This window comes from Poecile atricapillus, chromosome Z (assembly GCF_030490865.1).
Source record: "Poecile atricapillus isolate bPoeAtr1 chromosome Z, bPoeAtr1.hap1, whole genome shotgun sequence".
Classification (NCBI taxonomy): domain Eukaryota; kingdom Metazoa; phylum Chordata; class Aves; order Passeriformes; family Paridae; genus Poecile; species Poecile atricapillus.
In genome coordinates this window covers 123,253,215-123,397,393 of record NC_081289.1, presented here as the reverse complement: position 1 = coordinate 123,397,393, position 144,179 = coordinate 123,253,215, and the positions used below count along the sequence as shown (strand labels likewise).

At 39.8% G+C, this 144,179-nt stretch overlaps 2 protein-coding genes across 4 annotated transcripts; both read right to left on the bottom strand.

Annotated features, from left to right (window-relative positions):
* Positions 1-34,092: 34,092 nt before the first annotated feature.
* Positions 34,093-79,615, bottom strand: CMYA5 (cardiomyopathy associated 5). The gene is made up of 13 exons (XM_058864199.1): positions 79,362-79,615; positions 61,474-71,599; positions 58,699-58,794; positions 57,806-58,039; positions 56,006-56,028; positions 53,934-54,055; positions 49,850-49,999; positions 48,720-48,866; positions 45,134-45,278; positions 37,583-37,716; positions 36,665-36,764; positions 35,532-35,708; positions 34,093-34,676 (listed from the first exon to the last, which is right to left on the bottom strand). The coding sequence occupies exons 1-13, from the start codon at positions 79,514-79,516 to the stop codon at positions 34,424-34,426; spliced, it is 11,862 nt and encodes a 3,953-aa protein (XP_058720182.1). The 5' UTR covers positions 79,517-79,615; the 3' UTR covers positions 34,093-34,423.
* A 681-nt stretch (positions 79,616-80,296) lies between these two features.
* On the bottom strand, positions 80,297-131,113 carry TENT2 (terminal nucleotidyltransferase 2). 3 transcript variants are annotated; one of them, XR_009276103.1, is made up of 16 exons: positions 130,918-131,113; positions 129,158-129,349; positions 128,412-128,549; positions 126,912-127,167; positions 125,715-125,829; positions 125,502-125,593; positions 124,649-124,715; positions 114,852-114,921; positions 111,342-111,418; positions 107,864-107,992; positions 105,658-105,701; positions 99,513-99,649; positions 91,618-91,709; positions 90,947-91,059; positions 86,241-86,320; positions 84,210-84,358 (listed from the first exon to the last, which is right to left on the bottom strand). XR_009276103.1 is itself a non-coding variant. In XM_058826451.1 (15 exons), the coding sequence occupies exons 2-15, from the start codon at positions 129,310-129,312 to the stop codon at positions 84,284-84,286; spliced, it is 1,527 nt and encodes a 508-aa protein (XP_058682434.1). In that variant the 5' UTR covers positions 129,313-129,349; positions 130,918-131,113; the 3' UTR covers positions 80,297-84,283. The 3 variants fall into 3 exon arrangements, 2 of the variants coding, with proteins under 2 accessions (XP_058682434.1, XP_058682435.1); XM_058826451.1 differs by lacking the exon at positions 90,947-91,059 and having other exon boundaries at positions 80,297-84,358; XM_058826452.1 differs by lacking the exons at positions 84,210-84,358; positions 86,241-86,320; positions 90,947-91,059; positions 91,618-91,709 and adding an exon at positions 94,498-94,579.
* Between the last annotated feature and the right edge of the window lie 13,066 nt (positions 131,114-144,179).

The window sequence follows — 144,179 nt, the reverse complement described above, 5'->3', positions numbered from 1 at the left end:
AAATGCAGAGCAAGTGCTCTGAATGTGGGAGAAGAAGAGACACGGCTGTGACAAGAGTCCACAAAGGATGAGGTCTATCAGATCACAAAAAAAATCTGGAGTAACCTCACTGGAAGACAGAACAGATCACAGCAGAGGAAATTGTTCCCAAGCAAAGGTGATCAGTGTGAATCAGTACTGAACTGCAGAACTCCTCAGGAGAGGTGGCATCTGTAGCTTGGTATCTGCAATACCCTTTTATGTAAAAAGTAAAGCTTCTGTCTACTGGCTTATACTGGAAACTTTCCCAAGGAAGCATATCAGCCCATGACTGGAATGGCTCGAAGTCACTTTCCTCAGTGTCTGAAGTGGCACAAATTTCACCTAAGATGATTCAAAACTATTGAAAAGCTGCAAAGACACATACTAGGTTGTATGAAGTCTGTACAAATTTAACAAGGACCAGTGAAACAGAATAAAGGTATTGTATCACCCCTTTGACATGAATCTTACTTGTGTACAATATCGAAGTGTCACAGGGGCTTCAGAAACTCTGCAAAGGAGTGTGATTCTCTAACACCAAGAAGGCATTGGACTGCTGTACATATGACGTTTAGGTAAGAGAAAAATCACATCTATGATAAGTCTAGTACAGCTTAACACATAGCTAGGCTGTACTAGAATTATGTGAAAAAATGCACATCAGAAAAGTCAGCTACTATTTTTAGAACTTATGTCTAATATATAAAGGAAAGTGCACATCCAAAAAGGGTCAAACCTGAAACATCATAGCTAAAAGTGTATAAGGACAGATGCATTCCCCCATGCAATACACTTACAGAGGAATATCATGTCTAACTTGATCTCAGACAGCTCCTTGAAGGAAGACCTAGAAACACCTGATCATGTACTGCAAGCTGTACGTGATGTAATCTCCAAGCCCACTGACATTGCTGCAGACATCAGCAGTTTTGTTGTTGTTGGATGCAATACAAGTTATGCAGACGTGAAACCTGCAGTGAATTTCTCAGCTGGCTATCAGACACCAAAGCTTAAGCAAATAATATTTAACAAACAGTCAACATCTTCATTGACTCAACAGGTCACAAGCACCTTGCAGCCTGAACAGACAGGAGCTATACTTCTCTCATAGTATTTTCTGCTAATCTACAAGCAAATGAGCTGTCAGAGAGAGCAATGCATGCCAATATTACAAGAAAAAAATCAACAATTCAGAAACCCCATCTTGTTTACCAAAATTATTCCTCTGTACCAGACAGCATTACAAGGTCAGGTCAGTATCTATGTGTTGAAATTATCAGGCTGTTGCACTACACAGTTTTAGGAGTAAGTATCATCCTGCCATTGGTAGCTCTGTTTAAAGCATGTGGGGTTAAAAGACATCAAATCTACAAAGATTTAGTCAAGGTAACTTTTAACTATCAGACAGCAGAATATGATCTACCCAGACTTCAACAAATTCTGACGAAAAACTGGAACATCATAAAGTACAGGCAGCAGTGATTGAGAGCAGCTTTTAGGGAACATGCCTAGGTGAAACACTAAGAATGCAATGTGAAAGATGAATTTTCTGAAAAAATGCTTTCTCTAAAACCTGTCCCCTTCAATTATCATCTTGAAATTCCTAAGTAAAAACTCAGTGTAGACAAGAGCCTTATGGTCTGAGTTTTTACATTGGAATTTCAAGATGATAATTTCAAGATGATAATCTGTTCTTAGCAACAGCAGCATCATTGAGTAGTAAGTCCTAACAGGAAGGAAGGTCTGGAGCTCATCTGGTCCTTCACCTTGCCCTGCTGAGAGCTCTAAGAACACTAACAGTGCTCTTCTCGGAACCTACCAATTATCTTTTCTTAATGGTGTTTGAACTTCTGTCAATAGTTAAGTATCAGAGTCTCTGGGACTGGAATTTTAGACATATGTCTGAACTCAGTAATTTATGGGTGGATAAGACCATCTATTTTTCATGCCATAATATCTTAGTCTTGCCCCTGCTTGGAAGAGCATTGCCACTGAAATATGCAGAAAATTCTGTAGGATTAAAATCTCTTGTGTTTTTCAAGAAGTACAGAGTCTAATAGGAACAGAGTGAATCTTCACCCGATTCTAAATACAACTGAACATAACTCATCAACAGCATTATGACCTTAGTGCAGGGAAGATTCTGAGAAGACTTTAAGAGACTATAATGAGACACCTTCAGAATTTCATAGATAAAAGAAAAAAAAGTGGTGAAAATTCTTCTGTGTGCAGCATAATTAAATCTCAATGATGGGTGAAGCTGGTGACTTGCGGGTACCATAACAGCATTTTAAATTAGCAGATCCTATTAAAGGCTGCATACTGTCCTCAGAAGTCTCAGCAGGTGACCAGGCAAAGAAAGTGGCTTTACTGCTATGGCAGAGGGCATTCCCTAGCCATGGAGCAGGGCTCTGGAGCACATGTTGTACAAGTGGACACAGATGCCAGTCTCCAGTCTCTGTGCCCTCACCCTTGAAACAGTGTTCCTCAACCCACAGATACCAATACTTCCTCTGACCAAGGTCCTTTCTCTGCAGCAGAACCCTTAGGGTTTTTCCTGTCTTATCTACAAGGCCACAGCCTGTGCCCATTTCTACAGCCTCTATCGAGGTTCACGTTCGGCTGAATGAGATGTCTGTTGAGAGCTGAGTGCTGACTCAAGGGAACTCGCAGAATGGTGCTCAGACAACCTTTCCTGGAACTATCTTGCTTAAGAGATAGGGTACCAATGCCACGTGTCCAGAATCATCATTATCTTTGTTTGGTTTGTTATGAGTCAGTTCGTATCTCTGTGATGTAGAACAGTGTCGTGGTTTTAAACCAGTAACTAAAAAATTACTTATTTCTTGCTGTGAGATATGGATTAGAACAAGAGCAAAACAGGCTTAAAACTTAAAAGGAATAAAGAAAGTTTATTAACAAAACTACAAGAATAAAAAAAAACCAAAAAACAAACAACCCAGAATAAACTTCCAGAATACTCTTTTATCCCCCACTACTTGACCATTCTTTTGTACACGTGACAACATAGAGACAGAAAAAACTTTAGAACTTTGGTGGTTAAAACAGTCCCAATTCCTGCTACAGTCTTTTCATCAGTGTTTGTAGAGAAACAGAAGTCTCTTTCTGTTAATCTATGGAGTTTCTCACAAGAAAACTATTTCTGTTATAGTTTTCTATTTCCCTGATGTCAGCTGCCCAGAAATCCTGTCATCAGAGCTCACTCTTCCCATTTCACAACACTCTGAGGTGTGTATGGGCCATGAGTCTAGGGATGTCATTTTAAGGATGAGTTATTCAAAGGCAAAAGTCCTCTTCATCTGTCTCTGTGAGCTCCACTAGAAAACAGTTTTCTCATTGCCCCCCAAGGCTTCAAATCTTCGCTTCACTCTGTTCCAGCACTTCACTGTATCACAATTACTCTACTTTTTACTCAAAATCCACACTTTGAACACTCCATTCCTCCCTATATACTCTATCATGAATTAAAGGAGTTTTTTCAGGACCTTATTGTCCATCTCCATAGCTTTAACAGAAAAATATTTCAGCTTATAAAGCATCTCCTTATTCTCTACCTTTTCTGAAGCTTCTTTTCTTCACTGTCTCTGATAGTTTATAAAGTCTCTTTACATGTTGATTACTCTCTTTTTCTCTCTCTGGATAAAAGGATTAATCTGTAAGTCTCATCTGGGTAATGAAAAGGTTAAAATCTTGCCCAGGCTTTGTAGATGGTTCTGTGATCTCTGCCGGAGCAGCAGCTGGAGCTGTCTGCAATGGAAGATTCTTCATGGCTGCTCTGGAGAGTGTGGTCACTGTCCCAGCCCGCCGCAGGTCAAGAGCTTTTTCCTTTCTTTACTCGGCAGTCTCTGGTGAATTCAGTCACAGCAAAAACTGCAGCCGAGCCAGGGACCGGCCTGGCCCGGCCAGAGCCCGGGGCAAGCCCCGCAGGGCCCATCTCCCGGCCGGGAGCCGCTGGGCCCAGCCCAGCCCCTGCCCGGGCCACATGGCCTGGGCAGGGAACGGGAGGCCAGCCTGAGCTCTGTTACCTTTCACAGCCAGAAAACAAAGAGGACAAGAGTGCTCTGACTTTACATCTTAAGGAGGTGTTTACAAATTGACTTCACTTTTTAATGGTTAAAACTGCTGTCAGTTCTTAGAAATGACTGATAATTGGTCAGGAGAAAAGACTCCCATCAGTCACCAGCAGCTTCACTTCCTTAGCTCCCAAAGCTATCTTAAAGGTAAAGCCACCCCATGACAAACAGCATTTGGGTTAAAATTGTTTAAAGTTAAAAGTATTTATGTGCTATGACAGGAACTGGATCTCTAGTGGTGGTTTTTAAAGGTAACAGATATTCTAACGTCCCCAAAATGAAGACTCATAACAACTGGAAAAAATCAAAGTAGAATTAACTGCACCCATGGTTTGCAATAAAATCCCATTGTGGATATCAGACATCTGCAATCATTGTCAAAAAGTAGGACATATTATGGCTAAACTCCTCAGGAAATTCCAGAGCACAGTCTTGGTAACCTCTCAGTTGTTCCACTAGTTGCCAATCAAAAAAACCTAGGGATCTGAGGATATCCAGATAAGAAATTGCAATTTCTATTGCTTTAAGCCTGAAAGGTGACACATGTTTTTCTAGCATCTTGTAGTATCTGGAATTCTCACTGGTGATCTTTCTGGCAGAGTCTTTTTTGGTACATGTTTTATTTGCTGAAATATTGCCAAAATGAATTTTCAGCTATATAAATGTGATGATGGCAGAACCTGATCTCCTGACAAATTTCTGAATCTTTTTATTATAGAATCTCCTGACCATTCTGATTATTTTTCATGTCTAGTACAAAAGCTGTTTATAGAATTCAATAAATTCAAAAAAATTCCTTCTCATTTTTCTAATCATATCACAGAATGGGTGTGGCAGTGGCCTCAGGGGAGACAAAGAGTTAACATTGTCCCACCTCAAACCCCTTGTGAAGGGTGGCCCAGGTGCTCTTGATTGAGTTTGAGTCCCTGGGGGGTTCTCCCTTGGTGTGTTTCTACTGGTCCCTGACCCTGAACTTGAGGGTGGAGACACTCGGGGGTTCTGTCCCTCAAAAACCTCTGCTGTGCCTCTGCTCTGGGCTCTCTGTTCTGGACCTGAGTTTGTTCTCATGCTGAATAAATGGTTTCATGAACCGGGAGCCCGTCTCGTTGGTGTTTCATGCTGGTCCCCAGAATCCTGCTGCTTCCCTGGACAAGATCCTGAGGTTGCTGACTGCAACAAATGGGTAATGTTGGAAGGAATACAGTGGGTCCTGTGGTCCAACCTCCCTGCTCCAGCAGGGTCATCCCAGAGCACATTTCATAGGATTGTGTTCAGACAGTTCTCCCCTACAATGAGAACTCTCCGCACACCTTCCCTGGGCAATCTGTTCCAGTGCATGGTCACCTGCACAGTAAAGAAGTTCTTTCTCATGCCCAGGTAGAAGTTCCTGTGCATCAGTTTCTGCCCATTACCTCTTGTCCTGTTGCTCAGCACCACTGAGAAGAGCTTGGTCCACCTCCTTGGCACTTTCCCTTCAGGTACTTGTGCACATTGATGAGGTCCCCTCTCAGTTCTATCTCCTTGAGGCTGAACAGGCCCAGTTCCCTCAGCCTTTCCTCATAACGGAGATGCTCCAGACCCCTCATCATCTCTGTAGCCTCCACTGGACTCACTCCAGGAGCTCCATGTCTCTCTTGTCCTGAGTTGCAAAGAACTGGACACAACACCCCAGGTAATGCCTCATCAGGGGTGAGTACAGGGGCAGGATGACCTTCCATGACCTGCTGGCAATGCTCTTCCTAATGGGATCCCCCAAAGTCCCATTAGGCCACCAGGACACTTTGCTGGCTCACGGACAGCTTGTTGTCCACCAGGACCCCCAGGTCCTTCTCCTCCACACTGCTCTCCAGCAGGTCAGTCTCAGCCTGTGCTGGTGCCTGGGATTGTTCCTCCATGCATGACCCTGAATTTGCCTTTGCTGAATATCAGATGGTTCTTCTCTGCCCATCTCTCCAATCTGCTGAGGTCCTTCTGAAGGGCTGCATAGCACTCCAGGGTGTTGGCCATTCCTCCCAGCTCTGTGCTCTCAGTCTGAGAATTTGCTGAGGAGGCACATTCCACCTTTTACAAGTCAAGGATGAACAAGTTAAACAGCTCTGGGCCTGGTATTGAACCTTGGGGGACACTGCCAGTGACAGGCTTCCAAACAGACACTGTACCACTATTTATGACCCTCTGGGATCTGCCATTTAGCCACTTCTTAATTCATCTCATTTTCCTGCATTCTTCCTGAGTTTGCCTATGAGGCTTTGTGAGACACAGTATCAAAAGCCTCACTTTTGAAGTTGAAAGTAGGCACTATCCACTCTTCTCCCCTCACCTATCCAGGAAAAACCTCTGCAGGTCTAGAAAATCTCAATTGTCAGAAATGTCCTGTTTCTCTGTCCTTAAGTTCAAACTATCTCAAAGCAAAATTTGCTATTGAAGACAAAATACATTTATCTTTTAGGCCTAAAGTAACTCTATCCTACTCTATTTGCCCTGACATATAGTTTTCTAATACTTTCTCACCCTCTCTTTCTGATGGCTTATAAATGTCATTGATTTCTCCCATAAACATAGCTAGCACAACAGCACATGACATTTTTAAGGTGTATGACCAGATGGGATCCAATATGGTAAGAAGCAAGGGACAAAGGCAGGGAATTCAATCAGAAATTGGTTGGTGATTCAGGGAAGGGAATACTCACACAAGGACCAAACTGAGAGATGGCACAGGGCTTGAGTTTATAGCATTCCTAAAGAGAAAGGCTTGGTCAAAAATGCTCTCAAAAAGTGGAATATAAAAGGTTGAAATCTAGGCAGCTAATATATATATGTCCATCCTAAATGCAAAACAAATACAAAATTCTAGAATACTACTACTAGAATATGCTCAACTCTAATACAAATACTAGATCTGTATTATTCACAACGAGATAATGTTAGTCTTGCCTGGTGCTGTTTCTGTGGTACAGAGGTTAGAACGAACTTCTGGTTTTTAGGCTCAAGTTTTCCCTGACCATGCTCAGGAAACAGCTTCCCAGAAGACACAGAGATAGAAGAGGCAATCAGGTGAGGAAGTGGTCATAATTTTACATATTTGTCTCCATTAGGCTGGTGTCTGTAGCAAAGGCAATGCTAGATTGAAGCTTACTTCTGGTTTTGGAAAGGGAAACCAAAATTCTCCTTTCCTATTCATTGCAAATTATGGCCAGAGTATGTTCTTATTGTGGATGCTGAAACAGAGTTTAAAATCATAAAATAAATGGATAATAGCTAGAAACTGACTTAGCAGAGAAAGACTGCATTATCCCATTTCTCTCTTCCTGCTTTTTCCTGGTTTAGGTGGATGTGACAGAGTAAGGGCTTACATCAGCAGAATCCAAGGTAGAAAGGGGTTTTCAACAGGAGATCATCTTTCTTGGGCAAGAAAGAAAGAAAAGATCACAAAGGGGATGTATTTTTGCGTAAGTAGGAAAAGATAAGTGAGGAAGCACCCTCCATTCCCTGTGTGCAAGGAGATGCTCATAGTCATAGGAGACCTGTGGCTCATGCTTTGTCATATGATAGAGGCAAGAAGATGAGCAGTTACAGGTTTTAGCAGGGATTGTGTGATATTAGTGGATAACAGCAACACAAGGAGTTAAATAAAGCGGAGTACTCACAAGCAGATCAGACTAACCATTTTAGGTTAAGCATGTTTTCTGTGACACTCCCACTTCCTCCCTAATCCTTAGCCAGGCAGTTTCTCCATCTTTGTTCCCTGCAGAGTCTTCTCTGATTACCACACTTAGAGGAACCTTTTTTCCTCCATCCTTGTTGAGCTATTCACCGCTTGGTATGTGATATAGAAACATTGATACATGCACATTGGTTTCCAAAAGCAACAGCGAGCCACACACTGTGCTGCCATGCACATGCACACAATTATCCAGTCACGTAGTTTAGTTAGATCATCTACTACAGTTTAACCATCATCATTTGACTTTGAAGACTGCTCTTCTGGGAAGGGGATATTCCACATTCTCTCAAACTAGTTATTCAAATGTTTTCATATGAATGCTTTTCATACAAATGCTACAAACCTAGCAACTATGAGGCAGATGTTTGAGGCTGATACATCCCCATGCTGCTACAAAGGATCCACCTTCACTTCCCAGTGTGAGTTCCTAGCTCACAGCAACCTGTACTATGTATTATGAAGGTAATTTTGCAATAAGAGAAAACACTTTGTAGTTTTCTGCAAGCCCTGGATTATGAACATCAGATTTCTCCACTAATATACAGACCTCTAGACTGATGGGTCATAGGAGCCTGAGCTGTTCCTGTTGCAATTACTGGCTTCCAAGAAAAAAATTAAGAGTTCTTTTCTGCAATGTCTCAGTAATGAAGAGCACAAGAAAATACATGGTAAACACATTATTCATGTGGAGAATCAGCTCTTTTGCAGTTCTGGGAAAAGAAATTCTTCTAATTTTGATGTTGGAGTCTGCAGACAATCACTCCAACACTGTTCCTTTTATCATCATAATAATATGTTTTTCTTTCCTAGTGCTTATTTTCCTCCCTGGTAGATATGACGCATTATGCTCTTGGGTTTCTTTAAGAGCTCTTTTTTCTCTCTCTCAGTGGTGGTTTCTAAAACCATTTTTATCTACTCCTCACTTCACTGCTTAAACATTTGTTATGTTCTAGCATTCCAATTATTTTAATTGAAAGCTTAGCCAATTCAATAAAGTCAGTTTGCTCCCTGTTTAAACTGATGATGTGGCAGGATTAGACTCTGATCCAGGCTGCTATGGGGTAGCTGGCTTATCTTGGCAGGAGAGCTGGAACTTGGTGTTAAGCCCCTGCAAGAAGAAACTTTTTAAACACATGCAGATTCCTCACAGCTCTTTATGCTTCAAACATGCCCCTTCCCACTGGAAAGGAAAACACTGCAGAAAGATGGTGGTGCTCATAACCAATGTGACTAGGGCAGGATCTTCTTGGAGAAGTAGCTTCTGTTTCCATTGATTTGCATAAAAATGAAACTGGGAGTGTGCCCTGGCTGATACAGGATGAAGACTTTCCCCATTAATCATACGTAACAGGTATAAAATATCCAGGGTTTAGTGCTTCTGCACTCATAGCCAGTGCTTAATGGACAAGACAGGAGCTTTTCTGTTTTCTCAGGCTAGAGAAAATCCAGAAACCTGGCATCTAAGGAAGCAGAGGCTCCAGGAACCTTCAGCAGCATCAGGAATGAGAGGTAACCAGAACACCAGAAGTTGCTGTCTTAACACCATTAAGCACTGTCCCGTTAAGCAATATTCTTTGCTAGAAATAGCACCAATTTCAAGCATTTTCTTTTGGGAAGTATTTTGGCTAGAAATTTCAATTTTCCCAATTTAGTGAGGATAACAGGCTGTTAAAAAGTGCCCGGTCTGTGCAACACTGAAGTGAAGAATAAGTGATATTGGTGTGACTTAGATGGAGAAAAACAAGTAAAGAAATAGTACACCAGAGAGTGAAGTTTTGTCTTTTTTTCAAGAAACAAAACAGCTTCCCCCCCCACCAAAACAACAACAACAACAAAACCCACACAAACAACCCCAAACAAAACCCCAACCAACCAACAAAAGAAGCCCACAAACTGTTTCTCCCTTACAGGAGTGTTGTGAAAGAGACTTACTGATAAAGATGTATATTGTACCATCTCAAAGGGAGGAACAGTTTGCTCCTTCACTGTGCTACCATTTCAGTCAGTGTCCTCTTGGAATTCTCAGTAATTGATATGAGGTGATTCATTAAGTACAACAGTTTGGAGAAAACTCAGCATTTGGAAAGGTAAGGTTATTCAAAAGATAATGCACTTCAGCTCCAGATGCAATCCCTGTCTGAGGTTGTTGTCAGGACGTATCCAAGGCAGGGAAGATGTACTGAGATTTTTCAAATGCCATGATGCTCAAGCCTGGATCTGATCCCCAGAGCACCCAGTTATCACTTGAAGTCTTAGTTCAGTTCTCTGTTTTTTGTTTACTCAGCTCTTCGAAACTGTCTGATATCCTAAGACTCTAACTGAGTGAATAAAGTGAAGGAAAATATTTTTTCTTCAAGTATTCTCATGAAACTCTAGCTGATTTCTAAACTCCAGTGTGGTATTGGATAGCTAGAGCACTTAGTACCCAGCCTAAGCCATCCAGCATACTGATGTAGTCTGTAGTAGGAGTATATGAGTCTGAGAAGTGTTTGACAACATTCTCAGGCACAGGGTGTGATTCTTGGAGTGTCCTGCATAGGGGCAGGAGTTGCACTTGATGATCCTGTTGAGTCTTTTCCAGCTCAGTATATGCTATGGTCCTATGATCTCTCTTTTCTCCAGCTGAGTTTCCAGATGATCAAACATCCTGCACATAGTGGATTCAAATTCCTAGAATCAATCTCTGTTTCCCAGAGGATATGAAACATTACCTTAGGTCATAAGACACACTCCCTGCATAAGGTACTTCATCCCACAGAACACAGTTAAAACACATCGCAAAACAGACATCTGTGGACAAAAGGTTTGGACTTGGTCTCTTTCAGATGGAGGCTGCTAATAGACAAGAGATTATCTCAATATATTACTTTGTTAACTTGGTTGTGCCTTAGTTCCCTATGTATTTTTTACTTTTTTTTTTTCTTGAAGAGTGTTTTTTCTTTCTACTCAGTCTTTTTGAGGTCTCCACCTCAAAAGCTTTTATCTTGATGTGCTTCTTTCTTGGTTAGCTGTACTGTCCCAACTCTCCAATCTCCAACATCCAAATGGAGATATTCCATTTTGAATGAAAAATTAATATTTTCAGCAAGCAAATATTTTTTGCTTTCTGGGCAGAATATAAAAAAAAATTATTTTTTTCCCCCCCAAAAATAAAACCCCCATAAGAGTCCAGATCCACATCTGTCAAGCATATACACACAGAATCATGCCACTGAACAGTGAGCTGTTGAAAAAACTTGCTATTAAAATTTTCTTAGTACATTAAGGTATTAGGTGATATAAAAAGCTTTTCACCCAACCTGGACACAATTGATTACACCATCAGTAAAAACAAACATAATTTTTCCAGTCAAACATAATGAGGTAAGGCAAATCCATTAATTTCCTCTTAATAAGGATCCCAAATTGTTTTGCAAGTATACCTTTTTTTTTTTCTTAAATCCTATCAGTGCAAATAGGCAGAAACCAATTAGGGTTTTATTAGTGTGTTAAGGTGTTATTAATTCTTATTATATTCTTATTCTTGTTATTATATAATGAATCAATGTTTCTGCATTAGCTTTTGGTCACTGATTAAGCAACACACTTAAATACAGACTGAACGTTAATTATGGGAACAGTCCTCTGAAGTTAGTCATGTGTTCAAGCATGTAAATTATAAAATGCATGTCATGTTTGCAGTGTAACAGCTATAATACCAAAGACTCTCTGAAGCAAGGAACAATTCAAGCTGACATGTCTCCTACTGTTGGAGCTTTTCAGAAGGTGAAGATACTTCCATTTCCTTTCCTGTCCCCCCAGCTGTGTTGTTAGGTAATAGTAGATCAATCCAGAACAACCCTGGGGGAAGAGCAGCAAAGAAAACTGTGGCAGGCCCTAGAGCAGGGTGTTAGGAGGCAAAGTGCACCATGCAATGGTGGGAGAGGAGATATGCCCAGGACTCACATCTGCTTGGAGCTCCTTGCACCACTGTGTGGCTCTGAGCCATCCATGTGTCAGAGTGAGCTGAGCAAGGAATGCCTTGAGCCTGAAACACAGTAATGCATGAAGACAGCACTCAACAAAGAGCTCTGTCTGAACTGGAGATAAGCAGATATTTTTCACTGAGGTCTCCAGCTGCCAGACCACATGGAAGACAAGCATGGCTGAGCATTTCCTACGGAGAAGTCATGGCCCAGGTCAATGCCAGGCTGAGCCAGGTGCTCTCCACCTGGCCCAGAGGAGCTCACTGCCACTGCTAGCAGGGTCTGCAGCCTGGGTAGTCCTGACACAGGCAGCATGACTGTTCACAAGCTTTCTGTTCTGTCACGCTAGAAGAGCCTGCTGTAGCCATCACATGGCAATTTTTCCCAGTAAGCAGTCAGAATACTCTCTTTGGAGGCCTATCAGTCTCTCAGAGATATAATAACTACCTCCATTTCACAGAGATATGACTTTCTCTGTAGCTGGTCTGAGACAGTGGAAGTTGCTCTTCAGCCACACCAGGAGCCAGGGAGCATCTCAAAACTCAGTGGTATTTGTTCAGTGTGAAGAGTGCTTACTAGAGTTTTCCTTTTCTATGTGAATTCACAATAAAACTATAGCAAAACAACTTTGTCTCAACAACTTTAAGAGCTTACAAGACCATAAACCATGATCACACAAGTCTCTCTCTTTGGCAGAAGAGTGTGGCATTATGAACAACACACCAGAACTGTTAATTTTATTTTTCATCTGTTCTGGTAAGTGTCTGGGTGTCAGAGCAGTACACAGCAGACTTAGATGCAATGCTGAGTCTATCTCAGCTCCCTAGAGGAATGAGATGGGATTAACTGTCATGCAAACATTCCCATCACAGTTACTTGGGGCTTGTTTCTGCATATAAATATTTAATATGCTCTTGGAGGAACTTGCATAGCCTCACCTGAACACCTAACTTAGTAACTGAATTGGAGATGTAGACTTGAGCTTGTCCCTTTCTATCTTATCTGTCTGAGCTGAATGCTGGCCATACAAGTGCTCTTTGGACCTGTAGAGGCTGAGCTGACAGAATCATTATCTCAGGTGCCGTCTCTCTCCACTCACACCACACCTTTCACTGGGCAAACACACACCTAACTTAGGCATCTATCTCACTCAAGTGTGCCTTGCATCATCCCTATAGTTCTGTACAGAGCAGTGCTGATGTACCCAGGGACACGCCTTTAAGTGTTTGTCCTCAAGCTTTGGGATTAATATCAGTAATTTGTGCTTAAATCTTAACCATTGCTGTGTTTTAATCTTCCAGATGCAAGGCAATATAGTCTCTTGCTAACAATCTCCTGTCTTGTTGTTGATAAGCCTTCCCTATGACCTCCTTAAACTAGCTCAGGTTAAATATATACACACTATTTTAAAATAAGAAGCTTTAAGAAGAAGGAAATCGGAGCCTATATTACTGTGGCATAACATATATTCAGCAGTGCAGGGATCTTATTGCTGTGGGAGGCACAGCACCATGGCAGCAGCTTGTCTTTCATGTGAACAAAGTGCAAGGAGGGAAGGCTCCTGCACAAGGCATGGCACAAGACACTCTCCAGTGTGCCAGGTCTCTGTCCTGAGCCCAAGTAGGCTGCAGCACCGAAATTCAGATTTAAGAGAGCGGCACTATGAGGGCTGAGAAGGCTTAGAGAACTTTTTGAAGTGTTGGAGCAATCAAAGGCTGTGGAGATGTCTCACAGGTTGATTCAGAGCATCAAGTTCAGCTTCACCATCTTCACTTAATTGACAACAGACTTTGAGAGAGAAGCCTGACTTTAATCTGGATGGATGTGCTTCCCAAATGTTCATATATCTGTGAAGTGTCCGTCCAAGAATCTTATTGTTTTTCCGTCTCATGCTCTTTGATCTATAAAGAATAGAAAGTCCTTGACTGTAGGGCCATTCTTCTTCTATTTCCTCCCCACGGATGTGTACGGTACGACATGTATAGATGCAAGGTTTTGTGTGCCTGCTTACATGGATGGGAAATCAGTGCCTAGGCTTAGACATACCTGGAAGTGTGTTCCTACTTCAAGTCCATTTTCTTCCTACACCCATCTTCTTTTTTGGCTCTTTATGATGATTTCATTCTAGTACTATTTTTAGTATTTAATAACTTTTCACCTCTTCCATCAATTCCTTTCATCAATATCTGTTTCTTCTCTAAGCTCCCTGATCACCTTCGTTTCCCAAGCAGGGATGACAACATAGGGGTTGTCTTTTTTTCTTTTCCTTTCTTTTTTTTTTCTTTTCTTTTTTTTTCTTTTTTTTTTCCCCCATCTCCACTATGTATTTTTCTTCTTTTAGTTACCCTTTCTGAATCACTTTTCTGTTTTGGACTTTTCAGAACCATTATCCTCTGAATTGTCTTTGCTCTTGACTATTCAACACCCTCTGGGCTGACTCAGCCCAGGCTGTGTGGGAATTGATTGGGAATGAATCAGCAGCTCAGTGCTCAGAAGGGAATTAACAATCTATTTACTCTCAGATGATTCCTGTCTCTCCACCTCCATCTCCAATGACCATTTTCCAAATAAAACTATTTATACTCTTCAGATATATGAACAGGCAGAGCTCTAGAGAGGGGCTGTAAAAGTTACGTTAAGGCAGTAGGTGGCTGAAACCATTAAAAGTTTCAAGTGGCAATAGCTAAAATTAGCCCAAGTGGAGAGAAGATTATTAGCTAGGAGACTTATGGGTCCTACGCAGCAGGTGGTCTGTTTCCAGAAATCAAAATGTTCTAAAACCCAGCAAATATCTTTCACATTCAAGTGTTATTTTTATTCAGCTCCAATTACAAAAAAAGGTCTTTCCTCATGCAGAAGTACCAGAAAGCAGTAAGAGCAACAAGTACATATACAAGGTGGGAACCTTCACAGCATACAGAAACTTTGTGATAGTGCTTTGTTTGAGTACCTCATTTCAAGCACAAAGACCCTTTTCAGACATATCTTGGAGCAGCCAAAGGGTGAAAACTGCAGAATATGCAGAAGCTGCTCTTCAGCAATGTCAGTTTCCTCTGCCTTTGGGGAAACACTCTTGTTAGTCGGATGCTTCTTAATTTTTTCCATTGATTAACTTTATTGTACATCCTGCTGTTCCCACAGCACTGGATGCATGACCATAAGGGAATATGTATTCTCAGCTGTTGACAAGGGGAATAAACCAAAAGTTAGTCTACTAAAGTCAAAGTCTTATAATGGCATAAAGGTGATACAAGAGCATTGATTCTGCAGAGGAGAAAAGAGGAGAAAATTCTCAATGTTTATTTCTGTAACAGCTGCAGTCTGAATTTGCCTGATGTCCCTCTAGTGACATCTTTGTACCCTTTTTTTGTGATATTATTGGAATGAACTTGTTCTGTTTTGTTCCCCTTTAAAATTACTGAATGCAGTAATTTTAAAGGAGAACAGAAGCAATTAGATAAAGCAGAGCCTTGTCATTTCCCTCAGTATTTAGGCTTAAAGAACAGGATGTTCATCCTTGAAAAATGCTTCTTGAAAATTCAACAAGACTCTTCTGCTTCACTCACTGTTCTTTGCCTCAGATGAACACTTGTCCATGTCTGGCCTGTAATTACAGTCCTGCCAAATTAAACAAATTGAAGGAAGAGTACAAAACATTATAACAAAGCTGGAATAGAAAGCATTTGATTTGAGGAAGCATCCTTTGATTTGCAATGTGAAGGATCCAAATGCTTGTTTACCTTAAAATGCTTTTGACTATTTTGCAATTTTTTTTGCTTTTGGCACCTGGCAAACAAGAGGTTTTTAACTAGTTCAATTTGAAATGGACATTTTATGTTAGTTTTAGAAGCAAACCTCTTTGTAAACACAGCATCACAGGGCTGTCACAGAAGAATGGGACACCAAGCCAGCTTAAATGGCTAATAACCCAATTGTTTTAAATAAAAATGTACCACAGGAGAACCACTTGCTTGGCTTCCACTTTCAAAATAATTTCCATGTGAATAGAAAGCAGCTTAAGAGATCTGTGAATACAGAAGTAACCTGTAAAAAAAAAAAAAAAAGCTTGAAAGAAGACAAGAATCCAGACCAAGACGGTCTGGATTTGTGACAGATTTTGTGGTGGCCACTAAAGTAAGTAATGCACTGACTTACGAAAAGTTTAGCTGGTCTTTCAGCTACCAGTTGTTCATCATTAGATGTCAGGAAAGAGAAATACTAGATTTCTGGAAGCAAAAAAATATTTTTTTACAGGCCAAACCTGTTTCAGGAGGGTTTACATTTTGGGGGCAGTGGTTTTAGTTAATAAAAACTGAGCTTTTCAGAGAAATGTCTGGAGAAGAAAAATTCAGCTTCTTAGACACACACTGATCTACTAAGCAAATGCCTTGATGGCTGGAAATACAGTGTATTTTAGGATCAAGAAAATAAAAGGTCTTACTATTTGCTTCTTCATCTTCACAATGACAATCCCATTTCAAACATCATTATAGCAAGATTGTCTAGCTCTTGCACATATAGATTAGTAATGAAAATGCATCCTAAGAAGACGAGCTAAGGCTTCCAACTGACAGCATTTTTCAGCATCACATAATGTGATTCTGTTGTACACTCGTTACTGAGAAACAAAATTAAAAGAAGCAACTATAAATTAAAAAGCCCTGAAGCTTTTTCCTCTGCAGACAGGATGGGCATTTCCATTCTACAGAACAGTCAATAGCATTGGCCTTTCAGTTGGTCATGGTTCTGGTGCTGTGGGAGAGTCATTATAGGCTCCTTTCTTCTGCTTGAAGTGGGTTTTTTGGGTTTTGTTGGGGTTTTTTTTGTTGTTCTTTTTGGTTTTGTATTTTGTTTTGTTTTGGGGTTTTTTGTTGGTTTTTGTTGTTGTTGTTGTTGTTGTTTTTGTTGTATTTTTTTAAGAGGACCATCTGTTCTTCATATCAAATTCCTAAGAGAAAAATGTTTTCAGTTTTAGAATTTTAAATCACTTTATCTCCCTCTTCTGTTTTCTCAGTATTCTTGTTAGTTCTAATTTAAGAGACATATTAAGACAGAGAATATGTTGAAGCAAGGAGTTATGTGACTAGTTAAGGAGACTGGATACACTTAGCATTTAAGGATATACCTTTGGACCTGAATGCTTTGGTGCTATTTGGCTTTGGTTCTCTGCAGCCACAGAAGGGGCAGTGCAATGGGAAGCTGTGCAAAATGTCACACGGAGGTGTCCAGAGGCCCACTGTCCCAGACCCTGGGCAGGGATGTCTGTGTAGCCACGGGACAAGCCAAATAAGGAGAAGCAACTACTTTGCATAACATGTTACTGGGGCTAAAGTTCCAGACCAGGCTGTACAAATATGAACCCACCATCTCATCATAAGGGCTCAACTTCTGCCAGCACAGAGCCTGGCCTGAATTTTCTGAAGCATTTAATGAAAAGTGGCATAAGGGAAAAGTCAAATGGAGAAGTAAATCAGAGCTCTGCTGGTGGTGATTACCATGCCTGGGAAGGAAGAGGCACAGAAAACAAAAACAGGTTTTAGCTGTGCAGAGGAGAATGGACATTTAGCACCATGGAGGCTAAAATACCTTTTTCTGAAGCACTGGGGAATAAAAGAGTTGTCTGTCATGTGGCCCATCCCAAGCCTCTGGAAGTTGTGCTGTGCTTCACAATAAGGTCCCCAGTTCTGAGGAATGGCAGAGTAATTGGGAGGTCATGCCTCTCTAATGCTATTTTTCAGAAAAGGAGTGAATTTTTTTTCCCAAATTGATGACCAAGACTGACTCAGACTGCCTGGCATTTCAATGATATTGGGAAGCTGGCCTCCGTAGAAGCTAACAACTTTGCTCATTAGCAGAGTGAAGATATTTTTTGCCACTGTTCCTGGAACACATTCAGAAACATTGCCATACACTAAAATACTTAAATAGTACAATTTACTCAGAATGTCTTTCAGATAACAGCAGCTGGAACCAACCAAAACCTATTAGAGTCTCACTTAACAGATGCTAGTCCTGGCCCCCAGTTCATAATTACTGTCCTCAGCTCAGTGGATCTAGTTACAGATTTAACCCTCAGATCTTCCAGTCTATGACTAACAGAAAAGAGGATGAGACTACTGTGCATATTTTTCCTTCTGGAACTATCACACAGTGTCTCATCTTGCATATCCTATCCTACATGTTTTTCAAGACAGGTAATGATCACTGTTGTCATCTGTCAAAGAATGATGTCAACCACTAGTGCCGGTGCCCATCTCTGTGACACACAGAGGACCTCACTACCGCTTTTGCTCCACCAAAAATATTCATGCTATGACTAGCACAGGTAGATACTCTGGGTGCCACATACAGAAGAGTGACTTCATTGGCAGTGCCAGTCCAAGACTGTGGATGAAGGAAACATCATTTTTTGGCTAATCCCAGCTGTTGGGCATCAGTGGCTTCTGCCCATAAGACTTTTTTTATTTTATGTGAAGGATCAGGCTGGTTTAGGAGTAGCAAAGTAAAAAAAATAAGATGGAAAATTTTCTCTCCCTCTCCCCCTTGTATGTGGAACACTGCTATGAAGGCATAAAGGTGGATGAACTGCCAGTGAACTGACATAGATTTCCCTTTCAATACCACTGACAGGATATTCCTCTTGTAATCTCATTCATTTCCGACAAAACTACTTTTTCAAAATTGTATAGCTTCAGCTGAACAATGCATTGGTACTACTACACTATACTTCATACAACATATCAAAAAGGAAAACAAAGGTTGCCATTTTATCTTACAAATAACTTTTTCTCTCTCTAAAGACAAGTACAGCATATCTGTCCCAAATGAAGGCCATAAGTGTATAAAATAAAATGAGCTTTGCAAGATCTGTGAGACATGAATGACACCATAAGTTGAGATCCTTCAAATTCCCTCTCTGATGAAGAAAAGCAGAGACAACTGGGTGGCAATAATGCACTTAGTCTTGGCAAAAACTTTCTGAGCAATTCAATTCTTCTTGCCACATTTTTCCCTGCTATAGAAAATAGGTGGCCAGAAACTAAATTTATTCTTGAAAAAAATCTGTTATTTATAAAATTTTTAACAGCAAAATACATGTTTTTCATCTGCAAAATACCCAGATGAAAGAAGGAATTGCGACTCCACTGCTATTTCAGAATAACTTCAGTGATTTGTGTGCTGTTCCAGGGACCTACAAGAGAGCCCTGGGACAGTCACAGTGGTGTAAGAATTTTGGAAGACAGAAGCAGAGCCCAGAATAACCCTACCTTACCTGAAGAAAAAGAGAAAACCCCCTTAGGTAAGAATATATAGCTACACATGCATAGGATGGGAACAGTAATGAATGGCAGCAGTAGTTCAGGAATGGGTCTGTAGGTTTCACTGTATCATAAGTTGTACTATTATACAAAAGGCATATATTTTTTGGGAGTACATAAACACAAGTAAGAATTCTGGGAAAATACTCTTCTTGACTCAGTACTAGTTGGTCTCTATTTCTTGTATTAGTCAGTAGATGTCAGGAAAAAACCTAACTACAAAAAGAGTATAGCAGCTGGGAAGCATACAGAAAATGAAAAGTTGCTGTTCAGAGGTGTGGAAAAATAACTTGTGAGAAAATAGATTGCAAATCGGATTTATGCAAAGATGATATCATACAGAGACACAACGATGTAAATAAGTATCTGCAAAATTGAAAGAAATAGATCTTTCTGCATGTCACTTGCTTGTAGCATAGCAAGGAACGTTTACATTTGGCACAAGGAGAAAATCTGGAGCCACAAGGAACATCAAGTACCAGATTGCTTTTCAGAGAGCTTATAGAATTTAAAATTTTATTGGACAAGAGAACTTCCCTGAGCAAAATGATTGTGAAGTTTGCACACCATCCTTAAAAACTGTGGCCCTAAAAATAGCTCCAAAATATTGTCACAGATCATATAAGATGCTGGTTAAGATTGCCTTAATATCTATAGAAGGAATTTGAAGGCAACCTCTTAATATTTACAGAAATGACCCTAAGAAGATGCAGAGCAATGTAAATCCACATTAGAATGGACAATGGAATGAAAATGACAGAAAAAATGAGAAGCGTGAGATAAGTTAGTGAAGGTAGTCAGCTTTTTAACACAGAGAACATTTGAAACACAGCATAATTTTTCCCTTTTGTCTCCTCTTCATATACAGTGTGTTGTTTCCTATAGCAGGGAAAACTACAATAACAGGGAGAGGGAAAGAGGACATACTCTTTTTCCTCCAGACAAGGTTCAGGGTAAGAAAGGGAGTCCAACTTTAGGCAGTGTTAATAACCCAGGACAAACATCTCTTTGCCAGTGGTCTGCAGCTGCAGCATAATCTGAATGGACTGTGTCAGACAGGACTGTGACAGACATCTCTGGATGTGCCCATCACTCACTAGAAAATAACTGTTACTCCTGGACTGGCTCACAATTTCTCCTTTCCTTAATCTGCCCCTTTGCAAATCCACTTCTAGAGCTCCAGCAGACACTGCATTTTATAGAGCAGGTCTCCTGTGGTAATTTTAGAGGTAAAGGGACAGTTTCTCATGATCACAAGCAAAATACTGAGCCTCAGCTGGCCCCAGCTCCCCACTAGGTTAATGGCCAGTGCTCCTCAAGGCTAGGATAATGCTGCCTGAACTGAGGAAATTGATAAATTTTGGACAGACTTTCAGAATAGTCTAGGTTCTGACAGCAGGACTCCAGTGGTAGACCTTTAAGCAAAAATTTTCTGAAGCATAGAAGTGAGCATTCCTTATGTCCTCAGAGCACCTGGGAAGCCTGCAAGGCAGTGGTTGGCTCTGAGCTGTGCTCGGTTCAGATAGCAACAAAGATAATGGGGTGAGGTACAAAGCCATTGGTATCTTCTTGGAGATGAATGAGCCGTGAGCCACTCACTTTACAGTTTCAGCTCTCCTCCTCCTTCCTGGATGGAAGTCAGAGCAACCAGCTCCCAGGCTGCAAAGGATTTGCTTTCCCCTAAAGAAGCTCTTGGTTGCTAAGCAGTATCTATGTGGGCATCAGACCTCCACAAAATCTTGGGGATCTGCCTCACCAGAATGTCATGGTGAAGCTCAAACATCCCACTGAGATGTGATTACATGCAAAGTTTCTATCATATAGTGCTAATTTTACTGCAGCGGCTTAAAATAATTTTTTGAACGGGTTACAAAGGATACTTTTGTTACAAGCTTGGGCAGGTGGATTCAGCATGGTGATCAGTGGTATAAAGTCTAGCTGGAGCCCACCACTTCCATTACACTTGGTGTACCCCAGGAGCTCAGTACTGGGTCCAACATTGTTCAACATCTTTATTAATGAACAGAATGATGAGGTAGAGTGCACTTTCATCAAGTTTGCCAATGACAACTGGGAGGAGTGGTTGATATTCTGGAAGTAAGGCTGCTGGACAGAGGGACCTTGAAGATCTGGAGAACTGGGGTGAAAGAAACATCGAGTTCAGTGAGGGGAATTGCAAAGTCCTGCCCTTGGGGAAACAAGCAGCAGAGTATGTAGGAAACTGACTGACTGGAAAGCAGCTACATAGTTAGGGACCTGAGGGTCCTGGTGGTCTAGCAGGACGGTGGACCTCCACCTGGAATACCACCTCTGTGCCTTGGCTTTGCAGCATGCTGCAGTCCCACGTGGCAGCTATGCCATGACTGTGGGTGCCACTGAAGACTTCCAGCCTTCCTCTGCCTTCCCTGTCTGCCCCCTTCAGTACCCTCTGCTTGCTTAAGCTGAGGTGGAATTTAAGGAACAGAGTAGGTGGGGGTCTTGAGCTGTGAAGGAGCTGAGGAAGATAGGCAGGGGAGAAGGCAGTCCTTGGGGCTGGCTGTCCCACAGGGCTGCTTCTGCTGCCACTTTTCATCCTTCAAGGAAACTATTTGTGGGGCTTTTGGCTCTCCTTTACCATCTTTTTCTGGGTCTTTCTTTGCATTTCCATTTGTAGTGCCAAGGAATCTCTAAACATCCCTCTTGGCAGGAGATGGTTTTGCGTGCTGAGGACAATCGGGAGCTGAGCGCCTCTGCTGCCACCACCAGGCAGCTGCAGTGAGCAGGGCTCACTGGAGCTGAGCTCCGGCTGCCTGAGCGATATCAGAAACGCAGCCCTTGTTGACGGATGCTTCTGCACCTTCTGCTTCCACTGCATCCTGCTGTGATAGCTGTGAGAGCTCCGCAGGCAGCCTTTGAACCGCGTCCGGGACACTCTAAGGGCAGTCAGCAGCTACATGGAGGCCGTGGCCAATCTGGCCTCCTGCCAGAAAAGGGCTGTGGCCAGGGAGCAGGGGGCAGCAGAACCTGCAGCAGCGCTACACCCTGTGCCACCGGCCCTGGCCCCTGCAACAGCCCGCCACTGGGAGAAGGGGCACTCAGGGAGGTGCCAAGCAGCTTCATGCTATCCCGGTGTCTCTGTCCAGCAGAACACAGGGTAGAGTGCAGCCACCCCAGCAGGTGAACCTGAGAGCTGCTATGACCTGCAGTGGTGACACGAATTTGAAAGAAGAGGCAGAAGCTTTTGGATAGCATTTGTTTCAAAACCAAAGCACAAGCCACTGCAGTGAATGTTTTCTAGTCTCCTCCTTCTCTCTCCCAGCAACCAGGGCAGAGCTGTCTAAGTATCTCAAGAATCTTCTGGCCACGTGTCCTGAGGACCTGTGAAGCAGAGTTCATGCTGACAGCCCTGTACTTGCTGGACCCTTTTGCTGGTGCCTTTGCAACCAAACAGCTCATGTCATCCTACAGTCACAGCCCTCCAAGACCTTCCCACTTTTCTAAAACAGCAGCCTGCCTATTGCAGCTCCAAACACTGCATGAGGGCTCCACAGGGCTAGAAGGCAGGAAATACCAGGAAAAAAATTTATTGCTTTAAAGGTGACAGAATAATGGTACATGTTGCTCAGAGAGCTGATAGAGTCACCATTCTTCAAAAGCCACCTGGACATCATCCTGGGCAGCCAGCAACAGGGGCCCTGATTGTCTAGGAGGTTGGACAAGATGACCTACAGAGTCCTTACATTCTCAATAACCATTCTGTGATTCTATCTCACTGAAAGTTCCACATAGTGGGTTATTTTTTTTGGTTTTTTGTTTTGGTTTGGTTTTTTTGGGTTTTTTTTTGTTTGTTTGTTTAATTAAATGCTCTTCCCCTTTCCTCAATCCCAGTTACAAGAACTGAGCTGGCATAAAGTTGTCCAAATATTCACCATTTGCACCAGGGTCATTCCAGAAATGCAGAGGAAAGTGTTTAAAGAATTTGTCAGTCCTTGTGAAGCCATATTTGCATGATATACTCCCACACATGCATGCTTTGACTGTAGATTAAAAAAGGAGAAAGTGAGAGTGCTTCTCACATTGCTGCAGTCACTGAATTAGACACTTGCAGAAACAGAAATCAGTGCTGTCACTACAGGCTGAAGGAGAAATATGAGAGAAAATCTAAGACTTGCTATGGCTACTCGTTCCCTTACCTGTAGATGTTGTATCTACTGGCTGTAGACAGTCATAGAATTATTAGAATCAAGGTTGGGAAGGATCTCTAAGATCATCAAGTCCAAACATCAATCCAGAACCACCATAGCGTTCACCACTAAACCATTTCCCTGAGTGCCACATTCACACATTTTTTAAGCACTTCCAGGGATGTTGACTCCATTTTCCTTGGCAGCCTGTTCCAATGTTTTACAATGAGTTCCGTGATTTTTTTTTTTCCTAATACCTTATCTAAACCTTTTCTGGCACAACGTAAGGCCATTTTCTCTTCTCTTCATCCTATCACTGGTTACCTGGGAGAAGAGACCAACCCCGGCCTGTCTATAGCCTCTTTTCACAGAGTCATAGAGAGCAATGAGTTTTCCCCTGAGCCTCCTTTTTTTCCAGGCTAAACACCCCAGCTCCCTCAACTGCACCTCATCAGACTCACACCATTGGCCTCAGCCCATGATCCAGCCTGTCCAGATCCCTCTGCAGAGCCTTCCTGCCCTCCAGCAGATCAACACTCCCACCCAGCTTGATGTCACCTGCAAACTGACTGAGGGTGCACCTGATCCCCTCATTCAGATCACTGATAAAGATATTAAACAGAACTGGCCCCAGTACTGAGCTGTGGGGAACAGCAGTGGTGACTGAACACCAGCTGGATGTAACTTCACTCGCCACCACTTTTGGGCCCAGCCATCCAGGCAGTTTTTAAATCATAAACAGTGTACCTGCCCAAGCCATCAGCTTCCATTTTCTCCAGGCTAATACTGGGAGATAGAGTCAAAAGCTTTAGTAAAGTCCACAGACTACATCCACAAGCTTTCCCTAACCTACGGAGCAGGTCACCCTGTCACAGAAGGAGATCAGGTTGGTCAGTCAGGATCTGCCTTTCACAACCCCTGCTGGCTGGGGCTGAGCCCTGGCTGTCCTGCACACACTGTATCATGGCACTCAGGATGAGCTGCTCTGTGACCTTCCCTGCTAGTGAGGTCCTGCTCTGGTCTGATGCTCCTTCCAAACCGCCTTGTCGATGGGTGTCACACATTTGCCAACTTCTGGTCACCTGGGACCTCCCTGGCTAACTAGAATTCCTGGTAGATGATATAAAGTAGCTTGGTTAAGCTCTTCCACCTCTTCTCAGGTGGATCCCATCTGGCCCCTTGGACTTATGCAGGTCTTAGTGTCATAACAGGTCACTGACTGTTCCCTCCTGGATTATGGGGATTCATTTTGTCCCCTGTCTCTGTTTCACAGATTCAGGGATCTGGGTACCTTGAGGATAACTGGTCTTGCTATTAAAGACTGAGGCAAAGAAGGCATTAAGTCATCCTTCTCCTTATCCTTTCTCACTGTTTCCCCCACAAACAACTAAGGATGGAGATTCTCCTTGGCTCTCCTTTTATTGCTGACACATTTCTCAGTTGCCCATAAAACCTTTGGATGCCGCACTCCTGGAAGTGTTCAAAGCCAGGTTTGATGGGGGACTGATCTAATGAATGACATTCCATGCCGGGTTGCTGGAAAGAGATGATCTTTAAGGTCCCTTTCAAACCAGACCTTTCTATGGTTCTATGACTGATTGTCTGCCAGCTTCTTGTGACTTTGTAGCTGCCCATCTGGAAAACCAGTAGCAGATAATAATCAGTGGGCTCTACCAGGCTGGGAAGTTTTTTAGTGATGTGGCCGCAGGGAGGCAGCACACTTCCCCACAGGTTGGATCCAGTCAGCACAACAGGCTCTCTGCTCCTCTCAGAATGACTGTCCTTTTTTCTTTTTCTTAATTAAGGTGGTTACGATGGAGGGGGCTGGTTGCCCTGCCCTAGGAAACCACTCCAACCTGGATGGACATTCATACACATTCTCTTTTCCCTGGACCTTGAATTCCAGAGCCTCATACCTATTGTATAAGGACACCTGGGGAGGTGAGGTAGGTCAGGAGAGGGTTTGCCTGCCATCCCAAGCAGAACCTCTTTTCAAATACCCTCCATCTCTGACATACATTCCTTCTGCCTGGTGACAAGAGGGTAGAGGATCCATTGCTTCTTGTGATGTGGCTGGCAGATGTGTTTGTCCAAGGGGTGGTAGAGTACAGTTCTACCAGTGGATCTCCTTCTCAGAGTCCCCAACAATTCTCAGCCTTTCTCCTTGTTCCAGATCTGCCACCAGGCTGAACAGATTGTCCATATGATCACATCTCACAAAACTCTTTTCTGCTGCCCTCTAAGAGCAGTGTCAGGCTCTGGCACTTTGTCCAGCCTGAGACCTGGACAGCTCCGTGTTTCTGTGAGAGCTCCATCTGGGCCACCCCATCCTTTTTGGTGCAAAGAGGATGTGTCTTTTGACCAAGCAGAAACCAAGCTTCCTCAGTGACAGTAATGACCACCGGCTGGGCTAAGTGTTTGAGCTGGCAGCCCTCAGCACCCACCCTGTATAGCCTTCCTTGTGAGCTGTTGCTCTGGTTGCTTGCACACCCCAGGAGTGGCTTTTGTACCTGTGGGGCCCAATGTCACTCTTACTGCCACCCACTCTGAGTCAGAGCTGCCTGTGGGTCAGGGCTCCACTGCTTCCTCCACTGCTCAGGGCAGAGGGGTCTGGCATACCTCTCTCTGCTCTAGTTTTGGGGTCTTGCCAGCTTAAGAAAGCTCCTCTTGCTCCTTCAGCCCCATCCGTGGCTCCAGAACACATCTGTCCATGCAGTTTATCTTGGAGTCTTCCAAGATATTAATACTGGGAGAAAGGGCATTACAAGAAAATCATAAACATTTAAAAGCAAATTATGCAAGCATGTACAGGTTGATCCATGAAAGGTAGGTGGAATTGAACAAGTTATTACCACACTTGTTTTTACCAGCAAGCCAACCAACCAGTCTTCGATAGTCACAAGCAGGCACAAAGGGGGGATGATGTGTATACCATATACCCTGGTACCATACCAGAGCTGGCCTGGATTCATGGTACAAGCATCTTCCCTGCCTGGGGGAGAACAGGGAAGCTCATAGAAGGGTTTACAGAAGGCTAGTTGCACACTGTAAGTGAAGAATTTCCTTAAAAAGCCTTTTTTTCATTTTAAAAAAATTCCTACTTGTCACAGCTGGACTGTGCAAATTTCAGTAAAACATGAAGAACAATAATTGCACTCTAACAGAATTACAGCAAGAGGCATGTTGCTGTGAAATTGCTGTAAGTCAAGTACACATCACACGTAGTTACCATTTTCAGCTGCGTTTAGGAGCTGTTGCTTGGCGGGGACTAGCTGTTCCATGTGCCAGCACATTCTGTAGTCTTTCTGCTACCTGATTTGGAACTTGCCATTCTATTATCCTCGGTTTTCTTTTGCCCTAAGTATAGGATTCAAGGGCTGAGAGGGGTGGTTTAACAGCTTACCCTGCTGCACCTCTGCAGGGATAAGGAGGTGGAACTGCACTCCAGCATCACTGTCCTTTTCAGTGGTTCCTTTGGTGGCAGCCCCAAGGAAGCCAGTCCTGCTGGCAGCATCTGTCTTTCTTCTTGGTGTTAGCTTCATTTCTGCAGTTTGTCCACAAGCCAGACTGGAAATCTCAGCTGAAGCAGGCAGTGAATCAAGGATGGCTGTTCTATAGCTCTTAGCTGGAGTGGGGTAACCAAGGAACCAGACTATGTAAAGCCATAGTGTGGGAACTGTTGCTCTGGATTAGTATCAGTGCCATGAGTGTGACAAAATGTTTGCTTTTCCAATGCACACACAATATGATCAATTGGTATCTAATTAACAGATCTAATTAACTGTACATTAAAAAGAAGAGTTCACAGAATCAGAGAACTGTTTAGGCTGGAAAAGACTTATAACGTTATGAAGCCCAAACTTTGACCACCACCTTCTCAACTCGACCATGGCACTGAGTGCCACATCCAGTCATTGTGCCGTTACATGTTTGTTGCAAACTGACAAAAATAAGACCTGGTCCAAACATCAAGCATATCTCTCTTTCCTATTCAGTTCTTTCTTTTTGCAATAAAAGTTGGTATTCACATCTTCTTTGGGTAACATCAGTAATATTCAGTAATATCTCCAAGATTTTGCTTCCCTATGGAATATTTAAATGTTTACATATGGGTGGTGCCAATCACGAATTTCTTTTTTTTTACATCCTCTTGATTGTTGCAGTCTTTAACCCATTACTTCATAGTCTTTAATGTCCTCCATAACCACTGCACTACAGATAATAGAGCTGCCTTGCAGTTAACTATATGAACAGAGGATGTGTACCACCTTAAAACACAGAAACTGAACTGTAAAAGGCAGATAACTATTTTAAGTTTTGAAAGCTAAAGCTAGCCTGCTTAATTCAAGATCAAAATTATACTAGTTAAGGGAAGAGTTTCACTTATGTGAAGATCTTAAATTATTTCTAGTCTTGTTTGAAAAACAACAGTGTAAAAATTATGACAAAAACAGAGCTCCATACAAATTCTTGGGATTTCTTGTAACGCATTTTGCCATTAGCAGAGATCCTGCTTTTTTAAAGATGAGAAATACACTACAAAGTGGTTAGAAAGACAGCATTTGGTAGCAGAACATTAAATGCTTCCTTACAGTGGGCCACAACCCTGAACTACCTGGTAGAGTAGCTGGGAAAGAGGACCTTTCAGTGGTTTGGGTATGTTCCCTGATAAATTCAGTGTGCCATATCCACCTTTGTCCTTTTAACTGAACTGTTAACTTTGGGCATGATTTAAAGTTCAAAGTAAACAGTTCCAGCCTGAACAACTTCCTGCAGAATGTCTTTTGCAGCAGGAATATTGTTGAGATGGATACTAACTGCTATGCTCCTACAGGGTTTTCCAGGGTCCAGCAACTGCAGAATAAAAAATGGGAAGTAAAGCTGGTGGCATTTTTACACCATGCAGGTGTCCTAGAAATCTCACACTTTGAGGAATTGTTTGATTTATTGTTCTTTATTTGCCCAAACAAACCACATGTGATCAGCATGCCCAGCTTATTCAGGTTCTACTGAAGTTACTAAACATGGGCAAAAATAATGGCAGTGCCAGGCAGCAAGGCTGAGTCTTCTGCATTGAAATCACAGAATACAGCAGCAATTTATGCTAGAGAGGCTTATTATAGATACATATGGCCCTGAGTTAAAAATGTAAATTTTTCACTTGGGGCTTAGTAACACTATTTACTTATTTATTTATATTTATTTTTAACACCCAAGAAATGCCCCAGTTTAATTTCCAAAATCTCCTTTTATAACCTTTTATAATGCTCTTTCTGTACCTGGGCAGGCTATAAGTATGTGTTTCTGTGTAGCTCTGCTGTGGTCAAAGCACAGAAAGCTCTTTTTTGTACACACATTCTTCGCTTTGAAAGGAAGCCCTCACTTGATACAGAAAATAGTGACACAGATTATTTCCTAAGCACTAGCAGTCATTTATTAGTTATTTACACTGCTAGTTGCAAATCCTGTTCAAAATATTTTTATTAATATTTGTTTCAGAATAAAACCCTTCACAGGAAATGAGAATGATACTGGTAGTAAGTGTGGGACACCAGCACCATTGGATGCTGCTGAAATAGACGCAAAGTTCTCTTCTTGTCATAAAGTATTCAGAGATAATTTCTTCTAGCTTTTTTTTTTTTTTTTCCCCCTTTGGTAGTTTATTTTCTTTTTTCCAAAGGCTGCTGTAAGTATAATTTTTCATTTTTACTTTTTTATTTTTTTAAAGATAGTGGGAACCAGATATATACATATCTAAAATATGGTATAGAATCAGGTAAAATAGTCTCTGTTGATTTTGCTTCAAAATATAATGAAATGAAAATAAGAATTATGGGTCTACAGTAATCTATGCCTTCTGAGCAGGGCTCATGAAAAGACATGTGGCAGACTTCTACAATCTCAGAAGGCTGGGCTGTGTGAGGTCATGCTCAAACAAAGTTCTCCTTTTGCCAGTCCCAGTAATTCAAAGCTGCTCTGGCTTCTTGCCAGCAGAAGCCAGTTCTCTCCTGAGCCTGTTTGGCCAGGCCCAGCTCTCCATCCCTCACTCCTCAGCCATGTGGTAACAGCCTGGCAGGAGGAAGTTCAGCCAACCACTGCACTGACAGTGACTCCTCTGCTTGCAGCACTGCTTTCTCAGGTTCAGAAGACTGTGTAGTAGAAATAGAGGGTGCTAAAACAAGTCCTGAAATGGATGCTATTGGTTCTGCACAGATGATTCCAGAGTGGAAATTCATTTGAAAATTTACTGATGAGAGGTTTGCTGGCAACATCAAGCTATGAAGTCTGCTCCACTCATGGGAGGGAGGGGATGCCATCCAGAGGAACTTGGACAGGCTTGACAGCTAGGCCTGTGTGAAACTCATGAAGTTCAACAAGGCCAAATGCAAGCCTCCTGCAACTGGGTCAGGGCAACCCCCAGGGCAAGTAGAGGCTGGGTGGAGAATGGATAGAGAATAATCCTGACAAGGACTTGGGGACATTTATGGACAAGAAGCTCAGCATGGCTCAACAATAAGCACTTGCAGCCCAAAAAACCAGCTGCATCCTGAGTTGCATCAAAAGCTGTGTGGCCAGCATTCCACCAGGGAAGTGATTCTGCTCCACCACTCTCATGAGGCAATAAGCACTCTAGCTGGAGTGCTGTGCCCTTCTCTGGGGCCCATTCTAATGAAGAGCTGGAGCAAGTTCAGAAGGGCCACAGAAATGGTCAGAGGAATGGAGCACCTCTGCTGTGAGGACAGGATAAGAGACTTGGGACTGTTCAGCCTAGAGAAGAGAAGGCTCTGGGGAGACCTTATAGCACCATCCAGTACCTGAAGGAAGCCTACAAGAGAGCTGATAGAGCGACATCTGAACAGGCATGCAGTGACAGGACAAGGGAAAGTGGCTTTAAACTGAAGAAAGGCAGGTTTAGAGAAGATATTAGGAAGAAATTCTTTATGTGAGCATAAAGCACTGGAATGGGTTGCACAGAGAAGTAGTGGATTTCTTGTCCCTGCAGGTGTTTCAGACCAGGTTGGATGGAATGCTGAGGACTGTGGTCGAGTGAAAGGTGTCCCTGCCCATGGCAGGGGAGTTGGAATTAGACGTTCTTCAATGTCCAGAGTAGAAATCTGTTCCATTTCCTCCCAACCTGTGTCTTGCAGGAACTGTCCTGCAGAGTAATCTCTGGTCAACAAATACCACTTTACATTGTGCCATAAAACTGGACAAACATACGATGAAAAATGTAGATACTTTACTAGCTCAGTATTTCTTCCACAGCACAAGGTTGGAAGTGGAAGAATCACTTCCTTGGTGGCTCTGTGACTGTCTGAGCATACTGGGATTCTCTGTAGTAGTAAATCCATCAGCAAAATGATAGCAGTGCAATTGTGATTACTCCACAGAATGTGATTTTTCAAATCAAACTTAAACTTCAATATGCTACAGGTCCTACTTATTAATCGGAAGTGAGAATGGTGTGAAAGATTCTAATTTCACATTACTATTGAATACATCTTTACATACCTATTAAAAACCCCTGCAATGCTAATAGAGGTAATGCTTCACAGGTATATCACAGGCAATATCACAGGACTGTGGATTTAATAACAACTTATTGAGTATCTGTCTTACAACAGATTTAGTGATAATATGCACACAGTTTTCTACAGCGGTGGTCTGGGGCGGGCGGTGGGGGGGAGCAGTTAATGTACCTGTTTGTAAAATGAGTCATTACTTGACCATTTTCAGTACCAATCATACTGAACAGCTAGTTCAAGTGCACATGCTGTGGTTAGCAGACGCATTGCCAACGTCAGCCTGACGTTGCACAGAAGCATGAAATTATCTCTGGGGCAGATTGACCTAAGCAAGGTTTGTGGATCAATACAACTGATACTGGCAATATTTCAGTTCAGCCCTATTTTGACAGTAGAAATAAATGCATGTCTTTACAGCCTATATGCTCATCTCAGTGCACAGGTGTTTACAAGCCTAATCTAGAATCTGCTGAAGCGAGAGGAAATTGTTCCTTTTAATGCAATGTGTTTCAGGTCAGTCCAATTATTTATTAACAATGCTTACACTGCTAGGCATCAGCTTTTCTACTTCAGAATGAAAATAAACCCCAAATTACTGGTGAACTCTGTTACAGATGTTTGTGTAACTTTTAAAATGTTGTTCTAAGCATGGAATGATGACTAGACTCTACAGACACAAGACAACCCTCTCAATATTTTCATGAAGTCTTCGTGATTATCAGCCAAGTTAAGTAATGTTTCTGGGTTTGAGGTATTTCTAAATGCTAAATTCATCAAGCACAACAAAAATATAATGACTGGGAGTTTTTTGTCTTTTTCTTCTAGTACACAAGCTACAATAGTCAGGAAAAAGTGAGTAAAACAGACATCAAAGTCTCAGTTATCTGAAAGCCAAACTATATGGACTGCACTGTACACTGAAGTGTTAAAGGACAGTTACCTTCTGGAAAATAAGTTTCTGAACTTGATGCCCATCAGGCAAGTAAAATATTACAACAGATATACTTCCAAGCTTTCCAAAGGCAGGAGAATTTGCACCATATACTATAAGTGCTAGCAGCATAGTTGTGGCTTTCAGAGTCTGTTTTCTTCACTAATATGAGTTTTTTCCTTTTACTGAATCTTAACTTGCATATAGTTTCCTGCTTAATGCGCACTTTGTTCCATTTTTCTGAACAGGACTTCTTCATCTGGCATAGCTTAAAGCAGACCAGATTTAGACATTCAAATGAATACTGTTTAAGCTCTTTGAGTGACACTTTCTTTTTAAAATAACTTACCCAGCTTTCACACAAACAGTAAATACATTTTTTTTTTTATATTGCTCAATCTAAAAGGTGGGCCTTATATAAAATTCATCAAGAAAAGAGGTCATTTTTTTAAATTAACCAAACATTTCTTAGAATGAGGTGCCTCCAATAAAAACATTTTGCCAAGCTCAGGTGTTGTGGTAGTACCTGAGTAATAATGTCTGGCAATAGACAAAGCTTTTATTTTTCATTTTAAAATCACTAATTACTAATATATAGTTGCCTTGGACAAGGCAATTGCTTCTCGTTTTCATTGAAAAAAATCATCCAGATAATTTCATGTCATTTTGTTCTCATTTTATCACTGTCTCTCCCCTTGTCAACATATCATACTGGTGTCCATGAAGCAAACCTACTTTTGGAATGACAGTGATCAGGGTGAGGAGGGCATAGGTCAGATCAGCCCAGTACTGGCATATTTCAGGCTTACTTCTAAGAACCACATTAAGCTCCGGAGATAGTCAAACCTTTGGTGAGCTCACTGGCTGCAGGAGCCTGAGGAATGCACCCTGCTGACACCGCTGACCTGTGTCTTAGTTTATCACCATCTGCTTTGTGTGAGTTTCCAGACTACCTTCTGTCGCCTCCTCTTCAGCCTTCAGAGTAATGCTACCCCCAATACCCTTTCTGTCTTTCTTTCCCAGTTAATCCTGGACCTTTTCTCACCATCCTCCACACCTCTACAAATCTCTCACTTGAGCCAACAGGGCACAATCCTGCTATTTTACTCTACTGTCTCCCTGATAGGGACTCAGAACTGGCACCATTACATTGGCATTCCAGAAAGAGCTCCAGCTTAAAATGAGTGGTCACAGGATCCTCTTTGTGTTGCCTTAACCAAGCTTAGGCTTGCCTAAGCTTCTATGACAGTCTGGATTGTGGCTCTCCTGGGACAACAAGCATATAGCAGGCTGGAGCAGAAAACTCATGCCTTGGTGGTGTTAAAGCATAAATAAACCAACAGCAGCAGGCACCTTCTCTGAGCATAAAAAGCAGAAGCTTCATTGTAACTCATTTAACTCCTCTTTTCAGCTGAAAACTCTATTACATTCCTGAAACCTGCTTTAATTCAGAGTACAGCTCTTCAGCTGAGCTCAAAAATGAGTCTGGCAACTGAGTCCCCTGAGGCAGAAATCTCCAGAGCAGGCACAGCATGAAAACATTGCCTGCCTGCTTTAAGATTAATTTCCCCCAGCACTCACTGGAGTTCAGCACCATTGGCATTTGTGCCTTCAGCCTGAGACAGGCAGGAAGACAGCCATACCACCAATGTGTGAAGTGCTTAGAAAATAGTTCGGAAAAGCCAAGGGAAAAAAAGATCAGTGTCCTACTCCTGTGCTGACATAAACCAGTTTTAGCCCACCTGTTTTGGTGGCCCTGAAACACTGCACCTCACTGTCATGTTGCTGGTACACATGGTAGTGTGGATAACAGGAAAGAGCAGGGCAGATGCAGGAAATTGTACATAAACCTGAAATTAGGAGCATCAAATTTGTAAGTGCAAAGGTAAAAAGCAGTGTCAGAAAAGTGGTGGTCCACGAGGTCCTGCATAGCAATCTTCCTTTCACTATCAAAACCACTGACCCAACACACTGAGGATGAAAAACTCAAGGGAAGAGTTTTACCACTACTATCACTACTTTCATGAAGAAATCTTTGTTTCATGAGTCGCTACTCACAAGCACAGTTATTTACTGACACAGTCAGATAGCTGCACTGTGTAGGTACTCAGACTACACACAGCTGATATGAAGAAGTAGCCTGGGACTCCCTCATTTTGCAAACATGAGGATCTCTATGTGACCAACTTTCCTTAAATCATGCATTAAAGAGTTGGCAAGCAATGGCACAGGGTATATCAATCTGCAGCATGTTCCAGTTGTTGAAATTTTTATACATTTTCCAAGCACATCATCTTGGATTTGGGCTCTGACTGTCCTGGCAAAGGATGAAACAATGACTTTCATGTATTGAGGTGAGAAATGCATTTATTTCGTACATGGGTTTATAATTAATTTTAAAAAGACAGTTAGCACTATCATATCTAACAAAACTTCTTTATCCCCTTAGAAATACTGCTCTGTGTATTACTAGGTGCATGCTCCACCTGAAGGAGTCAATTTTCTTCCAGGCTTAGGGTGATTATGTATCTGAGCAGCATCTACAATTACTGATGATGTGAAGGAGAGCTGTGCACATAGCGTTCATCAGTGAAGACTATCCATCCCTTCCTGGAATACCTCTTCCTCTCTCTATCTCCTGATGCTGTATTTGCAAATTTTCTGGAAACTGTGAAGCAGATTAGCCCTGCTTCACAAACTCTGGCAGCTCCATTCCTGTGCACAGGGTAAGCACTCCTGCCTTCTCCAGGGCAAAGGCTGGGTGCGCAGCATCAGTGAATTTGTGCTTGATGGCAAACAGCACCAGTCCTCTCTCTGCATTGAAGAACGATAGCCTGCCACTACTGTAATCCAACAGGATGCCAATCCTGGCCAGGTGTTCCGTCACATGGACATCACTCATCACACCAGTGTGAAGAAATCTGTAAAGAAAGCTGCGGGAAAATGGAAACCAGAATACAATAAGCTTCCCCATAGCTATTTACCAGAAATAACCTGCAGCTAATTCCAGGCTATTAACAGGTGGCTGCACACAGCAGCCTATCACGTGGCTGCAGCATTTTGCTCAGTATATAAGCAAAGCAAATGTGGCATCACTTCAAGCCCTGCCTGGCATCCTGACAAGTCTTTTCACTTGGCATCTTTCGATTTGTAGAAAAAAAAGCCTCTTGGATGGTTAATTTAGCCAGTAATGTTTACATATCTGTACAATGTATGAAAGAAGCACACTTGTTTAGATCAAGACCACCTTTACAAAACAGCAGGGTGATGCCTTACAAAGCTCCAAGCAGCCTGGCACTGGCCTGCTACCACAGACTACCCCAGCAGCCCAGCACCCTGCAGTCCTGCCACAGTGGCAGGTGAATGTCTATTGCTATGAAGGAAAAGGCAGCAGAAAACATTCCCTATCAAGTCTTGACATCTCCTGAAGATGGAAGTAGGTTCTAAAAAGGCTGAATTTATGGAAATAAATATACTTGCAGGAGTTTGGTGAAGCAAATCAGGATATGAGCAGGAACAATCTAGTTCATTAAGTTTTATTCACTGTCTGGATGAAGGGTGCTAAAATAGTCTGTTTGAGTTAAATTTTCTTTTTTGAGGTGCTTTTTAAGACCTTTGAAACTAAGAAGAGGTCTAAAGATCTTAAGTAGATGGCCTGTTCTTATTATTCAAATTTACATAAAGGAAGCAGAAGAATCCTTTCTGCTTTCATGATTCTTGTGGCTGGCCAGTTTTATTTTCATGAAGGACAACTAACTTCCCAAGCCACCAGACTGAATCCTCTTTACCTGGTTTGTGTTGGACAGCACCTCATGCACCAGGAGGTATCACTCAACCCCAGGACACTGCTCTGTGTTATTGCCTCATAGCAAATCCCAATCCTGTAGCTTCTGCAGGCAGAGACAACAATTTCCCAGTAATGACATCCTTGAGCAGGCAGCAGTTCACCCAGGACTGAAGGAAACCTGTTGGTGGAAGAGGCAATACAGTAAAGAAAGTGTGGTGGTAGACAAACCATACTGTCATATTTCTTTCAGTCAAATCATGAAGCATCACACTAAATTACTAATTAATGTCACTCTGTTGTTCTAACTGCAGGGTTTTATCAAAGCTCTAACTGAGTCTTTTCATCTTTGCACTGAGAAGGACTTATCTAAAATATCTCAAATTTTGGAAGGCTTGTTCAAACTAGAAAGTCTGGTGTTTTTTTGTAGACATAGTCACAAATATCTTGTGTACATTCAGTGGTAACAGCAACAAAAAGTGCTTAAACCACTAAATCCTCATCACCTTTTAAAAAGCCATATCAGTATGGCACAAGTTATACAAGCGGACCTGTGCTTGTCCTAGTACTGACATCAGTATGTCAACCCCCCTGCAATGCTCTCAATGTATAGAGCTAGCCTGGTACAATCATGTTAACATATCCCAGGAGCACTTGCTAGTTCTCCAAAACCATAAATACTTTGGAAAACATTACCAATAATGCCCTCAGGAGAGAAACAAACTATGGAAGATGGATTACTTCTCTCCACAATGTATTAAAAACTAAGCCCACAAAGCTGACCCTCTCAGGGCAGCAAAAAATTGCTTTGAGACACTGATGGATTAAACGGTGACCATGGGCTAAAACAAATAGAGCAGTCCAAGTAATTACCACTGCCTTTGACTTCCTGGCCATTCCTTGGTGTGATACTGAACTCTTCCCAGTACCTACATCAATCCCACTACTGACTTTACTGAGATGTTGCAGTATTTGAAAGGGGGGGTTCAATCGCATGATGTCCAGAGGCTGCATGACCAAAACGATTCAGTTCTATAAAATTAGTGTCATGTGAAAGATGCCCACTGGCAAAAAATTAAAGTAAGGGATCCATCCTGAACCCCACAGGATGGTTTTGCTCATCACACTGCTACTCACCCAGTGAGTTTGGTTTTCTCAGGAAGGTGGATCATTGTTGCATTAGAAGAGATTTGCAATGCAGGATGTGCTGTGTCAGTCAGCAGGTGAAATCGAGTTCCTGGTACAATTCATGACAAAGAAAGACCAGATCTGAGAGAGGCTGGCTACATTAACATGAGATGAATCACAAGATGTTAAGCTACAATTACAACCATTTTAGCTGGACATCACAGGTAGGAGTGACATCTTGTCTGTCACTCCTACCTGTCTGCTGGCAGGTAGGAGTGACAGAAAATCAGATGCAAATGCAAGGAGTCTCCCAAGCTGAGACAACAGTCTAATATTCAGAAATTCAGATAGGTGATAAAGAGGTCTTTCAGAGTATGTAAGAAGTTTGAATAATTTTCAATCGTTTGGTTTTTTTTAATAGCAAATCTGAATTTTGAGGCTGATTTGGAAGAACCATACATAACACTATTTATCTGGAAATCTTAAAGTTTGAATCATCCATTATGTTTTAAAACTGCTTTGCATGCTTCCTCATCACTCCAGCTCCATTAGGTTTTTATTGTGAGAGGTTTTCTTTGAGGTCATGACATCTTTTATCTGATTGTCCTCTGTCAGATTCAAGCAAAATGAGATCCCCTGAAGAATACTTAATCACTTCATCCCTCTGACAGAATTCAACATTTTTGCTTCTGAGGTCACACCAGTTTTATACAGGACATAAAATATACAAACTTCAAGTGAAGTAGTCTTGATTATGCTAATTTTAAACAGAAGAAAAACCTGATATAAATTTGAGTTAATGAGATAAAAACTTCAATAACTTGGTCACAACCATATTGGGAACTACAGGAATAATTGTCCAAGAAAAATGTTTGGCTACTTTGCCATTTGATCCCACTGTTTTGACATCAAGAAATGATGATCTACCTTTAGTTGAGATGAGAGCTGCTTCACTTTGTTCACTTGTCCCAAATGGGTTGACAGCCCTCAAGTAGAAGAAATAGTTCACATTGGGCTCCAGGGATACTTTCAATTCAGGTTTCTTTATACCAGCGAAAGATCTGCAAATGTTGAAGATACATGAAGATGGATGCAGATATCCAAACTAGGGAAGGCTATTTTATGCCAACAGCTAAGTTCCCTAATCGTTTTGTTATAACAAACACCATACAGAAACTCCAAATGAGAAAGGCATACATTGTTTTCACAAACAACTGGGCTGTGTAGGAGCCTCAGCATTTCACTTGAAAGATTGTCCTCACCTTGTCTGATGAAGATTGAGGCCTTTGTTCCTGCACCACTTTATCACCCAGCGCAGTAATTTGATGTAATGATCACTTTATGTTTGTTTTGTGGCATAATTCATCACATAAAATTTGAGTCAAATCCTCATCTGCCTCCTGTAAAAAGTCTGGTTTTTTTACAAAATGAGCAAGCTTCTGAAGAAAAGACCCCACCTTTTGATTAATTAGTCACATGATACTGAATACACTTGTGTTTTACTATGGGTACATGCTACAAGTCCAAAAGAATTGATGCCATTATCTGAGGCAGCACAAAAATCATGCTCCTCATCATAGAATCATCATAGAATGGTGATTAACTTCTTATTAGGAACTCCTCACTCACAAATCCTTCAGCAGCTAAGCCTGGGTTCTGTCTTTGTTGTGGTACCATGCACTCTAACAGGGCAGTTCTGCAGGAGGCAGAGCAGAGGAGCTGCCTACGCACAGTTCCCTGCTTTGACTATGCTCCCCAGTGCAGTGCCTCAAAAACTCCAGCCCTCACATCCTCTACCCCTGGTGTCTCAACACGCTGCTAGAAAGCAGGAGTCAAGACACCCACTCAATCTGCTTCACAGGTGCTTTTAAGTACCAGTGAAAGCATTTTCTAGAAAGATGCCTTTTTATTTTCTACAATGACAGGAGTATGAAAGATTGGCTCAACAAATTCTCTTGCATTGGATCTTGACTTTCCTTATTTTTTGCCTCTTATGGTAACAGAAAAGCCAGACAATATACATGCTCTGCATTGTATGCCTGCAGGTGAAGACTGTTTATCTGCATAAAATAGGCAATTCCCTCCCAGAAATGCTTTTAGGAATCTACAGTGCAAGTATTTAAATTCCAGAATGGGAGACCTGCCTTTGGAGATCGAGCAAAACACTTTCCCTTCTACCTCAGGTTTGAGTGGAGCCCACGATGGTCTCTCTCCATGATGGCAAGCAACACCTCTGTGAGAAGCTGGACTAAATAACTTTTTCCAGCACAAATTGCTGGGACCCCAGAGGCAGTAAGGCAAGAGAGTCAGCAGTCAGATCAGTTCGCTGCTATTCATTAGGGGTGATTGTTTTTACACATATATCCCACCAGAGAGCAGTACAAACTGAAGAATAATCAGTGCTCCTCCATCGGGATTTTTCACATGCCTGCTTCTGCTGCATTTATCACATCGAGGTAAAATCTCATACAGCTCTTAATACACCAGATTCCTGCTTACACCATACAGATCTATTTCTAGGAGGATGGGCATCTTCAGAAAAGACTGGTGTGTCATCCTTATTAGTCTGTGACAGGTATTTTGCACTGACAGTTGTCATTAAGAGCAATCGAGAGCATCGAGAAAATGCTCTGGGTGCTTTTGTGATCTGTTCCTTCAATTTAAAAGAATTTCAGAGTCTGGGACTTCAGCACGATCAGCACAAGACTATGCTACTTTCAGGGAATATGTTACATGAATGCTGGAACTGATGCAGTGAAGAGAAATGGCAGAAATTGCATGCTTTGCTTCACCCTCATGAGTGACCAAGGCCTTGACCACAAGACCACTTCAGCAAGGCATTGACAACACAGCAGGCTGAAAGGTTTAGGGAAGAAGTGTAACCTGATGAAATGACTGATGAGAGCACAAGCTCTTTAGATTTGAGTATAGGGGATAAAATTAAAAATTAATGGATTGAAGAAAATGACAAGGTAAGAACTGACAAAGGAGGCAAATATGAAAGAAATGAGAGAAAGGAAAAACAGAGTAGAAACAGAGGTCGGGGTAAAGAAGTAGGCACCAAAGCTTTGAAGAAATTTTCCCATGCTTCCTAGGGAAGACTTATCCGATCTGTTCCTTAAAAGCAGCACACAGACATCTTTGATGCGAATCTGAAGCACAGACCATCAGAGAGGAGTTTTGAGCAAAGAGTTACAAGTGAGATTAAAGGAGGACATGCTAAGCTATTCCTTGAAATCTGTCTGTGGCAATATGTAGATCAGCATGCCTTAAGCACAGTGATGCCCTGTACGTGACACCTTCTTCTGTCTTCTGGAAAATGGTCATGTAAGTCAGTATTCTTCCAAAGAAATTAGGAGATCATCTTTTTCACTGTGTACTATTTATCAGATGATTAAATAATAAAATACAAAACAATTTCTAAATTCAATTAGGCAGTTGCTTGTGGTATAATGAGTAGACATAGTGTGGATCCCAGAGATGTGTCATAGGTATTTAGAGAACATGTTGGGTCAGGTTATTTGCAGAATAGGATCAGCAATCAAAGTTCACACTTAGGTCTCTTACAAATACGAAATTCTCCAAATCAGAATTTGGATGCATATTTAAATCAGAGGGCAATAGCATGCTGCTTTCCAGTCATAATAGTGAGACAGTAAAGTCTTGACTTCAAGCAAATCTGGACTGTAAAACAGTGAGCAGATTTTCGAATAGCATTCTCTGCTTGGTAATCTATTTCAGCCAGCTTTAAGCTGCCTAAGAATAAGAGCCCATCAATTTTAGCTACAATTAAGGCTTAAAAACAGTCCTGCTGCTGCCAACTAATGAAACAGAATATGCTGACAAGAAGGAATTTCATTTGCTACATTCTGAGCCAGACCCAAGCGCAAAAGAAGCTGCGTGCAAAGAAGTAGGTCTTGCTAGCTAGAGGGTAGGGTGAAGGGGGAGAGTGCATACTGAGGGCTCCCCAGCAGTCACAGTAGTTTATCATGCTTTAGATTGGCTCTGCAAAAGCAAGGATGAGGAGAAGGTATGATTAGTGCTTAGCTTACAGCATACAGGTTATGTGTAGGAGAAGGCGAGGGAAAATGCATCCTGACTGTGTTGGTGGAAGGCTGTTTCATTTCTGATTTCTTGTAACAAGCATTGCAGATGGATCTTCCTCAAGCTCACCTTAAGTAGTGAACTGTAATTTTGAAATAAAAAGAAATCCACCTACAACGTTTCTAATGTCAGATAGTTTCTACTTTCTATACACCTGCCCACCTTAGAGATGATTTGAAATGTAATAATGTTGATATCAAAGTGTGAGGCATTCTGGTCTTTAGATTAAATGCTATCTTATTTGTACTGTCCTCTCAATTTCTTGGTATGGTTGATAAAAAATTAGTGGATAGAAAGTCAAGAAGCATTTGAAGTTAATATTTTAAATATCTCCTCTCAATCCCCTTCATTGAAAGAGGAATCTATAAGACTGAAATATCAGGTACACGCTATTTAAAGCAGAACAAAAAGGACATGCATGTTCCTTCACCTTTAAGTTGCCAAGGAATATTATAGTAGTAGTTTCCTGATAAATCTGTAATTTCTCTGGTTTTAGGGAAATCTGATGCTATGTTTTCATGCTCATTTCTCTCATCAGCATCCTCATTTATTTAAAGGAAACAACATCTAGGGGCTATTTTTTAATATCGCCTGAACCCAGTAAACGATATGCCTTGCAGTGATTCACAACACCCTCTGTGCTATAATTGTCATTTCCACCCCCAAGATCCCACTGAAACAGTACCTCCAGAGCTGTGCTGCTATCACTGATATGGAGTTAGGGCGAAAGTATGCAAGCTTCTCAAGATACATGTGGAAGCATACAGAAAGGTTGCACCATGATTGGAAAAAGCTCTTGAAGCTAAAAATAAAGAGCAAATAACTCTGACTTTGCTCCCAGCTGTGCTGCATTCCTCTCCTCTCCTCTCCTCTCCTCTCCTCTCCTCTCCTCTCCTCTCCTCTCCTCTCCTCTCCTCTCCTCTCCTCTCCTCTCCTCTCCTCTCCTCTCCTCTCCTCTCCTCTCCTCTCCTCTCCTCTCCTCTCCTCTCCTCTCCTCTCCTCTCCTCTCCTCTCCTCTCCTCTCCTCTCCTCTCCTCTCCTCTCCTCTCCTCTCCTCTCCTCTCCTCTCCTCTCCTCTCCTCTCCTCTCCTCTCCTCTCCTCGAGTCTCCTCTCCTCTCCTCGAGTCTCCTCTCCTCGAGTCTCCTCGAGTCTCCTCTCCTCTCCTCGAGTCTCCTCTCCTCTCCTCGAGTCTCCTCGAGTCTCCTCTCCTCGAGTCTCCTCTCCTCGAGTCTCCTCTTCTCGAGTCTCCTCTCCTCGAGTCTCCTCTCCTCGAGTCTCCTCTCCTCTCCTCCCAGGACTACCATGTGGGCAATGAAAGACTTGCTCCTCTTGTTCCAGCATTAGATTTGCTCCATAAGGAAACCGAAAATTTCATTCCCTAGAAGTGCTGGTCTTGAACTGTCAGAGAGGATGACACTCAGTAACTTCCACTTTCACAAGCTCACCACATACTTCACTTATTTCTGCCTCCCTGAGTCTTATGGATTTCTCATGATGTGACACAGGCTTTCCATCTCAACAGCCTACATACCTAATCCCTGGACTACATTTCTCACAGCTTTCCATCTTCCACCCACAACTCCATTGACTTCTCAACACAAAGAGGCTGAACAGTGAGAAAATAGCAGAGCTCTTGAAACTGAAAGAAACATTTCAAAGCATCACTCATAAAGATTCTGGAAAAAGATTCAACCTGGGAAGGAGCTTTAAAACCACTTCAGCAGGCCAGGGACTCATTTTTGCTAAAAATTTATAATTATTTCAATGAAATTATGTCCCTCAGGTGACAAGCTGGCAAGAACAGAGAAAGGAGAATGGAAAATGTAGATTTTGGTGGTGATTTTCTGGTTATTTTTCTGGTGTATTTTTGTATGTTTTGGTTGGTTGGGGTTTTGTGGTTTTTTGTTTGGTTTGGTTTGTTTTTTGACAGTATTTGAAAAGAAACTTTAGCGAGGTTTTGTTTCCAGATGTGCTTCATATTCTCTCCCTGGGGAACTGGGAGCTGTTCCAAGGATGTTCTTGGAGTTACTCAAAAGCATCCTGAGCAACTGGCTCTAGGGGACCCTGCTTGATCAGGGGTGCTACTCTATGTGATCTCCAAAGGTCCCTTCCAACCTCAACCATGCTGTGATTCCGTGGCATGCCGAAGGTTACATGGGGCTGACTTAGACCACATATTTTTCTCCCTAGCTCTTCAATGAGGGTCTTTCTCTCTGTTTGCTCCTTTGGCAGTGTCCTTTACCTTGGGTGAGCTTCCAGAATGACATCTGTGAAAGCAGTCTTACAGGATGGGACCATGCTGCCTTCTCCAGAACTTTCCTTGAATATCCCTGACCTCTGCCTTCTGTGCCTGCAGCAGCAACCAAATGAACTTTCTAGGGTTGCTGAGAAATGTGTTTGAACTCCCACCCAGGGGACTGGGAAATTGCTTAGCTCCAGGGCTGCTGAAAGCACAAGAGGCTCTCTATGAGACAGCTCCACATTTGGCTGATCCCCAAGATGCATGTTGCTCAGGAAACCTGCAAAGGACAAACTCTAAGCTTTCAAGGAAAAAAGAAAATCAGAATCTACAAGATTTGAGAACAAAATTCTGGGTGTGCATAGAGTCAGAGTTTTATTCTACCTTATATATAGGTGCTTCACTTCTAGTCAAGTTGATTGACTTCTATTCAAGTTGATGTCTAGTTCTAAGTTGCACCTTTGGGGGCCTTGGATACGAGTGATACAGGCAGTGTTCTCCATCTACCAGTGGGCTTTTTTCCTCTCAACTTTATGTAAAATCTTAGAAAGAAATATTTAAAAAAAAATTCTTCATCACTCTAACAACTTGTGACACTACAGAAGATTTCCAGGTTATTCTCAGGGGATGATTTAGGAAAGAGGGATATTGTTTTCAGGGAAAGTAAGTGGCAAAACTTCGTCTTTGACACACAAAAAGAGGTCAAAGCCCTTCTTCAAACAGAGAATTTTAAACTATAGCAATTCTAAGAAAGTTCATTATTTTGTCCTGTATAAAGTTTTCACACTTGTCACAGTTAAAGGCCAGCTTCTGCTGACAGGGAGGCCAGAAAGTCAAATGTGACTCAGTATAATTATAAACACGTTAGATTTTACATAAGGTCACTTGGGAAAGCAAAGGGGTCTGTTCTGGAAGCTTTTTTGCCACATTTATCACCACACAAGCAAACATTTGGTGTTACCAACACCTTGCTCATAGATTACAGAGATCAGCACAGTTTCTGGTTTAATTTTGAGAAAAAAAGTCAATTTCAGATAACACCACACAAATTTGAGGGCAAACAACCAGCATATGTTTTGAGAGCAGATCCATTATCTTTGACCAACAGCGACTTTGGCAGGTTGACTGATGGGACCTGATGGCCTCATGAAATACGTTTGAAACAGAGCAAGCCCCTCTGAGAGGCAGGAGAACTGGGCGAGACCTCTCCTTGATTGCAGTAATGCAGCACACTGGTACTGCATGATAAAAAGTCTCCCACCCACACAGAAATTTTTAATTTCAGTTTTCAGCCTACTTTTGTAAGGAGCAAGGCATTCACAATTTCACAGTTGTACTTCTCTCCTACAAAGCTATGAACACTTCAGTCCACTAAACTAATTTTGACTTCAGGGCATGAAGCCCTTCCCTCCTCTTCACGGAACTCTATGATTCTATGAATCTGCAACAATTTTCTCTGCATTTCAGCACAGTGCACAGTAACACAGCTCAGGGGTGCCAACATCCCGCCTTGTCCTCTCCGCTACCCAGCACAGTCTTAGCATAGGGGAAGACAAAGAGGGCCTGGCAGAAATAGCCACTACTCCAAATTTCAAAGCTACTCTTGGAGCCCTGTGGAATGTCTGCACAGCCAAGCAGCACAGGGCTCTGCTGTGCATTGAGAGGCCTCTTCATGCACATCCAGACAGCACAGATGGGTCAGTAACATTACTGAGACACCCATATCACCCTTGCTACGCTCAGAGATTACTTCTGTCTTGTTCTCCACAAGAGCAAACAGGGCCATGCTCCTCCATCACTCGTCTTCCCCGGGGCCACGGCAGTTTCGGGGCAGCGATTGCTCCCCCGCCCAGCACAGCCCCGAAGCTTCTGGTTGACTGCAGACAGCACATCTCCGTGGTTTTAGCCCCAGATGAAAGGGATTGTCCGGTTAAACAGAATAAAAAGGAAGCGCTTTTATGTCTCAACCTAATCTCACAGATTAGTGCCTGCCCCTTAAATTCCTCAGCACACAGAAGCAGATTTCTTCCTTACGTGGCTGCAGGCAGAATAATCTCTTGCGTAATGAGCCGCGGTCTGCGGGACGGACATTAGCGGCTGCCTAATCTGACCAGGGGGCTTTGGTGGCACTGACCTGAGACCTTCTCCCTCCGGCGAGTGCTGCCGGCAGTACTCCAGGATGAAGGACTCGGCGGACACGGATGCGGAGCGCCAGCGGACAGTGGCTGTATCCCAGCACACGGTGCAGTCCTCGGCCTTGATGGTGGGCACAGCTGGTGCTGGGGACACAAGGACACGTTAGGTGTACTGCCAGGAGGGTGCCCGAGGGGCATCTTTGGAGGGGAAGGAACAGTCGTCTCCTTGAAAACCCACACGATGGATTTTTGCCCATCCAGCAGCGTTCTTTTGCTTGTTTGTACTTGAATGGCAGAGGGGTATATTACAGGGAAAACAAACAATGAAAACATGCTGTGAAAGTCATTGTGAATAGTTGTGCATTTGTCACACCCTGGTAATGGTGAATTTTTATGCCTTTTATGTCTTTCCTCAAGCAATGTTTCCTCATTTCTGCCAATCTGCAAGGAGCAGAGCACCGAGGCGGTGCTGTCTACAGCTCTCCCTGCATCACCTCAATCCTGTCCTCAGCAGTCCCTGCATGAACTGCATCAGAAACAAATGTGCTGCTGCAAAAATGACAGGGAGATGCTGACTTTCTGTTTAATTATGTCCTAGTTATTTTTGCAATGCTAAAATTCGGTCCTGTAATTTCTCCTTTTTAGAGATTCTGTTTAAGAGCTACAGGCCCAACTGCAATACAGAAAACTGAATATAAAATAATGCACTAGCTGCAAGTAATCAAAAGCTATTGTGTGAAACTGCACATTCAACACTGTAGACTGAAAGTGGATTAGTTGTATTCTCTTGCTTTTCCCCATTCTGGGAAATAACAACAGAAAACACCTTACAACCTGCTGTGAAACTCACACAAACAGTCCTAATGCCAATCCTAAGAGAAAGTGTACTAATTAAAAATAAATAAATAAAAAAAAAGTAATAAAAATTAATTTTATGGTTCCAAACAGGAAGCCTAAGACAAAAGTAGGGATTAGATATTTTTACAACAAGATAATCTAATAGAACTACAGGAAACATTCCAGCTGCATTCTGTTTTTTAAGAAAAAATACTTGTTTTTACTAGAAAAGAAGAAAAGAAAAACACCCACAAATATTTGTTTCCTGGTTTAATGTAAATCAGGAAGTTAGCAGCTGAGGTTAAGATTTACTTCATGTTTTACTACAGGAACAGCTAATGTATGCATTCAGCAGGGCAATGAATTTGTGGGATACAGCATCATCTGGTTATACCTCTTTATAGCTTCCTCAGCAATAGTTCCTTAGCTCTCTTTTGGTAAGTTTGATTATTGCCTGTTTCTAAACGTATTCTTGCTAAAAAATAAAAAATTTGTAGCTGAATCTCCTAATACCTCCATTCAGCATCTTACACACATACCTATATCTGTGTATGTGTAAACAGTATGTCACAAGATAGTAAGTTTTTTTTACTGTAATTTGAAAATATCTGTCTGAAGAGTAGCTGAAGTGAGCATACCAAAAAAAAGCTGTTACTGTGCTTCCGAGACTCTTTTAACAAAATAATTGCAGCTAGAATACATAATCTAATTTCATTGTAATATTCTGGAACTCATGTAAGTGATTGTATAAGAGGCAAGGAGCCAACAGGGTGAGAATCACACAGGTTTTGAGCAACAGCTGTGTTCACTTCTGTGTCTTTAGGACTGCAAGGAGAGATCACCGGGAGGTCAGTGGTGGGGCAGAGGGATAGAGGGATACTTCCCGTCTTCAGCATCATCCCCTCACAGAAAACACTGTTTGGAAACAGAATGCTCCTCAGCAGAGGGAAGGACAAACTGTGAGCCTGGGAGGTGGAGGAGCATGAGTCAGGAGGCTCTGGGGGGATACTACAGCAGCATCTACCTTCATTCCCCACAGCTCTCCACACTACACTGACAACTGTACAGGTGCAGTGCCATCAGAGAAATTTTATGGGCATTCCCAACAACTGGAAGAGTCTCGGTTTTGTTCAGCTATTAAGGTGTATATTCCTATAACAGCATATACCAGCAAATTATTTTCTTGCATGTGTGAACTTTTAATCTGAATTACTAAGTATAAACTCTGAACTCTTGCTTCTGAGTTCACTGGGCTACTTAAAGAATTTAAATATTTTATCTTTATATCAAAGCAGCTGGACTCCTGTTGAAGAACTAGCTTCCATTACTGGTGCTCATCTTTCTGCCTTTGGTGTTGAAGAGATGCAGCAGTTTTGCATCAGCCAGTCCTCAACAGTGTCCCCAGAAGTCCACTTGGGGCTCATGCACTCCAGAGGAAGTTCAGTTGCGGTGTTTAATAGTTTAATTATAATAAACTAATTATAAAAATATTTAGTTTAATGTTTTTAAACTAAATAAACTGTTACCCAGTTTATTTGTTTTCATAAAAAAATAGGCTGAAGGAAGCTGTTAAAGACTCCTATAAATTAACTTTTCTTAGTAGGATTCAATTTTTAGGAAAAGGTATGGTGAGGTGAGCCTGACACCAAAAGACAGAGATTTCTTAAAAATAATGGTTTCAGAAAGGTGAGACCCCTTTTAAAATTATGATTTTAAATCTTAGCAATAACAATAACTAGCTGCCAATAACTTGTAATTATTTGTGCATTTGGCAGAAAGTCTGCACCATGTTCACAGTTGCATTGTTGAGGCTAAATTTTGAATTTTCCCTTTGAGTTCTCTGGAAAATTACCTTTGTTAAAATATAAATCACAAATTAAGTACTGGGGAGAATTATCAACAGATTTGAAGACTAGTAAATTAAGCAGAAGGCTTGAAGCTGTGGCTGCTGCCAAGTGATTTCAACAAGAAACTCAGTGTGGTACAGAATTTTTTACTGTGAAATTGTTAGATATCCTTGCCTGTATTTGTGATCACAGGAATGGAATAATAGTTATTATCCTGTAGCACTGAAAAAATTGTCTGACAAGACGGCCTTAAGCACAAGGATGCTTCTCCTTGCTTGCAATTCAAGAAGCAATAGTTTTGTCAATACAAATTATTAAAGAAATTAAAACTCAGTCAAATGAAGCTCATAAGCAATACTCATCGAGTTACTCATCTCAATTTATACTACATAAGCAGCAGCAGAGCCTCTCAGGCACACCTGAGATTTGTGTCCCACTGAGTAAGACACAGCATGTAAGAGCAGTCCTTCCCTTGAAAAATTAATGCCTTAAATCAATGCAACATTGATGTATTCAGGTGGATGGAAGAGAGGCAAAACATGCAGCCATCTCTTCCACTGTAGGCAGGAAAGGGAGGAGCAGCAGGGAGCAGCCAGGTGGCTTTCCCAGAGCTTCCATGGAGCACTGCAACACACTCAAAAGATAAATATATAATGAGCTGCCCTGATGCCACAGCCATGTGGTCCAACAGTGGAAACATCTTCAAATTTGAATGCCTTCAAGTTTCCTCTCAGAAGCAACTATGCCACTATCTCTTAGTGAACAGAGGAATGACTGTGAACTGCCTGCTATCTGCCAAATGGGCTAAATTAAGCAGCTTCTTCCGTGTCAGTAACACTGTGGACTAAATTGGTCTAAGGACCTGAAACTTGTAATAATCAAATGACAAAAATGTACATACCTGTTTTAAAAATGGCTTTTTCACTGGGTAAACTGCAGCCTGTGCCATTCACAGCCATGACCCACACACTGTAGCAGTGATCTGGCTCCAGGTCCTCCAGAACGCAATGGCTCTCTTTCACTGTCACTCTGTACTCTTCCACTAAGGCTAGGAGAACACACAGATGCACAGGACTTCACACTCATGTTTGCACTGGCAGGGCTTACAACTAAACCTCTTATCACATTAAAAACAAACAATTAAAAAAAAAATCTAGAAATTATTACTAGGTAAGATCTTCATATTTCACTCTGACAGGAAACTTCTGATGTGCCCTTGAGTTGAGACTATGCAAATACTATTTATGGCAAGTGGAGATAATTGCCCTTGGTCCTCCTGGACTGCAAATTTGGGACATGCAACCAGCAGTCACCAACCCTGGCGTCACCACTCTGTAAGAACAATTCCTCACAATGAAGTGTATAGCACTTACTCTGCTGAATTCTGTTATATACCACTTAGCTATAAATTACATACTACAAAAAGCCCTTAAAATCCTTTAGCCTGCATATATATGCATACATGGATTTGTGCAGAGCCTCATCACTGAAAGTGACCTTGTGTTCTACTTTGAGCTTTTTAATGAAAGAGCAATTCAATCCCCTTTATTAAATTTCAATTTTTAACGTTTGAAATATTTTGAAAAAAATCTTTGTCTACATGTGGAAATACTGACTGCCTTTTCCAAATGTTTTTTCTATGAGGACATATTTCTGAAGCACATGCAGGGTCCTAAAAACATAATGAAGCCTGTCCCCTTAGGAGCTCTGTCTGCAGTGCCCAAGAGTAACAAAGGGGCAGCATGGACACATTCTCTCTGAGGGCCAGATCTCTTAATGAAAAAGCAGTTTAACAGGTGAAAACAACGGCCCTTGGCTTCACTGACCACGATATTATCTTGCATTTGCAGGGACAAAGGGGAGTAGAAGAAACACCATCTACCTCGTGATCTCTCCCACCATCGTCTGTCTTTAGTTCTATACAGATGACTTCACAGCCATACTTCTTCCCATGTCCCGGGCACTTCCCTGCAGCTCATCCTCCCATCTGCTTACCCCAGGCCAGGGCAGAAAGGGCAAGATCTTACGCACCCCCTGCATCTTTGCTGGCTTGCAGCTCCTCCATACAGTAGACCTGGAAGCAGTCGATGGTATCCCCGTCATTCACAGCCCAGTAGACAGCAATGGAGGTGCTGGTGGCTGAGTTTGGCTCCTGAGGTATGACAGTCGGTGTCTGTGGGACTGAGATGAAAGTCTCCCATTGTTACACATGCTCCTGTGTTTTCAGCTAAATTATCTACAAATACATGAGTCAACCCAATTTCTTATTTTCACTCAGGTTGCTTATTTCCACAGAGCAAGTACAGTAGGAAATACAGAATAGTGGTGCAGTTTTAGACCAATGGATCTTCATAAACTAGGAGCAGAGAAAAGTATCTGCTCAGTGTTGGAAGCCCTCCATTTCCCTCACAAGTCTGGACAAAATGCAGTCCTAGTACTGGGACCACCCAAACCCAGCACAAAGCATGCGCCTACACCCTCCTACAGAGAGACATCTGTACTGATCCTGGAAACATGGGCAGCAGACAGGACCTGCCGCACCAGGAGGAGATCCATGCAGTGTGCCAGTGCCACTGACACTGACAGCAGCTGGGTTGTGCTTCAGGCACAGAAGGCTCTAACTGCACTGGGGAGCAAGAGGCTCCCTGCACTTTCAGGTCCATCCCTGCTCTGGGGTGGACTCCTATGCACACACACAGTTTGGCACTCCTTCCTGCCATGGTCATTTCCCCACAGACCCAGAGGACTGAGAATTCTTGGTTTGCAGGTGGACCTGAACTCTGCCAAAGCACCTGAACCCCATGGGGCTAGCAGGATCATTCCTCACAGAGTGCTTCCAAGATTTCCAAGGCTACCCAGCTTTCACACGAACTTTTGTCTCCTGATTGACACAGATATAGCCCCAGATGAGATATTGTTCGCCTCTGTGATTATGTCATAGAGGAGAGGGAGGGGAAAGAAAGAAGCAAAAAGCCCCAAAAGATGATAATTGTTAGAATGATTGCAGGGAACGAAAATACATGGTTCTATTTCTTCACCCAGTAAATTTCCATATTTCATGAATTATGTTAGAATCTCAGCAGAAAGCTTTAGCGTTCTTTTCAGTTATCTCCACAGTAATGATGATGATCCCCTGTGGCATGAACAAGGCAAATGCAGATGCTGGCTGTTTCCTTATGATTTATACAGAAGCTACCAGTACAGTAGCATTACATCTGCTTCCCATTGAGAAAAAAAAATTATCCTTCTTATTGCTAAAAACAATCCTCATTTTGTCTTTTGACTGCATCTAGAGTTGGCAATTAAGAAATTTATCATCTTTAGGAAAATACTTCCTTTCAGTGGACATGGTGGGGAAACCAATTTTTCTTTCCCACGAAGTTGCCTAGAAACCACTATTTTTGATCACAGAAACCCCACAGTTGCAAGATTTATTATTATGCCAAATCTGAACAGAAGCTATTTTACTGAATGAAACTTCTTTCTGAAAAAAAAATAAATCATAGATCGAAATTCAGTTCAGCAACATTGAGAAACATTTGATTTCTAATTTCCTTTTGCATAATATGAAACAATTTGAAAGGAAGCAATTTCAAAACAAGAAGCTGAACTATTATCTTCAGAAACAGAACATTTATGCATTGTCCTCTTTTTAAGTGAATTTTAATCAAAAAATGATGTATTTGCAATATGAGTTTGACTAAATTATATTTTTCAACAGAAAAGTGGCATATGTTCTCATCAGTTTTCATTGAAGTCCTGTGGTGTAAGGAAGTTTTCCACCATGCTATGTAATCTCCACAGTAATCCATGTGTTTCCTGATGTAATGAGAAACAGTATTTCCTCACATTGTGTACTTAAAGAAGGAGAGTAGATACATTCCTCTGTGACTCTATTGGAAACTTCTTTACCATCAGCAAAGGTCCTCATCTTCCAGTATAAAAGGCCAGGACTTGCAGTGGGCTTTGGAAATAATTACTTTAAATTTTTTAATAATTCTCACTCTTCTAATCCCAGGCAGAACCTGGGTTCCATTATGTTCAACAGCATGCTGCAAGGCTTTTTTGTGCTAATGTATTTATGAATGGAAATGGATTACATGAAAGGAGGAAAAATTTGAGGGAAAAGGGCTTTTCATTAGTGGACGTGGAAAATTTGTAAATGGAGGGCTTTTTGAAGGAAAGATATTTCTGAAGTGGTGAAAATAATGTTCTATGAAATTATTCTGTAAAACACGATTCTTTCTGAAGGAGAATACTGGCACATTCATATGCATTTCATCATACAACTTCAGTCTGATAAAATTCCAAGTGTCTAAAAATGGTCCCCAGTATGTGACAAATTATGTATTCAAACCATTCAATTCCAAATCAAGTTTCATGTATACATGTAAGTATTTTCCTTCAGGAGGGTTGTAACCTTGAAAAAACAAACTATCAAATAAATAAGAAAAATCACACCAAGTTTTTTGACTACTGCTTGCCAAAGCAAAAATCTGATAGTAGTTGAAATACTTTGCAGTAAAAGTGAAGACAGAAAACTAGGTATGTTAAAGATTAAGTAAGCATAAAGGAGCTTTGAAGATCTCTTACTAGTGGACAATTATTCATTTGCAGTTTTTTGAAGAAAACTGGTCTGGAAACACAGCCAGCAAACACAGTAGCTAATGCAAACTAACCCAGAAAGCCGACGTCAGCAGTTTAGGGAAATAAATGTTGGAGTGGCTTGTGGGAAAAAGAAACACATAGCTCTGTCCTCACGTATGACCTTGCCAGTAGGCAGCAGCCTAGGAGGAATGAACGGTTGCACCAATGGGACTGCAAGAAGAAGTTTAGGAACTAAGCCAAGACACACAGCACATTTACACCAGCAAGTTAACTGGCAGAGGAAGTTAGAAAAATGGTCTTTTTATCTGACTTCCTGAAAAAATGTCACTGCAATAATGCTGCATCCACAAATGCCTGTCCAGCTTCACCTGAGAAGCTTCAAATGCCATAGGCAAATTCATACATATCTGACAAGGACATTAACATCTCAGATATATTTGAGTTCCGGTAAATCTAATAAAAGCAGAATAGGGAGGAGACAATCTCCCCATATTGATACTGCTAAGTGCACTCAGCCCTTATTAGACACCAGAGGGTCTGCACAAGGTGGGCACTTCTCCAATGTCCCATTAGTCTTGAAAATCCAGCCAGTGAACAAAGCACCTTAGGAAACCTAATGCTCTGGTTTCAGTGCTCAGGGACCAAACACATGAGAAAGGGGCTTCCCTTCAAAACCCAGGGAGTGACTATGATGACAGTGGTAGATGTGGTGACAAATGGGAGGCCACAAAGCATGACAGTGAGAAGAGAGATCCCTAAACCACAGCTCTCTTGAAAAAGAAACCCTGGGGTGAGGTCCCATTACGAAGAAAATGAATGCACAAAATGGTGCTGACAAGATATTTGTTGACAGCTGTCCAGATTTAGATAATACACCTATATATACAGGCAGAGCAGAAAGCCCGATCAGGCTTTTTTAAAGGACATGAAATATCAGACAGAGATAAGTAAACCCCTTTCTCATGTACAATTTTCACTACTACCCTCCCAGGCAGAGGCTGTTTCTAGCTTTAGTTAACCTTTTTCCCTTCACATCCCTTGAGAGTTTCAGGTGCATCCATTCACTTGTGACAAGTCCAGGGACCTCAGCCATCAACCAGCCCCCTGTCCTCATTCCCACACCAAGCATTCTGGGGCTGCCACCCTCAGAGAAAGAGAGCTTAGGAGACACTTTGAATGAGTCTTCTATCTCTGCATGCAAGAAAAAGCAACTTCTTTAGCCCTAGGAGTTTTAGATCGAGCCCTTCAGCTTGCCTGAGGTACAGATGTCTGAAATGATGCAAGAACCCCCGAGTTTAGCACTTCTCCCTCTTGCTCATCTTACTGTACCTACTATAAGCCAAACACTTGTGCACAATTAAACTTCATTTTACTTTCAACTCTGATTGCTAATTACATGGTTTGCAAATCTACGCTTGTCAAATAGATTCTATTTTTAGCTTCCTGAAATTTCCAAAGTATTGCCAAAACATTAGCTTTTGTGAAGACAGTATCTGGAATTTCTTACCAGCCATGTGTTGTAAGGAGTGTTGATTGCTTTGTCCTGGACTGTCTGCATAGTGCTCAAACAGTGAAAAAGCACTGGGCACCTTCTCCAAAGAGAGAGTGGTATCCATTGCAGAAAGTAACCTAATTGGAAGAAAACATATATCTGTCCATGTAAATCCTTTGCGGTATTCCGTAGTTTTCCAAAGGCCAGAAATAAATAACACGTGGCATATGCTTCTCTGAATATTTCCTGGGAACTTGAGGACAGCATGCAAAGAGAAGCTGTCTCCCTGATTTTGAACATTTAGACCATACTGCAGTTTCAAATCAGGAGCACAGTGAGAGTGCACATGGTCTGTTTACACTTAACCCACAAGAATGTGAAGATGTGGAAGTTCTCAACAAGACTCTCAAGAACACGGGTTTGGGCTTGCTAATGCAGTGCCTTTAGAGGTTACAAACCTTAGAGCTAACTAAAGCAGCTGACTCCAGAGATGTAATGTAAAGCAGCTACTTGTGGCAAGCCAAAAACCATGAAAGGGAAGATAGATTTCCCTTAATTAGCTAGTATTTGCTGGGTTCATTACATGAAAAAAACCCAAAACATTTTTAACCCTGAGACAGAAGTAGCCTCTAGAAAATGGAAGACATTTTTTTTTAAGGCATCTGAATTTTAAATTTCTCCCCTTCATTTTTTTTAGTCACCGAAGTAGTTAATTATGCATAATCTTAACAAAGCACAACAAACGTAAAATATACTTTCTTTAGAAAAACATGCATTGTTAAATAGACTTGTTCTTAACCTTTTTTAGGTAGACAGATATTATCAAACTAAAGTAATAACCAAGCCCATGCACCAAACAGAACAAACTTTATTGTGTAAGTAAAAATGTAAAGATCAAGTGGACAGAAAGCCTTAGAAAATGGTTTTGTCCCATTCTACCTGCTCTAATCTTATGCAATAAACTAAATACAGATACATGGCCAGTTTGACTTGCAACAGGTGAGTCCAGATTTATAGTTCTAATTCTGGAGATTAATAGAAACCATGAAGGGGTGTTTGGCGCATTCTCTTCAGATTGCTTTCCTGGGGCAGTAATTTGACTGTAAACTGAAACTCTGGTGTCACTGTTATGCCCCAGTCTGTGTCAGCACACATATCCCTGTGATGGCTGGGGCAGCACTGACGAAGGTATGTTAGATATGCACTGCACAATGCCTGAGCCCTCTGGGGAAAGTCAGGGGTGGTGGGCTGGTCAGTGCAGTTTTGGAGCTTGCACAGGACAAGCCTCAGCCAACTGCTCTCAATGTTTTCCTTTTACCTAGATTTTTTTTTTGGGGGGGGAATATGGGCTTCTGGTTGAACACTTCTTTCATAAAGGATGGGACTCATCAAAATCACGCCCTGGAAGAGCAAATCCCACATGGCAGAGAAGTGTTTGTGATTATATGCATTTACTAGTGTGCAGTTATGCAAATTGTATACATTTATATGATGCAGTTATGATGGGGCACCAGCCCATTGAAACAGCCTGAATCAGGCAGTGCCAATAGAAAGCCATAGAAAAACATCAGCTCATAGTCAGGTTTTAAAATCTACTTAATCTCTTTTTTATGGAGTTTTGTTGAGAAGCATAGTCAAATTACCTGTGTTGCTTTGTGTTATAACCTTTCAGATTCAAAGTGATACAGAACCAGACTAGTGAAAAAAGAAATGTATTAGTGATATATCTGATCAGTCTAAAAGGTGGAAGCACGGTCACAGTGGTTGTTGTATATATATGTATGTACAGTAATAACTACAAGGAGCTTCTGTTTAAAAATATCTGTGTAGAGATTTAAAATTGAGCTGACATTTTAACGTGCTATTTGTTTAATTAATGTATTACAGAACATGGTGGAACACTTAAAAAACAGTCAGTTACAGCAACAAGTATGAAGCCACTTCTCTAAATTTCATTATTAGCAAGGTTTACAAAAGGTAGCTCTGTTACTTGTGGTGTGTTTTCAAAGCTTGCAAATACTAAATGAAGCATCCAGCATGCTAGGCCTAGTACTCACTACAGTGCACTTAACCCATACTTCATGTACCTTTTATTCAATTCTTTAGATGACTAGAGAAGGGAAAAGAAATGTGTTAACAGTTTTCAAAATCCCCAAAGTGTTGAAAAGCCAGTCATGATCATCTAACAGTCTTTCTACTCTCCACAGACATAAAACACTACTGACTTGAGGTAGTGTGGAATGCTGCTCATTCGCACCAGCAGAGAATTTGTTTCCTTAGGAATATTTCATTTCAAAGCACTGGCTCAGCAGGATATTAGAGTATAAATCTTATTTTAAGCGTCTGATGGGTCAGTATTCAATACCTAGGTTTAAAGATAGAGCATAATCAAGTACTTTCTTAAAGCAGGACTTTTAGAGAAGGAAATAACTTGCACATTAAGAGCAGTTAAATACAAATTCTGGCTAAAATGTCCTTCATAACTTCTTGTTACTAGTAGCCATGTGAAATTTGTACTTATGGAATGAGAGTTTGTCCCATGCCCGAGGAAACTTCAGCTAATATTTCCTGGCCTGTGAACAAAAAAGTTCCTGTCCTTTATCCCTAATAGAAGGAAGCAGGGGTATCAAATAATTTTCACACCCCCATAAAATAATTACAGATTACAAAAGTATCTTTTTGACAAAGCACCGATCCTCACAAAATCAGTCAAATAATATATATTTTTCATCCATCCCAAAATAGCCAATCTACCACAACATTCACTTGGTTACAGGATACTGCAACCTTGTGTGGGACAGAGCAGGGAAATACTGGTCCATCATTTCTGTAGCTGCTGGGGCATATATGGGCTGGACACTTTTATTTCAAAAGCTGATTTATTTTGCATGAGCGATCAGTCTTTAGACAGTAATTTGACCTTTCTATTTCTGGCATTCCAAGATAGTTTATCTGCAACTTCCAGGCCACATTCTAATTCCATAATGGAGGAAGATTATTTTCCCAGAAACTCTGTCCTCTTTGAAACTGGTAATGACACTTGTGGAGAGAAGAAAGTACTTTGGCTCACTTAAGGACAAGTCTTGCAGCACAGGAATAGTATTGGAGGACCCACGATGAGCAGCACCTTCTGGACAAAGTTTAAGACTAATGGCTGTATAAGTTAGTAGGTCCAGTCCAGTCCAGCAGATTCACTGGAGATGTTTTTAACATCCAGGAAGGACCATTAGAGACATGCACATCACATGCACAGCTCTTAGCCTATCTCACTGTTGAGGTTTCACCCCAGTCAGCAACCAACACAGCCCCTCACTGTTCTTCAACGGTAATTATTTATCACACCCTCAGTAATTTGAGTGCATAAATTATCTCATAAAAAAACTGCTCATTAAAAAACACCCCAAAATAACAACAACAAAAACCCCAAAACAACAACAATACATGATAAAAGACCTTATGGCCTAGAAACAATTTTACTTTTCAATTACTTTTTCTTGTTTCAAAGATCACTTTCTTGTTATTTATTATTATACATAATATGTATTTCATTTTTCATATAGTAAAATACCTAAATACTCTAACATCTCTTACTTCTCAGTTATTAATTTTAGATATATTATCAAACTGTCTTTTCACCTTCCTAAAAAAAATGAACACACCATTTTAGTAGCATAAGTCACATTTTTGTCCTGTGCCTCCTCTCTACAGTTCTCTCTGAGAATTCCTACATCAAAACCAAATGATCCAGCAGTTTCAGAGTGGAATAGCTGAGCTAGCAGGATTTAGCTATCTTAAAAAAAAAAAAAAATTCATTGAGACCCCAGATACAGAAGTCCTTTCTTAACTAATAAAATAAAAGCTACAGCATGAAAGCCTGTTTTACTTACATTTAAGAAAACAAATCCATCCACTTCATCTGTTTCTTTTACTGTTGTCTCCAAAGTTTCCTTTGCTGAATCAACAGTTTGCTGGAAATTTACCATTTGTTCATACAGGTACTCCATCTTCATCTTCTTCACTTCCTCAAAGTTCTCTGATTTCTCATCATATTGTGCTACCACTTTCTTAAGCATCTCTTCATTCTGCTTTTCTAATAAGTCTGCATTTTTCTTACAATTTTCCTGAAGAATAAAATGACAACATTTAATAAATACACAGGAATTCTCAATTACCCATGCACAAGCCATCCACCAGATTCATTCTGGCACATTGACAATAAGACAATTTTACTTCTGCAGGCAAACTCCTCTGGGAGAAATATCTCTAGAGAAATACATAAAAACCAACAACAGCTTTTGTTTGTTTGTTTGTTTTGCTGTTAGGGTTTAAAATTAAACTTTAATATTTGATCACTGAGATAGGAAGTCTGACCAAAAAATAGCTAAAAATGCATACTTACAACTGGAGTTAATACAGTTCTCAAGGCTTAAGAACTTGGGCAATCAGAACTTAAGATACTGGCAAATTAATTTAGATGCTTCTCATGGGATTCTAAATGAAGGCACAGTGTGAGCTTTTTATAGGCAAAAAAAAGATTAAAGGAATTTTTTCCTTCAGTGTTTGACAGTTACATATTCCACTTTGCAGTAATGTGCAAAAAAAGCAATTTTTTCTTCCTCCAAAGTTAACACCTTCCAGTGAACTTCCAGAGAGGTCAAGGACTTGAGGACTGGAAAAGCAGCCCATTTTAGTGGAAGCAATGATGCTGCACAACAAGGCAAACATATCTTAGAAATTTGTAGAGGGAGAGAAAACTAGTGTGATAAAACTCTGGACTTACCTCAACTGAGTTAAATCGCAATTCAATATCACTCACAAACTCTTCAATCTTCATTGACTTTTCTTCCAGTGCTGTTAGCAATTTACTTAACTGATCCTGAAATTTAAAATGTTTCAGTAACTTAGGCAGGTTATTTTATAAACTTTTTTACACAGAATTTCTTTTAGGTGAATATTTTCCTTTTGCCATGAGCCACGATTGGAACAATTGCTAAGTAAGTTCAAGTATCACCCTGGCTGCAAAGACCGGCACAGAAATAGCAACGGGAACAGTCACAGAACTGTTTCCAAACCAAAACAAGTGAGCCCAGTTTGATAAGGTGTAGTGTCCACACAAGCTGTTGAACGTTATGAATTCCAATGCAGATTTGCCAGAGAGTGAGGGTACTTAGAGCCTCATGAGTGTCCTTGAGAGATCACAGGAACAAGCCCATAAAAAGAAGATAACAAAAGTAGTTCTGAGGGTAATAGATTATACCATGTCATGGCTTTTTTAATTAGAAATTTAAAAATATTTCTCTCTATAGAGATCAATATAGAGATAACTAGATATACTTTTATGTAAACAAGAAATCATCAAAATCACTGGTTGGGTTATGTGGAAACAAAAGCAGTCCAAGACACAACACACATCAGAGACAACTCAGAACTTTTTCTTAGCGCTTTTTGACCTCTTATGGAAATAATTTGTTCAACTGCTCCGGTGCAATTCATAATTTATAAAAATGCTTTGTTTTAATTCAATGGCATAAATCTAAAAGGAAGGTTATCTTCCTTTGTAATGGCTTCTAATTATGGCAAAATTTTGCAGCTAGATCGGTAGGAAAAAAGCACATGACTTTACATTAATTATAAATGCCATATAGAACAATACAAATGAAAGTGCCCTTTAAAAATATTTAGGGCAAATCATCAAGATTTGGAAACAAATTTCTGTTTGTCAGGATGACCTGTAGAATCTGACAGATGCCATCCATAGCTCATTTAATTTACTGTGAAGCTATGTTCTCATAGTTTTCATGAAACAATAATAAAAAAATAATTTTAAAAAAATTTAAAATCATGCAACAAGAATTTTGCTATCTTACTCAGTAATGAAACAGAAGTAACAAGAGACATACAAATGCAGTCTCAAAGTAATCTGAGCCCTGAGAGTTAGAAATCATGTGAAGCCAGGCCTGTGTTGCAGCCAAATTTAATACTGGCTTCATATCCGTGCTCCACAGCCAGAGAGTGATGTCATGGGATGTTTATTTTCAGCTTAACTTGACTTGCTGTAATGTGGGTCCATTTGAGGGGTGGGTGGGATCTGTGACTTTATTGCTGACTTATTCGTGCCTTGTTATCACTGCTAAGTCAAGCATGAATGGCCATATATGAAAAACAGCTCTACATCTGAGTGCCATGGAGATAGTTTGTAAGTACTGATATTTGAAACTGTAACACTGACTCTTCCTATTTTTGATTTCTCTCTTCTACATATGAGCTAATAAAAAGATAACATAAATACCATAAATACCAGCTCTTCTGGAATTTCAGTAAAATGACATGAAATCTCTATTCCTGTCAAATGAACATGTGCCAAAAATGAGACCTCACCTTTCATTTGCTGGGGTGAGAGTAAATAGCTGGTAACCAAGAAAGGAACATATGCATGGTATGTTCACTTGTACATGAACAGATCTGATATGGGAGAAATGAGGTATCACATACATGTTGTTTCTGCTTTCTGTAAAAGCAGAACTGCATTTTAATGAGCAATAGCTTCCACAGAAAAAAAGCATTTTCACTAGTATTTAGAGCAATGGACTAGCTTAATGATATGGAGGGCATTTTAGCTGTCTTTTAGCTCTTGCCACTATATAGTGGCAAGAAATAGGACTTTATAAACTCTTACCTGTGCTGACACCACAATGCTATTAACTCAGGTCACAGAATGCTTTGGGTTGGAAGAGACTTTAAAGACCATTTAGTCCCTATTTCCTTGCCATGGACAGGGACACCTTCCATTAGACCAAGTTTCCCAGAACCCCATCCAGCCTGGCCTTGAACACTTCCAGGGGTGGGGCATCTTCACCTTCTCTGGACAGCCTGTTCCACTGTCACATCACTCTCGCTGTGAATAAATTTTTTCCTAATGTCTAATATAAACCTGTCCCCTTTCAGTTTAAAGACATTGCCCTTGTCCTGTCACTAGATGCCCTTGTAAAACATTCCTCTCTGGTTTAAAGCCATTTTGCAGATGAAATTGAATGGAACAGAAAATAAGCACTTCAACAAAACTGTGTAGGGTAATTTGTCTAACATCTCCAAGCAACCAATGCATGTACGTAGGACAGGGAACATGTTATGATAATACTGGTCTCCACATACGGAGCGACCTTGTACCTGTACCTTGTCAAGTGAAGTGAGCTGCTGTTACTCAAGTTATATTTTCATAAAAACAACATTCTTCCCATTTCTTCCCCTACATATCAAAACTAAAACAGACTTATACAGTAAGACTGAAAGATGGAAAGTCTGGTAACAACTATGTATAAACAAGGTCATTCAAACTTCTGAATAAAGTAAAATACCAGTATAGGACTCCAGAGAATACCTTAATAAGATAGTCTTCCTTCAAGATCTTCAACAGGTGTGTAGGAATAGTTTTTATTTAATAGATACTACAACTTAGCTTCTGGACTGCTCTTTGAAGCCTCTCCTCTTGACAATGCAGGAGGACAGAAGAAATTAGACTTAGTAGGTACTTTTTTTAACCCAAATTAATTCTTACCTTCATCTTGGTTGCCGCATCATCTAGTGTTGTGACTTCGTGGTCTTTATGCTCTCCAAAAAGCTTGTCAATAGCAGATATTGGGCATTTGCAGTGGTAACAGTAAGTGTCTGCTTGTGTTTTCTTCAGTTCTCTTTGTGGGCTCTCAAAATGAGGAACATTTGTTGCTGATTTTTCAGGATACATCACCACAAAGCCTGAATCTTCAAGCTCAACAGGAGTTCTTTGTTCTGGCTCATTAACAAATTCATAACTATCTGCAGCATTATCAAAGGAGTCCCTGTCTTCAAATAATAGCTCTTCGTGTGTAAATTGAGATGATATTTCATCTTGCAAAAGCTCTTCTTGAGTAATCACATCATAGTCCATTGACTCAGCAAAATCTTCATAAACATCATGGTGCTGCTCCTCGCTTTGCAAGTCTGGATTCTCTGTTTGCTGAATGGTAGAAACACAGGACAGATGTTCCTGAGTAAACTGATCATCTACACTGTCTTCAGTGGGAGCCCTGACATATGGAACATACTTTTCCATTTGAGGAACTGTTGTTATATCTTGCTGTTCTTCCTGACTAGTACTAGCTTCTTGATATGCACCTCCCTGATAATCCATGTGATGACTGTATCCTTGTTGGCTTGACTGCTCTGGCAGCTCTTCAGCTCTTTCTACTGGTACGTTTTCTTCTTCTCTTTGTTCAGTGATATCAGTTCCTGTACCTGAAAGAACTGTTTTGCTTCCAAAAGGAATGGCATGATTTGGCTTGCAAATTGTTGCTTGAATGTTGATGTCAACCTGGAATTTGTCTCTCTCCATAACACCCCTTTCTGACTGAACCTCAGTTTTGACATATTGAACATCACCAGATCCCTGCTTCTGCTTATTCTCTGAACTCCTAACCAAAATTCCTCCACTAAAGGACTCATCTTTTGGTATCTGATCTTTTTGAGGCCCTATGGCCTTACCTGGAATTTCATCTTTAAGAATGTATTTTTCAAAATACATTCCAGTTCCATCATCTGTGTCTGAATTTCTACTAGGGAAAGAAGCATTAGAATTGCCACTGTCTTCATCAGAGGGAGGCTCATCTTTTGTCTTTTCTCCTACTGCTTCTGCATAGAGGTCTTTGTATAAAAATGATAGGGCAGGTGGCTCCTCTAAAAGCTCTGGGTTAACTGCAGCAACAGTGGTAGGGAACAAGAGAGATCGTTCTAGCACTCCTTCTTCTGAATCGAAGAGTGGGGTCCCTGGTGACTTCCAGTCATCTTCTACATTTGTAACGCTTTTACTGCTAGAATCAACTGATTTTTGCAGTGGTAAAAATTTTGAAGCATCTGCATAAGACTGCATTTTACTTTCTCCTTTTATGGTACCATAAAAGACTTCATCAAGGTCGTCAAGTAACGAAAACTCTTCCAAAGTATCTACCTCAGTATCTTCTTTAAAAGTTTTGGCTTCCTCCATAGATTCATTGGGGTCTTCTGTCACAGGAGACAATGAAATTCGTCTTTCAAATTGTGGTTTAATTGGGGATTTGTCATCAATCAATGTGTATTTTTCAAAATAATCCATATCAGCAGTACCATTATTAGGATCCAACTTTGCATAATTATTGTTTTCTGGCAACAGGAGGTTTTCTTGTTGGGTTTCTTCAATATCCTCAACATCATCCTTTTTGACCAATTCTATCAGTTCATGGCTTGCAGTCTTTCCCAAAACTGAACTTTCTGAAATTTCTGTGGTTCTTCCAGAAGTTAGGGCTCTCTGGCTCTCAACTAATTTTCTACTGAATGAAGGATTTGTTTCCAAGTATTCTAATTTATCAGGCATATGTTTACTTTCTTCTTGATCGACAGAAGAAATATGTGAAGGTGCATGAATATTGAGTATTTCATAACCTTCTGAAATTATATTAAATAGATCTTTTTGTTCAGTAGTCTCCAGAGCATGCTGACTGTCTTCTACAGCACTCGCATGTTCTATTTCTTCCTCTTTTCCTTTCAGGTAATGTTCAGGCACTTCAGACACTTTTCCTGCCTCCAAATGTTGCATTGGTTCAATTTTTGTAGTGTTTAAAGTACTAAATTCATGCTCCAGAAAAACTTCTGTACCTTGATTATCTCCTACAAGAGATGGTAAATCATACCTTTGTGTTCTGGAACTAGTGTCTGAAGACTTTGTGTGAGGAAATTTATTTGACACAGATTCAGAAACTCTAAATGTATGTCTCTTAGTCTCTGTAGTCCCATGAACTGTAAATTCTGTGCAACTTCCAGCTGGGAATTGTTTTGATCCAACATCAGAAGTTTCATTTGGAGTAAGCTGAATTCCTTGCATGACTACGTCTGCGGCCTCTATTGGACTGACTGAGCGAGCTTTCACCTCTTCTACCAGCCAGCTAGCCAGCCCAAAAGATGGAATATCTGGGCTCTGCTTTTCTTCAGAACTTGAGCTAAGAGGTTTCATCTCTGCTGAAGAAAGGCTGCCCCATTCACCAGAATAATGCTGAGTTTTGTGTGTCACAGTTTCATGAACAAGATCTGATGAAACAACTCCCAGATGCTCCAAGGTTGTATGCTTTTGGTCTTCAAAACATTGTTGCATTTCACATCTATGCTCTCCTTCAGCATAAATGCCTGAAACTTTGTTAGATTGCTTTCCAAGCATGTCTGCTACATCAGACAAAGCTGATGGAACATCTTGTTTCTTTTCATCATCAGTGAGAGCCATTGATACTGACTTTTCAAGTTCTGACTTTCCAGGTAATTTATGAAAAGGTATAAATGACTCTGATGACACTGCTTGCTGGTCTGCTACACCAGTCACCTTTGACTCTGTGGTCACTGACCTTGGCACTGTCTGTTCATCAGGTTGCATTTCTTGCTCATATTGCTCAGTAGTGAATTTGGGGGAACTCCTTAGCTGGTCTGGAGACAAATACATTGTGTCCAACAAGCAAGATTCTGTATTGTCTTGGTCTTGCCCTGGAGACACACTCTCCAAATGCACTGTCTTTAAGCTTGCTGTTTCAGATGAACTGAGTTGACATTTTTGCAATTGTTTTTCATTGTGTGGTGGAATTACATGTTCACACTCTGACTGTATGGGCTGGGTAATAAGTGGCTGTCTACTTTGACTTTCTTGTTCAGCAAAGGACATTGTGGGAACCAAATATTCAGAGACTGGTTTTGAATAAGGTGGAACTTCTTGCTGATATGTTTCATCTGCTGAATAAAATGGAACTGAAGATTCAGACTGCAGTTTTGAAGGTACAGTCAAATAATCCTGACTTTCTAGAGTTTCTATTTTATCTGTAGAATATGATACATTTAGTTGTTCAGATTGTAATTGTGTAGCTGTGTGAAAGTAATGTGGAGTCTGTTCTCCCCCAGCTTCAGGTAAAATTTCACATTCAGCCTCTGACTTTGCAGCTACAGGCAAACATAGAAAACTTTCTGTATTCTCTGCTTCTTTTCTTGCAAAAGAGGACCCTGGCTCAGGTAGGGAAGTTTCTAAGTGTTCTGTTTTAGAGCGGGAGGAAGATATATCTAAACGTTTTGGAGGTGAGCCTCCAGCTATTGGTGAAGACTTTGGACTTCCTCCAGGACTTGTTTCAGAGACAGTGTGTGGAGCACCCAAAGGTACAGACACTGTTTGTTCAGTAAGACATGAATATAGTTGAATTTTGTGGCTGTCCGCTTCCTCAGTGAAAAATGATAAATTTTGTTGTTCAGTTTCCAGCTGAGCACTTAGAGATGAAGGAGCACCAGTGTCACGCTTCTGTGAATGTCCTGCTCTCGGTGGGGCCATTTCACGCTTTTCTGCTTTGTCAAAAGGACTTAATAAATCTGATTGTTTGAAGTCTGGCTGTGCAGTTCCCTGCTCCTCGGTCCTGACAAAGCTATGTGCTACAGAAGGTGTTTCTTGTTGCTCTGTTTCAACTCCAGAGGACTGCAAACTAACACGTGGCTGTTCTGGTTGGATTCCATCCCTCCACTTCATTTCACCAGTGAAATATGGTATCTCTGGATGCTCCAGCTGGGCAGTCTGTGGTTGCTCTGCCTTGCCACAGGAATATGATAAAGCTAGTGGCTTTATTACATGAGTCTCCGCTTTGCCAAGAGAGTATGACAAATCTGGATGTTTTGAATTCAGTTGTTCTGGTTGCAACTGCTCTGATTTTCCTGTGGAATATGAAACATCAGAAGGCAATAACCCTGCTTGTGCAGCATCGTGTTTTTCTGTTTTGCCAGAAGAATAAAAGAAGTCTGGGAACTTCCCTTCCACTGGGGATGTATTTGTTTGCTCTTCCATGCCATGAGGGCTTGAAAACACTGGTTGTTCCAATTTTAGTTGTACTATTTCCTCTGGGTGTAACATATAGCTTCCTCTCTCCTGTTTGACCTCCAGCTGTGCACTTTGTTTTTCTTCACTAACAGAAGAGGACAAATCTGTGTGCAGTACTTTGCCCATGTCATCCATGACACTTGCATGTTCAGACTCTGGTAGGGCAGCCCATGACGGCTCTGTTTTGACAAATGAATGCAACAAACTCTGTTCTTTCATCTCTGGCTGTGTTGTTTTATGATGTTCCGCCGTGCCAACAGAAAATGACAAATCTGCATATTCTGAGTTTGCTTGGGAATTGTGCAATTGTCCTTCTGTTTTCTCCATTGAGCACTGCAGCTCAGGGTGTTCTGCTTGCATTCCTGCATCTTTACATTCCTCTGCTTTGCTGAGAGATAATGGAAACTCATCTGTCTTTTCTTGCTCTGGCTGAATCTTTTCTTGCTGTACTGTGCCAGTGTAATGAAATAAATCCAGGCACTCCAAATCCTCATCAGCAATTTGAGTTTGCTGTGTTTCACCAATTGAACATGATAAATCCATTATTTCTGCCTCTGGCTGTATGATTTCATGGTGTTCTAAACTGCCAGCAGATAAATCTGAATGGTGTGATTTTGCATTTAAAGTTTCTTGTTCTGCCTCACTGAGAGAATGACATAATTCTGAATGTCCCAACTCTGTCTGTGCTTTCTTGCCTTGTGCCTCTTTTTTGAAAGAATGCAAGAAGCCTGGTTTCTCCTCTCCAGTGGTTAGTCCTTGCTCTGTTGTTCCAGGCCAAGATGACAGATCTGGTTTTTCTAACACTGGTTGTGTAGTTCCTTGTGGCTTTGCTTTATCAATGGAATGCAGTGAATCAGGATGCTTAGCCTCTGTTTTTAACATTTCTCTTTGCTCCATTTTTCCACTCTGGGATGGTGCATCTGGAGCTCTCTGTTTCTCCTTTGCAGCTTGTGGATGCTCTGCTCTGCTGACAGACTGTTCTTCTTGAGAGCATTCCACAGCTGTCTGCTCTGTCCCTCGTTGCCCCACTTCCCTGTCCAGGGGTGCCAAGTTTGCATGGCTTGTCTCCAGCTGCGCAGGTGGCAGTTGTTTCATTTTGTCATGACTGTAAAATGCACCTGGCTCTTCCAATCCCAGCTGGATTGTTTCCTGCACTTTGTTGAGGGAATGTGGTAGACCAGGGTGTTCAGGTTTCAGCTGTAATGTTTGCAGCCCTCCTACTCTGAAAACAGAGTAAGGCAAATCAGAATGTCCCTGCCCCGGTTCTACCATTTCTGTTTCCTCTTCTGTACCCACAGAACGTGACAAATGTGACATTTCCACTTCTGGCTGAACAGTTTTCTGTTCCATTTGTCCAAAGGAATAAGTTTGCTTTGTTTCTTGTACTCTTTGTTGTACCTCTGTGTTGTCCAGAGGAGATACCATATCAGTATGCTCCGCATCCGGTGCTATCATTTCATCATCTGGCTTATCAATGGAAAATGATAAATTTGGTTGTTCCAAGCTCTCCTGGGCATGTTTAAAAGTGTCCCTTTTATCAGGAGAACGTGTTAACTTTTCTTGTTCAAACTCCTGCTTTGTGGCTTTCTGCTGCTTTTCTCTGCCAAGAGAAAGTTTTCTGTGTTTTTGATCCAACGGTGCTACTTCTTCCTGGCTTGTCTCACCAGTGGAATGTGACAAACCATGATGCTTCATCTCCCTTGATGCAGTTTCTGGATGTTCTGACTCTATTTGTGCAGTTGCTGGAGAAGCTCTTTTTCTAGCTACTTTAGGCAATTCTTGATGTTTAGACTCAAACTTTTGAGTTGATTGTTCTTTGCCTTTACCAAAGGAAAACGATGCATCTGAATATTTTGAATCTAATTGTGAGCATGACTGATTTGGGTATTGAGATTCTACTTCCATACTTTCATCTTGTGCTGCTTCACTCAGGCTTTCTTGTGAACCCAAATGTTCTGATTTTTGCTGAGTTTCTCCCATGGAGTATGAGAGCTCTGGATATCCTGACTCCTGCTCCACAATGTCACCTTGTTTTGATTCACTACTCCCACATGAAATATCTGGATGTTCCACCGTTACTGGTTCAGTTTCTTGTTGCTTCAAATGGAATGGTAAGGTTGGGTTTTTCAATAATTTTTCTTGCTCATGAGAGGAATATCGCAAATCTGGGTATTCTGAAGTTACTTCCATTTTGATTGGAGCTTCTTTTTCACTGTAAGAAGGCGATAATATTTGCTCCATCTCTGGATGTACTATTTTTTGTTGCTGTGATTTGTGTTGTATAGTTTCCTTCTCTGTTTCTGTACTTACATAAAAAGTTTTTTCTGGATATGCTGGCTCTGTTTGCATTTCTTCTTGCATTTGACTGAACGAGTATGGCAAAGATGGATGCACTAACCCTGGTCGAGCTATTTCTTCCTGTGCCAAATTAAGTTGGTCTATGACCTGTGGTTCCTCTTTACCCAGGGTTTCTGAAATACCTGAATACTCTGTTTCCATTTGCACAGCTTCTTGTTGGTCTGTTTCCTGCTGTTTCACCTCTCTTTGTACTGTATCTTGTTCCATTCTGCCAAGGGACCATGAAACATCTGGCTGGGGCACATTCAGTGGTGGTGTTTCCTGTTGCTGAGTACCAGCAGTGGAACAGGAAGGAAAAGACTGCTCCTGCTCCATTTGTGTAATTTCCCAGGGCTTTGCTTTGTCAGTCAATTGTGACTGCAAAGCTCCTGACTCCACTCCTTTTTGCATCACTTCTGCAGTGACAAATGAGATATCCCTCTTTTCTGAAATTGCTTGTGCATTTTCATGTTGCTCTGCTTCACTAATGAAACATGATGGCTCTGGACCTTCTAAGTTTCTCTGTACAGCTTCTTGTACCATTTCTCCCTGGGAATCAGTTTGTCCCAGATTTGGTTGCAATTTTTGATGTTCTGTTTTGCCAGTGGAAGATGTTGTCTCTAGCTGTTTCATGTTCAGCTGTGAAGTTTTATTTTCCTGTTCTTTTCTGGTAGAATGTGGCCAAACTGGGTGTTCTGACTGCACTTGAGCAGTTTCTCCTTGCATTTCTGTAGCAGAGGAATCCAGCTTTCCTCCAGACTGTGAATCCTGTTGTCCTGGCTGTGGCTGTTCTCCTTTGTCTGTTTGTGATAGTTCTTGCTCCTTTGTTTTATTCATGGGGTCCGGTAAATCTGAAAATGCTGTTTCCAGATACCCAGTTTGCTGCATCTCAGCCCTTCCAGTGGAATCAAATATATCTGGATGTACCAACTGGTGTTCTGTATTTTCTTTCTCTGCTTCCTCCACCAAACATGATAAATCTGAATTTACCTGTGTAAGCTCTTCTTTTTCTTCTTGTTTTTCTTTTTCAGGGGAATAAGACTGTTCAAGTTCAAAAGGACTGAATGCTTTGTTTTCTGTTTCTTCCTTGGAAAGCAAAACCTGATGTTCCTTTTCCAGCTGTGCACTTTGCATCTCCTTGACTACTTCCTTGGTTAAAGAAGAGTCTGGATAACCTATGTCCAGCTGTGCACTGTCTGATTCTTCTCTGGAAAAAGAAAAGTCTGGATGCTCCATCTTTAGCTGTGCACTCTCTGGTTCTTTTGTTTCTTCCTTGGAAGAAAATTCTGGATGTTCAGTCTCCAGTTGTGATCTCCCTGATTTCTCTGTTTCTTTTGTGGAAAAAGGCAGTTCTGGATAGTCTGTATCCGGTACTGCACTCTCTGATCCCTCTGTTTCTTCCCTGGAATATGAGAAATCTGGAAGTTCTGTCTCTAGCTGTGCACTTCCTGGTTCCTCTATTTCTTCCCTGGAAAAAGAGAAGTCTGGGTGCTCCATCTCCATCTGTTCACCCTTCAATTTCTCTGTTTCTTCCTGGGGAGAAGAGAAGTCCAGATGCTCTGTCTCCATCTGTGTTGTCTCTGATTCTCCAGTTTCTTCAGTGGAATATGACAGGTCTGGATGTTCCATCACCATTTGCCCACCTTCTGCTTGTTTGTTTTCCTCAATGGAAAAATCAGAGTGATCAAAATCTACTGCTTTATTTATCGCTGAAGTTTTCTGTGTTTCTTCTGTTTCCGTATGAACAGGATATGAAATGCCGAAATATTTGGAATCTTTATTTTCAGGATTTGGTGGTTTTAATTTAATTTCTTGCCTCTCTGTTTCCTGAAGTGAAAAGTCTTGTTCAGATTTTGTATGGTTCTCCAAATGAACATTTTGAGTTTCTGAAGATGGGCTCTTTTGACCCTCTTCTCCTGGAGTTGCTGGCTCTGACAGTGCAGTTGTTGATGATGGACACTTGGTTTCTTGCTTCTCTGTTTCATTTTCAGAATATGGTAAAAACACATGTTCAGACTCAGACTGTGCAGTTTCTGATGACTGAGGAATAATATCTTCCTGTCTTACTTCAGCTGAAGTGGAATATTTGGATTTAGCTGATGGAACATCAGGTAAGTAAGACTTCTCTGTTTCCCTTTCAGGATGTTCTGACATAGATTCTGTAGTCAAAATATGCTGGGAACTTGGTGTATCTAGTTCACTAACAAAATCAGCTGAAACAGACTGTGGTGCAGAATTGGGCTGAACTTCCTGCTTCTTCACTTCATCCAGATGATCTGATGCTGTCAGCAGGGATTGGTCTGGCTTGTTGTTTGCTTTTTCAGCTGAGGAAAGCGGCACTTGTTTTTCATCAGACTTGAGTAATATGGAGGTTGTTGACTCTGTTATTGATGTTCTGGCTGCGACTGAATTACTTTGCTCCTTCCTGGCTTCTTCTTCATTCTTCAGCGGATGTTCTGAAACCTGATTTGGAGTCTCCAAAAGAGGTTTTCTCTCTTTTCTTTCTTCATGTTGAAGAGCTGATTCTTTCATTTTATAAGGTTCAATATTTTCAGATGAAACACCATTTTTCTTAGAAAGCTGTTTTTCAAGAGGTGGTGTTGGTGAAGAAAAGCTTTGATTTGCTTGTTCTGTGAGTTGTTGTCTTTGCTTCCTTCTTCTCTCTGAAGGTGTTTCAAGAATTTTACTTCTTGCTCCCTGAAAATGTTTCAGAGGTGTTGATTTTGAGAGTGAACCGAACTTCTGCAGTCTTTCTTTTACTGATGTTTCAAGGAACTTTTCAGAATCTCCTGAAGCTGAGCTACTTCTCCGGTTTCTGTTTTTCTCTAATGTTTCAGGGTCTGGCCCAGTCCCTCCAAAAATTGAGTTGAACAGCTGGATTCTAGCTTGTACTGGTCCTCCAAGAATTGGACCGACTTTTCTCAGTCTGCTCTCCCTAAATATTGATCTTATTGGAGCACGTTTTACAGGCTCTTCTGTGATATTCTCTAGATCTTCTTTGTTGTCCATCATTTCCTCATCTCTGTCTTGTTCCTCCACCTGCTCTACATTCAACATGGAGGATTGCACATCTCCTAGAACAGTTCTTGGTTCTTGCCTCTGCATCCCAGAAGAGTCACGTTTTTTATTGCACTGGCCTCCCTTCGGTCTTGTAGCCACTGGCACCCTATTTGAAGATTTGCGTGTCCTTTTCCGAACGATCTTGCCTTCATCCATAATAAAGATAACTTTTCCTGGAGGAGAACCTACTGGTGAACTTTCCATACTGTAAAGATCAGAAGCTGTACTAGTTTCTGAGGTCCAGGGAGTAGAACATCTGCTTGAGCTGGTTTCCCAGGTTATTCCACTGTCTTCACTTTGACATGTTACCATAGAAAAGGAAGGGTTAGTCATGATGTACTGCAGCTTGGGTTTCACATCTTCACTTTGGGTAAGATCTTTTAAACTACAAACAAAAAAACAAATAACAAAAAGCTGTAAAAACACACAACAAATTACATTATTGCAGGAAAAAGCTGAATTCTTCATTAAAACAAAAATGGCTTTCAAAGTCAAAAATACTGCATAAGCATAAATTTTGAAGTAGAAGCATGAGAAAAGTCATATTTCATTTCACAACTATATATTTTAGATGAATTTGTGTAAAACTGCATGTTGCAAGGTTAGTTCAATGAAGGGGAGGTGTTTAAATTATCTTGACAATGCAGGAAGAACAGTCTTTGATCTGACCTTGTTTTGCCAGTGTGAGATTGAGCTGATTCTGGGGCTATTCTCCAGCATGTGTTTATCTCGCAGTATAAATTAAACCTTTCATTAAACACTTCAAAGATACTGTCAGTGTTTTAATAGCACCCACACTTGCTTTGCGCAAGTGTGAATGATTATACAATGCTCAAAGCAGTAGAGAGTCTATCCACTGGTTTGTTACTGTCTTCTCATATATTTTATCCTCTAAGCACTCTAGATATTTAACAAAGTAGTTTAGAATACATTCAACAATTAAAATATACTGGCACCTCACCAAAGGAAATGGCAATGTTTCATAAAGCTAGTTTTAAACCCTATGATGTGTAATCAATACACTATCATATGATGCAACTAAGTCTCTCAGCTAAAATAGTAAAAAGGCTGGAGAAAGGCTTTTCTGAGAAGCTGTATAAAACTTAAAGTTCTTCAAATTCTTCAAATGAAGCATGTAAAGGTTAGCAAAAACACTTAAAAGACAGTTTGTGGAGGGTTTAGTATTTTTAGGGTTGCATTATTTACTAAAAAAAAAAGTACAGAAAAGGTAAGCTCAACTCCAATATCTCATGAGTAGACAGTAGTTCATTTATGGAAATCACATTTGTAGCTAACGGAAAGAAAGGCAGTGTATCTGCTGGACAAGATGTAGACTTCCAGTAGAGCAGAAGCAGTGAAGTCTCTCACTCCCATGGAAGAATGTACATCTCTAGCCACACGACATCCTGCTTCCACTGAACAGAGAAGGGTCTTTTCCACTGATTAGGATAAAGCGCTTCAGCTTAAGTGAAGAAACCTACCTACTGATCAGAGATCAGAAAAGCACAACCCATCTGACCAACTGCCAGAGGCTGTGGCTCTGCACCACACAGGTGTCAGAGATACCTGCAGGCTGCAGAGGCAGGGGGACACCCCTGAGAAGCAGGTGGCACCATGCCAGAGGGTGCTGAGCACCAGTCAGAAGGCAGAGGTCTTTGAAGCGGAAGAAATCCTGTAGAAAGTCATAACTGCTTCATTAAGCAAACTCTCTGGACTGTAAGTTTTTTGTAAAGGACATCCAATGAAAATGCTCAGTACCTAATGGAAACAGAAATGTAATTCTGCTACTGGTGGCGCTACCCTTACATTTCCATGAATTTACCTTTCAGAGCCCCGAACAAGATGGGCTGCACTGGGCTGCTCCATGCTCAGGTCTGTGCAGACCGAGGCACAGATCATCTTGGTGTTGTCCTCGGTGCTAGCTGAAGGCCAAAGTCACCCTGTGGGACCTGACCATGGTGGGACAACACAGTATCAAACTCCAACAATGGGGCTTCAACCCAGTTATGGTGTTGGGGCTGGCCTGGAGATGGTGACTGGCAGGACAACTTGAAGGCCCACAATTCAAAGCACGTCTGAGAGTGCAATACTAAATAATTGCATGTTAGTCAATAACTGCATGTTAGTCAATCCCCTCCTGCCCTCCAAACCCAGCCCTCAAACAGATTTAAGCTCCAGCATGTACAGCTGATTATCTGCCTTTGTATAGCACTCTCTAGAAAGGCTAGCTCCATAGGTGAAAACTTACAGATTGGAGAAAGAGGTACAGTAGAACGTATCTGTATCAATTTTCCTCTTAGTTTTTCCTTTGCCAGTTTTGTGGCTTGGCATTGACTTGGACATAGCAAAATAAAATTGAATTTTAAAACAAGAAAAATAAATAGCAATAGTACTAAGGAAACTTTCTGTTATTTGAGTCCACAATAACAGATGAATTTTTTTTTTCATTTTTCAGCTTCTAAATCATTCTTATATTTTTTAACCTATATTTCTGCAATACTCAGTGCTATTAAATAGATCTCCATAGAGAACAGAACAGCACTCCCACTTGAGCTGATATTAATGAATAAGAACGGGTTGCCCTGGCCCTGCCTATGCAAAAAGCTTGAATTATATGCATCATTATCTCATTTTCATGGTCACAAACTTGCCACAGTTCATATTCCTCTTCTGTGTGAGGAGATAGTGCTTTGTACTTTTAAGACCAGAATGAGAGACATGGAATTCAAACATTTACTTCCGATGCACTTCCAAATGCTGCCCTTTTGTGAGCAGTTTACAAGCTGCACAGTAGTAGCTGAAAACCCCCCTTCAGTCAGAGGAAGTGTCTGCCACTGCAAAAGATGTTTGCAATGTTTCATCTCGTAAATGTAGATATGAAGTCGCTGACATCCAGGGTAAAAGCCAGGGCTGTCTTTTTTCCATGTATACATTTCACACTCATTCCTGTTGGTACTCGGAATAACATGGTATCAGCATGTTATTTCACTGCTAGGACATTGACTTAAACCTTTTCGTAGTTTTGACAGTCAGTTTTGTGCCTCCTGCCATAACAGCTCAAACCCAGATTTTTCTTCCTGCCTCCTGCTGCTTCTCACGGCCCTCTGCTACGACTTTTGTGCTGTGTCCACTGGGATTTCAGGTTTCTAGTCCAGCCTGGCAGATGTTCCTTTATGTATCATATGACAAAAGAGTTTTCACCTCCCCAACTGCTGGAGCAGTTGCATTTACACAGTGAACACAGGTCACACAGGTGCATTCACACAGGTGGATAGAGTGGGGTTTATCCACCTGTGCACATCACTACTATGAAAGATACATGTAGCCAGTCTATCAGCTTTCTAAAATTCTCCTCAGCCTCTCTTTATCCTCTTCATATGAGACCTTGCCACTGCTGGTATCATAAAATGTTAGCTGTTTGCTGCATAATTCCTCACAAGCTGAAAACAACACAGATAAAATGACTAAGATGTCAACCTATGTCTGGTGTTTTGCACTGACAAGATCTCATTTTCTGAAAGCTCCTACTTCAGGCATGATGCAGGAGTGGTGGAAATTGGTATTGGCCAGCTTGTCTTCCCAGTTGAAGGAAACACTGTTCTGTGCTTGTGTTTTTATTCTGTACATATTTATAGTTTCTGCCTTTACCCTTTCCCCCTACAGTAATCAGTATGCACAGCAAGGTCTCTGCCTATTGTTCTGCATTTCCCAAGGCTACAGCTCATCCACCATTCTTCAGGCTATGAGAACATTTCAGGCTAAAGACAACATTTCAAGCCCAGCCTTCCACCTGATACTGTTGACTTTCAGTTAATGATGCCTCTTCTGGCAATGGAGTGGCTCATGCATCTGTCAAAATTCAAAAGGACTATTATCTAAAAACAGTGAGACAGCTGTTCGTGCAGTTACGAAGCTGGGTTTTATGATGAGTAGCTGGGAGCCAGGACCTGGGCTTGTCTCACACATTTTGTTGCATCTCTTATGAAGGGATGCAACCTGCCAGAGTGCTAGTCTGTTTTCCAAGCACCAGGTCATGGCATGCCCTAGTGGCACTGCCATTTGCACAATCAAATGCTGCTTGAGAAACCACAGCACCTCCATGCCCAGAGGTCTGCCATGCTCCTGCATTCTGGATTCTCCATCATGTTGCTGGATTCTCCACCATGTTGTAGAGAGAGCACGGTACCAAACACTTCAGTCTGGATGGGACACCTCTTTACACAGTTACATAATCACCCTGTTGTGACCTAATGGAGAACTTCTTGAAGTCTGACAGCCCTACTGCAACGTAGGCCTTTATCAGTTAGTTTTATCTGAAAAGATGAAGAGAAATGAAACATGGAGTGCCTAGCTGCAGAATCAAGTGGGGACTGGCTGCACCCTGCCCTCTGCAATGCCCCCACCTCAGCATCCTGCTTCATTCAGCTGCCCTGTTACCTTTTGCTCAAGCCTCTGCCCTGACATGCTTGAGATGGCCCTCACAGCTCTGCTTCCTACCTCTCTCACCTTTCCTGCTCATGCTCTTGCTGCAGGTGGGCAGAAAAACAGCCTTGCCAGACTCTCTCACCCTGCCCCAAGTCGGGCATTGCCTCACCCAGAGGCATCTAAAATCACACACACTTTCCCTATGTCTTTCTGTGCTTTGAGTATGGCATGGTAACTCCCCTTTGCAGAAGATAAATCCACAGTGCACACCACCATCCATTTCCTTCTCACCATCCAGTTACTATCATTCCAGCCTTTTGCTCTCCTAGACCCTAAAGCATCCCCCACATGGCAGGAAGATATCTTCTCCACTGTACTTCCCTTTATACCCGTTTTCATCAATCATTATAAACGAGACTTGTCTCGAAAACTTACACACTTCTGATCTTGTTGAAGAACTGCTTCATTATAAAAACAAACAAAAAATACTCAACCACTTTCAGAACTCAAGGACATCTCCTGGTTACAGGTAAACACTAAATGAGCAGATAAAATCAACCCTTACCTATTCCAGGCAAACAAGCTGTCTGGAAACACTTAAATTGGCTGCAGAGCCATTTTTATGTAAACCCTGCACACCAACACATCCAGAGACCTTCCCACTGTAGAAGGAAATCAGCTGAGAACGGTCTGAAAGATAGAACTGTCAGAACAGCTCACCCATCAGACTTTTATTAGAGACAGAGATACTCCAGTGGGTACGTAAACCAGTTAAACAGTAAACAATTTTACTTTAGTTAGACTTAATTTTCACCATTACCAATACAAAAATTAAAACCTGTTAACTTCATACTCATGCTTGCCTTAAGGAACACAGTATTCAAAATATTTTCCCTGTTTAGGTGAGTAATTGGATACATGGAGCTTGAAGCAGAAGTCACCTACCGTGATCATCTATCCTAGATAGTAAAATGCCCAAAGGCAAGAAAGTATTGTATGGGTGCTATACAGATCAGTGAGGTTTTCGTGCTGATATGATTATGAAATCCTTATCCCACCTTTTCAATAGGCTCTGGTGCTGCAAGTTAGTCTCATTACTTACATAAATAACTGTGCTTGGAAACCAAATTATTTAAACATTAAACATTTAAACAGTAATCGTAATAAAGAAACCCAAAGTCTTCCGCCTTTCACATGCATGCCTTGCAATTTTTGGACAAGCCATAATTTCTGCTGCAGCTTTTGGGATTTTATTTGCTGCAGCTGCTGCACGGTGTGGAAGCAGAGTGGTTTGGCCAGAGCTCAGGGGTCGGTGTCTCAGAGGAACACCAGGGCTCTTCTGCTTGTTTCAGAGGTGCTTTCTGACCTTGGGGCAGTCATCTTGCTGCATGACTCTCATATAAAATAGATATGAGGCTACTTAACATGCTTGAAAGGCAGAAATAGGAGCCAGTGGTGATTTTCCTGCTGACTTGCACAACCAGGTGCTGTTCAACTGCATTCAAAGGAGGAAAGCAGAAGCAACAGAGAACTTGGGGTTAAAAATAAATTGATGGCAGCAGGGTCCAGGACAAGCTGCCTTCAGCCAAGTTTGCATATTAGTTCCATCTCCTCTAAGCTATGTTTTCAAAGCCCATGCGCTCAAAAAAATCTGTTCTGCAGTGGGGGCTTGAAAACCTGTTTGTCAACAAATAATTAGCTCGCAGCTTGAGTAAGTATGTCCCAGGGGCTCAAACCTGTCTGTTCTTGCCAGGAGCTCTGCCTAGGCACTGACCACAGGAAGAAGCCTGAAGCTTAGCAACCCTGCTGACATTTGCAACAATATCTAAGCAATTACACCCTCGTTTTTATTTAACTTTTCTAAGCTATTGCTGAGTGCTTGGTGCAGTCACCACCATTTGTGCCGAACCCAAACTTTTACATCTCCTTTAACCTAATTAAAATAACCAATTTAAATATGTTCAGTTCCCAGTTACCACTTAGCATAGCATAGCAAGTTAAAAACTTCTCTGGTAGACTCTGACCTGATTATTAGTAACAGTTAAGGACAGAAAAAACTGTGCTGTTTTTAATATAACTGAGAGCTAAAGGGAATGTTTGCTGTGATTTAAATATGCTGAGATGCAATGCCCAAGTTTGCATTGCAGAGATTGCTAGCCAGAAGCAAGACCCAGCTGTTAGGAGCTGCTAACAGGCACCTATGGAGAAGTCCTCTCAGTACAAGTAGTACAAGTAGTAAGTAACTGCGAAGCTACAGATTTCACTCCCATTTTAGCAATTCCTGCTTGTATTTTATAATTTCAGTTTTACTATTAGCCATTTAATTACCGATTCTATTAAAAATTATCTCTCTAAATTGTGTTTTAGCTGTCTGCAGTGAGCAGCTCCACTCCATGGACTTCAGCTGGTTTTCTTGCAGGCATACAGCCATATGCAAGCAGTGTTTTATTGGCATGCAATCGCTCTCTCTGCCCATATAGGACTGAAAAGCCAGCACCTCTCAGGAATAAAGCAGCATTACACACCACAGTGTCCCCCCACTGTGGAAAACTAGCTCTTTATTTCCTATGCAGGATGGTTTTCCTACAGTTCTAGGATACATTTCCCCATTTGGCTTTTGTTCTTGCAGCACTTTGGGTAGGTTAGGCTGCAGATAGCCTCCCACTGCCATCTTTTTTCTCCAGTGACCATCAGCAATGTCAGAAAGCACTTTGAACTGTGATACACACAGCGTGATGGTAAACATAGATGCCTTCACAGAATGGAGGTATTAAGAACTGTATGGCTCATTTCTTAAAAAATGGGTTTCTGGAAAAAACTTAAGCTAACAACATTAGCATCTTAGGTTCTCCCTACAATATCCACTTAAAATTGATGGGGTCTACTCAAGACAAGGAAGAAATCTTGAGACTTGGTATGTGCCAGGGGACTGTCAGGCCCTGTGGTCTCTTTATGAAACCAATGGTGCTGGCACAGCCAGAGTCTGTCTGCACAGACCAGGTTGCAGACACCTCCATATCCTGTGCAGGACCATTGGGCTGGGCACTGGGCCACAGCTTTGCTCGTTACTTTCCTAGTGGTAGGAGAGCAACATTAGGACAATAAACTGTTTATGTGGAAGAGTTATTAAGAAAACAAAAATACTAAAAAGAGAGAAAAAAGTTAAAGATCAAAGGGATAGAATATTTCCCATTCCACCATGAAAATCAGCCATAATCATGACCAGCAACAGCAGGCATGTACGAGTTTTTCCTTTTTAAGTAAAGAAGAAACTGAAGAGGGAGGGACAAGTGGGAAGGAATAAAGGGCTGTAAAAAGGAACCAATTTTAATGCACCATTATAATATTTGAGCATTTTCTCCCTGACAAGCAAATCTGCAGAGCATTTAAGATCCATATGTGACAAAGAGTCAGCCAGAGAGGGAGGAGTGGAAGGAGATGCCACTTGAGCTGGCACATCAGAGGATCTTTAAATAGAAAAGCTTTCAGGGAACTCGGGGTAGGCGCTTACCACACAAAACTTAATTACAGCCATACTCATTTGAAAAAAATATTACAGCCCTCTACTCCCCCCTCCCTTTTTTTTTCTGCAGCAACTGGGTAAGGGAAGGGGGGAAAATCACTAAACCAGCATGGGACTCCAATCCTGGCATCTCCTGAGGGATGCCTTGGGGTGCAGTTGCCAGCTCCCTCTGGGGCTCTGAGTCCCTGGGGAGACATACCTGTTAGTCAGCTCCTCTGCTTCCTCTGGATCCATAGCCTCCTCCTCCTCCTCTTCTTCCTCCTCCTCCTCCTCTTCTTCCTCTTCTTCTTCATCTCCTATGAAGGATGAGGTCTCGGATGCCCTGTCGCACTCGGCACCACGGGAGCCCTCCATTCCCTTCCCTGCTCAGGCCCTTGCCGGTGATGTTTACCCCCAACCCTGTCCTCCCCAGGGCTGCCTGAAGCAACTGTCATCCCCAGTAGCACTCACTTTTCCTGACTCAGGGCAGTCTTTAAATAGAAGGCAGCAAAGTTACAGCACAGAGTCACTGCTGTTCCTACCCTGGCTCCTAGCACCAACCCGATGCCAGGACACGTGGCCAAGTGGCCATCTCTCCAGCTGCTCTCTCCCTTCCCCTGCTGCTGCTGCCACAGAGCCACTTGTACGACAGGGCAGTCAGGCAACAGCAGGGAGAAAGGGGGCCAAGCAGACCTTCCCCCAGTCACCTCTTAAAAATTTGGGGTGGATGGTATAGATGAAGCAGAATGAGAGTTTATCTGTGGCCCCAAGAGAAGGTGCATTTCACAAGTTCTGCCCTTAAATACACCCAGAGTGCCTCTCAGCTTGAGCTGGAAAGGTCAAATACAATAACTAGTGGATGAGCCTCCGACAAACACATTTAATTATTAATACTGTACTGTAAGAGATATCAGATGCACTGTGGTATTTAACTATGCAAAAGGAATGCATTTAAACCCTTGATTTATCAATATGTTAAATCACAGAACATTTAAAACTTCTATTTGAGTGGACTTGAACCAACTACAGTTTAAAGCAAATACAAACTATACTATGATGCAGAGTTTAGGTTAAGCCACATTTACCCTTTATTATTCTGCATTTTACACAAAATGCAGTGCTTTTCACAAACAAAACAGAAATATTTCCAACCTGTACTAGTCAAAATAATGACTTTATTTAAAAAATATTTTTAGAAGAGGAGGAAAAACACTAAGCCCCAGATTTTAAGTAAAGAACTTCCAAGATATTTCAGGTATAAACAACTGTATCCACAGTATAGCTGCAATGCCCCCAGCTTTTTTTTTCATTGTTCTTCAAATAAATAGATGGTTATAAATCAATTAGCAAACTCTTCTTTAAGAGAGCTGTAAGTATAGAAACACGCAGCCATGTACTTCTGACTACAAGCTACCTCTGCACGCTAAATTAAAATTTCTCCAGACATTTCAAAATACTATGTACAGGTAAAACCTTTCTGTTCTCTTGACCCACACAGAGACATACACAATTTACAAGGTGACAATGTAATTTTTTTTGAAAAGTGTATTTGAAACAGATATTAAACTAAACTCTACATTTCATCATGAACATAGTGTACACAACAAAATGTAAATATCCTTCCTCAATTTTCATGTGGAAGAGCATTACAAGTTTTCTAGAAATGCTTATAGATGAAACATACATACATTGTTTTGATTCATTGATACATATAAGTTTTGATTCAGTCTTCAGCACAGCAAAAGAAAGGCAAGTACCAGAAACCCTTCAACTTATTTCCATCTGTACTTCTCACGAGTGAATTTGACCTGTAAATGGACCAAAATCGCACATTCTTTCATGCTCTTCAGATAAGCATCATAGTCAGTAAAATCAAGGGAAATATTTATATCTGAATACACAAGGATTACAGAGAACAAGGCAAAAAAAAAAGTAAACCACAAAATACAGGACAACCCATAGCATGTACAGTACAATAAATCAAGAGTGACATTCTCTGATGGACTTAAATTTAACATCAAATATACTGTGAATTGAGTCCAGTAACCCAAGTTCAAGTAAAACACTAGTTCCAAATAAATGTATGGGACTCACAAATATATTTTATTCACAAATGCTAACTTCAGGTTTCATACAAATCATCTTACATTTTTATATAAATCATCCTTTTATCATCACCCTGCAATGTGAGTCTTAAAATTGATTTATATTTTCTTTGTGAGAGATTTTTAAAAAATAACACCTTATACTGTCCACACACCTAAATGAACTGAGAGTTCACTTACACTTTCACATTTCAGGACAAGTGAGAGCAAGAGCTAGAAGAGAAACTTTAAGTTTCACAGTGTATAGCCTATGCTAGTTCTGCATTACTGTCACCAAATGTGAAGCTCTTGTCAACGTTTGGTCCTACTGTGCATCTCTGAACCTGTTAATTTAGTCCTGAAGGACTGAAGAGAGTTCTCAAAATCCTAGAAAACACAATAGTGGTTTCTGACACATGAGGTAAGAAAAGACAAGAAAACCCAATGCCAAAAAGAGCAGTCAAGAATAATAATTTAAAAAAAAAAGAAGAAAAAGTGCTGAATTAAAGCAGTTGTATTTCAAGGCAATAACAAATCCCAGAGAAGACAACATCTTGCACACGCACTGAAACCTTAGTCAGTTGTGAAAATCACTTTTTACAAAGAGCTCTCAGAAAAAAAATATTCCTGCTAGGATGTATTCCAAGGGATAAGTAGGTAAAAGTTTTTATTTTGAATCTGAGGAAAAGTGAAAACTTAACTTCACTACTAAATTTATGATAGCCATTAGCCATTTTTCACTCTGGAAACCTCCCCAGAGAAGATGAAAACCCAGGTCATTAAACCTCTAACAACTTCAGACTATACAGAACTGAATCCAAAGTTAAAATCCAGCTCCTACCCACTCTCCCCAAGATGTTTATTTTGTGTTATTATATGTGAAGTTTTCTGACAAAGTTGCAGCCCACTTTTTACAAATATTCTATCAACAGGCTTGTTCCAAAAAATTTGGGAAAAAATTTCATCTAGAACTTCTGGTTATTTCATGGCATATCAGAAGGACATAAACTTAAGAAAAAAAATACAAAAGGATTATTTTGAAAGATACAGACCATTGTGGTTACAGACCTTAACTAGTATTAAAAATACCACTGAATTGGTAGGACAATTTTAATAGAGTAGCTCAGAGATGCCACAATTTTTTAAAATAACCTTTTAAAAAGAGTTAGGAAGAAGTGGTTTCAAACATGAAGCATTAATTTAAGGTGTAAAAAATGTTGACACAATAGGTGATGCAATACAAACTCATAAAGTTTTATGCATTTTATAAAGTTTTGTTTCTCACATTCAGCTCTCTTAAAATATATTTTTTCCAACTTTAAACATTTATGTCCCTTCTTATTTATCCTAAGTCAGGAAAGTTTTCAATTTTCTAGACAAAGATATAGCCAATATATTTTTCAAGAAGATACAGCCAACACTCCCTTTCCCCAGAATCTACATAGAGCTTGTAGAGCATCTTTGAATCTAGACATTATCCTGTCCTAAAATCCTGTGCTTCAATTTTACATAAAGTGAATCAAAGTGAATGTTTCACTGACACCCAAGTCTACCATCGTCCTATAAAGAAAGAGCAGTGAGGGTGAACATATTCAAGAAGGAAGAACATTTCAGTGGACTGCTAGAGTCATATTAAAACTGAAAGACAGTTTAAATTGCAGAAGAAAAGTCAACAGCAGAAACAAGGCAAAATTCTACATAGACTAGAATGTGATGATGTGTGTACAAAGTAATCTCACATTGGGCATATAGTTTACAGTACTTAGAACTTCTAAATAAACTAGAACTTAAAAGTTTGCTCAAGAAGACATAATGCTTGTTATTTTACAATTGTAAGAGTTTTCACACTCTTGTTAGAGAATGTAATGAACCAAACTTTTGCCTATTCACAGATGTACTGCAGAATAGCCATGACAGATCTTGATGAATTGCAACACAGGTCTTGCACCTCATGGAGCATTTTCTATTCTACTTAATTATAGGAAACATTTTAAATACTCAGTACAAAACAACATAAATTGGAAAAATAACCCGTATCTTCCATATATAAACTTTATTACACTGGACACCATATAAAGTATTAAACTTAAAAAATGGAAGTACGAATTTGATATCAGTGGTAAATACAGTCTTTAAAATTAATTGGTCTTCAATAACAAATATATGAGACACACAAATTGTGCTATAGGAGGTCTTGCAGTTTTTTGGGAAGAGCTGTAATTTTCAATATTACATATTTAGATTCAATTTACAGTGGCTGACCAATTCACTAACATTTACACAGAATCAAATGAAAAGCCCATCTTATTTTAGCACTGATTTGATTTTGATTGGTCTTCTTATCCAAAAGACACATCACTACTACTTCAAATATGCAAAAGGAAGCACTAAAAATTTTCCTTCCTACTTTGTTTGAATGTGAAGAGTTTATGTGCATTAAATTGAGCTTTTTTACTTCAACTTCTTCACAGTACAACTGTTGCTTGAAAATTCCAGTTTAGACTATAGTTCTTGATATTCACAGTACAACCAACCATAATCTAGCTTAATTCTCATAAACAGTTGCTTTTTATTCCAAGTAAAAGTGAAATAAAACTGGAAAGTGCTAAGTTAAGCAGAAGTAAAGCACAGACTCTCTCTTCATCAAGAAGTTGGTAGTGCACAGTGCCTTAAGGATGTAGTCAGATTTGCACATGGTTCAACCTTGAATGTCTATCTTTCATGGTTAAATCTGTCTGAATTAATGGTTACACAGATCACACAAGAAACAAGTCAGTATATCCCCGTACTTTCCTTAAAATAGATGTATTCCTCTTGTTTGCCGTGAGTTTCTTCTAGAAGTCAACAATGCAAGCATTTTCAGAAAGTATATATTTGAATGAACAGCTGTATTAACAAACACTGATAATAAAATATGCCACATCCTTATAAACATTTCCTTAACAAAAGTTTACAGAGAAAAACAGGTCGTAAAAACCATGGGGTAAGTGCCTCCTGATTTTGACACTGTTCTTTATTTCAGCAGGATCAAAAAAAAAAGGAAAATGAAAGAAGCTAGTTATCTTTTCTGTTTGGCTGCTTTTAAAGGTAATATACAGTTCAGGTCTTTCTTGTCTTGTAATAACCGCCAAGCCTGAGGAAAAAAACCACAAGATTTTTATAAAAAAGACTATATAATCTTTGCCATTAAAACTTAAATACCATTATAAGCAATAAACATCACAGTTCCACAAAATTAAGGTTGATTTTTTTCCCCTTATTGAAAACTATGTCTGTGGGCTGAGGGTTTTTTTTGGTTCATTTGTTTTTGGGATTTTTTAAGGGAAGCAAAATCCAAAAAGTACACAAAACACAATGAACTAATGAAGAAGGTAAGGCCTTTCAAGAACAGATTGAATTTTTTGAGACAGAGATCTTAACAATATTTAAGCATTACACTGGTACTCTAACTGCAAAATAATTGTCTCTATTAACACATGTCCAAGTCCCCAGCAAATGATGTTATGCACTGTCATTTCCAGAACTTAACTGTGTCTCTACAATAGCGTATTTCAACTTTCTCCTATGTTGTAGTGTGAGTTTCAGGACATCTGTTATGCCATGAGCCTGCAAAAAACTGCAGTGTCGCTCCTGTGTTTATACAGAAGTCATTTACTCTCCAACATCTAATGAAAACCACATGAAAAACAATTCTCTCAAAGACGTAACAGATTGCTTAAGCTTATATTAAAAAACAGCGCGGGATATTAAAAAGTTCTTGCACTTTTAGAGCTACTGTAATTTTTAAGGTATCTGGTAAAAAGGACATTTTTTCAGGGCTGTATCACTCTAGTACATTGCTTTCAGACAGCTAGGATCAAACATCTGCTTTTACATTTTTCAGAAAACCAAAGGTTTGAAACAAACTTTGTTTACTGAAAACTCTGAAAAGAGAAGTTCGCTCTGATTTCACAGTACTGTGAGAACCCAAACCACTTCATAAACATAGCTCTAGCAGATTCATAAAATTAACTATTTTATGTACAAGTATGTGAACAATTCAGTATTTTGTATGCTAACATGATTAAAAAAAAGAAAAACTAATGAACATTTCTGAACAGAATTACAAAGAAAATGTTATCCTCTTCTGATTAAGGTGTCTCTTATAGCATTTGCTCTATTACAAGTATCTGGCATTGAATTACTTTTTGCTGGAGAAGCCTTCAAGTTACCTGAAGACCTGAATAACTGGACTAAACATGAACCTCCAAGAACAGCTTAATAGGGGAGTCTTAACTGGTTAAAGCTGGAAGCCAGTTCTATGCACTAATCCCTAGTCATAACTACATAAAAAATAGTCAGATATCTCAGAAAACTAGAATTTGAGTTGCAATTCCAATGCAATACCTATGATAGGAGACAAGCATAAAAGAGAGCTGGTAGAAAAAATTTTCAGAAAAAAGATGCTTAACCAAGGTTTAAATTTTTCCTTGTTTCAGTGTCCTTCTCTCCCCTGACTGGGACAGTGAAAGTTCCTGTTTGAACTACTCATGTTCTAAAATTATGAATGTGTTCTTCCTAAAGAAAAGTACCCATCTAAGTAAGCTACAAAAAATCAGAAAACCCACATTATTTTAGTGGTGATATTTATTAAAAAAAAAGGAATAGTAAGAAGCATAAAATATTATCTATTACCAGTCAAACTCATATAGGAATAAATAATGAATGAAAACAAAATTGTAATTTTAAAGCTATTAACCATTGTTAGGGTTTTACACACACAAGAAAATCTAAGAAAAAAGGTTTTTACTATTTGAGTATCCATTTTAGTGTAAACCTGAAGTTTAATGGCAGACATTAATGAATACTCCTAGGAAATTATCTTTCCACATTTATTAAAAAACCACATTTTTATTACCCACAGTACAAAGTATAAAACATCAGAAATGGGCAGGTTTAATGACTAGCATTTAAGATAGTATAACTATAATGAAAAACAAAGTGACCAGAAAAATTACATGAGATGAACTTTTTACCTGTGCAAATTCATCTCTGATCATATCAAACTTCTGTTTCTCATGTACAGCTCTAGCAGTATTTGTCCCATCAAAGGGCTCTGAAAAATCAAAAAAACCACGAAAACTGTTAAAAAAATCTAGAGTTTGGTTGTCTTTACTAACCAAGCATATAATTGCTTCCCAAAAGTATTTTAAATAGTCAATTCCTCTTTGGTTCTCAAGCTTTCCTTCTACATAACATTTATAAAAAAAAAACCCAAACCAAAACTAAACTAAACCAACCAACAAAACAAAACAATCCCCCGACAAGAACAAAAAAAAACCAAGACAAAACAAACAAAAGAAAATAAAAAAAAAAAAAGAAAGAAAAAAAAGAAAAAAAAAAAAGAAAATAAAAGGAATAAAAGCCCCAAATACTGAATTCTCTAAATGCCCTGAATGGACAACATCATCAGGGAGTTGGCAGATAACACGAAGCTCAGCAGTTCAGTTGACTCTATAGGACAGGATGCCATCCAGAGGCACATAGACAAACTTGTGCAGTGGGTCCATGAGGATCTCATGAAAGTTCAACAAGTGCAAGTACAAGATGCTACACCTGGGTCAGGGCAACCCCAGACACAAGTATAGTCTGGGAGAAGTCACACAGAGCAGCCCTGCCCAGAGGGGCTTGAGGTGCTGGTGAGTGAGAGGCTGGACGTGACCCAGCCATGGGCACTCCCAGCCCAGAGAGCCAAACGTGTCCTGGGCTGCATCCAGAGCACCGTGGGCAGCAGGGCCAGGGAGGGGATTCTGCCCCTCTGCTCTGCTCTGCTGACACCCCACCTGCAGGGCTGCATCAGATCTGGGGTCCCAGCACAGGAAGGACCTGCTGGAGTGAGTCCAGAGGAGGCCACCAAGATGGTCAGAGGGATGGAGCAGCTGAGAGAGCTGGGGTTGTTCAAACTGGAGAGTAGGCTCTGGTAGAGATCTTATAGCACCTCCCAGTATATAAAAGGGGCCTACAAGAGAGCTGGAGAGGTACTCTTCACAAGAGCATGTAGTGATTGGACCAGGTGGAATGGCTTTAAACCAAAAAGGCCAAGCTTAAGATTAGGTATTAGGAAGAAATTTTTACTGTGAAGGTGGTGAGGCCCTGGAAGATGCTGCTTAGAGAAGCTGTAGATACCCCATCCCTGGAAGTGCTCAAGGCCTGGGTGGATGTGGCTCTGAGAAAACTGGTCTAGTGAAAGATGTCCCTGCCAATGGCAGGGGAGTTGGAAAGAGACACTTAAAGTCCCTTCCAACCTAAACTATTCTGTGATTCAATGAATGCTCTAATGATATGTAATTCAAAATAAACTCAAGTTATTATTATCTATTGAAGCATAACTATGATTGTGCTGAATTTATGCAGTAGTAATTACCTTCTACAGCTCAACAGTCTGTGATAACATATCAGACTATGATTTTCCATATTAAAATATTTTGAAATTTATTACACATGAGACTCTTGGAACTATTCACTTTAGGTTCATCTAATTCAACACTTTCTCAGTGAAATACTGAGAATATAGCAAAATTTTTACTATAACTTTTTATATAAGACATACCAACTATTGTAAAATATATTTTATCACTTGATACCTATTCTGCAATATTTGTTCAGAAGTTATCAATTTGGGGGTTCTACTTCCTAACTGACTACAAATTAATGTGATGTTTCCCCCCCCGCCCCTTTTTTTTTTATCCTAACTTAATTAATAGTTTGGAACTTTTTTAATTGCAAGACTAAAAAAGTACTTCTTGGTACTGATAAGGTTGCCAACATTAAAGCAATTGATACTAAAAACTTATGATGCAGGGACTATGCATTACAGGGACTATGCATTACAGTGTGCTACAAAACAGATCTTATCATCTTTTCTTCCTTAGAAGAGAACTGCCTAAATAGCATTGTATGTTTCACACTAGTAGAATGTTTGCAAGTCCTCAAGGACCACAGAATTACAGAAGTATTTGTTAGATCACATACATTTTTTTGTAATTTTTGTTATGAATTACTTTTATTCAGACAGTGATGCATAGTAAAATAAAGCCTTACAGAGACACCAGAAAATCTTGTGCCTTTATGGAGACTAGAATTTCAAATTTGGTACATACTCCATGGATTTAGGTTTTTATTTCTGCTAGCTTTTTACCAAGCTAGCAGAATTCACCAAGAAATTTTTTTCATGCAATAAATGTTGTATTTAGCAGTTTTCTAAAAGGATTCTTTTCAAACTACTTAGTTTTCAGTGGACAGTTACAGGCAGATTTATTTTATTTTAGAATGCATCATGCTTCTAGTTTAGAACAAAAACTGGCAACCAAATAAAACATACACAGTCCTGTAATGTCAGTCCCATTATTTGAGAGCATGACCTAGTATAATTAAGAATTTCATGTCTCTTACTGTGTGAACAAATACAGTATTTCATTTGTGTACCATAAGTGTGATGGTAACTGCTTTTTTAATGCTAGGACCTTGATATTGAACCAGGTTATATCTATATTTTAAAGCAACAAGGGCTGAACTGTACAATCTTCTGAAACCATCAGCAGAAAAAAGGCACTCTAGTCACAAAAGCTAACTCACATCTTCCCTTTAATCTTCCTGCATATTTACTGTCAAAAGAGAAACTGGTTTTTTGAAGCACAGCAAGAATAATTTTACAATCAGCTACTCTTTACACCACTATACTTTCTAACCATCAAGACAGTAAGAGTTTATTATAAGTTACTTTCTTCACACAGAGAGATGAGACTATTAAAAGAAAAAAGTAACACAGATTTAACACTGATGCTTGAGGGAAAGGCTAAAGGGAATAATTTTTCCAAATAAAACTACAAGATATCATGTAACTTCAGAACTGTTGCTGACCAAGCCCTGAGGAATTATTTTTAAAATTATTTTTAGCATGTGGATCTGGAAGACTTGAAACTACAAATATGGATCAGGTGCACTTAGATGGCTTCTGATTTGATTTCCCTAAATGATTATCAATGTAATTATCTCAAAAATTTCCACATTTCTAGCTTTTCCTTTTTCAATAAGACAGTATTGGATATTACTTGATACAGACAAGATGTGCAACTGGACAACTGGATGACAACTGGACCTAGAATAGCCACTAGTCATTTAGAGCTTCTGACAAGGATTGTTCAAAATATTACCTAAAAGCAGGGTTCTCTGTATCTTTGTATCCCCATCATGGTAAAAGCCTATCATATTTTAAAGTGTCTGGAAAGAGCATGTCTACTGTATTTGTTTCTCTAACAGCAGAAATACATGCGAGAATCAGCCTTAAGGCCCATAACATTTAAAACAGAACACAGTTTTTCTTTAGCTAATCTAAATACAGTACTACGTGCAGAATTGTGGAAACTTGCAGGCACAGACTTGTGTAATCTATCAACAAATACATTTTAGATATTTAAAAATATATGCAATAGTGCCAATTACTGAAATTTTACTCTGCAAACAGGAAAATTTGACAAAGACTTGGAAAACAGAATATATTGGCATGTTTAGCTAACTTTTGAAGTCTTCTCAAGTACACAGAAATTTACATATTTTATTAACCTAGTTCAGCTTAACAGCTGTTATAAACATGAAGTCTACTTTGAGTGAAAGTAGGAGATTCTATTTTTCCCTCCCAAATTAGAAGTAAAAACTTGGTATGTGAGGCTAAACCCAATAAGTCTTGAACCAAGGAAGGAATCAAATATGTTACCTATAGGTAATTTTGCCTTTTTTAATAGTTCAAACAAAATCGCTTTAAGGAAAAGTTGTGCGTAATCAAGACCATTAAATGCAAAATCGAGCGTGTCTATTTTATATGTTGATTTTTTTTCTATTTTCCAGTCTGGCAGAAAGATAACCTAATTATTCAAGCACTTTGTAATGTTATAAAATAATTGAGAACTTGAAACACACAGCCTCCTGCAACACAGTGGATCAGCATCATGTGACAGCAGCAAACATAGTTGCCCAGCATTCCCACCTCCCACATTCAGACCAGAGCCTTGGCAATGCCTCACTACGCTATTCTGAATCATTTCAGCTGTGCAGATACTCTAATTCTCACATTTCTCAACTCTAAGACTACAGAGTCCAGTGCAACCATATTTCAGTGTGTTCTTCTTCTATAGCTTTTGATTTTTCCTCAAAAGGTCAAATAAAGAACAGGAATCCCATCACGTGGCTTTACATTGACATTCATATAACTATGGCCAAGTTGGTGGGCTCTAGACAACAGAATAACCAAGCTCACCAGCAGGTGAAATTGACTGAAGGTGATTCTCTGCATAGAGCAGCACAAACGCAGAAAAGTACATACATATGCCAACCCTAATTCTCATCAGTCTTGAAGAATGTCCAGCCACAGGACTTCTGCCTTATTTTCCTCCTCCCCCAGCAAAATCTTCTCAGTAGCTAACAACTTTCCCCATACCATTTTTCTCCTGTTTAAGTTATATTCCTATTTCATTCTGAGACTTCAACCCTTGATATACTCATCCTAATAATCTCCACTGATTTGTATCCAGGGCCCACACCACCTCTCCTTTGTGACAACTGTTTCCAGTTACACAGCAACTCTCAGGTCCTTCCTTACTTTCCATTCTCCTTACATCTCAATCCTTCTCTCGGTCTATCAGCTTATTTTTCCTTAGTGCAGGCTTCATCTCCTATGTATGCTTACCTGCTCATCTTCTCCATATACATTTCCCATGGCAGCTGAAAGGTGTCACTAGCATCTGAATCAGGTTGCCTGTATAGTGGTCCTGCTCAGTTCTGTACTGAGACAGCTGAGACCTGCAACTCCAACAGGTAGCCTGGGTTTACCCTCCAGTTCTGGATGGCATCATGTAGTCTCTGTATAAAGTCTACGTTCACTAGCCAAAAATACTACCTACAAGGGCATCAACATATACATAACCTGATCACTGCAATGCCAGAGCATTTCTAGAACAAAGACAATTCTTCAGGAATAATCTGAGTATGTGCCTAATGTGTTTTTTCAGAAGTTCAAACTTAGCAAAACTGACAACTAGTTTTGTTGAACAGAAAGACACACACTACTGGTATAAAGGCCATTCCTTATCAAAGTCTTAAGCCCTGTTCCAAAAGTAACAGGGCGATGAGTGCTCTTGAAGAAAAGGTCAGGAGTACTATTTTTAAACACTTTAGAACTTAAAGCTTCCTTCTCAAATGTTTTTGACAGGACTGTTTACAAGCTATTTACACTGGTTAAACTTCTTTCTCTACTAATGCAATGTATTTCTCAAAACACAACCAAGGCAAAATCTAATTGATAGATTTATGTATTTAATGTCTTAAAGTTAAAAATTAAAATGCAGCTTCATATTTTACCTTCTACACAAATAAATTTGTTTCTCCATTCAATACCATCAGGTCTTGCAATAGCCTTGGCCTCACGAACTGAAATCATTTTATGGCTCCAGCTAAAGAAAAGGAAAACAAATTGCAAAAAATCTTAACTCTTAGTTCTACATTCAAAGTATCAGTTTACATTAAAAAATTGTCAGATTGCAATGTCATAAACCTGAATAACACAGTATTTTATAATAATGAGTAATTTAGTTTAAGATCATGGGTAGGAAACAAGAAAATTTTTCTACTCATCAAGTTCAAGTACAAAAAGCATCTTCAAAACAGAGCATCACAGGTATCCATGAGTAACATATATTCACAATGGAATTCTTTCAACTAATAATGTCAAACTAAATTTCCACTGTCACCTACATTTATTTCTATCTTCAAAAAAAATTACAGAATCAAATCTTTCAGAATTTTCTGTAGGAAGAAAATAAATGTAGGGAATAAGTGCAAACAGGTCACACACTGCATTCCATAAACAATACTCAATAGCATAAAGATTTGTAGAAAAAATTTGCTCATAGGCCTTCCTTGTGCAAGGAACCTATTACTAGAAAGTTTCAACACTTCATATATGCTGAATTTTAGATCTGCAAGTACAACAACTCTCTACCACTTTCTGCAGGCAGCATTACAACAACAAAACAAGGAAATTACCACACTTAAACAGGAACAGCACACAGATTATAGGGCAGTCTTTATGATGTGCCACCATCTTCATGATGCTTGGCACAACAATATGCCAAACGTAACGGGAGACAAAAAAAATCCCCTTCCAAATTTATGTTATTATCTACCCAGCCACTTCTCAGCTACTCTTAACTAAAGAGAGCAGCTCATCGTGCATGCCATCATGTGCCAAATCCAAGACAGGGGACTGGGCCCCAGCAGGAGTTTATGAAAGGCAGATCCTGACTGACCAACCCCATCTCCTTCTGTGACAAAATGGATATGGGAAGGGCTGTGGATGTAGTCTACATGGACTTTAGTAAATCCAGTGACACCATCTCCTGCAGCATTATCCTGGAGAAACTGGCAGCTGATGGCTCAGGCAGATACACTGTTCTCTGGCTAAAAAACTGCCTGGATGTCTGGGCCCAGAGTGAAGTTACATCCAGCTGGTGTTCAGTCACCACTGCTGTTCCCCACAGCTCAGTACTGGGGCCAGTTCTGTTTAATATTTTTATCAGTGATCTGAATGAGGAGATCAGGTGCATCCTCAGTCAGTTTGCAGGTGACACCAAGCTGTGTGGGTTATTGATCTGCTGGAGGGCAGGAAGGCTCTGCAGAGGGATCTGGACAGGCTGGTTCATGGGCTGAGGCCAATGGTGTGAGGTTGAACCAGGCCCAGTGCTGGGTCCTGCCCTGGGGTCACAACAACCCCAGGCAGCTCCACAGGCTGGGGCAGAGTGGCTGGAAAGGAGCTGGGGGTGCTGGTGACAGCAGCTGAACATGAGCCAGGCTGTGCCCAGGTGGCCAAGAAGGCCAATGGCATCCTGGCCTGGATCAGCAATGGTGTGGCCAGCAGGAGCAGGGCAGGGATTGTCCCCCTGTCCTGGGCACAGGTGAGGCCACACCTCAAGTGCTGTGCTCAGTTTTTGCCCCCTTATTACACGAAACTCACTGAGGTCCTGAGGTTTCTCCAAAGAAGGCCAATGGAGCTGAAGGCCCTTATGAGGAGCAGCTGATGGAAATGGGTTTTTTTATTCTTGAGAAATGAAAGCTCAAGGAGGACTTCATCCCTCTGTACAACTACAATAAGGTTGTAGCCAGGTGGGAGTCAATCTCTTTTGCCATGTGTCAAGGAAAAGAAGAAATGGCCTTAAATTGCACTAGGAGAGGTTCAGATCAGATATTAGAAAACGGTTTTTCAGTGAAAGAGTAAACAGGCATTGAAGTAAGTTGCACACGGAAGTGATGGAATCACTATCTCCGGGAAAGTCCAAGAGATGTCTGGATGTGGCACTTGGGAATATATTACAGGGGTGCTTACAGAGTGCTGCATTGGCAGTTGGATTAGATGATCTTAAAGGTCTCTTCTAATCTTGATGATTGTGTAAACCAAGGAGCTACCACACCAGTGAAACAGCTGGACCACCAATACATCACCATATGTCCTAACTAAATGGGTAGAAATAGCTGGGCAATGTACTGCCAGCTGTATCAGTCTTATACTGGTCTGTACACCTGACAGATGAGCTGGGCTGGGTACATCAACCACCTGCAGTAAATCTGCAGATATCAATAGTAAATTAAAATACTGTCTATAAGTCATCAGTTAAATATGAAAGAATTCTGTTCTCCCTAGACCACAGATCTGCTGTCGTAACTCCATTAAGTCAATGATGACAAGACAGCTAAAAATCCATGACCGTAATTTTTCAGATTATCTTGAATACAACTCATTAGTAAAGCCTCCTATGGAACTCAGTTGTTTGAAGAACTTTACTTCCTCAGGACACATCATTTAACTATATAAATAGGGCTCGTTTTTAAAAAATGCAGGACACAGCACATGAAAAGATATAGGATACCTCAGTTTGTATATTTAGCTTTCTTTTGATATATTCTTTAGAAAATTAGTAATGATGATGATCTTTTCTAGCATTCAATATAAACTAAAGCCTCCATTCTAACCCTTCATCCTTCCTCTTCTTAACTCCCACAGTCGACTACTGCTGGGATAAACAGAGATAATGTGAAGCATCAAATACTTTTCTATCATGTCTTTTAATAATCAACCATCAACACAGGCTTAACTCAGATGAATTGCTCAAAAAAACATAAGCACACACACACACAAAAAGACAAAAGATAAAACCCCTGTGCTTAGAGCTTCAAACAAGCTTAAACTGTAGCTCAAGAACACTGATTGTGAGCAGAAGTTTACAGCTTGCTTTTTTTAAAAGCTTATTTAAAAATCAGAGATCCAGGCCTGTGGGGGGGAAAAAAAAGAAAAAAAGTCATGCAAAGAAGTATTTGATCTGTATTTGGCAGATTACAGGCAGTATATATATATATAAGCAGTATATATATACTATACAGGCAGTACTAGTTCACTTGAAGCAGTAATTCTTTTTTTCCTAGGCTATACTTGATCCCTCAGCAAAAAAAAAAAAAACAAAAACACTTTTATAATACACTCATTAAACAAAAAGCAAGAAAAACGTGGCATTTCTTGCTATTTAAAAATACTTATATTTAAATATGAAACTAAAAAGCTTTTTATTTAAAATTGAAATTTGAATTTGAAAACAACTCTCTTATCTGACAGTCTTTGCAAAGTTGTCTTAGTACCAAGATCATACTGAATTAGAAATTAATTATGAATAGCAAATTATTTGTATGTCAATTTTAGCCACTTTGGCTCACATATAATAACTTCACTGTTGCCAATATAAAGCAGATATTCTCCCTGCACACATTTTCAACCCATAAAGTTACCAATGCCATTTAAATAGCTATTTCAATTATCAGTTATTTCTGCTGTGACTGACTACATTAGGTATGTGATCTTCATGGCAAAGGCAAGTATTTGAAAGAAGACCAGGCATTTGCAGGTACGTGTATGACTACAGTACTAACAGAATAAAAGGCTTATCCTTTCCAGAGCATTCTTACACATTAAAGCCACCTGTATAAACACAATAAGATGTGTACAAGCTGCAAACATATTTAATTCAACACAGTATTAAAATGATCCCTTTATTACCTTACCAATTCTATAGTGAAAAGAATTGCAAGCATCTTCTCACTGAAATTTTATATTTTGTCATTAGAATGTAAATTAATCGCCCACGATATACAAATCAGTGAATGATCTTAAACAACTTCTACTTAACCTGCAATGGAAAATTTAAGGGAAGTAATCACAATACTTTGCAATCCCCTGCAAGGGGAGCAGCACCTTGCTTTAAGGTCTCACTTTGTAAGGAGACAGCCAAGTGAAAACCTGCTGCCTTCACTCACAGTTGCAGAATTGAAATCAGACACCTCCTTCAGAGGGGCTGGTAAACATGATTCCAAATACTTGCTTTGGAGAGCATCTACAATTTTTTTCTTCATCACATTCATTACTTAATCAGCAGACGATTTTAAAAAGTTAAAATGAAGTCATAACCATAGCCAGCTGTATTGTAAGAAGTATTACACAGACTTGAACTCGTTATGGCGAGATAATTAAACAACAAGGCAAAACAAGCTTTGCCATATATGGTGTGTTATTCTAATGCATGCTGCAATCTCCAAATCACATTTCTTTGGAGTCAGGGATGAAGGGGTATAAAAATTACTTCTTATGGACACACTGAAAACCCTAGAGTAGGACTGTGGAAAAGGTTGTTTATAAATACATGGCAATAAACAATTTTCTCAAACATCTTACAGCGTAAATAAACAAAACAGTTTAAAAGTATGAGGGAAAATAAACACAGCACAAGGACTTATGTATGACTGCACAGGATGCAAAGCTCCTGTATCTTCCTTTGCTACACTCTTTAAGCCCATCCTGTCCTACATTAAGTAAAATAAATCACAGATTTTAACTAAATGGCCTAATGACCATTGCTTGAAGATCTAGTGGCCTTTGCCAGAGTGATGGAGAAGTTTAAAACAATATATCTCCATCTTCTCTTATCTTCCTGACCGTTACATGAAAAAGAGATCAGTAGTTAAATATTCTAGGCAGGTGTCTTCAGTGATTTGTTCTGTTCAAAATTTTGATCTTTGTACATGATCTGATCATTCTTGATTGCATGCTGTTCCTTTAGCAAAACAGTTCCTGTGTATCAAATCTGGTAGTGCATCCTAATCCACAGATAAAAGGCTACAAAAATTACTTTTGCAAAAATTGAATTCACTCTCTGTAGCAATCTTTTCATCAAACGTGACAGTCCAACAGGGAAAGTTCAGTGGTCCACTACAGATCATATAATTATAGCCTCATTTAACAGTCATGGTGTCTGAAATATAATCTCAAAATTTTGGTGCATGAAGACACTAGGAAATGTTGCACAGGGAAAACAAACACTGAAGAAACTACTTACTACAGCAAAGAAAATATTCAACACACTCTAACACTACCTCTTACATGAAAGGCAAAACTAAGAGCCCTGTGTTGTGTGTGTTTGCAAGTTGAACATGAGCCAGCAGTGCCCTGGCAGCCAGGGGGGCCACCTGTGTCCTGGGGGCATCAGGGACAGCATCGCCAGCCGGGCAAGGGAGGGGGTTGTCCTGCTCTGCTCTGCTCTGGGGTAGCCTCACCTCGAGTGCTGCGGACAGCTCTGGGTGCCAGAGTGTAAGAGAGACATGAAGCTATTGGAGAGTGTCCAAAGCATGGCCACAATCATGAAGGGCCTTGTGGGGAAGCCATATGAGGAGCGGCTGTGGTCATTTGGTCTGCTCAGCCTGAAGAAAAGGAGACAGGGGAGACCCCATTGCAGTCTGCAACCTCCTCATGACGGGAAGAGGAGGGACAGACACTGATCTGTTCATTCTCATGACAGTACTTAAGGTAACAGCATGAAGATGAGTCAGGGAAGGCTTAGTTTGGATACTAGGAAAATATTTTTCACCCAGAGGGTGGTTGGGCAGTGGAACAGGCTGCCCAGCAAAGTGGTCGTAGCACCAGCCTGATAGAGTTCAAAAAGTGTATGGACAATGCTCTCAGGCATGTGGTGTGAATCCTAGGGATCATCCCGTGCAGGGCCAGGAGCTGGATTCAATTATCCTGATGGTTCCCGTCCAACTGAGCACATTCTATGACTCTGTGATTCTATGTATTTAATTCTTGCCCTCATTCTCATTTTTACTGTTGTTTCCATCAGCAACTTCAAAGCAAAGATAACAGATCCTGTGGCTAGCATGAGACTACTTTTACTTTCACTAGCTGGCTATCACACACACAAAACCTTTTAAACACCTTATTCAGATTCCTCCCTATGGTGCACAGATTTGTCTTCTCCAGTCAATGAAACTACATGGAATTTTACTATCAATTCTATTACAGGATTTATAGTTGTCAGTGATATACAGATACAGAGTACACCTGATTAAATCTTATTTCTGTAACAGAAAGAGTTAAAAATAATATAGGCTGCTGCATTAAGTGCATCATTTCCTCAAATGACTTCTCAGCTATGTAGGTAGCACTTTCAACACAGGAATTCTAATGGCTATCTTTACTGTTGCTTTTTTTTTTTTTTTTTTTTTAAGACTATCACAAGTGAAATGTTTAAATACTTAAATACTGAACACTAGAAGAACACCAGATAGTCTTTTTATTCAGTTGTTTTTTGAAACATTTTCTTCCCTTGACATCAGCAACTATCCTGTCTTTAATATCTACTTTTTCAAGCTTTGTTTTACCCAGAAGCTCCTCTGTGTGTCCATGAATAAATTGAGGTAGGATTTATAATCATCACAAAACCAGTATTTAGGGATTGCCATCAGCTCCAACACTAATATTGCAGAATTTCTGGTCTGCATATGTCTTAGCATATCCTGTCTAATAGCACAGAAAAATGAGGTTGTTCTGAGCCAGCCACCAGCTTAGGCAGAAATCTGGTCTTGACTATATTCACAAGCACCCAAACCCAGGAAAGTCAAACTAGGTCTTTTTCCTGAGGACAAGATAATCTCTGCTACTTCACACAGGCAAACCATAAAATTCCTTACTGGAAAAGATACTTACTTTCGTATAAGAGAAGATTAACAGCTTGTACAGTCAAGTAGGAAAAGATGCACATAGTATCCCACATAAATTAAGAACCTAAGTGTCTTCTCATTTGCCTCTCTAGCAAACATAACCTTGTCAACTGAAAAGACCAGTACTTGGAAGAAACATTTAAGACAAAAGACTGTTCTCCTGTCTGCAGAGATCATTGAAAGAAAATCTTTTACATGAAAATCTCTCAGGAAGGCTTAAGCATTCACAAAATGCAGTTGGTTTATGCACTACTAAAGGCCATACGGATTTAGCTTACATATTTCAGATGTACACCTCAGAAATGCTTTAATGACTTTATGGTCTTTCACTTCTTATTTTAAAGTAAATTATGAACACTTCCAAAATTATGAGTATCAAATTGTATGTTTGTTCTCCTTCCAAGAAATGGAAATGGTGCGCATACACAAGACAGCAACATTCCTGAAACAACTGCCTTAGAAGTCATTTAGAACATCTTTAAACTGATTGAGATACAGCCACTTGGTATTTTATATGAACAAACATTTTTTCTAAGAAATTCAGAAATACATGAGTAATAATTTGACAAGCCCTCACAACTTTAGCTTCTCTTCCTATATAAGGAAGTCCAGATACCAAAATTAAACTCAGATTCTAGCAAAACAATAACGCGACTGAAGAAAACTATACATGGGAGAATTTTTCACTAGGTGAGGCCTATACAGATGTATATTCAGGTCAAAGTAAGGAACCACCTGGCCAGTTACCTCCATTGACTCAAGACGATGTGACAAAAGTCAAGCACAACAATCTTACAGTCCAAATAATTCATATCCCAGTTGATACCTTAAATAACAACTAAGAACAGACCTTTTTCACACACGAATAAGGCAGTTATAGAATAGTGTAACTGTATGACAAATCCCAGCAATTTTTAAAGGACAAAGCTCTCTAACTTTTGGCAGACATTTTACAGGATAGAGTGCCTAGCTAGGCAGAAGATATCAGACAATTTACTGACATTCCTTTGTAATTCAGCCTTTTTACTCATTTCCTCTCTCACAGTTACCACTCCTGCATTGCTGCTTTTCTTTCTTTCAAGGGTTATAAAGTGTTGCTCTAATGAATAGAAGGAATCAAAGTTTCACATCTTCTAAACTACTAAAATGAGCTTATTACTTACTCAAATTCTGTGGCATAATATTTGAAGAAGCCTATTAGCAAATCTCCAAGGCTTGATCCATTTTTTGAGATGTAAGGAGGAATGGTACGTGGAGCTTGATGAACAAGATACAACTGCATAGTAGGATCAAAACATTCCTGTCAAAATAAAATCAGAGTGTATATATATATATATACACAGAGAGAGCCTTAACCCAGATGCATATATTTTCCACAATAAGAAAGCTGCCTATTGTTTGCTTATTCTAAGATCAAGGGCAACTTACAAGCCAAGTATTATTTCTCTTCTGCCCCGCTGATACTAGTTATTCCCCCTGAGCTCAGGTAGAGTCATCTTGCACAGGAGCATACAAGACCATCTTTTGACTTCTGTTTACTAAATAACATGTGAGAATCTTCGAATTAGACTTGCATCTAAAACCACAAGAGCAAAAGCTGAGTAAGGTAGTCTGCACTGAGCTGACTGCAGTTCAGCTGAGAAATATATAGGTGAAATTAATGCTCCCATTATAAATTTCTCATAGCTGAACTGAAGTAAAGAAATAATCCAGAGGGTAGGCCTAACATTGCTCTCAAGCATAGAGAACTGCATATGAAACCCACTGGCTATAAAATTAGTGCATCCACCCACAAAACAAGCATAAAGACTGCAGGTATAATTCCTCTAGCTAAAAATGAAAAAGCCAAACAAACAACCAGTAGTGAAATTATACAAAACACCTGATTGCACAGACTACTGCACTTCAGCTAAAGTATGTTTTTCTGTAGGGGAAGAGGGTGGGTATGATGGGGTAAGAAAAAATCAGGTTTGCTATGTAAAAAAGGCACTATTTCCAACTTAAAAAGGAATATATACAAGACTAAATACAATGATTTTAGAACTGCCCTGCTGTTTCATTGTCCATTGCATCTTTTAGGTTCTTCTGATAGACTGGGGAACATAGAAGTAAACATATCTCCTCTTGCTAAAGCAAGATTTTTTAAAATCTGCTAATACCTGGTTTTAACACCCTTTACAGTAATGTTACGTATTTTACTGAAAATAAACTCAAGATACACAGAAGCAAACATTATGTTCACATAAAGAAACACATTCATGTAAATTCAGGAATCTGTTCACTCATTACTGTATCTCCTTTTCCTTCCTCACCCATTCCTTTTTTACTTTTAAGAGTAGTATCAGGCGTGACTCAAACTTTTAGTACTAGAATAGCACTAGAAGCACTATATACTGCAGTATTATTTCCCTATCCACAGCTGGCACTGCTTCCTCTGAGAAAAGTACTGTTAAGTGTTAAAACCAGTAGGACTGGAAAGTTTGAGATTCCCACCCATTTCTGCCAGCTTTAGTAAAACTTCCTGGAACCTTGTGCAACATCTTTTTGGGGAAAAAAAAGCCATTCTTCTAGAGATAAAAAATTTCAATAGTTGATCTCATATGATATAATGCTATATATAAAACATTATTTTAGTTAGCAAGGATCAGAATTTAATATCTTAAATTCTTTCATCAGAAGACACCAAAACAACGGAAACACAGACATAAAAAGCAGATTTGCACTATACAAAGATCTAGAAAGGGAACAGTTGTTCCAGTGCCATACAGTAAATACTGTTTTAACCCTAAAGTAAATCAGAAAGATAGTACAGTGAAAATCATTCCTTGCCCATCCCCACAGAAAGCTAAGGAAGAGCTAGAGACAGAAGAACTGAATTTGGAATTTGTAGTATACCAGCTGATGAAGAAACATACAAGGGAGGAGGGGAAAGGAAGAAGAAAATGACCTACAAAATACAAAACAGAAACAGACATACAAAAATACAAAACAGAAATGCAATAAAATTACAACAGATGTCTACAAAGACTAGTAAGTGTTTGGAGGCAGTAGAAAAGGAGAACAAGATTAATTTTTTTACACTTTGAATATTTAAATGCCTGAGAACTTCTCAACTGCAAAAAATTCTGCCATCACAGTGAGGTTGATATCCTCAGAAGCTAAAAAGTTAGACTTTATTTTATTATTTTTTCAAAAAACAAGCTATTTTTTTACTGGCATGCAATAAGATATCAAACAAATCATAGTTTTTCTTTCTCAGAAAGGCTTCTGCTTTCAAGAAAATACACACATATTATTCTAGACACGTGCTCTAGAGTGAAAACACAGGTTACAGTCTATAGGAGCTAACCATTAAAACACCCAACCACCCAGTTTAAGAGACACATGTAAGTAATTCTTATTTCCACTTAGTGGTTATGTCACTATGAAAATTGCTCTTAAAAAGACAACTGAGTATTGCAAAATAGAAGGCATAACTGACACTGCTTTTCTGGAAGAAAATAAGACTTATTAATGGTAATTACAGCAATGTATTAATCACATGTTTGTGATACTGTTAGTAGATTTATTTCTTAAGCACTGTCGGTTGCTGATCACCCCACAGAGAAGGCAAAACCCACTGTTTCATCTTTCTGAAATACAGAAAATTTATTATGTAAAAAGTTGCTATTACCATATTAGAAAGTTTAACATGTAAAACCAAATTAATTGCTACTGAAAATTGGCAAGATTTAGTGAAGACTTCTGTCAAGATATATCAATATTCAATAATTCAATTACCAACAATGCAATTTATGGTCATTTCTTAACAAAGCAATCGCTCAGTGTCCAGTGAACAAGAGGTCAGACCAGCTACAAGATACCTAGATACCCTTTTCTGCTTTGCCACAGACAGACCATGATAATCCCCTAGCTTCATTCACCTGCTGAAAACAAAGGTAAGAGTATTTTCCTTCCTGCTAGAGGGACACAGGAATAACTAGACAGACAAAACAGTACAGGTACAGCTTACAGATTCTGCACACAGGTGAGGTTTTTTTAAAGAAATTAATTACAAAGCACCCTTCAGAGTACATTTTCTTTTCTTAACTTGCTCTAGAAGGCAAAGATTCAGCTTCTATTAAAACTAGTCCCTATTTTGCTTACTGTGTCTTGCTCCAAGCTATCTTAAGAAATAGAAATTAGATTCAGGATCTAATTGAGCAACAAATATAAATGAGCTCTCCATTATTTCAAGACATCCCAGAAAAGTGACACAAAAATATTTTTCTTTTTTTACTGGACCTCAAATCTTTACTTTGATTGGCTGATTTCTCAAACAACACCAGTATTCAGCAACATGCTTTATATTGAAGCTACATAATGCTTTTAAGTTATGTTCATTCCACCTTACACACTAGAAAGGACTGCAAGTATACATGAAAATAAAATTTATATTTGTGTACCTTGATGTAGAGTGAGTTTAGCTCTGAGTGTACAAAATTTTTTCATTCAAAAAATTTAGTAGTAACATCAGCATAATGTCTTGACATTCTTGTATATTCTCACATATAAAATATCCTTTTCCCCAGTCCTATCAATGGTTATTTAACTCATGTTTATATTTTTTAAAAGTGCAGCTCAGTGTGAAGCAAACTGGGTCTTTCCAAGGGCTGACTCCCATGTTAAGGACTGTTCCACCTTCTGCTCCACCTCTTGCAAAACTTGACATGAAGCTGAGGCAGAAGAAACAAAGATGTGCTTTTGCTAGAGTCTTTGAACTTCACCATTCAGAGCACTCATGAAAACCCAGCTTCTTCTTGACTTCAGCTAATACACCAGACTTCTTTAACAGTGAAGAGGCAGGCACAAGTTTCTTTCTGAGTGCCAGTGACAGCAATGTTCACCAGCCATAACAGTTTATGCCACCACCACAAGTTATCTAGAGCTTGTCCATGAAGTCCTGACATGTAAGCACATATTATACAGACTTCCAAAACTAATGAACACTTGGGCTGTTGTCATCTACTTTACCTGGCTGAGTGGCAAGGGAAGCCCCAGAATACACTCACATTTGATGTCATCTGATACTCTTTCTAAACTAATGATTGCAAAACACATAATTTTGGTGCCAATTGGAAACTCCCCCACAGCAATACAATGAAAAAGTGGCTTTCCAGGACTTCTCACCCTTCACACTGGCAGTAGGGATACACTGAGACACAGAATCTGTTTTTTGTTTCCTCCTCAGTGTAAGCATATCTCTCCTATATGGTACCAACAATTTAAGACAAGCAGTTTTCTCCAGATCACAGAAGTATTTTCAGCCTACAGATCTGATTTTGAAAAACTGTGGGTAGGTGTATAGAGGAAAGATGCAGTATGTTTGTGTAGTTTTTGTATGGAGACAAAACTCTGATCAGATACAATCACAAGAAAAAGGTACGGTTTCTTTTGATACTGAAATTTGCCTGTTTTTTTTAATTATTACTGCAAGCCACAAGACTGAAACTGTTTTGCTGTATTTTTCATTTTAAATTCCTTTGAAATATCAGTATTCATAAATTTTAAGTTTTGTAATTTTTAAACATTTAATTATATTCATAATGAAGACAGTAAATCAAAAACATACTTGCAATTTGGTTTTGTAGCAAGCATGTATAAAATACTTTCTTAATTTTGTTAGCAGGTCTAGAATACTTAATTTTCCAAATATAAGAGAACTAACTAACAAAGGACATCAAAACCAAATATAATCTATATCAGAACACAGAAAAAATGCAGTTCTTGCAGCACTGCTCACCTGCAAGTGATTTACTATTTTCACAAAACACAAAATAAAACTTGGCATTTAGATTCATTAGATTTTTCACCTTAAGGCACTGTGTAAATTTGCTTTAATGATTGAAGGCATTAATATCTGTATATTGTTCTGAAGGCCTGTACACAGTTCAAACACGACAAATATAAATGCCTGCATTATAAACACAGAAGAGTCAAAAGTTGCCAGTTCTTAGCACTTCTCTCTACATAACATGTGACACAAAACTTAGAACACTGCAGCACGCAAGGTTTAAGGAAATGTAATTAACAAATCTAGCTATTCAAAAGCCTATAAAGCTAAGTGTACAAGAAATGAAAGATAGTTTCAAAAGCTTTTCAGCACTCCCAATGAAACAATTAGAAGGTACAGAGGAAAAAATCACATACATAAAATACATATACGTAAAATACAAATACATAAAAAATCACAGGAAAAGGTAAAGACCATAAATACATAGCACAGGTATCTCTAAGCAGATTTACAACACGGAAACAAAACTGCAGTGAATTATTGCTCAATGCTTTCTCCTGCATCTCAATTATCTTAATTACCCAAAATGGCTGACACCATAGTATTTTCTCCCTGATGTTCTGGACCATTAAATATTCCCATTTCAGCATTATGGGAAATACAGGCAAAAGACAGACTGGCATTCTGATACTAGCTCAGCACAATTGTCAGCAACCAATTAAAAAATCCCCATGTGTAGACAGGAACACCAAACTATGTCAAGTATGAATAAAGAAAAAATTTAAATGATACATATGAAGATGGGTAAGGAGGAAAGAACCAAGGAATTTTTGAAAATAAATTACAACATGGAACTATTCAGCAATAGCACTTTCGTGCACAGACAAATATTTAGAAGGGCAGTTCTTACTTCTAGATAATTTTTCTTAGATTAAATCTCACTAATGACACTCCTAATCCTGGAGGGACCAAAGCATACTGATTCACTGAGTTCTCCAGAAATGATCTGAGTATGATCTAACTACAATAGCAAAGTTCCAAAAAGGTGTTTTCTTGTTGGACTGAAGTAAAATTTTGTGATGTCTCAAGCTTCTAAGTCAACATGTGTCACTCATTTTCTGCGCATGAAATACCAGGCAACTCAACAGCTGTGGGAGGGTAGGGAAGTCTGAAGCACCAGAGCTGAATGAAAAAGCACTGCTTAACACATTAAGAAATAGGAACCAGAAAGTTACAGCTGACACAGGGATATTTCCAGGCCAGCATAAAGAGAATTAGATCAGCAGTTTTCATTAGCAGTCTCTTCTGTGTCTCAAATCTTCCCATACATAACAGAATTTTCACTGAAGAAATTATCAAAAGCAGCAAGTAATCTCTTTATCTTACTGTTAAGACAGTTAGGTCTAGCATATCAATGATCTGACCTACAGACTGTTACTTCAGCTTAATCCATTAGAGATAATTAAAAATTCATATATTTAGATAAGCAGGGTCACACACATATATGATGTAGTAAATCTGTAAGAAACACTTACTGGGTAGTTTTTTTGGAGGGATGGAAGGATGGGTTCAGGTAAGGCTGTAAAAAAAAGTTTAAGGTTGCTATGATTAATGTAATTCACAGGAAACAATATCATATCAACTACATCAAAGAGCTGCATCGAAATTCTATCTTAAAACATTTATCAAGAACTTCACTTTCATATATTTTGTCAAGTAAGTTATTTGGCAAACACTTCTATTATTTCATACTATACCGTAGTATAGGAACTTTCTTCAGCTAATGAAAGGTCTTACCAAGATACTACTATATTAAGAGGCATGAAAAATTCTACAGCAGCTGGATACAGCTTTATTTCTGAAATTCATATTAATTCATGGCTATAGGAGAATCATCTAAACTCCCTAAATGAAAAATTAAAGCTTCACTCATCTCTTTTTCCTTACATCTAACACAATTCTATGAACGAGCCTACAGTTATTGCAAGAGAACACGTTTTTCAGCTGCCAAGTTTTACATACTCCAAATGTAACCTATGAAAGAAATGCTCAACACATGTAGCAGGCATTGCTAGCAAAGTCTCCACAAAATACACTAATACAGTCTAATAGTGTTAGCTGGTCTGCTAAATGGCAAACATGTTATGAAGATCATGCAGTCATTACAATACTAACAAACATAAAATTATCTAAATATTGGTTACTTTTATGGAAAACGGGTTGGAAGTGCATCTGTTGAACTATACAAATTAGAGACAAAAAAAAAAAAATCACCCATATTAGGTGATCCTATAGATGGACCAAAATCCAAAAGTATTCACATCCTACCCAAGCAGCTATAGAATTGTCAGAGAAGTCCTCATACTAAAGCTTTAACATCATGTCTTCAGCATGGTTTAAGAAACTGGTCTACATCATTCACTATGGAAAATAATAAATAAATTCAGGACGTAGGTGTTGGACTTGGAACTTAGTTCACCTTTCAGTAAGGTCTTACAGGTGAAGAGATGTTACAGACTCCTTTTTCCATAAGGACTAAGAATCAGAACAGCAGAATTCTCAGAATGTGCTTCAAAGAGTAGAATATACTATTAAGAACTGCTAAGGAAATTATCACAGCTGCTTCAATAACATTTTTATTTTGGTTTTGGGTGTTCATGTTTCTGCAACATCTTGGATACTTCCCAGTTCTCTACCACACTAAATCAAAAGACAACAAAATCTGAGCAATACAAACAATCAAGGTATTGAATCTAGGTGTGTATGCTTTAGTAAGCTTTACTAAGAGGATGGATGGGATGGGAAAAATTACCACTTACTAATAGCATTTGCCCTATGAGTTTCCTTTTCTTACTGTTTGAGTTAGTTAGACATATTATCTGGAAGAAAGCTCATGTACAAAATACTGATGTATCTACAAAATAAACTCAAGCCACACTAAACTTGGGTCCAAAGACATCCACATTAGTATAAAAATATGTAAATTATTTAAGTAGTATAGAAAAGAAATTTGCCTAGTGAAGGCAGGGACACTAGCGCAAAAGAAAGGTTTTCTTTTTTTTCCCTCCACAGTGTCATCAACAACAACACTATTAGAAGTTCTAGGATACAGGATATTTTCAGGAACATCACAGGCATATAGCAGGGGAAAAAAGCTTAAACTGTGCATTAAAAAAAACATCAGAACTTAAGAATCTGGTGCTTAGATGCATTTACAGTGTACAGGGCCACACTTCAAGTACCTTTTTTTCATGCCTTTTTTTCTCCCCATCGAAAAGGCTGAGGAAGCACAGGTAGAAGGCTCCTCTTTGGTTTGTGGACTGGTGATCTTCCTGAAACAGCTGACTGATCACAGTTTTGCACTACAAGGATTACTCGAACCCTTTTTTCCCCTTTCCTAAACAGCTGTGACAGCTGCCAGAGATGACTACAGCAAATTTCTTTATGAACTTTCGTAAACCAGTACTTGAGTTGATTTTATAGCTACACAGTGTCCTGCAGGTCCTTTTTTTTGTGTCAAACCTTTTTAAAGCTGGTAACTCTGCCTCTAAAGAACAGATCCGCTCATTAAAGACAAATGCAACACTATGGAAATGATGCAAACTCGCTTTACTTTTAGATATTTCTGCGCAGATGGCCACTGCTTGTTCTACTTTATTAAAGAGGAAAACTAAAAATGAACTTAAAAGGGACAGTTCCAACATACTGTCCAACATATTATCCAACATAAAAAATACTTACTCTGTAAATAGTGCAAAACCATCAACACAAGACTATAGCTGTTTAAAGTACCACGACTGGCATCATTTATCTCACGAAAATTTGCCCACTTCTTAACAACAAGTACTAATGGACGAACTCGATTCTCAACTGCAAGAAGAAAGAAACACATCTTTAAAAAGTACATCTTTAAAAAGTACATTTAACTAGACAGCAATTAATCAACATTTGCTCTTACTTGAACAACACGGTAGTTTTGTATTCTAAGGTTACCTTCTGCAGGCATTTTATAGAATTTACTTAGTTACTCTACAATTACTATCCATCCTATAAAAATCAAACAAAATATTTGCATTTGAAAACAACTTTTTGAGCAGTAAGATCCACAGACACATTACAAGAGGTGTACCAGGAAATTTGAAAAGTGTCACTTTCTACTTCTAAGGTCTCTCCAGTTCATTGTACTAATTTTACCTGAAATAACTTGCTGCCAAGACAGAACCTAAACAATTTTTTTATTTAGGCTATACAAACTTTGAAGGCAGGGAAAAGAATTCTGGTGGCTGGAGGACACAGCTGATTCTTAAGTTTACATCAAGATACATGAGAGCAGTAACTCCTGCATACAAACATAAGTTTTAAATTTGCCTTGTCCTCAACAGCTTTTTATGTAGATGACATGTTAGATACAATATCTCTTTAAATTAATATATATGCATTTAATAAGGAATACAGACATATTCCAGGTATGATCTGAATTTCTGGTGAATATAGATAGCCTCCTAATTAAGGTATTAATCTATTGTAGGTAGACATCACTCAACACAAGTTCCTGGAACTCAGCAGCATACTTTATTATTTGCAGGTATGCAGAAGCAGACCATCAATTCAGTCAAGTGCCTTACAATGGCTTTAAAAGCTTACACATTCTGGAGTATCTTTTCTAACCTGACATCATTATACAAAGTTTTGTACTCTGCTTATCAGGACAAAAAACATCCTACAACTGCACCACCTGGGGTGCTCTCTGTTATTCTGCAAAACTATCAAGCATGATTTTCTCACAACATGTTCAGAGTAGTTCAGCACACATGCCCATGTAAGTGTTACTCTTCTAAGAATGAATGTCCTACTAGATCTGGAAGATGTCTTGGAAACAACCAAGCTCCTTATCACTAATCATCTTATTCTTGACATTGTTCACCAGTGGCTGAACTAAAATATACAACTTAGTACACTAATTGTGAAATGCCAGAAAAGTACTGTACAGACACCACATGAAGATGCATTAATTGGAATAGAATTTTTTCATGAGAGAAAAATGCAAAGAGGTTCCATTTTCAAACATAGCTATTTTGTGTCGCAGTAGAAAAGTTCTGGTTTTAGTTGACCTCATTTTGAGATAATAAATTCTGTCTGCTGGTGCCTGTAATTAGTATATAACAAAATTAGTGTTCAGTATGGCCAGTGAACTTTGTCTGATACTTTGACACAAGCTACCCCTCAAGGAAGTGCTCAGTAATGTTATTTGCACAAAACTAAAAAGTCCAGTTTCCACTAACTGAAAAATATCTAGCAAAAATTGCTACCCATGAAGACATGCCCCCTTCAACAAACCGCTGGTAACATAACAGCACAGACTTCACCTTTTAGCTCTGTCTAATCTACCTACATTTTCTGTGATTATTTTGTGTCACCTTGCCTCATCATCCTTGATGTTTTCTAGAGCACTCATGCACCAACACAGAAGAATTAACTTCAAAACAGACAGAAGAGCATCCATAGAAATCTCTGGAGTTTCAGCTTTTTTATTTTTTAGCATGTTCACTATGGTAGTTAGTCAGACTACCTTGTTTGCCTGGACATCTAATTTGTTCCAATGGAAAATAGACCAATACATCTTCCACATTAGAGGTAATTAGATAATTTTTCCCCCATGCAGGTTGAAGCCCTTCAACTACACATTTAAGTGAGCAGGACATGTATTAACATATAAGGCTATCCTCCCTTGCTCATATGACTTACAAAAGTATGGAGTAAGACAGTCTGATAAAAGCTTCCATTTAGTTTTGTGTGCCTTATGACACCTGAGTTTTCTGGTCCAAGGAAATATGTACTATACATATGTACATATGTACATAGTATGTACATATGTACATAGTATGTACATATGTACATAGTACATACTATATGTACTATACAGCATACAGACAAGCTGTATGCTGTATAGTACAGTCTATTTAGGAAGGTCCAGAACATTGAGAAGATAATATTTTCAATCACAAGTCTCCCTTCGCTACTAACTCACTCCTTAACCTCAAGAAAATATTAGCCATCACCAGGAAACACAAAGTTAATTTTACTGGCCATATAAAAGTGAACACTATAGCAGACAGAAAAAAAGATGGGATACTAGGACTGCTTTCACTTCACTTTTCACATCTGGAGTTGTCTGCCCTACATGGTTTTCTAAGAACAGTAAAGACAACCAGTGATAGAAGCTACAAACAAAAATGTAAACAATAGACTTGATGAAGTGACTGCTCATTTGCAGTCATAAATGGCAATGATTATTTCGTAATACTTTCAAACTTGGAAGCAAATCCTTTTCCAGTCATAACACCTCCCTGAATGAAGAAATCACAGTTAACCAACTGATCCAGGACAAGTTGTAGACTCTCCTAGTGACATGAATATGGAACACAAATTACTCCGACTGATATATTAGTAAAAATTAACTAGTGAAGATAGCTTCTACAGGTAACTGCCTACCCTAAATAGAAAGAAATTCCTTTATGCAAGAAGGTGAAGCCTTATGAAGAAGGTGGTAAAGGAACAATGCAAATGCCCTAGAAGAAAAAGACTGAGTTATACTCCTTTATGTACTTATCTGCCAAATGACATTGTAATGATAAAAAAGAAACCCTCAATCTACCACTAAGAGTGCAGTTGTTACTACTTCCCTTCCACAAGGCTGCTTCACAATCTCTGCCTAAAATGCAAACTTCTGAGCAGACACAAACCAATTTGGATTTGGGATTAGTATAAATACTGAAGCAGTATTTTGGATTTTCCTAGAACAGATTCTGCAACAGCATATAGACATAGCTGGCTATCAGCCATCCATACTGTAATTGGCTGTAAGGAAATATAAGAAGCTGGAGATTATATCCCTAGATAATCAGTACTATCATGATCTTATTATCTGCAGAATACCTTAAGTAGCCCTTGTAGTAGATATGTGGACCTTAATTTGAAGAATCTTTGTTATCTTCTGAATATTATAATATTCAGTTAAAAACATACCTAGCTGTTTTCTCCATGTATTTAGAATGAGCAACAAGAACTTACCTTAAAGCTACTTAATGTAGCAAAATAGGTAGTTTATATATATATATATATATATATAAATCTATTAAATTTTCATAGCATATCAATACTGAAATACAAACTCTAAAAGCAAAGTTTAAAGAAATAAGAAAATACAATAAAAACTTACTGAATGCATAGGTTCTCAGAAGGAATGTATTTCTTATACCTATCACATTGTTTACATTCAAGTCGAAATCCACATTGCTATTAGGGAGGGAAAAAAAATAAAATCAAGCATCATGTTGCAAGAATGTTTACTACCTACTTTATGACAGATACGGAGAAATTTAATTTTAATATGAAGCCCTAGAAACTTTCTTCAGAGTAAATGCTGTGACTCCTATAGTTTTGTTTACAGCACCTGCACCACTTACAGACTTGAACTCCTTTGTTATAAAAATGTACTTGTTGTTTTACATGATGAATACATATAGATACAAATTTAGACTTTAGGATAACTTAAGATACCGTTTCTTAATTTTTACAAAATCCTTCACTCAACTACACTTGCACTACATGATTTACTACATATAACTTTTGATAGCCGGAAGGATTCTCTGAAGTATTACTTTACGAAATTATGCCAATGAACTGAGAAAGACAGCTGGAAGAGTTCAGAAGATAAGAGACATTTCTGCAATGACAGTAAGAGAGAAACTTCGGAAGAAAACCAATTCTGAGTAAACACTGCATGTTTTGCAATAAAACAGTTTTGATGCTCATTTATTTACAACACAACCTGCCTGCACGTTTGGATTTCCTACTGCATATAGAGCTTAACTACTCACAGAACTCAAGAAACGATATTGCATTTACGATCAATAAGCCATATCAACACTAACTTACAACAAGAAGAGCCTATTATTAGACAAAGAAGTAGCTAGCTATGATATACAGCTATTTCCCTTTTACATGCACAAGTTCCATTCACATAGCACTTGTTCACCCAAATACTTCTTTGGATTTTCTTGACCATATAAGGGGAACATGGACCTGAAATTCATGTAAGTTGATAAAAGACAATAATTTGAGACCTACAAGGAATTTTTTAGGTATTTTGAACATTTTACATTTTTTACATCTTTTTATATCAAAAAATTCTTTGCATCAAAACTACTGCATAATTTTAAACCTGAGTTAGTATCAAGCATAACCATTTATATGTTTTAAGAATACAGTACATAACAGTACGGAAACTAAACAAGCTTCAGCTACCACTTCACAGTTGTAAATATAAGCATGAACACCCATAAGAATATTAACTGCAAATATAATAAAAAATGTTAGATTGTATGTGTAATTCCGACTAATCCAAATTGACAAGAAGACTGTTTACCAGATGCTGATTGAAGCAAGTTCTATTGCATGTTTAATAGCTATTGCAGTGGTGGAAATGTAAAAAATGTTTTGTACTGTTTGGACTCAAAGTTCTACTAAAAAGCACTAAAGGAGAGAAAAAGCGTCAACTGCACATCAACTGTAGCAGAAGAGGAAGTTTTTGTATCTTCTGTAGTATAAAGATCTTGATAGTTGATCAAAGGCTTGTTGGAAAGCAGAACCAGCATTAGAATAATATCTTGGGAAAGACTACCCAAAAAAAAAGACCTTAAGTCTTTAAGTGCAGTGGTTCTTCTCTTACTTTTACAGCACTACAAACCCCCAAGTTTAAAGGTTATAAGAGAACAAATACAAAATGAATGCTTTCTCATTCACTAAATCAAAGTAAGGGGAAACACCTATTTTCAGTTATATACAATATATATATTTCAGTTATTTGTAACACATTAGAATCTTCATCTCCAGATAAAGGGATAACACGCACTGAATTCAACCACCTTCTCCCAGCAGTTGGGCATCAAAAACTAGCTTTCGCAGGAAGCTGGTAATGTTTAGTTTCCAATTTTGGCAAAGACAGGCTAAATGCACTAGGTACAGGATATCCAAGTGATTTTTCAAGACCTCTGTGAAAAAATGCATGAGTATGCTTTTTTGTACATCTGAGCCTACGAAAGACCAGAGGCCAGAAAGAGACGGGAAAGAGACAAATGCTTAAATAAAAAGACAAAACATGGATGGAGGGACAAGTTATGCAGGAGAAAGAGAACTGTAAAGACAGAAAACAAAACAAAAATGAACTACAATAAAAAAATCCCAGCCCAAAATGGTGACATTCCCCATCACTCTTCTCTTTCACAAAAGCAATACAGAAAATGAGACAGTGAACAATACTGGTTTTTACTCTGCAAAAATATAATGTGCTGTTTCTAGTCTTACAAGATCATACTTTGATTTAGTGGGAAATAAAGAGTTCTTTAAATCCTATCTAAGGTATGTAACTATCATGGCTTATTTTTTGAAAGTGACTGTACTATGGAGTATAAGTGCTTACAAAAAGACTTCAATCTTCTCACACAACCAGTTCCATCCAGTTCCATATTAAAGGCTTCTTTTTAAAGTTTATTTTCTCATTTTAAATTGGGAAAAAAAAATTGCTATAATCCCCTAACATATTCAATATTTGCACCAGGAATTTATAATTTATATAAGAAAAGACTAGTATTGCTATATGTAGGTAATCCAAATAACCCAAACTTTAGCTTGACAAGTACCATACTTTCAGGAAGCATGGAAGAAACAACCTTCTGCACTGTTAGAAGAGAAAGTAAAAGACATTCAAATTTTTAAAAGGTAGGCAATTATATAAAAGTAAACATGGGATTGGGTGTAAATTAAGAAAAACGTATAAAGCAAAAACTCCAACAAGTGTGTATAATCTCGGATTTTAAAAAAGGTTAAACTGATTATATAGATTAATTCAAACTGTAAAAATGATAGATTTAGTTTTATCAGGGCAGGAACCTAGCCATGATAAAGATATATGGTGATAGAAACATGTTGTGACATGCTCTCATAGGGAGAGGCCAGAAAAGTTTGCTTATTTGTTTTCAGAAGACAAAAATTTTAGAACCATATAGACAGGTTAACACAGCTACATTAAAGTGAAACTATGTTACTATACAAAAATGATACATATCAGTGTTACAAAACTAAGCCAATGAAAACAGTAAGATATGAACATTACTCAGACTGTCATCATATTTCAGTGTTTACATGACTTCTTCCTCTGTCAAATACTTTTATCACAAACAATACGAAATTCATCATTATCTGTCCTAGTATATCCCTCTAAGTTATTCTTAGGTCTTTATAATGAATATACAATGAGTACAAGAAAATACCACCACAAACTAGTTTGTTTTAGTATTGTTTGTACAGCTCAATAGTTATGTCTGCACAGCAAGCAAAACTATACTGCACAACTGTTTTCTTCCTACTGCTGTTTTCCTGTCAAACCATTTGTTAACTTGGGAGTCCACAATGTACAAACAGCCCACAGAAATATGTACTGCTTCTAATTCACATCACAGGAACCAAATAGCATCAACCACAAGAGGTGCTTCAGACCATCAAGGCAATAAGCTGAGTGCCATGGCATGCTAGCTGTACAAATGTGTGATACAACTATAGCACTACACAAATAAACACACATAACAATGGGACTACTCCTAAGAGCAGTACACATTAGAATACTTTCTCATGTCGAAGTCTGAAAGATTAGGCTTAATAGGATACTTGCCTGACTTTATCTCTGAATTTCACTATTGGCACTTTTGCTCTGATCAGCTGAGGTCGCTCAATGTAGCTTGCTGAAAGGGATAAAAATATGCAATTAAGTTTCATGCAAGATGCAGACCTTAATAAAAGATCCTGTAATAGAATCTTACTGACTGATTTATAGCAAACAGCAGTTTATTAAATTTAGCAGGGTTGTGCTTAAACTAAGTAACCTTTAGCAATTGTAGCAAAAAAACCACCAGTGCAAGCAGGTGAAAAGCTCCCCACACACAAAACATCAGAGAAGAGGTAAGCAGAACATAGAGTAGAAGACTTTTCTGAGGGAAATATTCCAGATATTTGAAAATAAGGAATGCAGTACTACAATGCTTTACTACTTGTAATACAAATCCTGAATAGTTATAAGGTACAAAAATAAAGGACCATGAACATATCCAACCAGGATGGGCTAATGATAAGCTTAAAACCTGTTTTGAAAACTGTTAATTTGAATAATAAAGTACATACCAGGAAATGCCACTGAAAAGAGGACAATGCTTTCTATCAAAGCCGGGATAAACTTTATCTGTCTTTTGTTTTAATAGTGATAGGACATGCAATAAATCCACATTGATTATGATTATCAAATGATTACCTACACCGCTCAATGTCAGACCATCCAAACTCACACATACTAAGCTCAGCCACTCACATGGAGCCACCAAATGCACCCTCCACACTCAGCTCCCCAAAACTGTTGCATCAGCCATGTTATTGTGATTTCCCTGGACTTCATAACACCTCAGCCTACATTCAGTAGTTTTCCATAATCCTAAATGAATACCATGCCCAAGAAAGTAATGGAAAAGAAAGAAAAGTAGAGCCTGTAGGTTACATGATATGAATTTGGGCAAAAGGCATGATTTTAGTAATTACTTCTGTTGCCAAATCCAGGACCACTTGAATTTGTTGATATCCAACATCAAATATTTTCCCACTGCTTCTATAAATCAACCTCAGATTAGCATAAATAAGCATGCACAGTACGAGTAATATAAACTAAAAATAACCTTGAATAAAATTTGATTTTTTTCTTTCCTTCAAGAAAAAGCAGCTAGGTACTTCTATCAGCTGAATAGCCACTTAGATTAAACAGCATCATCTCCATTGCTTTTGGATGACAAATTCAGATCTGGTGGAACACTGCTGTGAAACAATTTTAAAAAAAAATTCCTTTTTTTTTTTTTTTTGAGACTCTAAAAATGTTTTGTGGCTATGCATGTTCAGACAGATTTGACCTGAGGCAATCTTTTATCTGGATTTTACTGCATTGCACCAGCCTAAGCAACACTCTGATTGGCACTCAGAAAAGAAGATAATCTTACTAATTTACTGATGTTAATGGGAGAATCTTAAGTGAACAACTTCAAATCATGTTCAATGTCTGCTTATTAATACAAGCATCTTCTCTTTCTAGCTGGACCTTCAGACACATCCAGGCATTTCTCCTCCAGCATCCCAGAACATTTTAAAAATGAGTCTAAAGCATGCACAGCTCTCTGCCTCCTCTCCTTTCACTACCAAATATAAGACAAAGATTCCCAGTGCACTAACACATGATAGGCAATGGTGAATGTCTATTTGTATGCCACAGGAATTCAACTTTCCTCACTATGACCCTTCCCAATGTCTTCAGATGTTAACTGAACTCATTCTAGTGACAATCTACTTCCAAACACATCCTTGTCTACAAATGCCTCCCTACATTTAATGGATGCTTGTGTCAAATTAGTTGGCTAAGAAAAAAATATACAGCCCAAAACATAATCCCAATCTGTTTCACAGGGCGGTAAAAAGCAACCAGGAAGACAGAAGAGATAAGAGGAAGTTAGAAGGCTGTAACTTCCTGCTGGTATCCTCTTTCTTGACTGAGACCAATGATGCTGCTAGCAGAATCTATATTGTACGTTATATATACATACAGGGGAAGAAACAGTCACAAATACAGGATGTGGAATTCTGAAATATGTACAGGCTGAATAAATGCCTTAGTAAACTGACTTTGTGATCATGAAAGCTATGACCAGAGAGGCTATACCAAAACATGTGAAAAGAAATCTATACAGCTACTCCACAGTTTTGGGCATGTCTGTGATAAGGTCATGAACACCACTTCAGCTTAGCAGAAATTAATATTATGGCTTCAAAGAAGACTAAGCACTGGTTTCATATATAACTTATTCACGCAGAATTTCAGACTGAAGAACTTAATTCCCTCTCTTCTTTTACAGAATTAAAGATTAAGCAATTGTACAGAATATTAATCCCAGACATGGTATATGCAAAAAAGATCTTTGGCATCCTGGGCATGTAGGCTGCTCTCACTGATTTGGTTATATTATAGAAGGAGAAACTGGACAACACAGAAATCTGAATCCACATTCATGAAGAATCTAGGAAGGTGCAATCCACCACAGGATGAAATAACTGCTGATTTTTTGGAATTCACTCAATGATCTGCACAGTCCTTCAAAGTCATTCAATTGAGTTCAAATTCCTTTGCTTGTCCAAGCTGTTTCACATTTCCCATTAGACCAGCATTAGGCAGATTCCACCCTGATACCCTAGTCTCAATGCTACTATACCTCTCTGTAAATCTAAGGGAAAATGCACTCTTTGTTATTTATGCAGACAGCAAACACCATTCAACATAATACTATCAAGGTGTTTTTCAAATGAATCCCACACAGATGAATCTGAAGTGAGCAATCAGCCTGACATTTACTCTCAGTAGTTTAGATATAACCTCTTCAGTTATCACCCCAATTTAATGCTTCACATTTCTAAAGACATTGACTTTAGCACACAGTTCTGGGAATGTCAGCCAATCTTGTAAAAAATACATTTCCAAGTATCTGAACAAATAAGCCAAGAAGTTACACAGGATCAGCTAGTCTTTGACAAGGATTATATGTTTGCTATCCCACATCTCTCTTTTCTAGGAGGAATAAAATACATACCTTTAAGACTAACGTGCCCCACAAAACCAGTGAATAAAATATCAGAAGATTTTTCATACTTTTCTCTGTGATTAGACTATTCAAAAACAGCATTTTCATTTCAGCCTGTACTCTAGATGCAGATGACAACACAAAAAACCCCCTGCTATAAGACTTAGAATCTGATGGACTAAAAATTCCTTGCTCACACTTGTTAGCTTTTACAAACCTGAAACTGAAATAAGCTAGAGGTTACACAAATTTTGAATCCACCTCCCAAATCTCCTAATCTAACAATCACATTCAACTCTATATGAAGGATAAAAGAGATGGCACTTAGAGTGCTTCACTTAAAGTGAAGGCGAAACAAATTGTGAAAGGGACTGATCTGATTTGCACTTGGAATGCTTCTTCATTTATCCATCATAGAATTAAGGGAAATTAAGCACAGAATCACACTCTTACTGTCCTTATGTAGGAATGCACAGGAACGTTGCAGAGTGCAAGAAGAAAGAGGGAGATGTTGTGAGAGGCACAGATAGGAAAAACTTCTCACAAGTTTCTGAACCAAAGTGATCTGGAAAAAGGGTAAAAAAGTTCTAAAACTCTACCTATGTCCCAAATATCCTCCTTATTTATTTTTGTCCTTTAACTCTTTCACAAAACCAGAGCAAGAACTTATTTTAAATAGCATCTTATATTTTCTCGCTCTTATTGTTTCTCTTACATTTTGGCACACACTTTGCTAGCTTTCATGTTTGGCCCAAACTATGTTTATTTCCGTTCTCTCATGTGAAGCAACAGTAAGTTATATGACTGCTCACACACTTGTTGAAAACATGCTGCAGTCTCTCTTCTATGGAAGAAAGAAAGAAATACTTAACTAATATTATCGAAGAGGTATTACCTTAAAATCATAGGATAGTGACATCCATGTTAACAGGGCAGCACAAAACTCAAAAATAATTATCAGAAGCAGCTTCATACATTTTAGGTAGACAGGCTGTCCTCAATTTATGGTAAGTACTACTGAGCAACAACTAAAACTTCAGTGTGTTACCAACATTATTCTCATATTAAATCCAAACCACAACACTGCACCAGGTACTAAGAAGAATATTAACTATCTCACCTGAAACCAGGACACCTCTTGTTCCAGAAGTACTAAGCCTTGGCATAGTTGAGCTACAGCTTGTAGACTAGCTAAATTTAAGCACGAAGAACAATGTGCCAAAGCCCTTTGGTTTTGAACATTTTCAACCAATTTTTGTCTGTTAGTTCTATTCACGAAACATCCATACACAGACACAAGAGAGATTGCTAGGTATAGGAATTAATGCCACAGTGATGTTAAGATTCTGAAGAGATGACATAAGAGGTCTACATATCACAAGTAAGAACACCTGACAGGAGTGATATCTCAGCGATGCTTTGTTCTGCCTTGCCTTCCATAAAATACTTTAATTAAATCAAGCTGACCAAATGCATGGTGATCCAAATGATAACTTGCAAGGTATCAGAGAATTATGAAAGCATCAAAAATGGGCAAAGGCACTTTTGGAGATCACTTGCACATAATCATCATGCCTTTCTGGTAAACAAACTTGATTTTGTCACACATTGACACAGAACAAGAGCTCTTGAAAAAGATTGCTCATTTAGAAGCTTCTTGATCCCTGAAAACACATCTATTTTAACAGTGTGCTATCAGAAAGCACTGGAGAGAGTTGTACCATAGACAAACCCAGATTAATTTTCAAACTTATGCAAATGTCAATAAACAGTAGTAAAAAGCATTAAATATCAGATGCCTATTCAGCAATAGATGTATCAAGTCTTTCTTCCACAACAGCTGTTAAAATCTGCGCATGCGTGCTTGCCAATGTAGAAATTTTGCAGTCTGCATTTAAATTCATGATGGTACCATTTAGGTTTTGCCTTTTTTCTACGTTCTCTGTATTCTTCACACACATATTTGTAACTCTGTAGTCTATTGTTACTAGAGACTAGTTTTCCCAGTACTTTTCCATGGCCTTTCCTTAAGCAGAAAGACAAAACAAATTCCACAGCTCCAAGCCCCAGGAGGTACAAGGCTCTCTACTGTCTTGGCTCTTCCTGGGAACCAAGGCTGAGAACAACTCTTTGAGATACATTCTCATGGACAAAGTACAACTGCTGAAGGGGGAGCTCCAGAGAAGGGGCTTAAACCAGTGGCGGGGAATTGCATCACCACTCATCCTCCTAATTGGTGTTTTTTATTAATTATGCTAATTTCCTAAACCCTCTGGAGGGGGCTGGGCTTTTGTAGACATCTTTCCATAACTGCTCCTGAAGGTCTCCAAACACAGATCTCTTTTTATATTACCTCCTTACTAAAATTATCTTGAATTTCATTTCCAGGTTGGGAAAAAGGCAACAGTTATTCTGGAACACCCAGACAGGGAGAACCTGGTACGGTTCCTCCAGACCAAGAACACCCTGCAAGGAATTCTTTCCTGCCAGTAATCTTGAGAATTCCGTGCAGCAGCCTGAGGTTGAGACACCATGGTTCCAAGATCCCACATGAGGTAATACAGAAGTAACTCTTTTTGTTGCGTAGTATGTAGCTCGTATCTGTGTGAGAAAAGCGGGACTAGCGCCATTCCAGTGTTCCATCTGTGGAAAGCTTTTTCCAAGATTTTGTGGTAGGGGCGTCTCCCGGGACGTCTCCATGAGCGGGGAGATCACATCCCCTGTGACGGACGGCGAATAGCCGCTCTGAGAGGAGCTGAGGTGACTTCTGCTATTGCCCTGGTACTGGCCGAGAAAGGGGGTGGGGGAGCGGTCCCGGCAAGCGGCCAGGGACCGGGGCCGCCGCTGAGCGGCCATGGCCCGGCTCGCCCGCCGCCCCTGGGCCCCGCCCGTGCCCGCCCGGAGGGGGCCGGGAGTGTGAAACCTACGGACGGGAGCCTCATGTCTCTGCGTGGCACCGGTTTTGCTGCTGCGGAGACGGAGGAAAAGGCAGAGTTTAGTCCCTCGAGAACGCTAATGTCACCTTTGTAGGCAGGAATGACTATCGCAGTTTCCACAATAACGGGTTTTGTTTCAGAGAAAGACCCGAGAACCGCTGTGAGCAGCGGCACAGCCCGAGCGCGGGCACGCCGGGGGTGTCCCCGGCTGGCTGCGCTCGCATCGCGCATCTGTCCCGGGGCCTTGCGGCGGGCAGCGAACGCTCTGTGGCTGCACTGTTAGACAACCAAACGGGAAACACCGGATCCGAGGAACACAGAGCCGTTTTCCAAGGTTCCTTAAAACAGGCTTTAAGTAAGCAGAGTCCTGTGTTAACAAATACTTCAGAATGGAAACTGAGACAAGATACTGTAAGGGCTGTTTGTGCCAGAGGGGAAAGAAAAAGAGACCTTTCTTCCAACTTTTAAAATACGAATTGGAAGAACACTGGATGACTTATCAGTTTCTCTATTTGCCAAAAGAAGGATCTGCTAGAATTTTGTAAAAGGAAGAAAATAACAGATCGTTTAGGATGTTTTACTGAATTAAATTTTAAAAGTACCTTCTCCTGCACACCCGTGAACAAGAAACACCAAGGACTCTTTGCTAATACCTGAAAGAATCCTGAAATAGGAGAGAAGAACCAGCTCACCAAGACAGTCTTGCCTGACAGCTTAAGGAACAGCCCAACTACATTCAAAAATCAGCTGGCAAAGGATCTGGAGAAGTCAGCAACTGAGAATTGCTACATCCAATGGTTGCATGCAACCCACTGTAAGTTGGCTCTGTGAATATCAGTGACATCTACCCTATGCCATGTTACTGAAACAGGGTAATGTTGTTCTGAAAATGTTTGCTGTTAATCCTGGTATGTCTCTGTTACCACTACTAATTGATAACATATCTGAGTATGACTGTTCGTAGACCATAGAGGAAGCCTATTCCAGCAGGCCAGACCTGAAGGATGTGCCAGACTGGAAGCAGTTTCATGAGAGATGGCAAACAGGTGAAAAAGTTATGCAGTGACAGCCATGAATGAGGTAACAAGGCAAAAGGCCTTGCCATCCAATGTATCATCACAGTAGGCTGAAATCAAGGAAAGTAAATGGACTATTACACCAGAAACAATACAAACATGGACAAAAGAACTGTATTAGAAATAACAGAGGCAGGAGATTTTCATGTAGATTATTGGCAAATAGATTCTGCTGAGTTACCACGCAAAAAGAAACAGGTATGTATGGGTGTTAGTTGACACTTTTAATGGACAGTCTAAAGCTTACCCCTGTCACACTAACACAGAAAGAGAAGTGGTGAACGTTTTTCAAAATCATATACTTCCAAAGATTTGGGGCTCCTTTGAGTTGGTCCCGCAGTGATCAGGGAAGTTAGTCAAGTGTTGGGAATTGTTTGGGATCTGTAAATTCCCTACCCACCACAAAGCTGACTGTGTGAGTAAAATTCTCAAAATATACATTAGTAAAATCTGTCAGAAACATCTATGAGATAGGTTCAAGCCCTGCCTATAGCCTTGCTGAGACTATGCATGCAATCAAGGCAGAAAGACAACATGAGTCCTTATGAAATACTGCATGGCAGGCCACATAAAATTGAATATGTTACCGGAGAAATCCATATGAGGGAAAAATTGACTTGCACAGGTATTTAACAACTTTTAAGTTCCACTCTACAGAAACTATAGAAATTCATCACATTATCCAGACAGCTAAGACTGGACACACCTGCCCATCTGCTCCAGCCTGGAGACTGAGCCTGTGTTAAATGCAGAAACAGTAACCGTACAAGCTAAGTGAAAATGACTATTCAAAGTACTGACTACTCTCACCGAAACCAGAAGTGCTGGCAGAGAACCCTGAATTCACTGCTCCAGAGTTAAGAAGACCTGTGTCCCTGAGAAAACTGTAAAACAGAGACTGATACAAATCAGAATGATATGATTTAAATTGTTCTTTTGTACCTTTTATCTGCACAGTTGGTAACCATGATTCAAATTTAGCCCTAAAAAATTGCATGTAGCTCTAGTCCAAAATGTATCCAAATAAGAAATGTATCTTTATAAGAACAACCTGTAAGGGTGGTATTGGATATGAGAATCTGACCTGGTAAATTGTTCCCCTAAATAAAAATTGGGCCTGTGTCCATGGGGCTGTGATTCCAAACACAATATTTAATCATATTAAGGCTATTGACGAAACAGAGTGGCTCTTAATTTCCTACTAACCACAACATCATTAACATTGGCTGTTCTTATGCAGATTAGAGTGAAAGAATTACTAAGGATTTAGTTGAAATTTGAAAGCAAACTCATTCTGCACCAGATAGCTCTCAAAGGAGCTCAGTGAACCTTGAGTATCTTCAACATATTCACATTATGGTTACCAAACTGAGCCTGCATAAAAAGGTATTCATAGTAGCTGTAGTTATATAATTGGCATCTATATAACAAGTAGTAAGGTATCTGGTTGTATAAACCGGTTGGTGTGGTTAAATATGGAACAGAGACTAAACAAGACAGAGTCTTGTTAGTCTCTCAAAAAAAGGGGGGAATTATGCTGTTTAGGTTTTACCTTTTTTCTATGTTCTCTGTATTCTTCACACACATATTTGTAACTCTGTAGTCTATTGTTACTAGAGACTAGTTTTCCCAGTACTTTTCAATGGCCTTTCCTTAAGCAGAAAGACAAAACAAATTCCACAGCTCCAAGCCCCAGGAGGTACAAGGCTCTCTACTGTCTTGGCTCTTCCTGGGAACCAAGGCTGAGAACAACTCTTTGAGATACATTCTCATGGACAAAGTACAACTGCTGAAGGGGGAGCTCCAGAGAAGGGGCTTAAACCAGTGGCGGGGAATTGCATCACCACTCATCCTCCTAATTGGTGTTTTTTATTAATTATGCTAATTTCCTAAACCCTATAAAAATGTACTCACCCCTGCAGGGGGTATGGGCTTCTATAAACATCTTTCCGTAACTGCTCCTGGAGGCCTCCAAATAAAGATCCCTTTTTATATTACCTCCTTACTAAAATTATCTTGAATTTCATTTCCAGATTGGGAAAAAGGCAACAATGGTTTGCTCCTTTTAGCACTGCAGGACTGTTCAGAACATCACTCTAAGGAGTAGCATCAAAAAATCTATTCCAAGTCTGGGATGCAGAGTGATAGAGTCATTGATACTAGAAAATGTCAGCGTATTCTCTAATTCAAAGGATGATACATAAGCCTCTTTGAAGTAGAAGGCTTTCACATTTAAGTCAAGAAATGCCCACATGAATTCTAAATCTGAAGGGAGTCTAAACAATAAGCTATAGAAACTATGAATTTACATGTTTTACCTGTATGTGCTAGTATTATCAACATTTATTACTTTCTTCATTAGGCATCCAAGTTAATTACTTCCCAAAAGAAAAAAAATAATTCTACACAGTCTACTATGAGTGACATCTTCTGTTCCAAATTCTTAAGAGTATTTTTGCCAGGAAGACACTGCAACCTAAGATATTAGCAAGAGTTCACTAACAGATGTTTCCCAAACAGAAATTTACTCCCTTCTCTTTGTGTTCCACAACTCGAAAGTCATATGAGATATTACCCATTACTGAAGTCCACTAGTTTTTAAGAAAAACTGTTGTTTTTCTAATTACCATTCATCAACATCAAGTAACATTAATAAATATTCATAGCTTTTCTTCAAAGAGTACTGTGATTAGAACCTAGACAAGACACAGATACATACATTAGTTGCAACTGAGCATCAACACTTCTTCCAGAACTGCCAAAAATCTTACCACCTCACTTTAGACGGTAACTTACAAAGTTTAGTACTGAAGAGTTTTTGGACTATGCTGAGTATACGTCTTGCTTCAGTCTTCTGATTCATCTGAAATGTGGTATTAAAATTAAGGAAAAAAGTCAGTATCTCTCATTCGAATGTTCAAAGCAAGCATGTTTTGCTTTTAAAATTGAATTAACTCTCAGAATAATACATGAACATGTACACCAACACGTTCTACAGCCTATATACACATTTTTCACAGTAAATGTGAAATGTCAGACAGAACAATCCATACTCAATTTGCAATGTGATCATCAGACATTCAAAAATCACAGACCTAGATAAAAATGTAGCCCCATTTATACAAAAATGTCTTCCTTTTCCCTTTAAATGATGCTTCAATTCTTTCAAAATTATGGCCTACTTAAATTTCTTTTAGATATCCTTTCTGTTAACCTAATTTCTACTCATAACATCTTTTCTCACTAAAAATACTTAAGATACTAAATACATTTTTATGCCTGATCACTAAAATTGGTAACTATGAATGTAAATAATAAGAAATTTTACTTATTAGAAGTTGTTTCTAGATCCAAAAGAGTTCTCTGAACAGCTTCCTTCCTCATTCTAGGCATCTGCTTCCTTTTTGCTGTATTTTTTCACTTACGAATTGAAGGTAGAGCTTTAAAAATAAGTTTTCTTAGGTTGAAAGGATTGAATTCTTATCTGCACATTACTAGGCTCAGAGTTTGTAGCTATTATGAGTGCAAAACTATGGTATTAAATCAAGAAAGATTTGAGCATTTTTTTATCATTTCAGGATTCAGCCTTTTAATAGCACACACATAAAACCAGACTTTGCTGGAATTATGCATGTTTAAAATTACTTACTGGTTCTTCTTTAACAACCAGGCACAAATCACCATCACTGGTACGAGTGCCAAATCCATTCAGTGATGACCCAACCAAAAAAAGTCTGCTCTCTGTAACAGAAGAGTAACAAAAAATAAACATGATGTGACACATTACAGTTTGAGAGGAAGGAAGAATCACAGACATGAAGAACACGCAAACTGATATTAAGTAATCAAATTCAAAACATACGTGGAAAAATTAGCTGAATTTCTCTCTGGAGTTCTGTTCTGCAGAGCTCTTTTCTGTCCAAATCAGAGTCCTGTTGCCGACATGCCTGAAACAACTCCAAAACCTGTCGACTTAACTGGAAACATACATATAAAAAGTAAAGACATAGCAAAGTGAACATTCTTTCCTGTCAGAGATGCAACTACATCAAACACAGAAGGTTGGGGTTTTTTAATGCAAAACCCAGCACCATTTCACATGACCTACTCTACTGTCTACAGTTTTACTGCACTTAAATTCACAGTGAATAGTTCCCTAAAGAATTTCTGCTAAATTTAAATTTTTAAATTTAAATTTGCTCAATTTGTTATAAAATGTCAGACCCGAGAAAATAATTTTTGCATCATCAGTATACGCAGCATTCCAGGGAATAAGCAGTGAATGACCAGAGACATCTTCTGCTGACTTTAATGTTAACAGTTTGCCTACCAGCAATAGAGAGAAAAAAAATAATTAAAAAAACTGATTTAAATTATTTTTTTTTTTTATCCTACATAAAACTATTAATGAAGAAGTCAGATCTTTGTTGGAAGGCAGTATTGACTGTTTCCCTTTCACAACACTTTATATTCTATAATCAACAGGCATATTTACACTAAAACAATCCAAAACCTTTCTGTCATGTGGGTGCAGAAACAGAAACAGTTCTAAATTATATTCCATTCTCTTCTATATTCCAGAACAGCTATGACAGTAACTTTTATGCTTTCTTGAAAAGAGGTAGCAAACATATTTACAGGCCAAATACTGCATTTATTCAGAATGGGCTTCTTTCATACTACTACAGTACCGTTTTTTTGGTCAGGATTCTCCCTACTTCATATCATATGAGAAATGGACTATTTCTCCAAATTTTACTTCCTAGAGAAGACATGTAGGTTTCCTGACATTAGGATGTAAATAGACAACACAAGGAAACAATACCTTGTGACTTTCCCTGCCCCCATAAAAAATGTTTTAAACTCAAGCACAGACAAGGAGGTGATATAGAACTACAGTGGCAGCTACACTTATTGAGACTTCTAATGGCAGCTTACCAACAGATATCTCATGATACTGTCAAAAATCCTGGTGTAGATGTTTGTGGTCTCCCACAGCACCTCTGGATTCTGCCTACCCAGAAGACAGAAGTAAAGCACAGACACAGAAAGCCACTACCTCGTCATTGGCAACAGGGAGCCTGGTTTCTGTGGGGTCCAGAAACAAAGTATCTTGCAAAGGAGGGACACATCCAATTAAGGCAGGTGAGCCACGGGCATGCAACACTGGAGACAGAACTGAAACCGACGCTGGGAAGGAGCGTCTGTGTTCTTCTGGTAAAGGCACTGCTTGGGTAACTACAGCTGTGTCAGAATCACGTGAATGAATCCGCTGCCGTTTGGCATCATCTGGAAGACTCTGTTGACTTTGTCTCCTAGAGAGAGACACTGTGTAATTCCTCTAATTTACAAGCTCCAACTTATGACTAAAAGACAATTTCTATAAAGCTCAAATACAAACACTTAATGACGTAACTGCTTGGCTAAGCCCAAGTATGCCACAGAACAGCCATGCCTATCCTAGGTACTATGTGAAAAAAACCTGGAATGGGTAAAGAGAACATAAAATTGTAGAAATGAAGCTACTCTAGAATTGGATTGATGCAATTCTTTAAGGCAAGTATCTGCACTTAAGCAACTGAAACCCAAATGACAAGTTTGTTTAAGCTGAGTGCAAATCCTCCAACTTAGCATAGTTTTTTCATAGAACAGGCTGCTCAAGAGGAAAAGATACATGCAGCATGAAACCAGGAACTTCTTCTTCGATTAATTACACACTCACCTATAACTACATAGCATATATTTACTTGTGCCTATTTTTTCATGTTAGATTTGGTAGAGAAATAGCACAGGAGATACTACCGAAGACAGACTACATAGAACCTCCTTCCAATCAGGTGATTCCCACAATTACTAGAAACATGTATCAACTAGTATATCTGAACTAATAAAGAGATTTTTTTTCCCCCAAAGTATTAACAGAACATTAAATCCTACATTTATGCAAAATTTTCCTTTCTGTGTCAACTAAAATAACAAAGGTAGTAATGTAAATTCAAGTCAATATGAACACAAACCAAACTACAAAAACTAGGTTTCCATAAAATCCTCTTAAAAAAAAGAACTTGGACATACTTGAATTTAACACCTTGTATTTGAAAAATAATACATCACATAGTTAAAAAAACTAGGAAAAATACCTAATGTGTCATCAGGAAAACATGACAATTCCCATAAAACCTTAAGGGTGCACTCTTGTTCTGAACTTGACAAATTAACAGGAAAAGAACATTTGTTGACACAAACCAGCTTAAAGTCCAGCCCACACAGACTACAATCCATTGCAGTATTACAATAAATCACTTAAAATCATTTCTGCAAGGCTACAGCTGCTGAAAGAGAAAACCTAGGTACAGGAAGTCACTTCTGAGTACTAAGATCCTCAAACAGGTACAATGCTTTAAAGAGCCAATATATGGCCTGTTTCCATCAAAAAGAAAAAAGTATTCAGTATTGCAATTTCTAACGTAACTCAAATTGCATAAGAAACTGATATTAGACAAGCTTCACAATGCATTCATTACAACCAGTATTAGTCACACACATACAAAGAACTTACTTTCTTCCTTGAAATGATGTCAGGGCATCTGATGTAGATACTGGACTAACACTTCCATAAGTCATTGGTTGCAGTGTAACAACTGGAGTAACAGCTGGAGTGGCTTCAATGTTCCCACTCAAAAGAGTTCTAGAAAGACTACAGTCCACAACTATTATTCATAAGACAACCAAGATGCTTTTTATGGGCTGGTCGTTATCGTTAACTGAATATTAAATTCTACAAGTCCTGTCTTTTTTTCTTTTTCTGAGAAGGAATACATCTTCTCTATTCAGCATGAAGATATATTTCTGTTTATAACGTGTATTTCATTAAAAACAGAAAATTCTCATTCTTGACAGCATATGTGTAAGAAGGGGTTAGCAAATTAATTAACTTAAGGAACTGTCAAATTCAAAAGCCTAAAGAACACTACAGTGTCTTCAAATATAGACCCAAGAATAATCGTTTCTTCCCATTCTCATCTCCCCCTTGTTCTCGCCAATAAACAAATATGACTGAAGTTCTTTAAAACCAAACTGTGGATTAACAACTCTGAGCAGTGCAATTGCATCTCATGCATGATGCACACTGCAGGCGAGCACTAATATTTGCGAGTCCTTAACAGAAATTATGTAGCTCTTTTTTATATGCATGACATTTTCATGTTTTGTGAAGTTCAACACAGTTCAATGTAAAAACAGTGAAAACCATCAGAAATATTTCTTTCAGACCCAACCCCTACCACCAAATCGTACTGTACTTACACTGCACTGCGAAAATGAAATGGAGGAACAATAATTTGCTGGTGAGAAAGAAGAGTAGGAGGTATATTTAGAGGAATTTTAGTGAAGAAAGTACTCTGCTGTTGATGTTTTGGAGAGAAGGGTGGACGACCCAAGTTGGAAGAATTTGGGAACATGCTCCTTTCTACCTGAAGTGAACATGTATCCTTTTAGCTAAAAAAAAAAAAAGAAAAAAAAAAAAGAAAAAAATAAATTGAAAACAAGCAAAAAGAAATACTGGTTACCTTTTAAGTTCTTGGTTTAAAAATTCACGTAAGCTAGAATATACTTTCAGGAATTCCTTAAGAGAATGGTGATCACAGGATTTACTTTCAATACAAGACACTAAATAGAAATACTGCATAGTCTGAAGTTTCAAAATTACCGCTTACTTTATTTATGCCTAAAAGTCAATTTTTATGGTTCCCCTCAATTTTAAGTTTAATTTTTTAAAAAATAATATGTCACAAGATATAACTGTTTTCATCTCAGGGAAAAGTATCACGTAAGAGTGGAATTTGTTTCATATTTGAAACATTCCACAATGAGGTTCACAATATATGGAAAGAAACCCTTGAGTACATCCTAAGAGCATGAAGATGCAGCTAATTATGAACCACATGTTATGTCATGAAGTTAGTATTTTTTCACAACGTGACATGTAAAAACAGCAGCCAAATGATGACTTTACAACTAATATAATCATAATCTGAGAATATTATACATCTATAATATTATTTTACTGAACAGAGTGCCATATAAAAATATAGGTCTACTATATTTTAAACTTAAAATTTATTCTGGTACCACTAGACAGATAGCTCCGACTGTCATTGCAGGCAGCCTTAGCACAGGGTATAGGAAAATGAATAATGAGGAGTTAATATGCTTGGGTTTGGCTTTACTCCTTATTTCCTGTGATAACAACCCACACTACTGAATAGTAAATACATGGACATTGCTGCACTAGCTCTAAGATAAAGGTATTAGAGTTCTTCCTTTTTTTTTCCCCATTTGATGGGATGGGTGAGGGAAAGCATTACACATTAATGGAAGTTACTAACTGGATGTTCACTTTCAGTTTTGACGAAGAAATGACACCATGTTGCATAACAAATAAGTCCCTTGACACTTAGTCTGAATGAGTATTTATGTGCTGTCCAAACTTTTCCATTTCTAGTAGACAGAACAATTGTTAACATGCTTCATTCTCCTCTGAGCAGACCAGGAACTCTCCACACCACACCGTATACATAAGCAGTTTATGGATACAAGTAGCTAGTAACAGAACGATGAATGAGAATTCAAGCGTTAGGCGCAGAAGAAACACACGTTCGGTTTACCCTTTAAAGCTGTAAACACCAAGAATACAAGCAATGGAGGAGTTACCTTCCCTAACCCAAAACAACACAGCAACATTGCCGCCTCACAACAGCGACAACGACCTTTTCCGTGATTTTCAGCACTGGTTACCTCGCCAGGGATTGCCAGGCTCTCCTAAACAAGTTTCATACCTTACAGTTCAGGTACCTTTGTCCCCGTGGGCACTGTCTCCAAACAAGCATGTATTTCCCACAGAGCCAAACGAGTGCAGGTAAGCCCGGGTGCACGGAAGCCCGCCAGTCCCCAGCCCCCGTGCCGAGAGAAGCGTCCGGGCCCATCGCCACCCCTGGGGCCAGAGCCCGGTCCCCCCGATGCCTCTGCCTGTCACTTCCATGAGGGACCCCCCATAGGACACTCACGTGGGGCCTGAGCGGAGGCAGGCGGGGCGGGCCTGCGGGTAGCACCGTGCCGGCCAGGCAGCAGACACCAGCTCCTGCAGCGGAGCACTATCCCGGGCCCCGGTGCAAAGACGCCGCAGGAAGCGGCCGGGATGAGGCCGGAAGCGGCGGGGGTGCGGCCGGAATCGCTTCCCCGGCCTGCTCCTGCGACACTTCGCGGCCGCCTCCCCGAGCGCACGCCCCCTAGCGGGGCGGCGGGACGCATGCGCAGGGCGGTGGGACGCATGCGCGGGGCGGCTCCGGGAGCGGGGCGGTCGTCGCCCGGCCTCCGTGAGGGATGGTTGGGCGGTGGCTGTGAGAGTCGCAGTGCTTCCCCCGCGCCCGATCATGGAAGAGGCCGGAAGATACATTGTAGTGTAGCTGGTTTGCTTTCTATAGTTACTGGCTGACTGTAATTGAGCTGCTGTTCAGAAGTGTGTCCAAACTATTGTATTTGGCTAGATACTAGGATTTGGCCAACATGGATTATAGGCATGCTAGGATTAATCTTGGCTCACGAACGTACTGAAATGTTGCTCCCTGAAGGTCGACAGATGCAAAGTCGTGGAATCTATGTTGGAAGAGATCTTTAAGGTCATGCAGTCCATCAGCTATCTATCCAGCACTCCCACTGTAACCCCTAAACTACTAAACTTATCAGTATAAATCAGATCCAAACACCTCAAGGACATCTCAAGGTGACTCAATTACCTCCTTCGGCAATTTACTACAATGCTTGACCACCCTAATAATGGAGAAAAGAAAAATTAATACGTAATCTGAATGTTGCCTGCTTCAGTTTAAGACCATTTCCTGTAGTCCTGCAAGCACCATATGAGAGACCAGCTCCCATCTGGCACCTTCCTTTCCTCATTATTAAGAGCAATAAGGTGACCGCTGAGCCTCTTCTTCTTGAGACTAAACAAACCCAACTCCCTCGGTTGTTCCTCATATGACACATTTTTTAGTCCTTTCACCAGCCTTGTTGCCCTTCACTGGACACACTCCAGCGCCTCAATGTCCTCTTAATGTGATTCCTTCTTGGGGAGTACACTTACCATGCACTTACACTTACCAGCTCTTGGCATGAGCAGCTACTGAAACAGTGAGCTTGTGCATACACAGACACTCTGTTGAAGCTCCCATGTTTGAGAGGAAAGGGGTAAGTTGAAAGCTTGCTCAGCTTCAAAATTCTTATGTGAGGGCTTGCTCGGCTGAGGGCAGAGTTGTTACGGTTTAAGGGTCTGGTTACTCACAGATAGGCCTACAAGAAGGCAACAAAACACAGGGGCCTAGTGAAGAGGGACTGCATATGGACTGCCAAGGGAAAGTTTGGGCTGTGAAAGGACTTTATTGTCTTGGCTATGACTTGGAATCTTCATATAAGAATATCAGGGTCAGTTTGTGGCTATGGTTAGCATTACATTTATGAGAGACAAATCCTAGTGGCATACTTGGAATGAAGATGTAGAACAAAGTTCAGCCACAAATTTCCCTTAAGAACTTTTTATTCTGGTGAGGGGACTGTGGCTGCTTCGGAGGCTGGGACAAGACACAGCCAGACAGTGACCCAAACTGACCAAAGAGGTATTCCCGACCATGTGACGTCATGCCCAATATATAAACTGAGAGGAAGAAGGAAGAAGAGGGAGCATTTGAAGTTATACTCTTTGTCTTCCTGAGTAACCGTGACTTTTGATGGAGTCCAGATCTCCTGGGGATGGCTGAACACCTGCCTGTCCATGGGAAGCAGCAAATAAATTCCTTATTTTACTTTGCTTGCATGCAAAAGCATGCTTGCAGCCTTTGCTTTTTCTATTAAACTGTCTGAATCTCAGCCCATGTTTTCTAACTTTTACCCTTCTGATTCTGTCACAGATCCTGCTAGTGGAGAAGTGAGGAAGTGGTTGTGTGGTGCTTGGTTGTGAGATGGGATTAAACAATGACAATCTTTCTGTGCTGTTTGTTTGGAATCAAGACTTAACTTTCTACTTCCTGCTCAAGACAGAAGCTTTATGTCTTAACTGTTCTAACTCTGTGATACAACTCCTTATAGATGCAAGTCCCCACCTGCCGCATTCAAACAGTGTTTTCCGGATAATTTGACTACTTTTTTCGCCATAATCTATCCATTAACCAAAACATGTCATGCTTCCAGGTTTCTCACATTTGCCATGGGGCCTACAATAAATCTAACCTAACACAATCAATATAATTGGCAGCAGGCAGTGTTTAGAGCAGGGTATTAAAAATCAGCATCTTTTTATACAGGAAAAATGAAAAACAGAAAAGAAAGAAGAGAAAAAGAAATATTTACGAAAGCCTTTACTGATTGAAGCAACCTGTGTTGCTATGTATTTTCCTGGTTTCCTTTCCTCTGCTTCTTGGCACAAGGCACCCTGATTTTGTGTTTGCATCAATCTAGATACTAAATAACCCTTTTTTCTTTTTCTTTTTGGCACAGACTGTTCACTCTTAAAGATTTTTTCCTCATGTCTTACCTGCATTCACTTGTCAACCTAGCTGCACATTTCAGTGAGGCACCTGAAATAACCTGACATTTTACAAATTGCCAACAGCCTTCTGAGACAAATCTCTGTGCTTTGATGTGCTGAGAGCTAAGAGCTGTTCTATTTTTTCAATATGTGCTGTCTTTCTTTCTGACCCTGACTGTGATCTCAGACAGTTTACAGATACTCTTCTGTTAGAAGAGACATACAAAGCCCTACTTCTAGTTTTAGTCAGGAATCGGACTGCTGGTCAAGAGATACTCAACTGAACAACTATACAACAAAGAATTGGAGAACTTGCACTGTGTCTCCAACAGATTCCCCTAAACAGAATGGTGTTAGGACTGGTCTTGAGTTTCTGCCTCAAAAGGTGCTTGCAATATAGTAAAAATGGTATATTTATTGTAAAAGAACTGTTTGAAAAACTAATTTTTTGAACAACAGCCATGAATCTGAATGATCAATGAAGGAAATTTATGATCTGTGATAGAAACAGAGTCTAAAGTCAGCCTCTATAATAAATATACACAAAATATACTTAGTTCTGATACGTAGGAAAGAAAGTGGTTTCCAGAAATAATTGACAAAGAGATCTCTGATGAGCCATCTGCAATCTCTCTCATAGAATGAAAACTATTATGCAACATTAAAGTCTCTATTTGGTGCTTTTTGCAATTTTCTGAAGCTTTTGGAGCTGAAGTGCTCCAGCTAGTTAGTCTCTGAAGGTAAATAGTCATTGAAAGTTTGATCAAAGCACTTCAATTGTCAGTAGTTCAAAATGGGAAAAATGAAGAATAAAAGCCAATTCCTCTGTGGAAACCTTTGTTTAATCTTTGAAAAATCTACAGACTTTTCATTGCCTCTTGAGACCTTAGAAGACCTATGGGAGTTTGGACAGGTATATGGTTAAAATGTGCCTACCATAGCAAACAGCCTTACTAAAGAGCACCTATACTACTGCAGTCATTAAGAGTGATGAAAAACGTGTGTTTGTATACCCTGGCCCTTCTGGGAAATTATTTAACTTACTTGAGACATTTTTTTCAGCTTCAAAACCAGCTGTAATATATGTAATATGATGTTGTTAGTCTCCAGGACCAGGTCTGAAATAATGAAACTTTTGTCAATACAGAGCTTCATTCTAAGTATCCCTCTATCTAATGCTGAGACCAAACATAGCACATATATTAAAATAAAAAATGTAGCTACAATAAAATAAATGGCACTATAACAGGGATTAATGCAGTGGATCCACTGTGAAGATTGAAGCTTTTTAGGCATGATACCCATATGAAATGCTTTGAATTTCATTTAGAAATCAGGATATTCTGGGATTGAAGCTGAACTGAGACTTAGGTCTAAAACAAATTTTATGTACCAGGGAAAAAGCAGCTTTCCCCAGAAAGACAATACAAGATTTTAATAATAATACAAAGAACATAAATTAGATGTCCATTAGAAAGCAGTATTAAAAAGGCATAAAGGCATTAAAAACAAGATTCAAAAGATTAGCAAGTACACACTGAATAAGAAATTAGTAATTAATTACACAACTGTAGCAATTTTTGCCTACTGTGCAGCATTCTTGTTCTGATGTTCAACCTTCAGCCAGATTAAGTGATGTTCATGTATGCCCTTATATGATTTCTTTAGTGCTTTTAAAGTATTTCTTATATACCGTGTACTAATTTTATATGTATATAGCTATCACATAATATACAGTACGGAATTTATTGCTAGTAACTTCATTACTTCAGTTTTTTGTTTCTGTAACTTTCGTAATTACACTCCTTTAAATACAAGTGTTTTAAAGGAAGGTCTAAGTTTTCCTAAATTTTAATCTTTTCTCTCTTATGTGAAGAAAGGCACATCTTAATACACAGGGTCATGAATTTGCATTGAAAACAGTGGATAAAGTAAATTTATTCTGCACAACTCTACAAAACTGGGGTTTTTTCCCAGTTTTGTATTAGCCCATTTTACCCTTAGGAGGATATTCATGTTCTTCATGCCCTAAACTCCTCAGTAGTTTTTGAAGGACATGCCTGATAAGTCAGTTTCTGAGGGTTAAGATTTTAATAGGAATTTTATTGTTGTTGCAAAGGTCTAATAGACAATCCACTGTTGCCCAGTTTTTATAAGTAGTTGAGAGAAATGGATTTAAGGTTAATGGATCTGGAGGTAATATCCATCAACTTATCTTCACTCATATAGTAGCATCCCCAAACTGCCAGACAGACATACAATTTTTTTTCCCCTCCTGAATTAAGCGCTTAATAAAGTCAGTATTATCTCTATTTTCTACTTGATTTAAAATGATACATTTAAGTATCACTTAGAATTTATGAGTTCTCAATAAGCATACTGGGACTTGAACAAATTGGGAAGGTCCTGCTGTGGATTAGTAAATAAAATATAACTTCCTACCTGTATTCTGTTTTCCTAACATCTTCTGTGTGTACTGCCAGAGGCTGAGTAGAGTGAAGAAGCTATCTGTTGGTGGCCAACATAAATTCTCTTGTATTATTTTCTTTTACTGTGTCCTTCAGGTTTTTATCTCTGGTTTTGGTTGCTTACTTGTTTGTGGAAAATGCATCTGACTGCCCAGTTTTATTTGATTCATGAGTTTGTTCATGATTAAGAACTAAATTTCATCATTTGGATGCACATGATGACAGTATTTTATGGAAAAAACCCCTTATAATAATGATTTTGTTGTCAAAGATATGTACCTATCAACTAAGAAATTCCTTTATTTTAATCTTACCCCCACGGAGCAGATTGTTAATGATATTAATGTTCCAAGTATTACATGTCTACTTACACAAAAATTTGCCAGATTTCAAATACATTTGGCAGAATCACAGAATGAGTCAGTTTGGGAGGGACCACAGTGGGCCATGTGGTCCAACCTTCCTGCTCCAGCAGAGTGGTCCCAGAGCACACAGCACAGGATTGTCTCCAGATGGTGCTTGAGGATCTCCAGTGAGGGAAACTCCACAGCCTCTCTGGGCAATCTGTTCCAGTGCACAGTCACCTGCATGGCAAAGAAGTTCCTCCTCATGGTCAGGTGGAACTTCCTGGGCATCAGTGTCTGCCCATTGCTTCTTGCTCTATTGCTCAGCAGCACTGAGAAAAGCCCGAATCCATTGCCTTGACATCCTTCAGTCAGATACTTACAGACACAGATGAATGAATAACATTTTCCTGTATCACAAAGGCTTTGAAATAAAATGTAGTAAAATGTAGTGTTCAGGAGTTTTGCTTACGAAATCAGAACATTTTTGTTAACAAGGACAAGGATAAACTTTGCAATATGTATATAGATGTTTTCTTTGAAACTTTTCTAGGAAGCCTTACAACAGGAATAACTGAAGATAGTTTTTAATAACCATTCAAGTAAAGCATCCTAAAAAGAGCTGGTCCTATGTAATTTGTCTCTGAAAACCTAGTCCCTATCTTTCAAGTCAATAGCATTTATGTTACAAGTAAGCCATAAAAGTTGACACTTATGTTAAAATGCAGGTACCCAAGAGATGGACACATGTATCTGTGCCAATACACACTTCCTTAAACAAGTTACATAAGCCTAAGCAAAAGCTAGAAGTTCAAAATTGGAACAATTTTAAACAGTAATCCAAAGTGTTGCTTATATTCACAATCACCACCAATTTTCCAGGTGTACTTGCTAATGTTTCTTCATGAGTTGCAATGCAAATAAGATCATTTTTTCCAATTTTATATTTGCAGGCATGTTCCTTTTCATCATCAGTTTTAATATGGTGTTTTTCAGGCCAGATAGTTCTTCAGTCAGTGTCACAGAGCCAATGAAACAGAGATCCAAAGGGAAGCTGCCAGCACCTTATCTATGAAGAAGCTGCCACATATCCATAATACATTACACCAGCTTAAGGCAAGTTCAGTCTTTGCTGTGCACTATGTATTAGTACAGTTTCTTCTGAATAATTTATAGTTGTTGCTGTGCAAACTGGGTTAGTATTAGGAGTCCTAGAAATGTCAGGTTTCAGAATAACCTTTCTATTGGTGAAAGTATTCAGTGTGAAATACTATATTAAAGGAAGAGTGAAGCTGAGCTTTTGAAATCACTAAAGGCAGGAAATGCAGAGTTAAGGTTGCCATGGAAGCCTTAACTCTACACCTTTAGATAGGTATTATAATATGGTTTTAATTACTTCCCCTTTATCCAACTCTATATAGGTGTCCTTTTTATGTGAATACTAATTACATTGAGTGCTACTTACAGTACATATTAATGGCACTGGCTACTCAGCAAACATCAGAAATCAGATATTAGCTGTGGCTGACTATCTGGCACTCATATTAAAGTGACTGCATGATGTGTATCTAGAAAATAGTATTATAGACAACTTTTGGCCCAGGAATTAAAATGCACATCTTCTGAGTTACAATTGCACAGTATGGCCATTACATTTCAAAGCATCATCACATGAAGAAAAAAATCCTAGAAAACACAACTAATCTACAAGAGGTAAACTGAAAACAGTAACTTCATTATACTTCAATTTAACCAGTACAATGGTACACTTCTTCGACAAGGTGTGAAAATAAACCAAAGAAGTTTGTAATTGGCAAATGTGTCTTCTTCCCTCCAGCAGTTCATACTGTACTTCACAGGAGCTCTTGCTCCTCCTCCTCCAGTTTCCTTCCCAACAACTTGATGAGCAGTATCAAACGTCTGCAAAGCTTGCATTAGGCTACAAGCCTGAATATTCTCTTGCTCAGTTTAGAATTCCTACATCTGCAAGATTAAAGGGACAGGATTATGTGACGTTCTTTTAATTGGCTATTCTCAAATGATGAGAATTTGAATGCACAGGAATGCACAGGTGTTGAACATTAGGATCTGGCCTGTTTTTCAGGCCAGATAGTTCTTCAGTCAGTGTCAAGGAATCAAGGAATGCACAGATGTTGAACATTAGGAACCTCAAGTCTTAAAAATGCTTTCCCCTCATTCCTCCTCCTTCTCATACATACTTACTCTGTAAATACCCGTATGTAAAAAACACAGTGATTATTTTACAATATTTTTATAATCTGCAGCTGAAACTGCAAAAACTGAGTGGTATCTCTAGGTAAACTTGGTGAAGTAAGACAGAAATTACAAGTTGAACTAATCAGTCCAGTGGCATAAACTGTGCTTTCTGTATGGTGAGAAAAAGCACTGGAGGAAGTAACAGTCACTGATAAACCTAAGTAAGAAATAAAAGCATTAGTCAGGGATCAGTACCTTTAAAAAAATTCCAGTAGGGGTGTACTGCCACAGAGCTGTGTAGGAGATGTGCAATACATTTCTGGTGGCAAGACAATGAAATGTTGGAAGTGGGTGCTGGAAAATTAGCATTCACTGGCAACAGCACAGAGTTAGAAATATTGGACCATAAGGCATTTCAGGGAATTATGTCATACAGTTTCTTTCAAAATCAAATCTAGTCTTAGTTTGAGAGTACCACATTTACTTGAATATAAGACAACCCTTATGTTTCTTCATCTATTCCAGGAGAAAAAACAGTGGTTGTAAAATTGGTCCAGAATCCCTCCAGGCCCACCTGATATAACAGTGAAGTTTATTCTAGACTGATGAAAATTCAGACAAAAACCTTGGGCTTAGGGAAGAGGATGACATTTACTCTCCTCCCCTCTTTTATCCACATATATATTAAATGCAGATCCTGCAAGGGAAAATGATGGAGAAGTGATCCCACTCACTGAAAGAATCATGTGTGTGGGGAGAGAAATTTGTGATTAGACAGGAGAAAGGAGGGCAAGAAGAAGATATAAAGGAGTAGGAGATGGAAGGAGACATTAAATAGCAGCAATGGATGAGAAGTAGGGCAAGTGTGAGGTGCTGGTTCCCTCACCTTCCATGGGAATAAACATCCTCGGTTTCCTTAGGGATTATAGAATTTAAACTCACCTGGTATTGAAAAAACAGTACAAATGAACAGAACAAAATAGCTGATGTAAGGGAGGAGCAGTAGTACCGAGCCCAGAGCTGTGAAGGAAGCAGTATCTGCAAGCTGTGAGCTGCTGTAGCAAAGATGTCTATGTCCTTAGTTACCTCTACCTTCTCCCAGATGGAGTCAGAGATGGCTGCCATATGTGATTACTTTTCAGTCATTGCTTCTTTTGCACCCAGTCCTTCTTTGGGATTCCTTGTTTAGGAAGGCTACTCCTGAATGTATGAGCTTCTTGAAGAGAAATAACCTTTGGAGTACCAGAAAAAACATTTATAGAAGGTTTACACTTGTTAATTCTTTTGTCATTTAGTAGCTCTTTTTGCTCCCTTGCTTGTATTAACCTCACCCAAAATATTTGGAGAGCATAATAATATGTCATATTGGATTTTACTTTCATTAACCAAACAAGCCAATTTTGGTTGGCCAATAATTGCTCCAAGGTTCCCTAAACAACCCTTTAACAGTTTCTTTATGGTTTTGCTGCAGCTAGAATTCATTTGTTTTGAGTGTGTCAACTGGACCTGAACAATTGCAGTTCAGGTCTTTCCACTGCTTAGTATAGTTTAATGGTATTCTCCTGTCTTTTCCATGGGAATGGTAGCTCCTAGCCAGTGTGCAATCAAGTGGTGCAGATCTGGTTTTGCATGGAGAAAAAATAACCACAAGTAAGGTAAAGTAACCATACAAAGTTTGGCAAAATGCAGACCTTTGTAGTGCTTCTTGATGTTCCAGCTCTGTAATTCTTCTCTTCCAGGACTTTGAGCAGGACAGTGGCCATGTTGATACACAGCAGGCTTGAAATTCAGACAGCACAGCCATCTGGGGTTTTTTTCCATCTACAGGTATCCCACTGAGAGACTCAAAGTAGCATTCCTTTCAGAGATACCTGTAATTGCTGCCAAGTTTGCAGGTGTTGCCCCAGCTGGTTGGCCATCCTGGGCAAGGGTATCAGAACAGGGTTTGGCAGTTCAGTAGCTGGCTACGAATATACATGCCAGGAAGATGCTACTTCAACTCTGCAAAATTACACTCTTTCTCCTGCACCACCCTGTGCTTTGCCTTGCCTGAAGCCATCCGTCTCTTATTTGACTGTGGCATTACTTGATATTTTTCTGAAAAAACAGGCTCTGAGCTGCTGACGGTTTCCAGGCATGCTCAAGACTGCCTTCATCAAAGTGCACTAGACAAAGAAGTGCTCCAAAATAGCAGGGGAAAAACCCCAAAGCAATTAACTTAGAGCTAAAAGTCTTGTCATCACTGCTAAAATTCTCCATGTTTTATCACTTCAGACTTCAAGATGAGGTGATTGTGTATTTCTCCTATTAATATCTATGATTAATCACTTGGCTTGCTTACTTTGTATCTATATATACAGTTCTGCCTTAGCTGACATAGATCACCATGTTTTTCTATCATATATTAATCTGGGGAATGGCAAGACAGAAAAGGGATTTCAGTAAGCTCGGCAAGTATAAACAGAGGCTTTTTCCACAAGACAAATAATGTTAACACAATCAACCTGGAAACTAATCAAGACTGTAAAAGGGTGTCATTGAGACAAAGCTTAAACCTTAGAGAAACCTGTCAGAACTGGAGGCAGTTCTCAAACTAGCAGTAAATATGGAAGAAAAGTAATTAATAAGGTGGACTTTCTGCCCTTAAATGTAATAATAAATAAAAACTGTTAAGACGAAGAATTAAGAATGAAAAAAACTTTTAAAAAAATCATCAGATTTTCTTGAAGTGACACTTTCTTTGTCCCTACAGTTCTGTTCCCTTACCCAGGATCTTATCTTTCCCAGTATTCATATTTTATTACTTACAGAAGTGCATGAAATATACAGTTCGTTTATTTCACAAGTCAGTAAAGACATTCTTGATATTCCACATGTTTCTTTGTCTGTGATTCTGTTCACACCTCTTATTCTCAAGTGAACACACTATTCTTTACCCCAGTATTCAGTGTGTATTTGTCTTCTTTTATATTTTTTCTCTTTTACCTTCATTCTTGGGATTTCTGGGTTTGTACCCATACTGCAGAAAAGTAGACTTCATGCAAGACAAATATGTGAACAAGTTGAAAGGCAGAGACAGATGGAATCATCTGTGATATCTAAACAAAATACTGTGAACATAATGAAATACTAAAGCATTTGCATTAGTGTGTGAGCTTGAGTGAAAGAATAAAATTGATGCAACAGTTACTCATATATAAAATTAAAGCCCTAGTTTCCTTGCTGTTGACCTGCCATTACCGCATGAGTATCATTTCAGACTTTTAGAAGCTAATGAATATAGCTAGTTGACATCAGTGAATACATACATATAAGCTACTTTTTGTTTATGCTTGCCTAGTTGGCATTAATTTTTATGTTTTTCACTCTAATACAGAAGAAAGAATAGTTGTGGATCTCCATCTTCCCCCCTATCCCAACACCAGAGAGTACCTCTGTTTTATGATAGAAGCCTGCACACATAGTTTTAATTTTAGTGGAAAATGCATAGAATTTCATGTTTCAGAGCCAGCAGGTGAGGCTCAACCACAGCAGTTGCAGTCCAGCGAAATTATGCAGCCTCATCAAAACTGTGCAGGTTCTTAGCATTGCAAACAACAAACCTCAGACTGCTGTCACTCAAACTAAAGTCTTAGCTCAGTGCCTTTAGCTTATGAGGTGGTGTGTGGGAAATGAGAAATGGGCAACTGAGGAAGCTGTTCTTTTCTGCCTCGTGAGGCAGTATGCCTTGCTGCTACTCCCATAGTAATGATTCATGCTGGGTTTCCTATGATTGTGATTGGAGGAGGTTTGTCTTGATATTTAATTTGTCATCCTTTCTTTTCCCATAGCTGATTACTTTTAGAGGTCAAAATGTTGAAACAAGAGTCTGTAAAATATGCATCTGAAGATTAAAATATTTTGTAAATGTGCATCCTGACTCTAGAAAGATTAGATTGTTAGGTGAATGCTGTCTTTTATTCCAGCCTCTTCTGGGATACACTTGGTCCTAAATAATAGAGGTTTTATGAGAGGACAAACAACCCTTTGTTAAAGCAACGGCGTTAACATGGTTGATTTTATCATACTTTAAATTCTGTAACACACATTGGGAATATTCTGAGCTTCTTCAATTTTTATGAGAGATTGGCACCTAGTGTAGTATCAGTATCTTCCTCTTATGCTCATTGTAGTTTAGTATGCCTCTATATGTATGTAGCTTCTAGTAGCTACAACCTCACTTAAGCAGAAAATGCAATGAGAACACTGAAAGACACCCTAGCAAGGAGTATGTTCCACCTGGGGAATCCCAATGTCACTGTCAGTGTACTGAGTAGTTAAACCTCATGTTTACAAGTTGATGGAATCTCAGGGAGTTAATGGAAGTATTTGCAGAACTTAAGATGAGGTGTATCTCTGCAAGATAGTACATGGTGCTGGAGCTTGGGCAAGTGATGGATTAGAAGCATGCTGTTTTCATGGCACAAGTGAAGAACTCAGCCAAATATTGTGTGTCCTATCCAGCTTACAGTGCTGACTCTTTCTTTTCGATAGTACTAGCGTGGATGTGCTCGACTCTACATTTTTGGGGGGACAATTTTAGAATGGCTGCCGCAATTCTTCCCCTTTTTTCCGGTAACGCTGTCTGTGTTATGTGCAGCGTCTGCAGAGCAGCGGGACGCGGACCCATGTTTTGGCAAGGCGGAGGGCTGGGAAGTTGCAGTAGCCACGTTCCGGAGAGGGATCCGCGCCGCCTTCGCCCGTGACTCCGTGACACCGGTTCTCCCCGCCGAGCCGCCGGGCGCGGCGTTGCCGTGGAGACGGCGCCGCAGGGGCCGGGGGCGGGAGGAGGCGGCCCGGGCGCCGCCAGCACCCCGAGCCCTCCCCGCTCCGCTCTCCCCCCACCGCCGTTCCCTATTATAGAAGAGCTTCCGGCGGCGTGGACCACTCTGACATCATCCTCCGCACCCCGGTGACGTCAGCGCCGGGAGCGGGGCGTGACGTTGGTGCGTAGGGGAGCGCGGTGACGTGTTCTATTTAAAGCTCCCCGGGCGGAGGATGGAGGCAGAGCGAGCAGGTGCCGCCGCGGGCAGGAACGCGCTGGCTGTGTGCGGCGCGGGGCTGTAGGGCAGGGCGCGGCTCTACTCCGCTCTTCTCGCCTTTTCCTTTCTTTTCCCTTCCCTTCCCGTTCCCCGAGGAGGAGGAGCGGGACGGAGGAGCGGGCTCCGCGCGGCGGCTGCGCCTGCCCACCGCGAGGGGACGAGCGGGCGGTGGCGGAGGTGTGAGGCGGAGGCGGGGGATGCGAGCGGGCACATCCAGCGGCTCGGTGGCGCCGGAGCAGCCGGGCACCGCCTGAGACGGCCATCGCTCCCTCCCTCTTGTCCCACCGGCGGGACTGAGCCCGCGGCCCCGCCGCAGAACAGCGCGGGCTCGGCGGCGGCAGCCCCTCCCGCCGCCCGCTGTCAGTGACCGATCCGCCGCGCCCCAGGACGATGCCCGCCCGCTCGCTGCAGAAGAAGGCGTGACGGCGAGGAGCGGGCCCGCCGCCGCGGGAAGGAGGAGCGGTGCCCCGCATCTCCGCAGCCGGGGGTGGGCGGGCGGGCGGATCGGGGGAACGCGGCGCCCCGCTGTCCGCGGGCGGCGCGCGGCCGCAGCTCGTCGGTAGCGGCCTCTCGCCGGGAGTCCGATGCCCTCGCCGGTGCCACGGGTCGCTCTGCCTTCTCGGGAAAATGCATCCGTGC

Excerpts from the sequence above, each read along its gene's own strand:
- CMYA5 (XM_058864199.1), bottom strand. The coding sequence starts at position 79,516 with ATGGAGGGCTCCCGTGGTGCCGAGTGCGACAGGGCATCCGAGACCTCA. Across the intron at positions 50,000-53,933 it reads CTCCTTACAACACATGGCTG|TCCCACAGACACCGACTGTC; the intron begins GTAAGAAATTCC and ends CTTTCATCTCAG. Across the intron at positions 35,709-36,664 it reads GAGAAAACCAAACTCACTGG|GTTTCCTTCAGTCCTGGGTG; the intron begins GTGAGTAGCAGT and ends TTCCACCAACAG.
- TENT2 (XM_058826451.1), bottom strand. The coding sequence starts at position 129,312 with ATGTTCCCAAATTCTTCCAACTTGGGTCGTCCACCCTTCTCTCCAAAA. Across the intron at positions 125,594-125,714 it reads AATTCAGCTAATTTTTCCAC|AGAGCAGACTTTTTTTGGTT; the intron begins GTATGTTTTGAA and ends CTTCTGTTACAG. Across the intron at positions 86,321-91,617 it reads CAAATTTATTTGTGTAGAAG|AGCCCTTTGATGGGACAAAT; the intron begins GTAAAATATGAA and ends TTGATTTTTCAG.